The sequence below is a fragment of the Erinaceus europaeus genome, chromosome 1 (assembly GCF_950295315.1).
Source record: "Erinaceus europaeus chromosome 1, mEriEur2.1, whole genome shotgun sequence".
NCBI lineage: Eukaryota > Metazoa > Chordata > Mammalia > Eulipotyphla > Erinaceidae > Erinaceus > Erinaceus europaeus.
Genome location: NC_080162.1, coordinates 161,152,932 through 161,297,110, shown reverse-complemented (window position 1 = coordinate 161,297,110; position 144,179 = coordinate 161,152,932). Strand labels below are relative to the sequence as shown.

At 39.3% G+C, this 144,179-nt stretch overlaps 1 protein-coding gene across 2 annotated transcripts; it reads right to left on the bottom strand.

Annotated features, from left to right (window-relative positions):
- Nucleotides 1-55,637: 55,637 nt before the first annotated feature.
- On the bottom strand, nucleotides 55,638-140,184 carry CDH17 (cadherin 17). Of its 2 annotated transcripts, none has more exons than XM_060198981.1 (18): nucleotides 140,164-140,184; nucleotides 104,579-104,649; nucleotides 95,681-95,779; nucleotides 87,154-87,288; nucleotides 85,278-85,416; nucleotides 83,134-83,292; nucleotides 82,840-83,030; nucleotides 79,121-79,252; nucleotides 77,908-78,058; nucleotides 69,967-70,182; nucleotides 67,737-67,813; nucleotides 65,774-65,965; nucleotides 62,977-63,221; nucleotides 61,539-61,669; nucleotides 60,017-60,256; nucleotides 57,048-57,164; nucleotides 56,855-56,968; nucleotides 55,638-55,838 (listed from the first exon to the last, which is right to left on the bottom strand). In XM_060198981.1, exons 2-18 carry the CDS (start codon nucleotides 104,624-104,626, stop codon nucleotides 55,738-55,740), a joined length of 2,487 nt encoding a protein of 828 aa, XP_060054964.1. In that variant the 5' UTR covers nucleotides 104,627-104,649; nucleotides 140,164-140,184; the 3' UTR covers nucleotides 55,638-55,737. The 2 variants fall into 2 exon arrangements, with proteins under 2 accessions (XP_060054964.1, XP_007537296.1); XM_007537234.3 differs by lacking the exon at nucleotides 140,164-140,184 and adding an exon at nucleotides 122,552-122,669.
- Between the last annotated feature and the right edge of the window lie 3,995 nt (nucleotides 140,185-144,179).

Genomic DNA, 144,179 nt, shown 5'->3' with positions numbered 1-144,179 from the left:
AGAGACAGAGACACCTGTAGACCCACTTAACCACTCATGCAGTGTACCCCTACAGATGGGGAGAGGGGGCTTGAACCTGGGTCTTTGAGCTTGGTAATGTGGTTAACCCAGTGAGCCATCACCCAGCACCCTCCTTTATGCTTTTTACAAGCTTCCCCCCCCCCCTTATTTTCTGGTAGTTAAACAAGGCTGTTGTCAAAATCTAGGAGTCTGTCTTTTTTTTTTTTTTATGTCTTTGTTTTATCTTCCACGTGTGAATGAAATCAAAAGTTGTCTGTCTGGTTTATTTCAGTTTGCATAATTCCTTCCATGTCCATCCATGTTGTGGCAAATGACAAGATATTATCTTTCTAAAAATAATTGAATTGTATTCTTTTATGGGTTTATATCATACCCTGTATTCTTTTTTTAAAAGAATTTATTTATTCATGAGAAAGATAGGAGAGAGAAAGAACCAGACATCACTCTGGTACATGTGCTACCGAGGATTGAACTCAGGACCTCATGCTTGAGAACCCAATGCCTTATCCACTGCACCACCTCCCAGACCACACATACCCTGTATTCTTTATCCACTCATCTGTTGATACGTACTTAGGTTGTGGTCTTTATTGTAAATAGTGCTACAGTGAAAATTAAGGGTGCATATATATCTTGTAAGTTAATGTTTTAGTATTTAGATAAATACAAGTGGAATAGCTGCATCATATGGTATTTATAGTCTTATTCCCCCACTTATTTATTTATTCCCTTTTGCTGCCTTTTTTTGTTGTAATTATTGTTATTGATGATGTTGTTGTTGGATAGGACAGAAATGGAGAGAGGAGGGGAAGACGGGGAGAGAAAGATAGCTGCAGACCTGCTTCACCGCTTGTGAAGTGACTCCCCTGCAGGTGGGGAGTTGGGGACTCCAACCAGGATCCTTATGCTAGTCCTAGTGCTTTGCACCAGGTGTGCTTAACCCACTGCACTACCGCCTTACTCCCTATAGTCTTATTATTATTATTATTATTATTATTATTATTATTATTATTATTATATTTATCTTCCCTTTTGTCGCCCTTGTTTTTCATTGTTGTTGTAGTTATTATTTATTTATTCCTTTTGCTGCCCTTGTTTTTTTATTGTTGTAGTTATTATTGTTGTCATCATTATTGTTGGATAGGGCAGAGAGAAATGGAGAGAGAAGGGAAGACAGAGAGTGGGAGAGAAGAATAGACACCTGCAGAACTGCTTCACTGCTTGTGAAGGGACTCCTCTGCAGGTAGGGAGCCAGGGGCTCAAACCAGGATCCTTATGCGGGTCCTTGTGCTACCCCTGACTCCCCCTTATTTTTATTGTTTACTTTAACTGGAAGGACCTTATATTTTTTAAAATTATTATCATTTTATTGAAGAATTCATGATTTACAAATCTCCACATGGTTTTCCATAAGTGCATCAATGTTTATTTCTACCCCTGGTGTGCAGGGGTTTTTAGTTCATATATTTATTTTTTATCTTTTAATCTTTATTTATTAGGTAGAGACAGCCAGAAATCAAGAGGAAGGGGGAGATAGGGAAACAGAGACACTTGCAGCCCTGCTTCACCACTTGTAAAGCTTCCCCCCTGCAGGTGGCATCCTTGAACCTGGGTCCTTGCACATTGTAACATGTGTGCTTAAACAGGTGTGGCACTACCTGGCTCCCCAGTTCATATTTTCACCAACACTTATTTCTTGTCTTTATGATAAGTCATACTAGCTGGTTTCACACGCACACTTCTTATAAGCCTATTTCACTGTGGTTTTGATTTGCATTTCTGTAGTGAAGATGAACATCTTTTCACATTCTGTAGGCTGCATAGATATTTTTTGGTGAAGTGTCTCTTTTAATCTGCCCATTCAAATAAAATTACATTATGTGTTACTGTTGTCGAGTTGTATGTATTGTGAGTTTTTAACTCTGTTGGAGATATGACTAGCAAATAACTTTTCCCATTTAGCAGGTTGCTTTTTCATTTTGATAATGCTTTCCTTTGCTCTGCAGAGGCTTTTAAGTAAGGTGTCATCCTATTTGTTTTTTGTTTCTTTTGATGTTAGAGATGAATTCACAGACAGCTCTTAAATCTGATGTCAAAGAACTTACTATTTTATTTTAAGTACTTTGTGGCTTCAGATTATATATTCAAGTTTTTAATCCATTTTGATTTTTAGTATTTGGTGTAAGTGGTCAATTCTCATTCTTTTGAATGTAGATGTCCAGTTTTCCCAAGATAGTTTATTTCAGAGTTTGCTTTTTTGTTGTGTATTCTTAGCTCCTTCGTTATTTGTCCATGTATGTGCAGACTTATTTCTGAATTCTCCTCCTTGAAAGTGTACTGTCTTGTTGCAGTATAATTGTACTGTGCCAAGTAGAAGTTGACTATGACTTTCCTCTTATCTTAATCTCCATCACCTCTCCTGAGAGATGGTGGTAGGCTGACATGATGCTACCTTAGTCCAGGGACCAACAGTATCTGAGTCTCCTAGAAACTTGTGGAAATGCACAAGTTTCACTTTATTTTATTTATTTAAAATTTTTTATCTTTATTTATTGGCTAGAGACAGCAGAAATCAAGAGAGAAGGGGGTGATAGGGAGGGAGAGAGACAGAGACACCTCCAGAACTACTTCACCACTTGAAAAGCTTTCCTCCTGCTGGTGGGGACCAGGGGCTTGAACCCAGGTGCTTACGTATTTTAAACATGTGCACTCAACCAGGTTTGGCACCTGGCCCTGAAATGCTCTCTCTCTCCCTCTCTCCCTCTCTCCCTCTCTCCCTCTCTCCCTCTCTCCCTCTCTCCCTCTCTCCCTCTCTCCCTCTCTCCCTCTCTCCCTCTCTCCCTCTCTCCCTCTCTCCCTCTCTCCCTCTCTCCCTCTCTCCCTCTCTCCCTTCCCCCCTCTTTCCCCCCTCCCTCTCTCCCTCTCTCCCTTCCCCCCCTCTCTCCCCCTCCCTCTCTCCCTCTCTCCCTCTCTCCCTTCCCCCCCTTTCTCCCCCCCTCTCCCCCCTCTCCCTCTCCACCACCAAACCTACTGAAAATGAGTCTTTGGAGGAGAGTTCAGGTATATGTTTTAATCAGTCAAAAATTTCTAGTGATTTTGATTCCCAATGAAGTTTGAGGACTAGGACATGGGGCTTGCCCTTTACTAAAAATGCAATTTAGGACAAAAAATGTTACTCCTGAAAACTGGCAGAATGTTTTAACTTTCGTAGCAACATGACACTTTTGCTCAGTTTCCCCACAATAGCAGGCTTGCCATCTCAACTCAAGATGGAACAGCATACCAGAAATACAACATCCCAGAGCTCAGCCTCTTGCCAGTCTGTCTTGGCCAAGCCATGTAACCTCTCCAAATCCTGCTTCCTTGGCTTAAGAAAAAAGTGGGATTGATTTTCTCTAATGTTTCTTCCAACCTCATAATTCTGTGATTCTGATCATTCTTACTAAGCAATGTGACAGGTCTCCAAATATAACAGTTACAACACCTTAGTGCCTATCACGCTGAATTTTATTTTATTTTATTGATTTCTATTCTAGTTGGAGTCTCTGGACAAATGGGGAAGTATAGGCATTTGACAGCACAGGAGTAGGGTCAGGTCTGCTAAATTCTCCATTGCTCAGAAATAACTGGCTGGCACACTGAACCTGGTCAAGGCCTATAGCACTCAGAAGTCAGGCTCACTACATCAACCTTTTCAATCCAGTGACTGATACAAACTGACAAAACTTTTCTGTGTGTTTATACTTACCTTACTCATTCAAGAGTGAAAGTTGGGATATAATTGTTGTGAATTAAGTGGTCAAGCTACATGCCAGTGGAGACTGCTCATCTCTACTCTGAAACATGAAAAGTTCTTAAAATTTACATATTTGCAACTTACACATTGTCCACTCCATGCTCTATACTACCAAATGATTCCAACGACCTGAGAGTGAAATTAATTGCAGAGAAGCAGAGTAGTCATCCAAGTTCCAGGAATTTGTGAATTGACTACCTTACATGCCACAGGAGCTCTTGCAGATATAACTAAACCTAGTGTGATGAGTAGCTAGGAGAGTTAGAGACAATGGCCATGGAAACAGATTTGGAGTGACAAAGGTCCTGTGAAGGAATGTAGGCAAGTTACTGGAAACTAGAATGGGCAGAAAAATCAAATGTTCCTTAGAACATCCAGAATAGCATTTTAATTTTAGAACTTTGGGTGTCCAGACTCTAAGATAGTATGTTTGTTTTAAGCCCATGAATTGAAGTTGTTAAAGCAGCAGTAGGAAACTAATATAATTGTGTCAACTCCATTTTTATTATGAGCACTTTTAATCCTGCAATATCTCTCTGGGTTCATCTTACATGCATTATTTTAATCATCAAACAGAATGTAATAGCTGTTTCACGTCAACAACTAGTAGTGGAATCTGGACCAAATCTAAACTGAAGACCATTTATTATCACTATTTATTTGCTAAAGCAAGTATTTCTTTTTTTAAAAAAAATATTTATTTATTCCCTTTTGTTGTCCTTGTTTTTTATTGTTGTAGTTATTATTGTTGTTATTGATGTCGTTGTTGTTGGATAGGACAGAGAAATGGAGAGAGGCGATTCCCCTGCAGTTGGAGAGCTGGGGGCTCGAACCCAAATCCATAAACCGGTCCTTGCACTTGGTGCCACGTGTGTTTAACCACCCGCTGCACTACCGACTCCAGTGCAAATGTTTCTTGATATGAGTAGTAACTTCACTTTAAAAATCACATTCAAAGAGTTGTTTTTCCATGTAGTTTTGCAAATAACTAAAAATGACTCCATCGTCTAGCATAGCTAACCAAGAATTTCTCAAATATTCCATGTCTTCTACACACAGAGATCAGCAATGCACATTTATTAAAGAAAAACTTCTCTCAGTAGCTTATATGAGATATAATTAAATAAGCAATTTTTTAATTAATAGGACTCACTGAGATAATAGGTAGACGCTGGAATGCAGCTCAGTGGGAAAGCACATGCTTTGCATGTATGAGGCCTTGGGTTCAATTCCCAAAACAAAACTCAAAGAAATCCTAAGTGATTCTTGTTTTCATTTGATGCTGTGAAGATTCCCGTGTTTTTCTGTTGCAAAATTTTGCACCAGTTGGCGTCAGCATCACCACAGAGCTGTACTTGCTAGTGACCATCCACTCAATAAATTTGCCACTTCTCAATAGTTGTTCCCTAAAGGCAAATCTAATACTGAAATGTCCTTTCTCTTCCTTCTGTGTGACGGTTTCTCTCAGTGCAAAAACTGGTATAAGGAAAAGGGGGGGGGGGGGAGATTCAGATAGAACACAGCCTATTCACCCATGATGACTCCTTAGCCCTTCTATTTCTGTCCCAGAGACATGCATATAGGAAGAGTAAGTCGTTGACTTTGCCCGGTACTTCTGGAGCACTTTTCAGGAAAGAGGCTTGTGAAATGCTCTTATTTATTTCTTGCCAGGGTTTCATAGCTGCATGATTTCACTGTTTCCCCTTCCACAACAGATTTGAGAGAGGGAGAGACAGACTTGAGAGTATCATTTCTGAAGCTGCTTTTTTGTGTAATTCTTGCATATGACAAGGTTGCTTAAAAGATCACGCAGGCTTGGGAGACAGCTCACCTGGGAGAACATATTTTTTCATGTGCAAGGACTGGGGTTCAAGCCTCCTATCCTTCCTTCCACCCTTCCTTTCTTCTTTTCTTTTCTTTCTTTCTCTATTTCTTTCTTTCTCTACCATGCAGACTTTTCCAAATAAAGATTGAGTGGGAATGAGGTAGATAGAAAACACATAATCAAAATTTCCTTCAATATCAAGGGGGCCAGTCTCAAACCTAAGTCACATAAATGGCAAGTAGTACACTAAGTTGTCTATTTTGATGACCTTAAAAATAAATTCAGTTATTAGAGAAAAGAGAGGCGTGAGCCAGAGCATCATTTCAACATGCAGTGCTGAAGATCAAACCTGGTCCTCATCCATGCAAGTCCTGTGCTCTACTTGTTGAGCCAATTCTTTGGTCAGCAACCCAGTTCTTTGATGATCCACTGAAGATAAAAGTCATTCAGTTCCTTTTATCACTTTTTCAAGAAATTGTTCCAGTGTGTCTGCTTTAGTATAAAGTGATGAGAACACATGGCATCTATAAAATTCACCTTGTTTTATTTAGGTAGTTGTATCCACATAGTGAAATGCTGATGTTGTAGTATAGTAAAATACAAACCATAAAATAGCTGTCATTGTAGGAATACTTTCTGGGGGGAACAATATTTTTAAAAAGATATGAACTTATGTATTAGGCAGGTGAGATTGTTTCTTGTTTCTTTACTTGTTGACTTTTTGCTTCTATTAAATCATCACGTGAACTTTTATAAAGCTATGGAAAATCATTTAACAAAATAATCATAGGGTTGGAAAGGGCAGTTAACACAATTTTCTAGAATCAGGACACAGACCAGAATGACTTCTAGAAGCAAGTCTTAAATATTAACATTTAATATTTAAATAAATATTAGCATTTAGATTGAGGAGGAAAACAAAACCCCTCAGGAGTAGCAAGAATGTTTCTCACAATAAGCCAGTAGTTCAAAGATCTCTGAAAAGCTTTTGAGAAAGAGAGCTCATTTTGAGAGAACTTAACTGTGGTATACACACTCTAAGGAATGTCCATGAGATGACTGGAAAGCCCCAGCCCATTGTGTCTCCTGTCACTCTCTGGAGCTAACAGCCACTGGACCCCTGGGATGTGCCTTCAGAGTGTGCCTTTGTCCTTTCACTTGGTATGTTTCACTGTGGCAGCTCACTCTCATTGGTTTTAGTCATTCATTACAAGACAAGTACACTGCATGTGGACAAGACAGTGGCATCTGGTGGGGGAAAACAAGGAAAGGTGAATAGGGAGGGGGGTTGAACACACGCTAAGTGGTAGTCAGGCCCTGGTTGTCTTGTCTTTTCTCCCTTCTTTCCTTCCTTCCTCCCCCCCCATTTTTTTTACCATCTTTTTTTTTCATTTTTTCTTTATCATTATCATCATTATCTCCTCCTCCCCTTCTTTCTTCCTCCTTTTAGTGATTTAATAATGATCAATAATATTGTGGGATAAGAGGGGTACAATTCCACACAGTTTATACCACATCCAATTCTCTCCATTGGAAGCTTTTCTCTTCTTTATCCCTCTGGGAATATGGTTCAGAAGGTGAGAGGTATGGCTTCTGTAATTGCTTCTCTGCTGGACATTGTCATTAACAGGTTGATCCATACCCCCCAGCCTATTTCTATCTTTTCCTAGTGGGGTAGTGTTCTGGGGAAATGGGGTTCCAGGACCCCTTGGTGAGGTCATCTGCTCAGAGAAGTCAGGTTGGCATCATGGTAGCATCTGCAACTTGATGACCAAAAAAAATTAAGATATAAAGCAGAAAAAAAATGATAATCGAATCTAAAGGTAAGAATATAGCAGATGAAATTTGTGGTCTTCATGTTAGAAGCAGCTAGGAAGTTGTTTTTGTGTGTGTATGTGTGTATTTCAAGGGGCTCTTCTTTTCAGAGCACTGCTCAGCTATGGTTTGTGGTGCCAGGGAGGTGTGGGGGTGAATATGCAACCTCCAGTGCCTCAGATATGAAAGTCTGAGCTATCGCTCCAACCCTGAGTCTAATACTTCTGTCATCCGTATGGATCAAGGTGATTTTACTTCCCCACTCTGTACTCAAAGACCAAAGAAATAGAAAGAAAAAAGTAAAATGCAATGCATTAATAGTGCCTTGTCAAGAGGAAACTCCTAACATTGCTTCAGAAATGGTATGAGTATCTGCTTCATATAAAGGTTAGAAAGACTAGCTGTCACATATAAAGCATTAGCATAGCATTTGACAAATAAGTCAGAATAAGTGCTCACTGACAACAATTGTTAAGTCAATTTCCCCCTTTTTAAAACACAAAATGAGTTTCCTTATCTTTCAAATTCTGTTTGTTTTAAGTCATTAGTTTGATTAATTCTTGTCCTATTGATGCAGAACAAATTATCAATCATTTATAAATCAGAGGTGATGATTAAAGCATCTCAGTAATTTTTTTTCACTTGATTCCCCAGGCATAGAATATTTTGTTTTTAAAGTGATCACCCTACTTTATTTCATCCAGGGTTCAGAAATTTGGAGAGTCCCTGCATTGTTAAATTTCTTGGTCAATCTTAAATGATTCTGCTAGTTCAGTCTTAATGTTTTTATTCATCTAAATATCCATTAGTATTTTTTAAATGTAATTTTTAAATTTATTTTTTATTGGGAGATTAATGACTTATAGTAAATGCAGCTTTTGATACATGTATAGACTTTCTCAATTTTCTGAAAAACACTCTCAACCCCAGCCTAGGTCCTCCTCCACCATCTTGCACCAGAACCTGAACACTGCCCTCACCTGAGTCTTTTATTTTGGTGCAATACATCAAAACCAGTTCAAATTCTGTTTTCTGTTTTGTGTTTCCCCTTTCTGATCTTCACAATTTCTGTCAATAAGTGAGATTATTCCATATTCTTCTCTGTCTGGCTTATCTTATATAACAAGATTCCTTCAAGATCTATCTAAGATGGGGTGAAGGTGAAGTCATCATTCTTAATAAAATTTATTCAGCCACTCATCTGCTGTTGGACACTTAGGTTGATTCTAGGTTTTGGCTATTACAAACTGTGCTGCTATGAGTATAGGTATACACAGATCTTTTTGGATGGGTGTGTTTGGTTTCATAGGATATATCCCAGGAGAGGAATTGCAGGGTCATAGGTTAGGTCCATTTCTGGCCTTCTGAGAGTTCTCCAGACTGTTCTCCACAGGGGTTGGAGCTATTCATATTCCCACCATCAGTGCAGGAGGATTCCTTTACCCTTGCAGCCTCTCTAACATTTGTTACTATCCTTTCTGATGTATGACATCCTGACAGGAGTAGTATCTCATTGTTTTATTTCTTTGCATTTCTCTGTCAGTGATTTGGAGAATTTTTTTATATGTCTGTTATATGCCTTTTGGACCTCTTCTTTGGTGAATATTCTCTTCACATCCTCTCCAATTTTGAATGAGGTCATTTGTTATTTTGTTGCTGAGTTTTGTGAGCTCTTTATATATTTTTTGGTTATTAGCCTCTTGAGTGATGTATGGCCTATAAAGGTCTTTTCCCATTCTGTAAGGAGTCTCTTTGAGTGATGGTTTCTCTTGCTGTGCAGAAGTTTTTTAATTTGATATAATCCCATTGATTGATTTTTGTTTTTGCCTTCCTTGCAATTGGATTTGTCATAGAAGATACCTATAAAACTTAGATAGAAAATAATTCTACTATTTTCCTCTAAGTATTTGGTAGTTCTTGGTCTAACATCCAAGTCCTTTATCAATTTAGAGTTTACTTTTGTGTGTGGTGAAATAGTGGTTCAGTTTCATTCTTCTGTCATTTCAACCAATTTCCCCAACACCTTTTGTTGAAGAGACTCTCCTTAGTCTATTTAATAGTTTCCTCCCCCCCACCCCATGTCAAAAATTAGATGTTTGTAGGTGTGGGGTCCATTAGTACTGCTATTCCATTATAGATACTGTAGTGTTCCATTGTTGGGTTTTAGGTAAGTTTTCCCAGAGATACTTGCTCCAGAAAAGTACTAATCTATTTTCTCCTGACTGCTAAGTTATAGAAAAAATGAAAAGTCAAGAGAAAACCAGGGTAGGCTACTAGAGGAGAGAGAGAGAGAGAGAGAGAGAGAGAGAGAGAGAGAGAGAGAGAGAGAGAATATCACTAGTATTGGCAATCCATTCTGAAGATGAGTCCCAATGACAGCTTAGGCAAGTGATGGATATGCCTTTTGGTTTGCTGAGGCCTCTTGGAATAAGCACCTCTTCCCCTTTCTTGATCTTTGCGGTTCAGATACATCTGACCTAGGCATGTCCAGAGTTCTCCCTCTACCCAGTCACTATAGTTCAGGCTAGACAGATCAGAGACTCTCACTAGCCTTCTAGAGCCAGTAAAGAATAAACATGTAAAAATTAAGACCAATAATTATAAGAATTATGTAAGCTTAAGGGGCTGATGACTGTCTTTGCCATTATAAGGAGAAGAGTTGAGACAACTACTTGAAAATGATCAAATGGAGCTAAGAATTTCCTTGAAACATCTTTGGGGAAAAAATTTTGTGTGTGTTTTACTTCACATGAATCTGAGTGGCTTCCATGAGAAAATAGAGACATGTCAGAGCACCACTCTGGTACATGTGGAACCAAGGATTGAATTATGTGCCCAAGTCTCATGTTTTTACCAAGTGAGTTTTCTTCTTCTAGCGTTTGCCCTTCTTCCGTAGCCAGTCAACAGCATCAGGTTGAGCCTGATGTCTGCTTGTTGCTGGCTTTGAAAGTGACTGGGATCCATGTGGATTCAGTCGGCTAGGAAGGATCGTCAGTTTCCCCAATAAATGGGTACTCACGGGATGCACCACGAGAAGGTCGATCCAATGCATCCCAAAGTGAGTGATTCCTCCTGATGCTCTGAGTATGTCTTATGATCCTTAGACCAATCCTGCCAGACATAAGCTGTGCTCTGCAAAATACTCCATCAAAAACTTCCATAAAGCCTAACTTTCATATATGAAAATGCGAGGATAATTTCTTCTAGTTAGACTATTTCTGAACATGCTGCAGACATTAAAAGTGAGACTTCTAATAAAAATTCTTTGCTTTTGGAGTGAACAGAGAATAATATAAACAGATCAGTAGAACACAGGAAATCTAAAGTATATTGTATCTGAACTTGTAGTTAGCCAAATCAACTTCTACTCTGCCATTAAATAGTCCTTCTTACACTTAGAGAAGGGCAAGGATCACCCAAAGAGATTTCCATTCAGCATAATTACTCATCAGAAAAATACAAACTGAAACCCCAATAAGATATTATTGTACACTAAATAGAATGACCAAAACCAAAAAGACTATCGGTACTGGATACTAATAAGGTTGTGGGGCAACTCGTACTTTCATGACTGGGGGAATGAGGTGAATAATGACATTGACCTACTCTGGAAAACTGCTCAGCAGTATATACTAAACTTAAATGCTTATTCTGTGACACAGCAATATACTTTAGATAGAAATCTCAAGGAAATGAGCATTTGTGCTATAAATACTTCTACGAGACTATTCACAACACCTTTCTTATCTTGGATAAAACTAGAAATGATACAAATGCTTATCAGTAAGGGAATATCTATATTCTTGTTGTAATATATTATGTATTGGTAGAGAAAAAGCTAGAGATGTAAAAATGAATGAACCTCAAGCATTTGTATTGAGGTAAAGTAAATCCAGACATAAAAGTATGCATACTTAAGTACTATCTAAAAAAATAACAGTAAAAGTTATCTAAAAAAATAACAGTAAAAGTTATGGTTCTTTTTCCTGGAGCCCTGCTTCCCCAGAGTTCTGCTCCACTAGAGAAAGAGAGAGACAGACTGGGAGTATGGAGCCACATGCCAACGCCCTTGTTCAGCAGGGAAGCAATTATAGAAGCCAGACCTTCTACCTTCTGCACCCCATAATGACCCTGGGTCCATACTCCTAGTGGATTAAAGACTAGGAAAGCTATTTGGGGAGGTGATGGGATATGGAGCTCTGGTGGTGGGAATTGTACCCCTCTATGGTCTTTTCAGTGTTTCCATTTTATAAATAAAAAGTTAAAAAAAAAGTTATGGTTCTTCCCCACTTGAAGTTTCCTTATGGGTTGGAGAAATGACTACTAATAAGAGCTCAGCACATAAAACCATTCAGTTGGGGAGTCGAGCAGTAGCGCTAAGTGCTAAGACCGGCATAAAGATCCTGGTTCAAGCCTCTGGCTCCCCACCTGCAAGTTAGTCACTTCACAATCAGTGAAGCAGGTCTGGAGGTGTCTGTCTTTCTCTTCCTCTCTCTGTCTTCCCCTCCTCTCTCCATTTCTCTCTCTCATATCCAACAACAACAACAGTAATAACTACAACAATAAAACAAGGGCAACAAAAGAAAAGAAAAAAGAAAAAAACAGTGGAGCAAAGTAGATCTCTTCAACAAATGGATATAGAAAATTGTATGTAGAAAAGTGAAACTGGGTAACCACTTAACTCTACATACCAAAATTAAATCAAAATGGATCAAAGACATCAATATTACACCTGAAACTCTAAAAGATATAGAAGAAAACATCAGTGAAACATGACAGGATCTTCAAATGAAAGATGTATTTGGAGAATCAACTCCATGGGCAATGACAACAAAAGTAAATAAATGGGATTAAATGAAACTAAAAAGCCTCTACACACAGAGAAAACTACACAAGGATAATGAGGCAACCCAGTAAATGGGAGAAAATAAGATACCACACATTGGACAAATGACTGATATCAAACATCTGTAAAGAACTAGAGCTCAACAAAAGAAGAAAAATAATGCAAAGTGGGCCAAAGAACTAAACAGTTTTCTAAAGAAGAAATACACAATGACATATGAATAATTGCTCCACTTACCATTAGAGAAATGTACACTATAGCTACTTACTCCATTTCACACCTAAGAATGGCTTACATCAACGAATCAGGAAATGACAGGCGTTGGAGAGGTTGTGAAGAAAAAGGGCCTCTGTTCCATTCCTAGTGGGAGTGAAAACTGATATAGCCTCTTTGGAAGACTGAATGTGACCTAGCATACCTCTCTTAGATATTTATGCAAAGGACATGCAGTCACTAATTTGAAGGTACATATGCACCCCTATGGATTCATAGCTGCATTTTTCACAATATCTGAAGAGTGGAAGCAGGCAAAATCCCTTATTGACAGATGACTGGCTAAAGAAGTTATGGGGTAGATACTCCATGGAATACTATTCTACAATCAAAAAAATATTGTGTCCTTTAGGATGAAATTAATAAAATTGCAGGGATTATGCTTAGCAAAATAAAGAGATAAAAGGCAACGTACCAGATGGTTTCCCTCATGTGGGATCTAGAGAACTGATACACATGAACTTAAATAAGAACCAAACAACAAGCAAACTGTTTCTAAGACTTTGTAAAAACTATGGTGGTTATTTTTGGGAGGTGGGAAGGTGAGGACACAAAAATGTGATAGAGACTGTGGTGTGGAACTGTACCCTGTAGTCTTATGTTATAACTTACTATTAGTCACAAATAAAAATTGGAGAAAATATTATACAATAATAACTAAAACATATACTCATTGGAAATAAAACCTCAACATATGAAGATTACTATACACATCACTAGGAATTTTATAAATTAAAACATAGAGTTGAAACAATAGTAGAATATGATTTATATTGGGGATTTTTTTTTTTCCCAAATGACTCCAAGTACTATCTCTGTCTCAGACTTCTGTGGTTTCAAATGATGCAAGTTATTTGCAAGAATATTAAGTGGTGGCTGAAATACAACTGATTCCTTCCTGTTTATTAAACCCCAGGACCCCTGGGTCTAAGTAAAATAGATAATTGTTTATAATAAGCTTTCACTGTATTTTTTTTTTAAATGTGCAAACAGTTATCTCCTACCTATTGCCAGATGGTCCATTTTCTGTTTGAACAGAGAACTAGGCAATGTCACTGGACTTAGGGCCATGGTATGGAACTTTGAAGGAGACTGGATGAATAACTTGCATTAGTCTCCTTTGAAAATTTATTTTAAATTTTATTAGTGATGTAATTTTGTAAATCAGTATTAAAAGATAACGGGTACAATTCTGTACCGTACCCACCACCAGTGTTCTGTATCCGCATTCCCTCCATTGGAGGCTACAGAAGTTCTCCTAAGGTTGCAGACATGGGTTAACTATTATTTCTACAATTATCTGTCTATACTGGTATATATATATATATATTTTGCCCATTTCCCCCCCTATGGTCCCATCATCTTTTTCTTTCTAAGTCACACATATAGCTACTATTATATACAAATGTCCCTCCTTCTTTCCTCTTCTCTCTCCAGGTCCTGATGGATTTGGAGTTCAGAGGCCTCTGGTCATCTTCCCTCTATCATTTCTTCCCCACTACAAGTATGGACCAAAATTCCTTTTGGAGTGCAGAAGATGGGAGTTCTGGTTTCTGTAATTGCTTCTCTGCTAGACATGGGCATTGGAAAATCAGTCCATACCCTCCAGCCTATTTTTGTCTTTCCCTAGTTTTGTGGGGATCTGGGGAGGGGGAGGTTCCAGGACACATTGGTGAGGTCATCTGCACAGGGAAGTCAGGATGGAATCATGATAGCATCTGCAACTTAGTGGCTGAAAGGCAGTAAAATACAAAGCAGGATAAAATTATTAGTGAACAGGAACCAAAAAAAGTAGGGATAGAGCAGATGAGAATAGGGATCTTAGGGTAAAAAGAAGCTAGGCAGTGTACTTTAGGTATGTTCCCAGGGGCCTATGGCTATCATTTTTGCTTCAACTTGATAGCTAACATGGGGTTGGACAAAAATGTTGTCTGGGAAGATGGTGACAGAGTAGAAAAAAGGGCTAGAAAGTTGGGATTAGGACAGAGAGTAGCTCCCAATCTTGAAGAAAATCTATAAATAAAATGAACTATGTACTCCGTCTACTTGACCCAGGGCCCATATATATTTATATTTAGCACAGGAACCTGTCATTACTCTCTTAAACATACTCCACTTCAACAATAGGACCAACTTCCATTGACTTAATCTTCAGGCATAATTACTTCCATATGGACTTGTGAAGAGTAATTAATGACCACTCACCTGACAAGTTAATTATTAATTGCGTTAAATACTTAGGTCATGAAATGAAAATCATTACAGAATTTAAAGGGATATCTCTTTAATAGTAAACAGAAAAAAAATTAAAATACTGGACTTTGAGAACAACATGCTTCTCTAAAGGTTCTGACTTAAAACAAATCTGAGTCTTAAAATAACAGATATTAAGTCTCAACAGATGGACAAAGGTTTGGAAAATCCTGTAGGCATGACAGATAAAGTCTGTATAAAAGAAGGGAGCTAATCCAAAAATTCTAATCTGATTACTAATGTCTGGGGAGGAAACACTAGCAAACCTCAAAGACTACTGTATCTCAATCTCAGCTGTTCAAAGTTGCCTTAATGGATTTGAATTAAAGTGTGCAAAGAAGTCAAATGAATTCAGTGTGTGTGTGTGTGTGTGTGTGTGTGTGTGTGTGTGCGCGCGTGTGTGTATCTATGGCTTTACAAGTGGGTGCTGTCCTATTTTAATACTTGTTACATCTCTATTCAAATACCGGATGATCTCATTTATAGGTGAAACTTATTAGACAAGGACAGAAAATGAAAGCAAAGTGAAATTTAGACTGAGTAGTGTGTACCACACCAAAGAAAAAGACTCTGGGGAAGGAGGGCATGGGACAGGGTGAAGTGGGACTTCAGGTCCTGTGCATGATGATGGAAAAGAACCTACACTGGAAGTGAGTGTTTTGGGGCCAGGTGGTAGCTGCACGCATAATAGTGCACAACAACCCAGGTTCAAGCCCTTGGTCCCTACCTGCAGGGGGAAAGTTTCACAAGTAGGGTTGCAGGTGTCTCCCTGTCTCTTTCCCTCTCTATATCCCCCTCCTCAATTTCTATCTATATCTAATAAGTAATGTAAAATGTTTTGCAGACAACTACCATGAGAAGATGAGAAATAGTACCCATGAGTCAACTGTACTGAAGTCCTCTAACCCCTCCCCCCAATGAGATGGGGGAGGAATAATGAGAATTGGATAATTAGGAGGCATATAACTGTACAAATAAATATTCAGTTGTACAGTGTCTAAGCAGGCACCCTAAGAGGAAGCTTAATCTATAACAAGGACCTTTGGGACCAAAATGTGATCTGGATGCTACGTTGTCTATAGTACTTTTTTTTCTTCTAGTGTGAAGTTTTTCCCTTAACCTCAAAGTTAAACTTAAAAATAATGCCCTTGCCTCTATAACCAATGCTACTTGTAATGTTAATACACATTTAGAACATTGGGGAAGTGTAGTTCCTTGAAAGGTCAGAGTGACCTGACTTCAGAATCATTGGAAGTAACATCTCAGTGTAACTTGTGTTGGTGGGAATGTTTTTGTTACATTCAAAAAGTAACGTGCAACTTCTGAGCTCCTATCTGTCACCTGTTATTTTTGAACTGTTTGGATTGATACTCATTTAATTAGCTCAAAATGTCCAATTACTGACATTGGATTATACCCATATTTCTGTATCACATGTATAATTATCATATTATTATCTTTGAACATAGATAGTGAACTATAATGTCAGAACTAAACTAACCATCTTTAAAATTTCCCCCTATAACCTCTCTATAACTTTGAAGGGATTCTGAATAATCCAAGAAAGATAACCTGAAGATGAATTTTGAGCTCTATCTTGAAGGAGTTGTGAAAATATTATAGGCAAAGATAAAGGCATATGCAAAGACAAAAGCAATGAGATCAGAGTGAGGGAATCTAGTTTGATACAGAAGAGAATCCTCATCAGAAACTCTTGTGATGCTGAGTTTATTTTCAAGTGAGAAACATGAGGGATGTGTCTACTTAAGAACAGGCATTTGGGCCAGATGGCCTTGCAAAAAATAACCCATTCTATGCTTTGGAATGTTCTAATGTGGAAAGCTATATCCAAGAATGGACTATGAAAAACATTATCTTTGCTATTTTTAGAAGCAACCGCTCCTTTCTCTGAATAATAAAACTAATGCTCAGACATATGACTCAAGGACAAGAAGCAAATGGAAGCTATTTCCATTTGCTCATTCAGATAAGCTTCTCTAAAACAATATCCCTATGGCATGTGAGATTGACTCAGAATAGCTGTCATAACGAATATTGAGGATCATGAACACATATTGGGGAGCTAGCACAGAAAGAGGAGTAAGGAACCAAGGAGGGTGGAGATAGCTTACCTGCTGGTAGGACAAGCTCTCCGAGATAAAATAGCATCAGAAGTCTGTCCTGATCTGCTGCCTAAACATAGCCAGAGCCCCTCCTTCATTTGGGGCTATTGTGAGAACACCTAGTGAAGTCCCCAGGAGAATACCATGGTATTATGATTTGACATACTCGTCCTCTCTGCTTAAAAATGATAAAATCACTTTATTCCTCTCATCTTGAATGAAGCTTGAAGAAATCATGTTAAATGAGATAAGCCAGAAAGAGAAGGATGAACTTGGGATGATCTCACTGATAGGCAGAACTTAAACATGAAGAGAAAGGGAACAAAAAGTAAATCTTAAGACTGGTTGGGTGTATAGCATCATAGCAAAGGACTTTGGGAAGGAGGATAAGGGAGAGGCATGGAGGGAGGGAGGGCTTTCAGGTCTTGTTGCATGAGGATGGAAAAGGACCTACGCTGGGAGTGAGTTTTTGCAGACATGTATCATGGTGAAATGGGAAATTGTACCCATGTCCCAACAACTATACTGTAAACCATTAACCCCCCAATAACATAAAAAAAGACCTTATCTACACAGTTCTTAGTATAGTATAGTAGCAAAGATACTATTAACCAAATGTCACTACCTGTGAATCAATGACATGTCTGTTCAGGCTCCAGATCTTCAGCAGAACAGGATCCAAGATCCAGGATCCTGGACCTCCTGCTTTAGTCCCCTGTCAGCCCCTTCCTGGTGTTTTCCATGGTGAAGTTTGAAAGCAAACTCCATCTGCTTTGATGGAACCCTATGGACAAAGAACTATGCACTCCTACATCTGTGGTGACTTTTTTTTTTGGGAGGGGGGGGTGTCTTGATGTCTTGTATCTGCAATACCAGGCCCTCCACACCTGTACCTCTGTGGTTTTAGAGCTGCTGAAGGACATTGATGGCTCGGAGAATGTACTTCTGTGAGTTGTCAGAAGAGAAACATGAAGGCTACTTCCAGCTGATAGAGGTGCTAAGGGCACATTGCTACAACAGCTTCATTTTTTTTTTTTTTTTTTAAATAAGAGCACTGATCAGCTCTGCCTTATGCTGGTGCAGGTGAGTGAACCTGGGACTTTGGAGCCTCAGGCATGATAGTCTCTTTGCATAACCATTATGCTATCTACTACCCCTGCCCATGGCAACTTCATGTTATACTTAGAGTCTGAGCCAAAGTCACTTATATGGAAGGGAGCCCTGGGAGCTACAGAACTTTCCTTGAATCTGAGAAGGAGCTGAGGAGCTGGACCAGGCTGTCGGATATTTTTTAATTTATTTTTTTAAAAAAAGGAGACATTAACAAAACCATATGATAAGAGGGGTACAACACCACACAATTCCCACCACCAGATCTCCACATCCCACTCCCTCCCTTGACAGCTTTCCTATTATTTAACCCTCTGGGAGTATGGGCATTGACTGGTCGAGCCATATTCTCCAGGCTGTCAGGATTTTTTATACCAAGGATTTCAGGTCTGGGAACTCCACTTTCTATGATTTCATCATAACTCACTTCCTGGAGGAGAAGGTCCTAGAGAATATGCAGGCTCACCTGATCACTGTGAGCAGCCGGGAGACCCAGGAGCAGGGTCAGCACCTCCAAAGCTCCCTGCAGCCTGAGGACTAGGGACACTGGGAACCTGTGGCCAGTGGGGGCCCCCTTTATACACCTGCTCTTAGGGCATCTTCCCAGCCTGCCCCACAGACCCAGCACAGCTCTTCAGTATCCCTGGGACTCTGTCCTCAAGTAAGCAAATGTGCTAAAATATCAGCAAGTTCCAAAGGGAGTTCTGGTGAGGTGTGTGAGCCCCTGCAGGAGAAGTGATGCATTTTCTCAAGTTTTCCCTAGGCAGGGCTGGTGGGGAGAGGAGCCCTCCAGCTCTGGGACTGCTCCTCTCAGAGCCAGAGAGACAACATGGGCTAAGGAGCTAGCACATAGCTGGCATGTCACCTGGAAACTCAACAAGTTACTTTGAGCTATGACCCATTGCTTGTGACAGAAGGGCCTCTCACCTCTCTTATTGAACCTTGGCCAGGGCTTCCCAGAGGACTGGGTAGCCCCATGTAGAAATGACCTGGGCAATCAGACAATGAAGGGAGGGAAAAATACATAAATTTGTTTTTCTCTCTAGACACTCCCCTGACATTCCCACAGGCTGTGCTTTATCTGCCTTTCTTGACCTTAATAAATGAGGACATAGAACCCACTAAAAGAAAACAGTAATAATATGTACTGGCTCTTTGTTTCTTGCACAGGGAAACTGAAACTTCATGTAATTTCCTAAGTGATGAGTTATATAAGCTAACGGTCTTTTGTTATCAAGGTGTGATATAACAGCTGAGTTTACATTGATAAGAAGACTTTTGCAAAGTTCTCAAGGGTGGGATAGAGTGAGAAATATATATTTGGACTCTGTTCTTGCAGAGACAGAAAACTCTTTGTCATTTCCCAAGTGATGGGTTATATCATGGTAAAGCTCTTCTGCTGTCATACAACCACACTTGTGTTTATATTGATGAGGTGTCTTCTGGAAAGTCCTGAAGTGTTGGTATACTTCTAAATTCTGCTTCTAAGACCCCTTCTGTTGCATTGCTTGACTTTGTAGTCTATTTACATAATCACTGTTTTATCTGGGTCCCGCCCTGCCTGCAGGGTATTGGTTTAATCCTCACTGGTTAGATGGAAGCTTTCTATGTTCTGTTCAAGCTCTTTTTTGCTCCGCCCCCTTTCCTAGTCATTTCCTTTCCCTTACCACTTCCGGTGAAGAGATGCATAAAAGGCGATGTATCTGATTACTGCTTCCCAGCTCAGCCACGAGTCCCTGGTCGTCTCTCCCGCCCGCGAAGCTAGACTGGCAAATGGTGCCCGAACAGGCACTGGCACTGAAGGATGATGGGGAAACCAAGCTGTAATAGGAGATTAAATCTTTTAGCCCCAATTCCTCTTCCCATTTCTGACCCCACTACCTAGGAAGAAAGAAGGCATGGTGAGTCTAATTCCCTGTGACCAATAAATCATACCTATGTAATGAAGCTTCTATAAAAATATTTTTGATGCAGAATTCACATAGCTGCTGAGCACAAGATTCTAGGAGGGTGGTGATCCCAAGTTCACCATTCTTGCTTGTCTCACCTTGCATGTCCCTGGCATCTGACTCCTCCTGACTTGTTTTTTTTCTAATGAGCCTGCCTACTAAGTAAACTGTTCTGAGTTTCAGGAACCTCTAGCAACTTGTCAGACCCAAAGAGGGGGTTTTCAGAACCTCTGATGTATAGTCAGAAGCTTGTGAGTCACTTCTGAAGAGGAGGGAAATCTTGTGCGACTAAACCTTATGCTATGGGGGTTGATGCTGTCTCCAGGTAGGTAGTGTCAAAATCAGGTTAAATTTGTGAGACATTCAGTTGGAGTTAAATGCCTACTTAAGAACAGGCACTTGGGTCAGATGGCCTTGGTGAAAAAAAAAACAAAAACACCCATGCTACGCTTTGGAATGTCTTTATGTGGAAACCTATATCCTAGGATCAACTATGGAAACCAGTATATTTCCTATTTTTAGATTGAGTAGTTTCAGCTGCTGGAGAGATGCTTGGTACACATAGATGTTTGGAATACTGAAGTATTCAGTGACTAGTGAGTAAATGGAACACATGCTTTGTTATGATCTTATTTATTTTAACCCTCAAAACATCCTTAAGGCTCATCATTGATTCCTGTTTGATAAAGGTAATGTATTACTTGATAACAAAATAAGTTTATTTGAACTCAATGGGGGAGAAAAGGCAATATGGAAAGTGCATGCCTTTTTGTTACATTTGGACATACTGAATATCTTTATTGTTAATATAGTTTCTGTGGGTGACTGAATAGTTTACAGTTTAGGAATATAATTTCACATCAGTAGGTATGTCATTCACTGCACCAGCATCCCAAATTCCTCACCTTCTTCATTAATGGCCATAATTTTGAAACAGTTTGGTTGCTGTACAGTTTGCAGGTTTATTTTGCTTTAGTTGTTAACATGCATGTTGCACATACAAGTGAAACCACCTCCTAGTTGTTGAAAAGTGCTTTTCTTACTGTGAAATTTAAGTGTCTTTCTCAGAGTGTTTAACTGCTGATAAAACTTCTGGCGAACCTACTTCTCTCTGCTCTGGGGTGGAAAAGCAGCAGCATCTCTGCTCAGATCTATAAGACACATTGTCTATAGTTGGCTTCATCATGCATGCATAGGCAGTGTCTTCTAGCCAGTTGGCCTCAATAGATAATTATTTGGTCTCTAATTTTTCACACTACCCAGCATGAATTTTTCTTTCTTGTAGCTGAATCCTGGTTTTGGTTGGTTCTAGGAAAAATTCAGGACATGCCCACTCCAGTTTTGGGCTTGCTTTTATCTCTGATTTTAACCCCCTGATGTACTCATCAATAGGACTCATATTTTTGCTAGTGATAAGCTTGAGACCAAATACTTAAAACTTTATTTTGGCAACATCTTGGGGAATGATAGCATGCATGATTAATGCGATGACTCAGTGGTTCAGGAGATTTATACCCTCACCCTTCAACAGATGTGGAAAGGAGCCAACTGCTGAGGAAGTTCTCAAGCAAAGTTCAGCCTTAGAACTAAGAACCCTTATTGTCTGAAAACAACAGACACCTCCTTTAGGTCAGGATAATACAATTTAAAACCCAGATAAGAATCCTCGCCAAACCTCCCACAGGATCAGGATTCTGTTCAGAATGGCCCTTAAGTGAAAGGTTCTATAGCCTCCAATCTCATTGAGGTATGAGAGATCAGATTCAGGATTTTTCCTGTTTCTTGACAAAGGAGTTGTGTTGAGGAAGACCATCATAATGTTGAAGAAATTTAGACTGTTGGTTGCCCAATTTGCTTGTAGGTCTTTCTTTCTTCCTCTTCCTTTTCTTTCTTTCTTCTGACAGTTCATACTTTTTTTTTCTTACAGTGTTGAATTGACAGTATACTAGAAACTATATACCGAGTACAAATATCCATTACTAACAAATACCTTTATACAAGTAATTTTTTAAATATTTATTTATTTATTCCCTTTTATTGCCCTTGTTGTTTTATTGTTGTAGTTAATGATTGATGTCATTGTTGCTGGATAAGACAGAGAGAAATGGAGAGAGGTGGGGAAGACAGGAAGGGGGAGAGAAAGCTAGACACCAGCAGACCTGCTTCACCGCTTGTGAAGTGACTCCCCTGCCGGTAGGGAGCCAGGGGCTCGAACTGGTATCCTTATGCCGGTCCTTGCAGCTTTACACCACCTGCGCTTAACCCACTGTGCTACCACCCAACTCCCTATACAAGTAATTTTTTTGCATTATTTCAATTATATCTTTTACCTGTATATTAGCAATAATTTTTGAAACATAAAAACTATAATACTGAAGAATATTGTGGGTAATATCACTATCTCTGTTCCCCCCCTTACCACTCTCATCACCAAGGGTCTGTGTCTGCATCCCCACCCCCATAGATAGCCACTATAGCCATCTCATTTTATTTATGGAGCTCTTTCTAACAGGTGTGAGGTGGAATCTCAATGTGGTTTTAATTTGCATTTCTCTAATGATGCATGAATTAGATTATTTCTGCATATGTCTGTGGGCCGTATGTATCTCTCCTTTAGAGAATTGTCTTCTGAGAATTATCTTCTGCCCACTTTTTATTGGGCTATTTTTTTTAATTGAACCGTATCAGTTCTTTATAGATGTTTGATATTAACTGCTTGTCTGGAATGTAGTGTGCAAATATCTTTTCCCATTTGCTAGGTTGCCTGTTTATCCTTGTGAAATTTTCTTTTGATGTGTACTTTTCAGTTCTTTTTGTTGTTTCCCTTGCCCATGAGGTGGAGTCTCTAAATACACCTTTAATATTAAAGTCCTGAAATGTTTCACTGATATATTCTATGTATTTTATACTTCCAGGTCGACTATTAGATCTTTGAGTCACTTTGAGCTGATTTTGGTCCATGGTGTCACATGGTGGTCTAGTTTCATTCTTCTATATATGGCTGTCCAATTCACCCAACACAATGGTTTTTCCTTTATTGGGGATTAATGTTTTACATTTGACAGTAAATACAGTAGTTTGTACATGCATAATATTGATCAGCTTTCCCTATAACAATACAACCCCCACTAGGTCCTCTGTCATCCTGTTCCAGGACCTGTACTTACCCCACCCCACCCCAGAATCTTTTACTTTAGTGCAATATAACAAGTCCAATCCAGGTTCTGCTTAGTGTTTTCTCTTCTGATCTTGTTTTTCAACTTACGCCTGTGAATGAGATCATCCCATATTCAACCTTCTGTTTCTGACTTATTTTACTTAACATGATTTCTTTAAGCTCTATCCAAGATGCCTGAAAATGGTGAAATCACCATTTTTAATAGCTGAGTAGTATTCCATCCTCCATTTTTCCTTTTCCTCGGGAGTGCTCCTGCTATTTGTGCTAATATTACTGGATTTGACTAGTCAAGATTTTGTTGAGGATCTTTGCATCAATGTTTGTCAGGGATATAAGTCTATAGTTTACTTTTTTTTTTTTTTCCCTCCAGGGTTATTGCTGGGCTCGGTGCCTGCACCATGAATCCACTGCTCCTGGAGGCCAATTTTCCCCCCTTTTTGTTGCCCTAGTTGTTGCAGCCTCGTTGCGGTTATTATTGCCATTGTTGACGTTGCTTTGTTGTTGGATAGGACAGAGAGAAATGGAGAGAGGAAGGGAAGACAGAGAGGGGGAGAGAAAGATAGACACCTGCATACCTGCTTCACCGCCCGTGAAGCGACTCCACTGCAGGTAGGGAGCCGGGGGCTCGAACCGGGATCCTTACGCAGGTCCCTGCGCTTTGCGCCACGTGCGCTTAACCCACTGCGCCACCGCCCGACCCCCTATAGTTTACTTTTTTGGTGAAGTTCTTTGGGGATCAGAGTGATATTAGCCTAATAGAATGTGTTTGGGAGTATTATGTCTTATATTTTCTGGAAGAGTTTGAAGAAGATGGCTGTTCTTTGAATATTTTATAGAGTTCAGTAGTATAGCCATCTGGATCTGCACTTTCAAACTCATGGCTAATATGCTTGACTGGGAAAAATTGAAAGCTTTCCCCCTAAAACCAGGAGCTAGGCAATCGGGGGAGGCTTTTGATTACTGTTTCAGTTTCTGCATTAGTGATTGACCTGTTAGTTTATCTACTTATTCTTGTGTAAAAGCTGGCAGTTGATATGACCCTAAGAATATGTCCATTTCTTCTAAGTTGCCAAATTTATTTCCATATAGATGTCTATAATAGTCTTGCATGCTCCTGTATACATCTACCTCATGTGTTGTAATATTTCCTCTTATTTGAGTGATTTTTGCCATAGCTTTCTTTCTCTTATTGAGTGTAGCTAGTGGTTTATCTATTTTATTTATCCTTTCAAAGAACCAGCTCTTAGTTTCATTAATCTTCCTGATTGTCTTTTTGTTTTCTATTTCTTTGATTTCTCCTTTGATTTTAACTATTTCCTGTCTCCTGCTGACCTTTGGATCTCTTTGTTACTTGTTTACAGGTTTTTCTGTGGCTGATTACAAAGATGAATATAAATGGGGTTGTTTTACAGCCCAGGATGTGGTGCAGTGGATGAAGTATTATATTCAGACCTGAAGCCCTGATTTTGATCCTAGGCATCACAGATACCAGAGCGATGCTCTGGTTCTCTTTCTCATTAATAGCGTTGTCTCAGCTAGTACACACCCACTACTCTATTGTCCTTACCAGCAGCTACTTGTACACTGGGGTTCTGTCAGGGGCTCCTCCCTGGCATTGCCATAGAATGTTCTAGCAGTAAGGCCACAACTCAGTCCAGAAAGACTAGCTCTACACTCAAAATCCTCCATGTTTATGGGTGACTAGACATGATGAAGTTCATTCCAAAGGCTGAAAAGAACTATTGGCACTTTGGACTGCTTTCGTCTGGGATATCTATGTTGCTTTACTCAGAGCTCCAACAATCATGAACATAATCTTTTGGCTTGCCATAGGTCACTTTTCTTTTTTTTCTTTTGCCAGAAAATAATGTCTTTACAATTTTCTGATTTACATTAGAAACCTCTTGTCTAGTGCAGATCACTGGTAGTTGCCAGTTAATTTTTTATTTATTTATTGGGGCATTAATGCTTTACAGTTGACTGTAAATACAGTAGTCTGTACATACATGCATAACATTTCTCAGTTTCCCATATAATACAACCCCCACTAGCTCCTTGGCCATCCTGTTCCAGGACCTGAACTCTTCCCCCGACCCATCCCAAAATCTTTTACTTTGGTGTAATACACTAACTCCAGTTCAAGTTTTGCTTAGTGTTTTCTCTTCTGATCTTGTGTTTCAACTTATGCCTGTGAGTGAGATCATCCCATATTCATCCTTCTGTTTCTGACTTATTTCACTTAATATGATCTCTTCAAGCTTCACCTAAGATGGGTTGGAAATGGTGAAATCACCATTATAAATAGCCATGGGTCACTTTCAGTCCTCAGTGCTAGCCATAAAGAGACAGATATTAAACCATCCCTCTTAATAAGCTTCTACAAAGGCTTTTTCCTCCTGTAATTCTTTCTCACCAACCCAGAATATCAAATATATGAATAGGTGACTAGTCTTCAATATGTTCTGAGGGTATGTATAGGGAGAAAGAACACTGGCAGTAGGTACCCAAAGTTAAAACAGTACATACATTACCAAAGCTGGTGTGTGAGTGTGTGAGTGTGTGTTTAAAGGTTGAAAGTCCTGTATAGACAGAAGTTACCATGGATGCTTTCATGCAGGAAACACTGTCTCCTGATCTAGTCCATTTAGAGGGAGTTCAGACAGAGGCAATTTGGCTTTCCCTCCAAAATCTTAGCAGGTAGCCAGATGATAAGCAGATGAACAAACTGAAGAGCTCATCTACCCTGCACTCAGTTACTCAAATGCATTTTTCAGAAGTCCATAAACTAACATTCTGGGGGAAACCATGAAGAAAATGTCAGTGAGTGAAGGGGTAAACAGGAGGCACATGTCCATTCCAAGGGGACAATGAGTCCACAGATCTCCACAACTGTTGCCATGTAGGAATAGGGCCCAGATCAGAGTAAATCAGATTTGTCAAAGAAAGCACCCAACAGAATCTGATTTTTTAATGTTAAATCTTAGTCTTTAAATTCATCTTTGGGCCACAGTCTGAAATCAAGACAAAAATTTAGTATAAAATCATGGCCATTACCCTCAAGGAATTAATAATCTATGAAGACAGATAAAACATAGATGTTTGCATATGCAAGTAACAGGAATTCATGTCTTTTTGGGGGAGACTAGGACTAACTTCCTGGAAGAAAGTAAAAATTACAAGAAGGGGGAGGGCAGGATGTGGCACACCTAGTAGAATCACCTGCAGGGCTGGAGAGGAACTTAAGTGGTGGAGCTGTGCTACATGTGTCTTCTTACCTATCTCTGTCTCAACCTCTATAAAAATGACTGTTGGGAAGTACACACACTGAAGTGTGTGTGTGTGTGTGTGTGTGTGTGTGTGTGTGTGTGTGCGCGCGCGCAGTATAAAGTGGACCACTGGCACTTAGGTGCTACACAGAAATTAAAACTGACAAAACCTGGGACTTATATTTTCTTTGACAAGTTACAAATTGCAGATCATGAAGGAGATCATTAGGGAGAAGACCTTTTTAGAGGATAACAGGATCAATGTATGTGGCAAGGCTAAAACCAAGAGTGGTAGTACTTGTTGGATAGAAGTGTTCACTATAGAAAGGAAATACACACAGAAGGACTTGTAAAATTAGAGAGGGATTCAATATAACTGAGAAAAAGGGGCATAGGAGGATAGATGGTTGAAAAGAGGAAGAAGTTGGGGGTCAAGGGTATAGGTAGGGGCTTATCCTCATTGGGGAGGGAGTCCTCTGGGAGAGAGGTATCACTTCTTTGAGGACATCACAAATCACAACGTAGTTCCCACAGTCATTTTTAAAAATCACCAGAGTGGAGATCTCTGCAGAAAAGCTATCCAAAAGGAAAAGAATGTTAAAACTATTCTCTATGGAAGGTCAATTAAATAGCAATTCTTTTTGATTGCAGGAAGTATCCTTGAGAAGATAGCTCAATGAAAAATTTGAAACAAAGTTGGAGACTATTCAAGTAAAGATGCATAAAATTCAGCTTGCCTGAAGATGGAATTGAGAGGAGGTTTAGCATTAAGTATGTCTTAGGGAATGGATAAAAATGTTCTAAGTATCTGTATTAATGGAATGGGGTTATCTGTGGAGCAGAATAATAGCCAATGACTCTCCAGTTACAAAAGAAAACTTTTAAAATTTATTTTGTCGTTCCCAGGGATTCACTGCTCTGAGCTGATTTTTTTTTTCAGGTAGTGACGCAGAGAGGAAGATTCTATAGCACTGAACCTTTCTATAGTGCATCAGTGGCTGGGCTCAAACTTGGGTCCTGTGCTTGACAAAACAGGTGCACTAGTCAGGTGACTTAACACAGTGTTTATTTGTAGGGCTATTCTACTGAATTCTATTATAACTTCTCTGCCATGGAGATGACATTGCATTTCAACTTTTCCAGAGTTTGATGTTAGATCTCCACCCACACGAGCTCCAGACATGGTTAAACTGATTGCTTCTATTCAATAGCATCTTAGAAAATACACATAACTGCCTTACCCTGGTGTGGTGCTGTCTCACTAACTTGGTTTCAATATACAAATTCAAATGTCTTCTCTTGTGCTGTCACCACTAGTAGAGTTTTGATACTTTCTTTTGAAAAAAGTTTTTATTATTTAATTTTATTTGCTAAGACAGAAAAAGTTAAAGGGGAGAGGGAAAAAGAGAGACACTTGCAGCACTGCTTCACTGCTCATGAGAACCTGAATGTAGGTCCTGGCACATAGCAAGCTGTGTGCTCTACCATGTGCTACTGCCAAGCCCTATGTTACTTTTTCTAAGGTGACATAATAGAAGGTAATCTAGAGACACAAGTGTTCACTATGCACACACCTACTATGTACCAGGCAGGACTTCAGACACATCAGTCAGCCCAGGCAGAAGGTCTCTATTAAATTTCAGCCACTTATTTGGTATCTTACCTCAGGAAAGGCTCTTACCCTATTTTATTTCTTTACCTTAAAATGAAATAAGGTGACTCACCTAGTAGAGCATAAACATTACCATATGATAGGGCCTGGGTTTGAGCCCCAGGTCACCACATGGAAGCACTTGAAGAGGAAGTTTCACAAGCAGTGTAATAGTGCTACAGTGCTTTTCTTTATCTCTTTATCTTTCATCCTCTATAAGAAAAATAAATGGCTACTGGGAAGGTGGAGTCATATAAGCATGGAACTCCAGCAACAATCTTGGTGGTAAAAAGATAAACATGAAAGAAAAGGGAAAAGAGGGTTTAGGTCATAGATTTGTGAATATCAGATTGGTTTAATACATTTAATATGCTTTAAATGGAGCCCATGTATGTAGCAAATGCTCCTTGAATGCTATAATTAAGACACCATTATTTTTTAAAGATTTATTTACTATGAGAGAGAGAGAGAAGCCAGAGCATTACTCCAGAACATGATGTGTTGGGAATTGAACCAAGAACCTCAGGCATATTAAGTCCAATGCTCTGTCTGCTGAGATGTATCCAGCTCCTACCATTACTATCTATATTTTCTATATGAGGAAGCTGAGACACAATATGTTTAAGTTCTTTCTCCAGTGTCAACACATTCAGTTAGTAATTTGTAGAGCAAGAACCCTGATTTTGATATTAGAAACAAGTTAAAATAATGAGGAACATATTTATGATTCAGGAAAGAAAGGGGAGTCACCAAAATTGTGTGGATCCCAATCTTACTGGCCTCCTCTTTTTTTTTTCAACCAGAACACTGCTTAGTGCTGGCTTATGGTATGCAAAAATTTAAACATGGAACCTACAAGTCTCAGGCATGAAAGCCTTTTTCATAGCCACAATTCTACTTCCTTAGTCCAGGCCACATCTTTTTTTAAAAATTTATTTATTTATTTCCTTTTGTTGCCCTTGTTTTATTGTTGTAATTTTTGTTGTTATTATTGAAGTTGTCATTGTTGGATAGGACAGAGAGAAATGGAGAGAGGAGAGGAAGACAGGGAGAGAGAAAGACACCTGCAGACCTGCTTCACTGCCTGTGAAGCAACTCCACTGCAGGTGGGGAGCTGGGGGCTTGAACCAGGATCCTATGTGGGTCCTTGTGCTTTGCGCCACGTGCGCTTAACCCGCTGCGCTACCGCCTGACTCCCCAGGCCACATCTTATTGACTGAAAGAGATGTTCAATGTCTTTCTCCATTTTGTAAGTCTAGCTAGTTTTTATAGTTTGTATAGTTCTGGGTATGAGTTGTCTTGTGAAATTCTTGAGTTCTTTTTTCCCCCAGCCAGACAGAGCATGACACATTTATAAGTAAAGATCTTCTCTGAACATTAACAACTATTAGTTGATAAACAGGAAATTCTTCTGGAATTCTCTGATTTATCATAAAAAGCAAGCAATGGATCCTGGGAGTTGCAAAGTGAATTACAGAGGAAAAAACTGCCTTCATATGAAATATTGTTAAAGTTTTCCTGGAGAAATACTGAATGTTCTTTATTTTCTTTTTTCTTATTAAGAGTTGACTCCTCAGTGTATGTGCTTCTAAAAAAAAAAAAAAAAAAAGACTGATTCCGGGGGCCTGTCCAAGGAACAACTCCTGAAAGAGTGTCAGGTAAAAACCAGATAAACAGTTAAAAAGAAGAACACCCAGCACTTCACAGCACAACCTGCAAAGTTTGAGGATAAGGTGAACACAGACAAGCGTGTGAAAAGTAGTTGGGGAGAGGACAGTGGGGCACTGGCTTGAATTCCATGAGATACCACCAGTCAAAGAAAGCTGTTGAAGCCAACTTGAAACCCAGACACCGATCTGCAGACAGACAGTAGCACGGGGATATACAAGTTTTGTGGAGGAAGGCAGCCAAAGGTCAGAATAGTCTGAATCAAGCTTGATCTTGAGCTGCAGGACAATATCACCCACATTAACCATCCTGGATAGGGAACCAGGAAAACAGCTTTGGGAAGCAGGTGGAACCATATTTAAACACACAGACTTGCCCTATCCTGATGTAAATAACAGACGAATCAGCCCCCATCACACGAATAATATCCACAAAAATACTTCAGTGGCACCAAGCAGTTGAAAATCAGAAACCATGGAGAAAAACTCAGAAATTCAGCATCATAAAGATTTGGAGCAGATGTCTGAGGTTGAATTTAGGAAGATAATTATGAAGGAGATTCATGACTCCAACCAGAACATACAAATGCAAATTAAGGAAACTAGAGATCACTTCACCAAAGAGCTAAGAATTTCACAAAAAGAACTTCAAAAGGAAATAGTGGAAATAAAAGAAACATTTGACAGCACAAAAGCATGTTTAAAAGGCTTTGTATCCAGATTAAACAAGCTTGAAGACAGAATAGCAGTACTGGAAGATAAAATCACCACATTCTCTAAATACAAAGCAGTTGAAGAAGAAAGGATTACTAAAAATAAAGCAGTTCTCTGTGAAATAGCAGACTTCATCAGAAGAAAAAATCTGAAAGTTATTGGGGTGCCTGAGAATGAAGAAATGGGTAGAGGAGCAGAGAGCATATTCAGAGAAATTATTGCAGAAAACTTCCCATACCTGGGCAACTGTCAAAACATAGGTATAGAAGAAGCTGAACGGAAACCAAAATTACTGAACCCCAACCAGCTAACTCCAAGAAATATGATAGTCACACTTTGCAAATTTAGGGACAAAGAAGAAATACTGCAAGCTGCAAGGGAAAGGAAGAAGCTAACATACAGAGGCAGAATCATTAGACTATCACCAGATTTCTCAGCACAAACCCGTCAAGCAAGGAGGGAGTGGAATGACATTTTTACAGTATTAAGAGATAAAAATTACCAGCCACGTGTATACTATCCTGCCAAACTAGCCTTCAAGTATGAAGGAGAACTCAAAAGCTTCCCAAACATACAAAAACTGAAGGAATTTATCACCAATAACCCTGTCCTACAAGAACTACTTAAAGGGGTCCTACAGGAAAAGAAGTAAAGGAACTCAACTCCAAAGGAGGTAATCTGTGATAGGATATAAATGGGAAATCCAACAACAGCAACCAAAGGAACAAACATATAGGAAAAGAAAAGGCAGTGATATGACCATTGCTGATGAACCAAGGCAACTATCAAACACCTAGATAGCATAACAGAAAATCTTAAATCTTAATCTTTGCCCCATCTTCACTGGAAGCAGAATGAAAAGTGTTGGATGGGAGGAGTCATGAACTGAGGGATGAATACTTGATAACTCCACATGTAGGTAAAACCTGAAAGACAGAGCTAGAAAGGGAGAAACATGCTATGAAACCTGGACTGGGGATGAGGTACTGAACCAAAGAAAGGGACTCTGGGGAGGGAATAGAAAAGGGGGTGGGGGGTATTTGGAGTCCTTGATGGGGGGGTTAAAAGCATGTAGCAAACTCCTATACAAAACTGAGGAACCACACACATGAATAAACAAATGTGCTATAAATCACTATCCCCCCCCCAAAAAAAAATAAATAAGACTCTATCAATGCAGAAACTGATGTTTTCTGAAGTTTGTTGTGTCACAAAGAGAATCACAGCCCAGCATTCACTATTTTGATGTGTAAGAATGCTTGGTTTGGCCTACTGTCCTTTCCAGAGGCAAAAAGAATTACATAGTCTTCTATATATTTTCCTGCTCCCATTGTCTTCACTAGATAGTTATTGTACTACTGTTGTTAATGTCAAAATCTACATACATTGATGGTAAGAAGTACTTATAAGATATTATAGCCAGGTAAAATACAGGCACTGAATCTGCATCTCCCTTTTTGTCTAAGTTGTTTTCCTGGTAATTAGGGTATATAGTTGTCCTAGACATTTTATTTTATTTTATTTTTGTTACTGAAGCATAGGGTTAGAAGACTAGACAACTGCAGCATTACCTGTAGCTTTCCTCTTAGGGTGGAGATTAGGGAATAGAATCCAGGTATGTTACACATGGTAACATATGTACTCTATCAGGTGCATAATCACCCAGTCCCTGTTCATCCTATTTTTTAAAAGCAGTACTTTTTCTTTTAGGGAAGTGCTGTTTTACAGAACTGCCAGTTCCATCTAGTTTGTTCCAGATGACAAAGTAATACTCCATTGAATATCTATGTGCATATATATCCTATGATATCTGTTCACTTTTTAAAATACTCTAAATTTTAGATTGAGTATAAGTTCCAAGGAACACTAAGTATAAAGTAGACTAGGCTTCTTATATGTTCACGATCTCTAAACATTGTCTCCTCCACTGTCAATATATCACTCTAGTGTGGTACATTTATTGCTTTGATAAACCTGCATTGATACAGGATAATCTCAAATCCTTAGTTTAAGGCCCACTCTGTCTGTGCATTTTGTGAGTTATGTATCACACAAAATAGTTAAACTGCCCTAACAATCTTCTAGTATCCACCTATCTATCCTTATCTTCCCCCTTAGCTCTATTAGAGATTTCTTTTACTTTCCCTATAGTTTTTTAAGTTTATTTTTATTGAGATTAGTGGTTTACAGTTGTTGATATTGGATTAGTAGTTTATAGTTGTTAATACATTAGTAAAATTTCTAACTTTTCTACAAAACATTCTAATCTCCAGACTAGGTCCTCCTTTACCATCAGGCACCATGACCTGAAGTCCCCTTACTGTCCTCCCCCAGAGTCCTTTAATTTAGTGCAATACATCAAACCCAGTCCAAGTTCTAGTTTGTATTTCCCCTTTCTGTTCTTATTTCTCAATTTCTGTTCATAAGTGAAATCATCACATATTCACCCTTCTTTCTGGATCATCTCACAACATTCCTTCAATCTCCATCCAAACTGTGATGAGGAAGGTGAACTCATCATTCTTGATCACTACGTAGTATTCCATTATGTGTACATACCACAAATTTCTTAGCCACTTACCTGTTGTTGAACACTTAAGTTGCATCCAGATTTTGACTATTGCAAATTGTGCTGCTATGGACATGGGTATACATGGATCATTTTGAATGAATGTGTTTGGCTTCTTAGGATATATCCCCAGGAGAGGAATTGCTGGGTCATAGGCCATTTCTAGCTTTCTGAGAGTTCTCCAGACTTCTCTCCACAGGGGTTGGACCAATTTACATTCCCACCAGAAGTCTAAGAGGGTTCCTTTACCCTTACAGTCTCTCCATTTGTTGTTACTATCCTTTCTGATGTATGACATTCTCACAGGGTGAAGTGGTCTCACTGTTGTCTTTTCCATAGTTTTTAAAAAAAATACTATCAGAGTTATCACTAGGGTTCAATGCCTGTACAATGAATCCACCACTCTCAGTGGCTTTTTTTTTCTTTTATTTGATAGGACAGAGAAATTGAAAAATTGAAAGTGAGGGAAGAGGGGAGAGAGAGAGAAAGAGAGAGGTGCACCGCTGTTCCACTACTTGTAAATTTTTCCCCCAGCACATGGGGAACAGGGTCTTGAAATCTATCTTTGCACATAATATGTACACTCAACTGGGTGCACCACAACTTAGTCCCAGTTTTTCATTTGTTAAAAAACTTCACACTGTTGGAAGGATACAGTATGTTGTCTTTTTGTTCACCTTCTATCAGTTGTATGTTTTGAGGTTCCTTCAGTGAGTTTCATGGGTAGCTCATTGATTTTTTTTTTAGCAGTGAACACTATTTCATTGTCTAGATTATATTTATTCATAAATCAATGCAGAGCACCTTTGTTTGCTTCCAAGTTTTGACAATTATGAGTGGCATCAGTGTGTAGCTAGGACACCATATGCAGATTTTTACATAGGTTTTCAACTAATTTGGGTACAGGAGTGTAATTATGGAATTTTATGGTGAAAGTATGTAGAATTTTATAGGAAACAAAATGTCTTCCAAATTAACTCTCCTATTTTGCATACCTACCAGAAATGACTGAGTGTTCCTATTTTTCTCTCTTTTCACCAGCATTTGGCATTGTCAGTGGTTTTTTGCTTTTGATCATGCTAAGAGCTAAAGTAGTGGCATCTCATTGTTTTAATCTGATATTCTCTAAGATGATACATGCAAATCATCTTTTCATATGATTATTTGTCAATAACATATATTCCTTTAATTTTTTTATTTTATTCGATGAGACAGAGAAATTGAGAGGAAAAGGGGTTACAGAAGGGGAGAGAGACAGAGACACAGCTGCCGCACTCCTTCACTACTTCTCCCCTGCAAGCAGACCAGGGACTTAAATCTGGGTCATTGTGCATTGTAATGTGTGCTCAACTAGGTGTGTCACCTCCTGGTCCCCTTTTTAAAAAAATACTTTAAATTTTATTTCTCTTATGTTTGATTAGATAGAGAAATTGAGAGGAGAGATACCTGCATCACTATTTCACCACTCAAGAAGCTTCCCCCCTTTAGAGATAAGGGGCTTGAACTCAGCTCTGTGTTCAACCAGGTGTGCCACTGCCCAGCCCCAATTTTTGCTAATAACAATATTAAGTACTAATTTTTTAAGTTGATGCTGTTATAAATCCTCCAGCTGCCTTTACCAAAAAAATTGGTCTTATATCCCTGCTTTAAATACTTGAATATAGTAGTTATAGTAGCCATTTTAGCATCCTTTGTTCATTCCTTTATCAGTACCATTCAGAACTAAATTTATTGATTCCTACTCATGTGTCTCTTTTTATAATGTCCCTTTATAACTCTCTGGTCATCCTGTGCCCCCACCTTGTGGATTTTTGCACTGTAGGCACATACAGCATAGGATTCAGAAAATACTTGAGGTTGGAGTCAGGGGCCATGGGGCAGGGGATGCCTACAAAATAACTGACTTTCAGTGTTGCTATTCCTGGTGCTTAGTCCATTTTCAGCCACTTCCGACTCCCAAACTCTGATCTCTATTTCTTCAGTCTAACAAATTTACCACTTTTGTGAGTGTGAGTATTCCCTCTCTGTAAGTCAGCAGTCCATAAACTGCTTCTGAGCAGGAAGTTGGAGCAGTTCATAGGATTCATAGAATTCTGTTTCTCTTCTCTCAAGAACCAAGGAGATATAGGGATATAGGCCAATGTATTAAAAGGATTTACCTATTTTGTCCAGTTTTCTAGTTGTTTATGGGCATAAATCCAAATGTCCTTATTCAATATTCACAGAAAGGTAAAATTCCTCCAGAAATTTTAGACAGCATCTTTTAGATTCAGTAATTGTTTTACTATATTTATTTTGATAGACAGCCAGAAATTGAGAGGGTAGGGGAGAGAAAAAGGGGGAGAGAGAGAGAGAGAGGGAGTGAGAGAGAGAGAGGGAGAGAGAGGGAGAGAGACACCTGCTGCACTACTTCACCACTTGCAAAGCTTTCCCTCTGCAGGTTGGGACTGGGGGGCTCAAACCCGGGTCCTTGAGCACTTTAACATGAACAATCAACCAGGTGTGCCACCACCCGGTCCCTAGACTCAGTAATTTTGGAAACAATATTAACAGCTTTGACATAATTCCTATATACATTTTATCAACATTATAGTGTTATTAACAGAATCACCTTTCCCAGATCAATTTATAAAACCATTCCTGATAATGATGCTACAACTATATAGCATGTTGTACCAGGTTGTTTGCAAAGAATTATGTTTACATGTTTTATGTAATCTTACACAGACACTAACAAAACCAGTTTCCAAAGGAAAGAAAGTTTAAGACTCAGATATGTTAGTTTTCCTTGTGTCATGCTGTTAGTAGAAGATATTTTAACACCAGAGACTATACTCCTCACCATTCTTTCATAAAGAATTCTTGGGAGACCATTGAATAGCACATAAACTACACCATTGCCATTGATCTATATTCAAAGCCTGAACACCACATTTGCATAGAGTTATGTTAATGGCGGTGGCTAACTGTGAAGCAGAAGTCCCAATAGCAAGAAGATATAAAGACTTGAATGGCTATAGACACAGTACTTGACATTTTGAAATGTCCTTGCTGATAATTAGATTGTTAATATCCTTCCAAAATTATCCCACTAGACTTTCATGTTTTAAAAATCAGCTTGCATTGGCCTGGGAAATAATGCAATTGATAAAGCATTGGATTCTCAAGCATGGGATCTTGAGTTTAATACCTGGCATGAGCCAGAGTGATATTCTCATTTCCATAGAGATACTAGAGGTTTCCTTTATGCTATGATGCTCCCATGTGATACCTGCTCCTAATCTGGGTTGTATTTACAATAGAGGTATGTACCTTACCTGGTGAGCTCTCTTTCCAGTCCAAGGCTTCAAGTTTTGAATTATTTTTTAACTATTATTTTCTCATTCACAGGGCCATCTTATTTTGCCAAACTTAATGTTTTACCTTAGTCTCTTCATAATATGGCATTTATCTATGTATGCATCAATAAAATGAACATTTACCACATATCAGGCATCTTTTTTTTCCTGTGGACTATGTCTTTTTTTAATTTATTTAAAAAGGGAGACATAACAAAATCATAGGATAAGAGGGGTACAACTCCACACAATTCCCACCACAAGATCTCCATATCTCATCCCCTCCCCTGATAGCTTTCCTATTCTTTATCCCTCTGGGAGTATATGGGATGCAGAAGGTTGAAGGTCTGCCTTCTGTAATTGCTTCCCCTCTGAACATGGGCAGTGACTGGTCGATCCTTACTCCCAGCCTGCCTCTCTCTTTCCCTGGTAGGGTGGGGGCTCTGGGGAGCTCCAGGACACATTGGTGGGGTCATCTGTCCAGAGAAGTCTGCTAGCATCTGGAACCTGGTGGCTGAAAAGAGAGTTAACATACAAAGCCAAACAAATTGTTGAACAATCATGGACCTAAAGGCTGGAATAGTGCAGATGAAGAGTTGGGGGGGTCCTCCATTTTGTAGATAGCTAGTAGGCATATTTTAGTTATACTCCAAAGGGCCTGTGGCTATACTAGTTTTTTTTTTTTTCCCCTGAGCCTGAAATCTGATGTGTAGGTGAATCCAAGTTATTGTCTGGGGAGGTGATGTCATGGCTGGAAAAGGGACAGAAAGCTGGATCAGGGAAGAGAATAGCTCCCTAATATGGGGAAGGGGTATAAATATTGTTGACTGTAAACCCCATCAATTTGATTTGGTCTGGGGCCCATCTTCAGCTTAGGAGCCTATGTGATCTCTACATCCCTATAGATCTGAGCTCACATTCTGTGGTTCTGAATAGGAACATTCCAAGCTGCCCTAATATCGACCCATCTTCCTCAGGTGTAGCATAGAGTATGTTGTCCATCCTCCCTTCAGAGGATGAAACATTCTCTACCATTGTTGACCCAAGTTGAGGGCAAAGTCCTATGGGGGGCTCACAAAGGGATCTTTTTTGTTCTTCCTGATAGAGATGACCTGTAACAATGGAGAGATGTATTTATTTCAGGTCTAGACCCATCTTGTCTGTTTGGGAATCTCAGGACTCCCCGAATAGGGCCACAGCTGAAAGGGTGGTCTGTTCATATTAGGTATCTTGACACTAACTCCTGTAATTGTCAGAACCACACAAACTGTTTAAAATTTAAGTCAATGGCTCAAAGATGTTTTCTATTGGATAGTTTTTTTTTTAATTTATTTATAAAAAGGAAACACTGATAAAACTGTAGGATAAGAGGGGTACAGCTTCACACAATTCCCACCACCAAACCTCCATATACCAACCCCTCCACTGATAGCTTTCCTACTCTTTAACCCTCTGGGAGTATGGACCCAAGATCCTTGTGGGATACAGAAGGTTGAAGATCTGGCTTCTGTAATTGCTTCCCCACTGAACATTGACAGATCATTGTTCAACATTGGGTGTTGACAGGTCAATCCATACTCCCAGTCTGTCTGTCTCTTTCCCTAGTGGGAAAAGGGCTCTGGGGAAGTGGAGCTTCAAGGCACATTAGTGGGGTTTTCTGTCCAGGGAAGTCCGATCGCATGCTGTTAGCATCTGGAACCTGGTGGCTGAAAAGAGAGTTAATATACAAAGCCAAACAAATTGTTGACCAATCATGGACCTAAAGGCTGGGATAGTGCAGATGAAGTGTTGGGGGGGGGAGGTCCTCCATTTTGTAGATAGCTAGTAGGCATATTTTAGTTATATTTCAAAGGGCCTGTAGCTATACTAGTTTTTTTGTTTGTTTTGTTTTGTTTTTTTGTCTGAGCCTGAAATCTGATATGCAGGTGAATTGGAGATTTCTTTTTATTTTGTTTTTCTTCTGTTAATTCTGAGTCCAACTGCATATGCAGGTGGAATAAAAACATGTCATTTTATTTTTCCATTTTGCTTTTGGAATATATAATGAAGTTTTAAAAGTTGGTAAGGCTTGCTTTGAATTTGATCACCTGAAAGTGATTTAAGTTGAATAATTTAATGATTCGCACATTTTGAAGCTTGTTCTAAGGCACCAAACTCTTAATACAGTTTATGAATACTATGTCACTCTCTGGTTGACTATTTCCTACTGGTGGAGGCCGGGGTGGTGGTGGAGAACTCATTGTCTAATCTTTGTATAACTCCACAGAGCTCGCCTCAGAAAGACCACATACTATTTTTCCCACACAAACCCCCCCCACAATTTCTTGGGGGTGTTGAGTGGTGGTGCACCTAGTTAAGTTCACAAGGGCCCTGCTTTGAGCCCCCAGTCTCTACATACAGGGGCAAAGCTTTGCAAGTAGTGAAGAAGTGCTGCAGTTGTCTCCCTCTCTACCTTCCATTCTCTCTTCATCTCTGATTGATTATCCGATAAAGATAATGCAAAAATATTTTATCTTAAACAGTTTCACAAAGTGAGGATCAGTCTCTGATTATAACTAAATACCAGAGAAAGGGATTTTAAAGTGGGCAAATGTTCTTGTCAACTTTTCTATACTCTTTTGGTGGAAGAGCCCCTCAGCCCTCAATCTGGGAACATCTAAAATTCCTTCTAAAGATATAACAAGGTTCCATTAAAGAAGATGACTAGTGGAAAGGAAACTGCATGAGTAAAGGTAGTAGTGGCTGCTAACATTCCTTTTTGCCTCCCTCTTAGGGTTGAATATATAATAAATGGCAACCCGGGAAGTGGTGCAATAGATAGGTATTGGTTTTACAAGTATGAGGTCATTAGTTCAACCCCACCATCAAATTTGCCAGAATTATGCTCTATTATATCCCTCTCCCTTCTCTTTCTCTCTCTCTTTTTCCCTCTCATTGGTAAACAAATTTTTTAATTTTTTTTAACTTTTTCTTTATTTGTTGCATAGACAGAAATTGAGAGGGAAGGGGGTGACAGAGAGGGAGAGAGACAGAGAGACACCTGCAACACTGCTTCACCACTTGTGAAATGTTCCCCCTGCAGGTGGGGACCTGGGGCTCAAACCTGGGTTCTTGTGCGCTGTAACGTGCACTCAAACAGGTGCACCACCACCTGGCCCTGGTAAACAAATATTTTAAAGTATAATAAATAGTAATTTAGGGGTTGAGTGAATAATGCTTTAGTCTGAAGAAGACACTCCTTAGCCAAAGTCAAAACACCCTAATTCAGGGAGCAAATATTATGTAAACCTCTGGAACAGTTCTTTGGAAAAGACGCCTGTAGAGCAGGCTTTGCCATATACTGTCAGGGTGAACATTATCCTTCCCTCACTGAGATCTTTCCCATATTTTCTTTATATTCTAAACTTGTCATAAAAATATGATGAGCAATTAAAATGTTAAGCTGCAGTAAAAAGCTAGGCATTTGTCAATAATAAAAATATCCAGGGCAGAATTCCAGAAAACACATATTCAAATGATTTCATTTCTAGTTCTGTCACATGATGTTAACCTTGGCCAAAACATGGTGATTACTGTTTCCTTAAAATTCTGAAGTAGATAGGAGTTTCTTAAAGATTTGAGCTCTGGAGAAAAGTTTTACTTAGATTTGTAAATTGCTCCATTTTAACAGAAAGTCTTTTTGTCTATACTATTATTCACTCATCTAATTGTAAGGAGAGGCTTTCCAAATCAAGTCAAAAATTAAGTCACAGTGAAAGCTAAAATGAGATTTCTGTTCTAGAATGTTCTTTGACATAGAGAACATAGGTTTTGGCTTAAGTGGTAAAAAGCATTAACTTTGGGCTCAGGTAAATTGAGACAAGTTGGTCTGCTAAAAAGGCCAGAGAGCTGCATTTCTAGAAGGTCTTGGAGGATTTCAATTTAGTTCACCACTTAATCTTTTTTTATTGAAAAATCGTTACTCACAGCAGAATGACAAAAGCAACCCTGCCCTAAGAGATCAGAATGTATCCACACTGTGCATGGAGTGGGGGAAAGTGAACACATTAAGAAGGAACAAAGGTGAGGCTTTTTGTACCTAAGGGAGACTAGAGAGATAAGTGTCTATTGACTAGGACATGTGTAAAATGATAGAAAATCTTGATCATCACAATCTATGGCATGGAAGCCCATGAACTCAGTTCTATAAATACAGAATTCCCTGAGTGAATCATGTTTTGATTGACTGAATCAGAGTATGTGCTCTATTTCTCTGTGTGTGGGGGTAGGGGGGAATAAAAGGTACTATTATTGATGAGATAAATCTGAAACTTAGCAGAGATTCTGTGATCCTCTCCAACAGACTCTCGGAATTAATTTATCCTCAATGCACAGTGAGAGTGAGAGCAGCTTCCATTGTGGGCCTCTGCCAACCCCCACCCCCACCCCTTACATCACACTATTCCCAGGCTGAGGATCCACAGGAGAGTTTATTCTTAGTATAGTATTCTGTATGTCCCCCAACCCCCAGCAAGACCTCTCTAAAGCACTCTGCAGGGAGAGGACTAGCCAACTAGACATTGTGGTTTCAGTATATGTTGCAGCAAGTAGGGAGAGCCCTGGAGCTGAGGGAAGCTAGGGTGACTCCAGATGAATATGAAAGTGCTTCAAGGCTACAGGAAAGAGAAAACTACTTTGTGACCCAGGAGGTGGTGCAGTGGCTAGAGCATTGGATTTAAAAGGCTGAGGTCTTGAGTTCAGACCTAAGTATCACATGCATCAGAGTGATACTCTGGTGTTCTCTCTCTCTCTGTCTCTCTCTCCCTTTCTTGCTAGCACGTAAATGATTTTTTAAAAAATGTTATTAGTGAGGATATTGATTTACAAAATTATAAGATATTAGGGGTATAATTCCACACCATTCCCACCACCACAGTTCTGTGTTTCCATTCCCCCCATTAGAAGCTACAGTAGTTCTCCCAATGTTGCATATATGGGTTGACTATAACTGTCTGTCTATATTGATATATCTGTCTATTTTCCTTTTTAAAATATTTATTGGATAGAGACAGCAGAAATTGAGAGGGAAGTAGTGATAGAGAAGGAGAGAGACAGACACCCGCAGCCCTGCTTCACCACTCGCAAAGCTTTCCCCCTGCAAATGGGGACCAGGGACTCGAACCCTGGTTCGAGTGTAGTTGTGCAGTATAACATCTGTGCAGTATAACATCTGTGCTCAACAAGGTGCACCACCACCCAGCCCCACCCACTCTTTCTGTATTGGAAGATTAATGTTTTATAGTTGACAGTAAATACAATAGCTTATATATGCATAACATTTCTCAGTTTTCCACACAGCAATACAAAACCCCCACTAGGTCCTTTGCCATACTGTTTCAGGATCTGAAATCTCCCCCGCACCCACCCTAGAATCTTTCACTTTGATGCAATACACCAACTCCAGTTCAAATTCTGCTTAGTGTTTTCTCTTCTGATCTTGTTTAACTTCTGCCTGTGAGTGAGATCATCCCCTATTCATCTTTCTGTTTATAACTTATTTCACTTAACATGATTTCTTCAAGTTCCATCCAAGATGGCCTGAAAATGGTGAAGTCACCGTTTTTAATACCACAACTTGCTCAACCACTCATCTGTTGTTGGACACATGGGTTGCTTCCAAGTTTTGGCTATTACAAATTGTGCTGCTATGAACATAGGTATATGCAGATCTTTTTGGATTGGTATGTTTGGTTCCTTAGGATATATCCCTAGGAAAGAAACTGCAGGGTCATAGGGTAGGTCCATTTCTAGTCTTCTGAGACTTCTCCAGACTGCTTTCCACAGAGGTTAGACCAATTTATATTCTTACTAGCAGTACAGGAGAGTTCCTTTGTCCCTACAAGCTCTCCAGCATTTGTTGCTGCTATCTTTTCTGGTATAGGACATTCTCATAGGAGTAAAGTGGTATCTCGTTGTCTTTATTTGCATTTCTCTGACAATCAATAACTTGAAGCATTTTTTTTAATGTTTCTCAGCCTTTTGGATCTCTTCTGTGGTGAATATTCTGTTCACATCTTCTCCCCATTTTTTGGATGGGGCCATTTGTTTTCTTATTGAGCTTAGCAAGCTCTTTATGTATGTTGGTTATTAGCCTCTTGTCTGGTGTATGACATGTAAAGATCTCCCATTCTGTGAGGGGTCTTTTTGCATAGTAGTTTCTTTAGCTGTGCAGAAGCTTTTTAATTTGATATAGTCCTATTGGTTTATCTTTTATTTAGTCTTATTTATAATTGGATTCATATCACTGAAGATGCCTTTAAAATTTATACAGAGAAGAGTCCTGCCAATATTTTCCTCTAAGTATATGATAGTTTCTGGTCTAACATCTAAGTCCTGGATCCATTGGAATTTACTTTTGTGTTTGGTAAAATACAGTGGTTCAGTTTCATTCTTCTGCACATTTCAACCCAAATTTTCCAACACCATTTGTTGAAGAGACTCTCTCCATTTAAGTCTGGGCACCTCTGTCAAAGATTAGATGTCCATAGGCTTGCTTCTGGGCTCTCAATTCTATTCCACTGATCAGTCAGTGTGTCTATGTTCCAGTACCAAGCATTACAATGGTTCTATAATACATTTGAGATCTGGGAGGTTTAAAATTTTTTTTAGGGAGTCGGGCAGTAGCACAGTGCGTTAAGGGCACATGGTGTGAAGCACAAGGACCAACGTAAGGATTGAACATAAGGTTCAAGACCCAGCTCCCCATCTGCAGTGGAGTCACTTCACAGGTGGCAAAGCAGATCTGCAGGTGTCTTTCTTTCCCCCTCTCTGTCTTCCCCTCCTCTCTCCATTTCTCTCTGTCCTATCTAACAACGACGACATCAATAACAACAACGACAACTACAACAACAATAAAAAACAACAAGGGCAACAAAAGGGAAAATAAATATATAAAAAATGAAAAAATAAAAAAAAATTTTAAATATTTTTATTCCCCACCTGCAGAGGGAAAGCTTTGCAAGTGGTGAAGCAGGTCTGCAGGTGTCTCTCTGTCTCTCTCCCTACCTATCTTCCCCTTCCTCTCGACTTCTGGCTGCCTCTATCCAATAAATAAAGATAATAAAAAACTAAATATATATATTACTTATTTTAATGAGGTAGAGAGACCAGAGTACTGCTTATCTCTGGCTTATGATAGCGTTGAGGATTGAATCTGAGATTTCAGAGCCTTGGACATGAAAATTTTTTGCATGACTATTATGCTCTCTCCCTGACTACTAATGTGTCCTTGTTGGCTCCCACATACATCAGTCTCTCCATTATTTAGAGCAACTAATTATTTTCTGTGCAGCAGACTTACATATTGGCTCTGTAATTAGATTCTAAACTAAGCTATTAGTCCTTTCATCTATAGGGTCTCTGCTGGGTGTCAGGCACCATGCTAAGGGCTGGGACAAGGTAGTGCACAAGATCTCTGACCCTTAAAACGTGTATTAATCAGACACATAATTACACAGCACCTAAAGGGCTAGGAAGGAATTTAGCAAGTGCTGTGGTGGACTTTGCAGGCAGGATGACTGAGAGAAAGCATTCTTCTTCTTCTCCTTCTCCTTCTCCTTCTCCTTCTCCTTCTCCTTCTCCTTCTCCTTCTCCTTCTCCTTCTCCTCCTTCTCCTTCTCCTTCTCCTTCTCCTTCTCCTTCTCCTTCTCCTTCTCCTCCTTCTCCTTCTCCTTCTCCTTCTCCTTCTTCTCCTTCTCCTCCTTCTTCTTCTACTTCTTCTTTTCTCTTCCTCCTTCTCCTCCTCCTCCATGCATTAAGGGCCTCTGAGCCCCTGCATATGGTAAGGCAGCTACCCTACCAGGTAAGCTAACTTTTTGGGCCCAGGAGGCACCCTTTATAGTGAGACCTAAAACAAGAGAATAGGTAAAACTCAGGAATGATGCTTCGGGTAGGCGAAGGTTCCAGATCAAGATATGTGTAAAGGAACAGAAGTGGAGGGATGTTGGCCCCCTTGAGGAAGCAGCAAATAAGAGTATATCACAAGGGAGGAGGCAGAAGGTGAGCTGCATGTATGTGAGTTGTTGGGAGAGGGCACATATCAATCAGGTGGCCGCAGAGAGACATCCCACTTTATTCATTCAGCACAGGGAGCTGAGCCCAGCACTTGGTTTGCTAGTCTCCCTGGTGTCCAGTACAGATTTCTACCTAAACTCAGAGGAAGTACTCAGCAGTTGAGATGACCCAGAGATCTATGTGCTGCACCAATACTTCTGGCACCTCCATTGCCCCTCTCTGCTACCACCCTAACTTCTATGTGAGTCAAGACTCCCAGAAATTTTCCTGAACTCTCATGTCTAACAATGTCCAGCCCACACCCAGCCTTCTCCCAGAGCACTGACAGTTCCATGACTGAGCATGGCTTTGCTTTCAAATGTCCTACCTTGGAGCTGTGTGCCTCCAAGGGTGACTCTAGTGGACTGTCTCATACTCATTTTATTTCTCTTCCAGGTTCAGTTTTATGGAGATACACTTGACAATAAAATGGCACAATATTTTAAAGGACTTACTGTGTGTGTGTGTGTGGGGGGGGTTTAATGAATCAGAGCACCACTTTGAAACCTGAAATCTCACATAAGCAAACCCTGTACTGAACCACCTTCCTACCCTTTAAGACCTTTAAAATGTCTAGTGCAGTGGTTTAATATACTTGCACACTGTGGAAAAATACCTTCCTCACCTCTCATATAAGATTATTTAGGTTGTTTTTGTTATAATTTAGTTTTGATAGAGACAGAAATTGAGGAGGGGGAGGTAGAAAGGGATAATGGCACTCCTATAGCCCTGCTTCACTACTAATGAAGCTTTCCCCCTTATAGATGGGAAATGGGAGATTGAACCCTGGTCCTTGCATGCTGTGACATGTGCACACTACTGTGTGTTCCACCACCAGGTTATGAGATCATTTAAGTTCTACTCTCTTGCAAATTTCTGTTTTACCCTAGAGGGATAGCAAATCTACTTTTGAGAGATGTTACAGCACTGTAATTAAAATCTGAATTTGAGAGTCCCACTGGAGTCTTATCTGCTGTCTGTGTACTAGGAATAAATCTATTTGCAGTCAAGTAAAGGGGACCCACTGCCTAGTGCCACAGAAAAGCCACTCTGTCACTCCTGCTTTTGCATAAAGAAAAATCTTTTGTGATTCAGAAAGCTCCTTTCCCCCAAGGACTGCTAGCCTTTTTACAGGTGGGAGAGGGGGGAAGGGGAGAAAGCCAGGAGCTTAATTTAGGGCAGTCAAGCCCCAAATCTTCCTGCTTTCACAGCTCTTCCTCTTAGTACATCAGAAGAGCAGGGCGTATAATCAGCTTGAGTCACTACCTCCCCCATCCCCCTGGGAGAGCATCAGCTTTTGGAACCCTGTTTTCAAGTCACCTCCTGAACCTTTGCTTACTTTCCTGTAAAATGGATCTAAGAAGAGTATTTTCTTTTTATTCTTTGGCAAGTGTTTTGAGGTATCCTGCACATGATGAGCTCTCACGTAAGGATTATTAATTGTTGTTGATACTAACATTGGTAACCTTGACCCTGAAAATACTTGACATTCTCAAATCCACCCTTCCCTCCTCTCTGGGAGAATCGCTAAGGCTTAGCCGGATGCTCTTCCTCTGCAAGGGTTTCTAGACAGCCTCAGAAATCAGACATGATTCCCTCCTTACCCTTTCTTTCCCTACTATAGACTGTTGTCTGTTCTATTTTGAAAATACTCAAGTCTACTTTTTGTGCTGATGTCTAGATCTGGCTCCTCTTAAGCAGTTGTGAAGTTACTGTAGACACAGTGTTTTGGGCAAGAACTACTAATTGTTAACAATCATGGGTTTTTTTTCTCGTTCTCATTTCCATGACACAGAAAGAATGCCTAAACTGGCATGGCAATATTACTTGGCAGAACTTGTATCTTTCTTAGGGTCATATAAAATATTAATGTATATTACCCTAACAGGCACCTTAGATTTGATGAAACTCTAGAAATCTCTGGAATTTAGAGTAAGAGTATTAGGGGCAGCACTGGGTTGGCAGGTGGCCTTAAGCTAATTATTTAAAATTTCTACACCACAGCCTTTTGCTATTATAACAGACATAACAGTGGTCTTTCCTGTAGAGTTGTTGTAAGGACTTGTCTTTTTTTTTTAATATATTATTGGATAAAGATAGAGAAAGTGAGGGGAGAGGTAGATAGGGAGAAAGACAGAGACCTGTAGCCCTGCTTCATCCCCCTACAGGTCGAGATCAGGGGCTCAAACCTGGGTCCTTGTGCACTGTAATGTGTGCACTTAACCAGGTGTGTCACCGCCTGACTCTGAGGACTCAGTCTTGAAGTGAGGCTTGTAGAGCAGTACCAGGCACAACAGTGCAAACATAAACCTATGAGCTAGTCATGTTCCTAGTCACCAGCTCTCTATCTGGCCATAGCAGAGTTCACTATGTCTCTGAAAAATATGAAAATATGGGTCCAGAGATGGCCCACCTCTGTGGAATGCACTTTGACATGCATGAGGACCTGAGTTCAAGCTCCTGGCAGGACATGGGAACACTGCACAGGAGTTTTATGAGTAGTGAAATAGTACTGTGGCATCTTCATCTCTTTCTCTACTTGCCTCTTAAAAATAAAATAATCGGGAGTCGGGCTGTAGCACAGCGGGTTAAGCACAGGTGGCGCAAAGCACAAGGACCGGCATAAGGATCACGGTTCGAACCCCGGCTCCCCACCTGCAGGGGAGTCGCTTCACAGGCGGTGAAGCAGGTCTGCAGGTGTCTATCTTTCTCTCCTCCTCTCTGTCTTCCCCTCCTCTCTCCATTTCTCTCTGTCCTATCCAACAATGACAACAACAATAATAATTACAAGAATAAAACAACAAGGGCAACAAAAGGGAATAAATAAATAAAAATAAAATATTTTTAAAAAATTTAAAAAAGAGAAAATAATCTACTGGAGCAGAAGAGTCAGAGTCCCAGAGTTAAATACATCCATACATAGAGACATATATGTATATATATATATATATATATATACATATATTTACATATGCAAACAAATTAACCATGGCAGCTGAAGGATTGCTCTCAGATCTTCCTTTGAGAGGCTTCTGCTGTGTTGAGCAGGTTACTGTCTCTACTTTTAAGCCCAGAGCTCCAGCCACTGTCACCCAGCACAGTGGGAGCACAGAAACCCAAGAGCTCCTGGTCAACATGGGCTCTGTTTGTTCTGGTGCTCAGTGCCTGCCCAGCTCAGAGTTACTTCTCTAAAACTATATTAGTGACTTAATATTAATTTACAGAATAAGATAACCAGGGTATTATTCCACATAGTTCCCACCACCAGAGTTCTGTGTCCCCATTCCCTCTATTGGAAGCTACAGTAGTTCACCCAAGGTGACAGATATGAGTTGACTGTTATGTTTATTAACGGTCCCATTTGCCCTTTTTCTTTCTATGTTCCTGCCTTTTCTTCCTTTCTAAGTCATACCTACACCTATTACTATTTCTGAATGCCCTTCCTATTTTTTCCCCTTCTCTCTCCAGGTCCTGATGGAGTTCAGAACTCTCCAGTTATCTTCCCCCTATCATTACTCCCCAGGTAGGAATCCTAGTTACTGTAATTGCTTCTATACTGGATATGAGTGTTGGCAGATCCATCCATAACCACAGCCTCTTTCTTTTTTTTTCTTTTGCCTCCAGGCTTATTGCTGGAGCTCGGTGCCTGCACTATGAATTCACTACTTCTGGAAACTTTTTTTCCCCTTTTGTTGCCCTTGTTGTTTATCATTGTTGTTGTTATTATTGTTGTTATTGTTGTTTGATAGGACAGGGAGAAATGGAGGAGGGGAATATGGGGAGAGAAAGATAGACACCTGCAGACCTGCTTCACTGCCTGTGAAGTGACCCCCTTTGCAGGTTGATCCCAGTCTGTTTCTATCTTTCCTAGTGGGGTGGGTAGGGCCCTGGAGAGGCAGGGTTCCAGGACACATTAGTGAGGTCATCTGCCCAGGAAAGTCAAGATGGAATCATGATAGTATCTACAACTTGGTGACTGAAAGGTGGTATATAAAGATATAAAGCAGGACAAAATGATGAACAAACAGTTACCAAAAAAGTAGAAACAGAGCAGATAAGAATAGGAGTCTCAGAGGGAAAAGAAGCTTGGAAGTCTATTTTATGTATGTATGTTCCTAGGGTCCCATGGCTTTAGTAATTTTTACCTGATAGCTAACATGCTGGTGGACCAAAAATATTCTCTGGGAATCTAGTGTCAGACTTTAGAATAGGGCTAGACTGCTGGATCAGGGCAGAGCGTAGCTCCCAAACTTGAAGAAAGTCTATGAATAAAAGTAACTGTTACCCCATCAACCTGACCCAAGGTCCATACATATATTCAGCACAGGAGCCTGTATAATCTGAGTCCCTGTCGATCTGAGCTCACAGTCATGGTCACAGCTGGGAACATCCTAGGCTGCACTCTTTTCCGGACCAGTATTCCTTGAGTGGCAGGGTAGGATGATGCAGCCTCCCTTTTGCAGAGTGGGGCAGTCCTATTATTGCTAGCTCATAGGACGAGCAGGTTCCTGGATTGGCTCATGAGAAGGGATAGGCTGACATTCCTAATGTAAGTGACCAGTGATGGTGGAGAGAGGGATCTACTAGAGGTCTAGGCCCATTATACCTGAGTGAGAATCCAAGGATTCTCTGACTGGGGTCCCAGATGATGGGGTGGTTGGTCCTAGTTCAGACTTTCTATGGATATAGTGGCCCAAGGCTCTCCACTTTGCCTTCTCTTAACAGTCAGCAGACTATCATCTCTTCCACTTTCTGGTCTCTCTTTCGCTCTCAGGTCTTTCCTCCCATATATTTATCTCTGGTCCAATGTTCTCCAGCTTTCAACCTTGAGTAGACTCATGGGGGAAACACCAATACCTGATTGAGCCCAGGCTGTGCTTCCTATTTCCCTGCCTGCACTGTTGTGGTAGCACCTGAGAAGCTGAGTGAGGAGAATGGAGAAATAGCCCTGGAATGTCAGTTCTGTGGAAGCCTGACTCTATTGCCTTCATTGAAGATACTCTGGGGGCGGGACGGGGTGGGGCGGGGAAGGGGGGGTCATTGCCATTTCTGGGGCTTTGCCACTCCAAGACAGCTTTCTTTCAGGTCCCCATAATAAGGTGGGCACTTCAAGGTTCCATTCCATTCCAGCTTCTTGGTGTCTGTCACCTACAAGACCATGACTGGTGGTGGTGGTGTCTGAGCATAGCCACTGAATATTCTGCTTTGGGGATCATTTCTTAGTTGGTAGCCACTGAGACTCAGTTTGCTTTTCTATTACCAAAAATATATGCTCTTTCTCCCTAGTTCTGTGCTTAATTCAAGAGTAACTAAAAATGCTGGGTAAACACGTGCTATTTTTGTTCTCACCTCCCATGTCTACGCCTACCTCCTCTTCCAAATGCAGCCTTTCAGATCCTGGGCGTACACATAAGCCCACTTATTGCAGTGGAAAAAATGAGAAGCCTTTTCTCTCAATGAAATGAATGTTTCCTTCTATGCCCTCCCCCCTTCTTCTCTCACACTTCCTGCCTCTCTGCCTGTTTGCCTCTCCCAGAGCAAAGATCTCATTTAAAAAGTGGCTTTTGGTTGCTCTCCAAGGGAACCAATGATTGTGGAAGACAAATAACTTAGAAGGCCTCGAATGTGACTTGTGCTTTCGCCAGTGGCATTTTTAGACTCAAATTCCAGACTAGCTTCTTACCCTTCAGAATTACCTACCATCTCAGAATGTTGTCTTCCTTGTCTTAAGGCTTACAAATGACTAACAGCACATTCTCAGGAAATCCTTTTAAAATGTCAGTTGAACCTGTACCTTCTGGTATTGTGAAAATAACAAACCAGGGGAGTGGGAATTGTTTGTATTATAGAAATGGTCCTTAATTTTTACACTGCCAGTAATATTCCTTTAAATAGCCATTTTTTTCAAGCACAAGTGGTTTACTTTGACAAATATGTATTTTAGAGTGATTTTTGAGAGATGCTTTGTGAAATGTTGCCATTTAACACTTGGCTGGGGTCTATAAATGGGCTGCTCTCCTGTTTACTATTTGCTTTTTAAAATATTTATTTTAATGAAAGAGAGATATGGAAAGAGAGAAACCAGAGCACTGCTCAGCTCTGGGTTTTAGTGGTGCTGAGGCTTGAACTTGGGGCTCAGCCTATTTTATTTATCTTATTTTAGTGGGGGAGATAGAGAGAGGTAGTCAACAATAGCAGAGACAGGCCAATAGAGAGAGAGAGAGATCAGATCACCGCTCAGCTCTGGTTTATGATGGTGCTGGGGATTAAACCTGAGGCCCCAGAGCCTCGGGGATGAGTCATTTGCATAACTATTAAGTTATTTCCTCAGCCCTCTTTCAATTTTTTCTTAACTTGATGGCTGGAGTTCACAAATATTGGCATAGTGGCAAAGTGACTCAGGTCTGGACCCACCAGAATGCTCTGTTAAATCTTTTTGGGCTTGGGATCCAAAGGGAATCAGTAGTTTAATTTATCTGTAAGGGTTTAAGAATCAGTCGGGGGCAGCATAAAATAGCTCACCAGGTGCAGTCATGCCTTGCCCAAGGAGTGCCACAGCAACAAAGGAAGCTCTTGTGTGTCTCTCAAAAGAATAGTGAATAGTAGTGAAATTGTATATGTATAAATCCTGACACCAACCCCAAAAGGAGGGTTCAGTATAATCTGGACCACTGAGATGACTCATCAGTAGGACTCCTACTTTGTATATGTAAGACTCTGGGTTCAATCCCTGGCACCCACCACATGGAAATAGCAATGAACTCCATAGAGTGGGGAGTCGTGGTTTGCCTTCTCCCTCTATGCCTGTCTCTCTAGCTCTGCATATATCTCATTGTAAAATTAGGGGAGGGGGATGGAGGTGACTCAATGGTAATGTGCATGTGCAAGACTCTAGATTTGATTTCCAGCACCACATTAAAAAAAATAGGGAGGATGTAGATGTGGAAGGAAGAAATGGTGTTCAGTCAGGGAAGAAATAATGAGAAGTGTGCTTTTCTCAACTCTGAAACGATCTTCCCAGACAATATATTTTAAAATTTTCTTTATTGTGGGGATTAAAGGTTTACACTCAACAGCAAAATACAGTAGTTAGTACATACATAACATATCCACATAACAATACAACCCCCACAAGATCCTCTTCTGCCATCATGTTCCAGGACCTGAACCCTCCCCCACCCCACCCCACCCCAGAATCTTTTACTTTGGTGCAATACACCAACTCCAGTCCAACTTCTGCTTAGAGTTTTCCCTTTCGATCTTATTTTTCAACTTTCGTCTATATTCATCCTTCTGTGTCTGACTTATCTCAGACAATATTTTTAGTCTACTTCCATGTTAGATCTAAAACTCAAGCAAAAACTATGAAAGTGATAGGCCCCTAGGAGTATACCTAAAATTGACTTCAATTCTTTCTACTCTAAGATTCCCATTCTCATCTGTTCTGTTTTGGTTCCTCTTTATTCATCACTTTGTTTTGCTTTATATCTTACTACCTTTCACCCACCAAGCTGCAGATGCTGTCATGATTCCATCCTGATTTTCCTGGGCAGATGACCTCACTAATGTATCCTGGAACCTTGCCTCTTGTTAGCGAGCATAAATCAAACCACCATCCACTGCAAGGAAGCAAAGATGTTTATTGACGAATTGCAATCCGGGCCGAGATGGTGACTGGTGTTAGTCTACCAAGCTCGACCCTGAACAGGGCTCAAACCACACAATTTATAGGAATTCAGAACACACTTGAGGAGGGGGTCCACTCCATCTTACAATCTATATCCAATTACATATTACAAAAAATGCGGAATCCAATCATTTTAAACCAAGCAAAAAGCGGGGTCCATACAAAGCAAAGCTCGGGCTAATTTCAAACCTTGCAAAACCAGACAACCAATAAGACTTGACCAGGTATTAGGTCCTCACATCCCCCTACCGTCATACCAGGCCATCTGGCGACCAGTATACTGCTGGGGCTGTGCAGAGGTCCTGATAAGGCTAGCCCTCACACAGAACTTCTGCAAAACACCCGATAGCCTTCACTGATTAGTCCTGTTCTTCAAAGGGAAAAGGGCAAGGAATTTTCCACCTCATACTACAAGCAACTCATACTAAAAGCACTTAACAAACAACTGCATAAAAAGGGAATTTCAAGGCTACTGCCTTTTACACCTCTCTAGAGCCCTATCCCACTAGAGATAGAGAGAGACAGGTTGGGGGTATGGATGGACCTGCCAATGTTCATGCGCAATGTGGAAGCAATTACAGAAGCCAGAATTCCCACCTTCTGCACTCCAAAAAAGTTTTGGTTCATACTCCCAAAGGGAGAGAAATGATAGTGAAAGATGACCAGAAGGCTCTGAACTCTAACTCCATCATGACCCAGAGAGAGAAGGAAAAAGGAAGGACATTCAGAGATAGTAATAGGTGTAGGTGTGACTTAGAAGGTAAGAGAAGGCAGGACCAAAAAAAAGGGCAAATATATATAAATATAGACAGATAGCTATAGAAATACTAGCCAACTCATAGTTGTAGAAATAATAGTTTAAACATATCTGCAACCTTGTAGTTTCCAATAGAGGAAATGAGGACACAGAATGCTGGTGGTGGGAACTGTGTGGAATTATACACCTGTTATCTTATAATTTTGCAAATTAATATTAAGACACTAATAAAATTAAACTCTTCTATTGATTCCTAAGTATCTGTCAGTTTTACTTTTTCCTTTCCAGTTTGGATCCCCCACTATTCCCCCCCCCACCCCTGATAAATGTTTTGGGTAGGACTTCCAGTACCATACTGAGTAAAAGTGGAAGAGATTAGGCATCTTTGTCTTGCTCCTGGTATTAGAAAAGAAAGATACTCAAACTATATCTAAACTTTGTGAGAACTATGGTGCTTGTCAATGTTGTCAAGGAGGAGAAGCAACACTTAACTTTGGTGGTAGTTGCAGTTTGGAACTATAGCCCTGTAGTGTTATAACCTTGTAAACTATTAAATTACTAATAATTTTTTTCTACAGTTTTGTAAAAAAAAAAAGTCAATGACAACAAGTAGGCACTTGGTATATTAGCTGTAGATTTGTGATACATGGTCTTTGTCTTGTTGAACTATATTCCCTATTCCCACTTATGAGAGTTTTTTTTGTCATAAACCTCAGTTAAATTGTACTTTTTCTGCATCTATGGAAATAATTCGTCACATGATCTTATCTTTCCTTTAGTGACTATCATGCTTTCATTCCAGAAATGAATCCCACTTGATTACAATGTTACAATCCTTTAGACAAATGATTGAATTTGGTTTGTTAGAATTTTGTTGAGAACTTTTGCATCTGTGGTCTGAGACTTTCTATTTTGTGTGTGCTAATAATTTCTAGCCTTGTTATTGAAGTTATGACTTCATTTTATCAAACTGATAAAATTTTGAGGAAGAGTTTCAAAAAATATGGGTATCAAATTTTTCAATGTTTGTTAGAATTTCCCGAAACTTTTGATTAGTGATTCAATTATCTTTCTGGTATTGGTCTACACAGGTTTTCTCCTTCTTTTTGCTTCACACTTGAAGCATTGTATGAATCTAGGAAGGCATTAGGCTGTCAAAAAAAAAAGTCACAATTTTTGAACAGAAAAACAGGAAAAATACATTATGACTTTTCTAGCATCCCAATAATTACTTCTTCTAGGTTGTCCACTTTGTTGATGTGTAACTGTAGTAGTCTTTTATGACAGTTTGTCTTTTATATAGGTAGTAGTTTTTCCTCTTTCATTTCTGATTACTGTTGGGACTCAGTGCCTGCATGGTGACTCCAATGGCCATTTCTTTCCCCTTATAGTAAGAAATACATTTAGTGCTGCACTAGTGCTATGAGCCTCCCTCCCCTCCCCCAGGGTCTTAACACATGGTAAATGTGTGTGCTCTATCTATCCAGCATGCCACTGCCCAGCCCTTCTGTTTTATTCATCTTTACAAAAAACAAGCTCTTAAGTTTTAGTAATCTTTTCTTCCAGGGCTTTATACGTGCACAGTTCCACTGCTGTCATCAGACTTTTTTCAAATAGAGGATGAAAAAGGAAGAGACACCATAGCACTGCTTTATCACTTGTTAATCTTCTGTGTGTTGTTCTAATTTGGTAGCTGAAGGCTTGAACTTGGGAAACCTCTAGTTGGGTGCACATTTAACCATGTGTGAGGACCCATCTCTGGCCCCTTAATGATCTTTCTGTTGTCCTCTATAGTCATCTTTATTATTTTCTTCTAGTCCTTTTTGAGGTGTTGGCTTATTTTGAAATCTTCCTTGAGGTATGCTTGTATTACTGTGAGCTTTTTTCTTAGTACTGCTTTTGTTGCATATTGGCAGAACCATCTCACTCAGAAACTCCATACTGAGTTATACCTCCTTGTGGTAAGGACAGAGGCCACATGTTTGTGGTAAATGAGCTCAGGATTTCCTATAGTAGCACCTAGAAAAATTATATATACCAGAGCCCAGCTATGCCGTCTCACGTATGAAAGCCTTTTTGCATAAACACACTATGCTATATCCTCAGCCCTAACTTTAAAAAAAAAAAAATTCTTGGTTTATGGGCCAGGTGGTGGCACAGGGCTGCAGGTGTCTCTATCCAATAAATAAAGATAATAATAAATAATAAAAGTAGCCTCCAGGAGCAGTGGATTTGTGATGCAGGCAAAAAAAATTCTTGGTTTATTAATCTTAAACCACTCACTTCAAAGAGCCAGTATTTATTCTTGACTTGTCATTACTACTTTCCACACTTTAAATATACAACATCCAAAAGTTTTATTAATATACACATAAAAAGAGGCCATGTATAGCACAAGCTGGTTTCTATACTAGACTCTATGGATTAGGATAACATACCCCACCACAAAGAATGCAGGGGCCTGAGTGGAAAAATCTTAGAGCTAAGGACAAACGTGTTTTTATATATTTTTCCCCAACACATGTTTTTAAATTGCTGAAATGTCAAAAGAGACATGGAGCACAGGATGGATTTGGAATTCAGGAAGTTCTGTGATGGAAAACTGATAAATCTCTCTGATGGAGAAAAAAATTGAACAAAATTTCATCTTTCTTCAAAAGAGAAAAACACATTTATAGTAATGAAAAGAGTAGCATAGCAAAATATTGAAGACCTACAGTACGCAAAATGGGATATTTGTAAAAAAAAAAAAAAAAAAGGGGGGACTCAATGGTTGTCTTACATAAATTCAAGCATTCCTTTTCACATTCAGTCTCTCAGAGGTTTGACTTCTGATGCCTGAGTATTTTCAACATTGTCCCCACCTTTATTCTTCTTTATTCGGATAAACACAACTGCTAAAATTATTCCTAAAAGAGAAAACTCAATGTCAAATAGAATTGTAAAACATACTGTCACATTCATTTATAAAATACTCTGGTAGGAAAAAATGAGTCATGTAACCTTGCCTGTGGTTCAGCAAAGTTTCTTTGTCGTGAATAGGGGACTCCGGCTTCCTTGGGTAAGTAAGCTTATAACATATCTTGTGTAAGCATCTGATCTTTGGACATATCTAATAAATGGTTAGTCTTTCTTCCCCTTAAAAGTCTATTCAGAACTACCAGAAAGTTACTTAACTGACCTGCCTCAAGTGTACTTTCACTGTGTCTTCCTCATGATCCCAACTTCAGTAGGCTACTTGTGATTAAATGGATCTACTACTTGGTATATACATTCTTAAATCGGAGACAGAGAGTTAGGTATTGAGGGATAAAAGATGAGGATCATAGTACAACAATGAAGAGATTTAGGATAATCCTTTTGGAAGAGAAAGTATTTGATATTGTAGTAGCCCCTTGTTTTCAACCACTTAAGTTGATGAAATATCTATTTTTAATTCAGGGTGAGGACAAAAGTGGACTCTGCAGAGCTACGATTGTTCTGTTATGGAAATTTGCAACATTTTAAGTATGTTAGCATTTCTACTGAAGGCTAACTTCTACTTGCTTTTCTGGAAATAGCAGACTAAGCCATAAATCCAGGTGCAGCACAGCCTGGTCCCCCTATAAATTCTTGAATGTAGGATCTCTGTCTCTCCATCCTAAAAGCTTGGTAACAATGAATGGGATATAACAATATTGCCTTAAAGTTTCTTATACTTCCCAAACTAACCAAGCAATGACAGGTAGAATGTGTAACAAAAACTATTACTTAAAACCATTGTAATTTGAAGGCTATGCCCACCACTAATACTGCATACCAGGATAGTTTGATCTATTGTCTTGACTATTGCCTGTCCTGACATTTGAGCAATCACCAGTCCAATGCAGTCAGAACTTCAGAGGAGCTCATGTTTTAGGGATCTAGGATGAGAAATTTCACTCACCAATGACAAGTAAGGTGGACAGGAGTATGCCAACAGCCATCCCCACAGTAGGTCTCCCAGGCTGCTGACCCACTGGCCTGTAACAACTTCCTTCCACACATGTGCAGAAAGTAACTAGAAAGCATAAGTGTTTAGTTGTACAAATTTCAAATCAAAACAATTCTCTCCAAATTCCTTGCCTCAAAATACCTACCTGTCAAAGAGACAAGACTTTCTAAGGGTGGTTGGCCACCATCATTGATGCGGATTGGGATGTTATAAGCTCTCTCTTCAAAGCCCTTATGCTTGGTAGAGAGTCTGGCATGAGTTCCTGTTGGGATAGGGGGCAATGCAAACACAGCTTCAGATCTGCAAGAATGAACCTCAATTTTGTGTCATATATTCAGGCTGACAGTGAAATAATTACACTTAAATATTAAACTACCCAAATAAATTACTATTTCAGCTGTAATTACATATTTTTTAATAAAATGAAAGAACCAGACATCACTCTGGCACATGTGCTGCTGGGTATCAAACTCAGGACCTCATGCTTCAGAGTCCAAAGCTTTATCACTGTGCCACCTCCTGGACCACTACCATGTTATTTTTAAACAAGGTAAAACATCCTTTCAGTTCTTTTTAAAAAAATATTTATTCCCTTTTGTTGCCCTAGTTGTTTTATTGTTGTTGGATAGGACAGAGAAAAATAGACACCTGCTTCCCTGCCTGTGAAGTGACTCCCCTACAGGTTGGGAGCCAGGGGCTCCAACTGGGATCCTTATGCAGGTCCTTGTACCACATGCGCTTTACCCACTGCACTACTGCCCATCCTTTCAGTTCTTTATCCACGATTTCTCTTTTTATTTTTTGTGAAATATACTAACGGTGCATAATTAATCAAAGGAACATAGTGGAGAAATACTTTTCAAATAGTGAAAGAAAAGTCAGTAGATTTCAACTTGTTGTGGAACTAGATAAAATACTTCTAAATATAATAAATGCCTGGGTCATAGGAGAAATCTAGGAAGATTCTGAATTAAAACAAAATATAAGCATGCCAATAAAGACACATTTCAGTGGAGAGATGGAGAAAACACCACAGCATCAAAGTGCAGTGGGGACCAGGCTGGAGCCTGGTTTGTACAGAAAATCAAGCACCTTCCCAGGGCTACCATCTTGTTTCTCCTTAAATCATCTTTTGATAGAATTAAGAGATAGGGAGAAATACTTGCAGCACCACTTGGTTAAATGATTAGGAGTGGAATGACTGAGTCATTTAATAGGCGCATGCTGCTTTTAAGTTATAGTATAGCAAAATAAAACATTAAATATATGCAAAGAAAAAAATTTAGATGGGTAATAAATTAATAACCCTAGCAAATCTGATCAGCACAAGATGGGTAATTTTCCAATATCAAAATAAAATGTTATCATTACTAAGATAATAGAATTATGAACTTTGTCAGTAAACTAGACAAATCTGTAACTTCAATAGTTCTGCCTCTACTAAAGAAATTAGAGTTATAGTCAGACAGTAACGTAGTGGGTTAAGCGCATGTGGCGCAAAGCATAAGGATCCCTGTTCAAGCCCCCGGCTCCCCACGTACTGAAGCAGGTGTCTATCTTTCTCTCCCCCCCTCTGTCCTATCCAATAACGACCACATCAATAACAACAGAAAGGAGTAAGTAAATACTAAAAATAAATAAATAAATTAGTTTTAACTCCAGGCTCAGATGGCATCACTGTTGATAAAGCTGTAGGATACTTCGTAACTCAATGTTCTATGCAGGATTCACCACTAAGTAATCTTTATCACAGGAACAAAAGGCTAACCATACAATCATTTCATTAAATGCAGAAAAAAGTTATCTATTTCTAATTAAAAGCAAAAAAAATTATGTTGTGTTTAAATACTTATATTTATGAATGGAAGATTCAGTTTAGTTCAGAGACCAGTCCTGAAAATTCACATAATTTCAGTTTCTAAATACTATCTTGACAGATAAGCAATTATAAATGTATTAGACCTAGAACATAATTTGAAAAAACTGGAAGAATTATATATTTCTAGCCATATAGAGCTACAGTAGCCCAAACTGCAGTATTGACATAAACATTAATGAGGCAGAAAGTTCACTTTGACTAAAGAAGTCACTAAAACAATATGAAAATATATTCATAAATAGCATTAGGGCAGTTAATTCAATATGGAAACTTTCACCATGTAATCAATAAAAATTAGCTATAAAATTTTAAACAGAGAAGTTAAAAGCTAATATAAAATCTAGGTTTTGACAAATTTCTAAGAACTTCTCTCCAAATTACAATTTATATAAGAAAAATGTCATTTGATTTCAGAAGACACTGTTACAGGATGAATGTGGAAGGCATTGTCTGGGAGAAAACATTTGTGAACTTGTATCTATACCATATAATAAATGCCTATAACTTAACATGTAACCAGTGAAAATAAATGGATTACAAATAAGTACATGAAAAGATGCTCACATCATTACACTCTACCAGACAAGCTAAAGTTAAAAAGACTGAGCATAGCACATGTTGGGCAATTGGAAAATAGCATAAGATTCAGTCATTCCACTTCTAATCATTTAACCAAGAAAAATACTAAGCTCTTACACAAAAATGTTTTCAAACTGATAAGAAATTACAACAGTGAGACAATAAAATGTATTGAAATGGCTAAGTCTCAGAGTAGAATGTGAGATTACCCCCCAAAAAGTATACTATTCTAAATAAAATTCATGAAAATGCAAAGTAATCTTTAGTAAGAGACAGGACAGTACATCACTGATTACCTACAGCTGGGGAGAAAGCACCACAAAAAAAATGGGAGGGTGGTAGAGCGTAGATACCATAATGGTTATGCAAACCTACTATCATGCCTGAGGCTCCAAAGTCCCAGGTTCAATCCCCCACACCACCATAACCAAGAGCTGAACAGTGCTCTGGTTAAAAAAAAATGGGAGGGTGATAGAAATATTTATTGTGTTGACAATCTCCCCTCTCTGGATAGCTTCCTTTGCACAAATATCTAAAACATAAATTTACTTCCTGTACCTTGGATGATACCACCCTAGTGAAAGCTGTGAGCCCACCAAGCAAATCAAAGCTAGTAATGCTAACATAGTGTTCTCAGTGAACTTTTGACAACTCACCATTGATCTTGGAAACTTCCCAGTCCTTTTTCAAGTGTTCACTGCCGAGAGAAAACGTAAAATGTGGACCCCGAAATGACTGTTTATCATCATCAGTGGCTGCAAAAATGAGACTTTCAGGTCCTTTAAGGGGATAGCAGAAGGACAGGCCTATGTAGTCTTTGGCCAGACGCGGGGGGTTGTCATTCACATCTGTGATGGTAAGATGGAACTCCACCGTAGAGCTCAAGAAGGGCTTAGCTGAGGAATGGAATGATTGAAAGATGGTTGTCAACTCCCACATTTTGTTTTAAAATGAATTTCACTTCTTGTTCAATTCCAAAAATAACCTAGTTTAAATAAAATACTTAAAGAGGGTAGTCCAGCAGAGTGACTCCAATATCTGCTATATAACTGAACAAAATGAATTTACTCAATTATTTGTGAATTTACTTTTCTCAAAAAAGCCTTTTGTGTTATGGTGTTCTGACCTGAAACTGCTGTTTCTCTGTGTTTTCTTTCTAAAAATGCAATCCAGTTTCAATATTTCAAAAATTACACATAGCATAGAAAATGTTACTTTTAATCCCAAATTCAACACTTAGCTGTGTGACCTTGAAAAAAATGACAAATAGTTGGAAGAATTCTAAAGATGTTTCCCAAGATTTCCACCCCTAATCAGCTGAAGTTAAAATAGAACAATCTGGAGGAAACTTTGGGAGTTGATGGGTGCATATGGCTTTGGTGGTTTCATAGATCCCCATTCTCAGAAGCTATAAATATTAACTATGTACAACTTTTTATGTTGATCATGTTTCTGGAAAGTATCTTTCAAAGATGAGGCAGAGGAAGCCAAATTGTTAGAAAGACTCCAGCCCTCAGCTGACAACCAGGAAAATTTTATAATAATAAGAACAAAATTCTGCCAACATCTGGAGTAAGCTTGGAAACAAACTTACTTCTTTTGCCTCTAGAAAAGAAAGAATGCAGTTTAACTGACATATGGAACTCCTCAGCAAAGTACTACATGATCCCTCACATTTTTTTTTTAGGTTAAATGTAGGAGCTGGGGAGACAGCATAATGGTTATGAAACAAAAAGACTCATGCCTAAGGCACCAAAGATCCCAGGTTCATATGCCGGAGCTGAGCAGTGCTCTGATCTTTCTATGTCTTCCTTAACTCCTCCCAAATTGACTAAATAGAAATCTCTAGGAATAAACTCATGGAATTTGTACTGAAAAGTCCCTGGATGAATCTGGCACATACCAAAGGTGAGAACATTGCATGAAACCTCCATAAGGTGCTGTGACTGAAAGTTAAAGGAGCAGTAATGCTCTAGGTCAGCAGGGAGAAGTTTGACCCTACTCCCAGAAGAAACCCAAAAGCTCACTTTTGTTGAGTAGGACCAAGGGAACCTTCCTGGACACTGTGACAGCACCGCACTTTTATGTTTTTCATCCTTCTATTTTAAGTTAGTGCCATTCTCACACTTTGACCCACTTCCCTCCCATTGTTGGATCCCCTAGTAATTTTTGGCTTACTTGTTTCAGCTGCCACCACTTGCACTCGGTGTAGACTTTCAGTTTCCCTGTCCAGCCGAGCTGCAGTTAAGATGTCACCTGTGGTACGGTCAATTCTAAGCCAGCCTCTCTCCTCACCTTTCAGTGAATAACTTTATAGAGTGGAAAGAGCAAAAGAAGTCCCACATTACTCTGGATAAGAAATATACCAACAATACTAGTGTGCTTTATCTAGACTGTCTTCAAAAGGAAGATTTGTTAACCCTTATAACATGGTATGTTTTATTTAAAAAGATATGGTGACAAACTCCAAAAGAGGAAAGTTAACTTTGCTAGTAGAGCTTCCTGGAAGTATCTTTTAAAAGCAATTACACTCAACATCCTGTGGAAGAGATACTGTATGATTGATGGATATTCAAAGTTTGCTGGTGACACAGTGAATTCATGCACTCAATATGTATGGAAGGTTTAGCAAATCCCAGGGAGATAAGAAAAAGGCAGTCTTGGGCTAGTGGAGTAGACAAATAGAAGAAGCATATTAATTCCAGTAAAGTATTATAAATATTGGTGTACTGCACCAAAGTAAAAGACCCAGGGGTGGTTTCAGGTCCTGGGACACCATGGCAGAGGAGGACCTAGTGGGGGTTGTATTATTATGTGGAAAACCAGGAAATGTTATGCATGTATAAACTATTGTATCTTACTGTTGACTGTAAACCATTAATCCCCAATAAAGAAATTAAAAAACTAAATAAAACTAAATTTAAAAGTTTGCTACCCAACAAAAAATTATAAATACAATAGAAGGGGCCCTATGGTACCCTGAAGAATGCTTTCTAAAGGAGTAGATATTAGACAGGAAAAAGTAGGATACTTCATGTAGAAGGAGTGGAGTGAAGTAGAGAAATCAATAGCTTAGTGTGTGTGTGTAGCAAAATCTACAGATTCTGTTTAGCCACTTGAGCATTAGCCTCTCCAGGACTAAGTTCTAAACCATCTATTGGGGAGCAGAGGGATATATACATTCTTTCCTTTTTTAAAAAAAATATTTATTTATTTATTTCCTTTGTTGCCCTTGTTGTTTTAGATATATACATTCTATAGTCATAGGACTCCCTTACCCTGTCAGGTGACTGAGTCTAGTTGGTTTTTTTGGCTTTATTCTCTGTCTCCATTCTGCCTTGGAGTCTGGACTTTAGCTCCTAAATCTGGCTTTGGACAACCCAAACTCTGTACCTCACTTCCTCAGCTGAAATGAGACTGATATGCTTACCATTTGCCCAAACTTGGATACTAATTGATTGATAGTCTCAGTCTTCCAACCAAGATCAAGTTCACCATATGCCCTGTAGCACAGTTTTAGATGGCGGGTAGGGGAGAGGCTTGGAGTTAGACCAGTTTCTCCCAGTATTTCCTCCTCCCATTGACAAGCAGATCTGCCCAGCTCCCCATCCTCTACCTTAAGTCCAAACCTTCTGGATCCACAGCAGTCATTTTAGCCACCGTAGTCCCTATAGCTACATCCTCTCTGACTTCTGCTTGGAAAACATGTTGAGAAAACTGAGGTGCTTCATTCACGTTGGTCACAAAAAGTGTGAAACTGGCATAAGAGCTCTCATTGTAATTCACACCAGACACCAGAGGCTCCAGATTCTCAGCCTTGACCATAATGTTGAGGATGGGTGCTGCTTCAAAATCAAGAGGCTGTACGGGGAAAAGAAGAAAATTAACTTGGGAATCATTAGCTTCCTTTAAAAAAATCCATTCCATAGGCTCCATAAAGAAAATCTTTGCAGTGCAGCAGTTCTCAGTTCTTTGTCAGCAAAATCCCCTTGCTTAGAATGATAACCAGGCCATAGAAATGTCTTTGCTGCAGGATTTATCAGAGCTTTTAATATGCTAATGTGTGGTTTGAGTCTCCTGGAAGAAAAATCAATGCAGCACTCCTCAACTCTGGAACACATCACTCATTCAGCAGAAACATTCTCTGCAGAGTTCTCAGAAATTAGCTTGGGAAGTGCTTCTATAGAGATTTCCACATTGTATGAGTTTCCAGGAACCTCAGGATAAAACCCACAAATGAAAGGATAGACTCATATAGCCCATGGTCCCTTTCAAAGCATAGTCATTATTCTAGAGGGCTGTGGGAAGTGGGAAGGAGGAATCCTCATCTTAGAAACCTGTTAAGGCTGGGAGTGTGGATCAACTTGTCAACGCCCATGTTCAACCAGGAAGCAATTACAGAAGCCAGACCTTCCACTTTCTGCACCCCATAATGACCCTGGGTCCATATTCCCAGAGGGATAAAGAATAGGAAAGCTATTAGGGGATGGGAATTGTGTGGCATTTACTTCTCTCATCCTTTTGTTAAATTAATTATTTAAATTTTTTTTTTTAAAAAAGGGGACATACCTTTTTTCAACCATTATTAAACAGAGTCCTATGTCTAGCATACAAAACCAAAGGATGTACAGACTAACGGGGCTCCTAGGACTCAGTCTAATCCCTTACATTTATGAAAGGAAAAGTGACATGCAAAGCAATGCCATCCTACTCAGCACGCGGGGGAAAAGTTAAATTTCAAATAAGCAAATCATTTTTTCGTTTAAGCATGTCCCAAAATATTGCAAGGACATACTTTTATTAAGTGTGTGGAGATAGCATGATGGTTATGCAAGAAGGTTCTCATCCTGAAACTCTCAAGTCCCAGGTTCAGTCCCTGGCACCAGCAAAAACCAGAGCTGAGCCATGCTCTGATAAAAATAAATACAAATTGTTTATTGTATTGCATTTATTTATTGTCACTGGGGCCTCACTGCTCCAGACCACTTTTTTTCAGGTGAGATAGAGGGAAAGACATCACAGAAAACTTCCTTTAGTTTTAGTATAATGGTGGCTGGGCTTAGAGGTAGATCCTATGTATGACAAAGCAAGTGTACTATCCAGGTGAGCTATCTTGCTAGTTTATGTATTATACTGTTTATGACAACCCTCCCTCCAAAGATTACCTGTTTAGACTTTTTTTTTTTTTTTTTTTTTTTTTTTTAACCAGAGCACTGCTCAGCTCTGGCTTTTGATGGTGGGGCAGAGGAAGTAGTGGTGGAAGAGTTGAACCTGGCTGGGACTCTGTAGCCTCAGGCATGAGTGGTTCTTTGCATAACCATTATGCTATTTTCCCTCACCCAGTTAGACCATTCTTGTTCTTTTCCAGAAGACAACTCCTGGCCTTCAATCAGTGAGAAAGCAAAAGAACTTCCATCTTGTTCCCCCTGTAGGTTCCCAAGACTCCCCTTCTTGGTCTTGTCTATTAATGGTGGAGTATGTTCTTATGTATTTTGTGCTTAGTATTGCTTAACTAGGAATCATTCAATCACATAGCCAAAGCCAAAAAGAATAAATACCAGGTCCTGCCAGAAAAAACCTGTCACTTAATGATGTATCTCAAAGTTTTACATAAACAGATATCATACCCTGGTGATTTGTCAGGACCAGCCAGCCAGATGGTTGTAGGGCTAGATCCTCTCTCTCTCTCTCACACTGATACTTTTCTTTCTTTATGTTCTCAACTAGCCCCACAGTAACTATAAACCTCAGCCTTAAGAGTAAGATGGTTTGAGATAACAGTTTCCATCTTCTTAGGTTGTGAGCTCCTGAATATGCATTTTTCCTTGTACCCACCCTTGTCTCTTAAAAATTTTTTTTTAATTTACTTGATAGGATAGTAAAATTAGAGAGGAAGAGGAAATAGGGAGTGAGAAAGAGATACCTATGACACTGTTTCACCACTCATGAAGCTTTCCCCTTGCAGTTGGGGACTGGGGGCTTGAACCTGGGTCCTTGATCATTGTAATGTGTGAGCTCAACCAGCTGCAGCAGTCTTTTTTTTTTTTTTAATTGCCACTAGGGTTATCTGCTAGGGCTCAGTGGCCAAATAAGGGATCTACTGCTCCTGATGTTTTTTAATGTTTGTTTTGACAAAAAGAAAAACCTAGAGGAAGGGAAAGAGTGTCACCCAAAGCACTCCTTCACTGCTTGTGAGTACCCCCTGCAGGTGGGGCCAGGGACTTGGTACTATCTGCACTCTACCAGGTGCACCACAACCTAGTTCCCAGCCTTGTCAGTGATAAAGTTTGAAATTCAATAACATTTTTCAGGACAGGACGAAAAAGTCCTCACTGTGCCTGTTCACTGGTCCTCACATGTTTATAACATATTAATGTATTAAAATCAAGAATTCCATTATAAAGGCAACTTACCTTTTTCAGTATGACATATCCAGCATTGGTTTGGGGGTCTGTGTCAACCCCTAGTCGTCCCTCACTGTCTCCTTTTGTAATGAGATACTGGATTTTAGAACTTCCAGTGAATGGCTCATCAGAATCAGTGGCCTGGATGACTAAGATGGTAGTTCCCACAGCTGTGTTTTCAGCAAATGTTAGGTTTCCATACTATGAAAGAAACAGAGAACGAGAATGGTCATTGTCTCTATTATCATCAGGCATAATTGGTAAAGGACAAACTTGTCTCTGGTTTCATAATGGACATTAAGTCAGAGTATCAATACTTACTAAGCATGTTTTTTCTACTAATGATTATGTCTCAATGGATTTTCATTATAGTCAGACTCACAGTCATAACCATCATGCCAAGAAATGTTTAAGAGACCTACATATTTCTCTTCTCCATATCCAATAGGCTAAATATTTATTTTTATAGTAGGCATGATATAAAAAGCTAGTAAGCACTGAGTGTCTGCAATGAGGCATGCATATATTTTGGCTGCTCTTTATAGAAACCAAAGAATAGTGATGGTTAGGAGCCTGTGATTGAGTCTGATGGCCAGGGTATGGATCCTAGGTAGATGACTTGAAGTAAGTTATCTAACTTCAAGTCTTGGTTTTATCATCTGTGTAGTGAAGATAACAATAATTGAACCTGATTTACGTTTGTAGAAGGAATTGAGAGAGTGGCACATTTTCAGTGCTCACGAACAAAAAGCAACACAATACCTTACGAGTTATCATCTCCATTTGACAGAAAAGCAAAGAACTTAACAGATAAATCAATCCAAGTCTATGCCCAAGAGTACCAGAACTGGGAATTGAATCATGTGATCTTAATCACTAGACTAGACCATCTTCTACTCCTCCATTGAAAACTACCCAGATCATGTCTTTTGGCATCATAACCTTGAAGATGGTAATAGGCAGGGCCCAAGAGACACACTCATTTCAATAAAAATAGCTCTTTCTAGGGCTCTGATTACATTTTATTTCAAGTCAAAGAGTCCCAAAGCAGGATTCTTAGACTCAGTCTAAGAATATCATCTATATGGAATATAAAAAAAACACAACACAAGAACGGAATAAAACACACCAGAGGATGGGAAGAAATGAGCTCTATCTCACCACTATCTGTTATACAAGTTACATGAAGTCACACTTCTTGCTTTAATAAACCTTCCATAAATCACTCCCTTTTCTTTGTCGCAGACTTGTTCTTTTCTTGATTTATGAACATCACGGGGCTCTGGTCTGCCTCATATCTGACATCCAACATGATAAAACAGATAGTCAAGTGGACTTCTTTCTGCTCCAGTATAAATATAGACATTTCTTTTAAGGGTAATGGTGATAAAACCAACTCTTAATTTTAAAGCTCACATTAACACTATATAACTGCATTTTTCTTAATACTCTCAACTATTTCTCCTGTTCTTTCTATCCTAGTCTATTTCTTGAACACATTTTTTTCTTTGGTGTAGCTAGACATTAGATTTGCTTTTCCTTTTCTCAATTTTGTCTAAGTGGGTTTAAGCTGTCAATATTCCACATATTAAGTCTTGGGGGGGGGGAAGCTTATTTGAGACCTAGTAGTCATTTATTCATCATCCTACCAATCACAGAATATAAAATGACAAACTGTAAGTAGTCATCTAGCTCCTCTCAATTTGACAAAAATTGTGGTTGTATATTTTAAACAGTCCTTGGTATAAATGAGCCATTGGCAGAAGTTTATAAACAGACAGTCCTAGATACTAAAATAGTGAAATGTTACTGCTCCCTGAAGGCTTCTACTAAAGATGTCTAGGTCCATTGCCAGTATGCTCAGGCTACATGAGAATTCTGGCATTTTTCCCTAACTACACTCTTTATCTCAGAGAGAGACATCAATTAATATGAATAAAATAAAAAAAAAAAACAGGTGACAACTACTCACGTCTGATTTTTCAAAGATGGGGATCTGATCGTTAATATCAATAACATTGACTTGTACAAGGCAGACAGTCTTGAAATCTGAAAATTAAAGCCACAGCACAAACATTTTTATCAGAAATCATGCATTAAAATTAAAAGTCTGGGGGTTGGGCGGTAGCGTAGAGGATTAAGCACATATGGCGTGAAGCCGCAAGGACTAGCAGAAGGATCCTGGTTCGAGCCCCCAGCTCCCCAACCTGCAGGGGAGTCGCTACACAAGCAGGTCTGCAGGTGTCTGTCTTTCTCTCCACCTCTGTCTTCCCCTCCTCTCTCCATTTCTCTTTACCCTATCCAACAATGAATGACATCAACAATAACAATAATAGCCACAACAAGGCTACAACAACAAGGGCAACAAAAGGAGGAAAAATGGCCTCCAGGAGCAGTGGATTCATGGTTCAGACACTGAGCCACAGCAATAACCCTGTAGGCAAAAAATAAAAATAAAAAATAAAAAGTCTACATGAACAAACTGGCAAATGAAGTGACAGCAGTTTTGCTATTAGCTTCCAATTTGTGTGCAATGGAGAACCTCTCTGTTCCCCACTGGTCACCAAGCAAAGGCTAAATATAACCCTGAGAGATGTTCTGGGTGTGTCCAGTGGCCTTCTACCTGCCCCATCTTTGCTAATACTTCTTGAGCAAGATAATCCCTTTCTGCTAAGTGGCCTCATTTTTTGACTAGTGAAACTTACATAGACTTTGATGGGCTATTGCAAAACTTTCCTTATAGAAAGTCTTCCTTGAGCATCCCAACCTGCTGCCTCTCCTTTTATGCCCACTTCAGTATCTGCCACCCTACATGTCTTATTCTCTCTATTCTAGGAAAGTTTAAATACATGATACCTCCCTCTCAAGTGTAGAAAAGAATTGGTAAAATTAGCTATTTTCCAAAGGGCCTGGATACTCATCCTTCAAATAGCAAGATGAGGGGGACAAGTGGCAACAACTTTGAGAAGTTTTGACTATTCAAAGACCATAGTTAGAGAAAGGGGTTAACTTAGGTCTGAGATAAACATGAAGTATGAGAAAGTAGGAAAATATCCATAATGAGAAATAAAATGGCAGCTTCTTTGTTGAGGTCATCATTCTATGATGAACTGTATTGTTTAACAATTAAGACTTTGGCTCTGACACTTATCAGAATTGAAGAACTTGGATTTGTCACTCAAAGTCTGTGTCTCAGCCACATTATCTTTAAAAAAATGTCGATAACAGAACTGAGGTTCTTATCATAGTATTAATGAGTAGTTCTTAGTCATTTCATTTTTGTTACTAACCATGGCATAGATGTAGTGTTACTACATTAGTACTGTTAACATTCTCATTCAGCTCACAAACAAGCCAATAGAGCATAAGGAAAGTTAGATAACCAACCAAGGTCATGTAGTTGGTCATGTAGCCTCAAAATCCCAACTAAAAGAAATCTAGCATTATTTTCACTCTTGACAGTGAATGTAGTTGGTTAGAGTTCAGATTTCAGATTCACAAGCTCCCTTTGCCCTCTGCATTCACTTTCCATCTTCACCCTGTTTTGTGCCCCCTGAGAAGCTGACCTAATATACAACTGCAGTAACTGACAGCTCAGTCTTGTCAGTGGGAATACTCTCAGGAGATGGGAGAGAGGCCAAAGTGTAGTTCTCCTTCTTCCAGCAGTCTCTTTTTAATCCATAGGCATGATTCCTTCAAAAAAAGCTCCCTTCCCTCACCCCTATACAATTTGGAGAGGAAAGATTGTGTACTATGTTTCATGCCTCCTCTTGGTTTCCCTCCATCCTGCCCACAATATTTACAAATAATCCCTTCTTGATGAAGGTATTGTGAATACACTGGGACTCAGATCCAGTATCTAACCTTGAAGAACTCACTGTAGAGGAGGAGATGGACATGTGAATAAATAAATTGCAGTGCCAATACTAGAACTCTCATACACTTAATCCCCTTCTTGGCATCAGCTTTTCAGAGGTTTGGAACCTACACAATTATGCACCTAGTTGTGATGTTGATCCAGCATCAATATCTTTGATAATGACAAGGCTACAACAACAAGGGCAACAAAACGGGGAACTCTTAAAGCGAGAACTCTTAAAGGCATCCTTCTGTAACAGACCCAGGCATTAGAGTAGCCTCAAAATCCCAACTAAAAGAAATCTAGCATTATTTTCACTCTTGACAGTGAATGTCATACTAACCTTTGTCAGACACCTCTATTGTTAAATTGTATTGAGAAGAGTCTTGTTTCTTCAAGGACTGTTTAGACAACTGGAGAAGTCCTAAGTAGGTTTGGATCATAAAGAGGTTATCCTGGGGAAATTTGGGGGTTTGATCCACAAGTTTGTATTTTAAAAGACTATTCTCAGTGTTTTTCTCATCCATGTCATGGCCAGTGAAAGTTCCAATGTCACTCCCTGTGGGAAAGAAAAGAAAACCCACTTATTACAGGCTGTATTTAATCAATTTAAAAAATGGTCTCAGGGTCACAGAGCTAGCACACTGGGTCAGGTGCATGCGATCCAGGATCAAGCCTGGTTACTACACTGGAGGTTCAGTGGTAATGGAGGAAGCTCTGGTACAGTAGTGTCTCTCCTTCTCTCTATCAGAATGTAAAAACAACCCAGAGTAGTGAAATCTTGCATATGCGAGACCCAGGCTCTGGAAAAAGCAGGTTCTTAGAAAGCACTAAGTAATGTTGAGTCTCACACTGAAGTTCTTAGGCTTATTTTGGATCTCCTTGCCAAAACAGTGTCATGGGCTAAAGAGTGTGCTACTTTCCTAGGGTGCCATAAGATACAACAAATCACATAGCTTCAATGGTAGAAATTTACTTCCTTATGGTTTATGTGTAAGCCAGCAGTCTGAAGTCAGTGTGGCAGCAGAACTGGTTTCTTCTGAGAACATTCTCCTTGGCTTATAGACAACTGCCAGCTCTATGTTGTCATATGATTGTTTCTCTGTTTATGTCTAAGTTTTCTCTTAGACACCAGTCATATTGGATTCATGCCCATATTACTTTTAACTTAATTCTCTCAAAGGATATATCTGGGGACCAGGTAGTGGTGCACCTGGTTGAGCACACATATTACAGTGTGTAAAGACCCAGGTTCAAGCCCCTGGTCCCCACCTGCAGGGAAAAAGCTTTGTAAGTGGTAAAGCAGTGCTGTGGGTGTCTCTCTGTCTCTCTCCCTCCCTTCCCTTTCAATTTCTCTCTGACTCTACCCAATAAATAAATAAAAATTATATATATGAATATATCTGCAAATGCAATTATCTCGAGTTACCAAGGATGTAAGACTTCAGCACATAGTGATATAGTGGTCTAGAATATGGCATAGTGGGAGTCGGGCAGTAGAGCAGCAGGCTAAGTGTAGGTGGTGCAAAGGACAGGCGTAAGGATCCTGGTTTGAGCCCCCAGCTCCCCACCTGCAGGGGAGTTGCTTTACAGGTGATGAAGCAAGTCTGCAGGTGTCTCTCTTTCTCTCCCCCTCTTCCCCTCCTCTCTCCATTTCTCTCTGTCCTATCCAACAACGCTGACATCAATAACGACAACAATAATAACTACAACAATAAAACAACAAGAGCAACAAAAGGGAATAAATAAATATTTTTTTAAAAAAGAATATGGCACAGTGTGAGAATGTGGTATTTACAAGCATGAGGTATCAAGTTTAATCCCCTAAACTGCATATATTATACCAAGGTGATGCTCTGGCTTTCTTGCTCTCTCTTATTAACAGATAAATCTGTTTCAAAATGCCATACCATATGAATTTGGGGAAGAGAAGTCAGACTATGGCAAAGTGTCTCATTAAAAACTCAGATTCGGGAGCTGGGTGGTGGTGCAGCGGTTAAGCGCACATGGCAGAGAGATCACGGACTGGCATCAGGATCCCAGTTCGAGCCCCTGGCTCTCCTCCTGCAGGGGGGTCCCTTCACAGGCAGTGAAGCAGGTCTGCAGGTGTCTGTCTTTCTCTCCCCCTTTCTGTCTTCCTCTCCTCTCTTGATTTATCTCTGTCTTATCCAACAACAGCAATAACAATATCAATAATAACGATGATAACAAGGGCAACAAAAGGGAAAAAAATAAAATTTAAATTAAAATAAAACACCTAAAAACAAAAACAAACAAAAAAACTCAGATTCATTCAGAATATAGATCTTGACCTACTTAGAATAGGGCGCTTGCAATTGGGGCAGCTTGGACCATTCCTATTCATGACCACAGAATGTGAACTCAGATCTACAGGGATGCGGAGGTCACATAGGCTCTTAAGCTGAATATAGGTCCCAGATCAGATCAAATCAACGGGGTTTACAGTCAACAATGTTTATATACCTTTCCCATATTAGGGAACTATTTTCTTCCCTGATCAAGCTTTCTGTTCCTTTTCCAGCCATGACATCATCTCCCCAGACAAAAACTTGGATCCACATCCATATCGGATTTCAGGCCCAGGGGAAAACAAAACAAAACAAAACAAAAACTAGTATAGTCGCAGACCCTTTGGAATAGAAGTAAAATAGGCTTGTTATGTATAAAATCAAGACCCTCCCCCCCTTCATCTGCACTATTCCTACCTTTGGGTTCATGATTAGTCAACAACTTGTTTGATTTTATATGTTAACTCTCTTTTCAGCCACCAGGTTCCAGATGCTAACATGATGCCAACTAGACAACCCACCAATGTGTCCTGGAGCCCTGCCCCACTAGGAAAGAGAGAGACAAGCTGGGAGTATTGATCAACCTGCCGACACCCATGTTCAGTGGGGAAGCAGTTACAAAAGCCAGACCTTCCACCTTCTGCATCCCATAATGACCCTGGGTCCATACTTCCAGAGGGATAAAGAATAGGAAAGTTATCAGGGGAGGGGATGAGATGAGGAGTTCTGATGGTGGGAACTGTATGGAGTTATACCCCTCTTATCCTATGGTTTTGTCAATGTTTCCTTTTTATAAATAAAAATAAAAAAATAAAAATAATTTTTAAAAATAATTTCCAGTGGAAAAAATTTAATAAATAATGCATTCTAAAAAAAAAAAAAAAAGGAAAGAAAGAATATGGCCCTTGCAAGAGTAGATAGCATAATGGTTATGCAAAGAGTCTCTCATGTCTGAGGCTTCAAAGTCCCATGTTCAATCCCACACCACCATAATCCAGAACTAAGAATAAGGTCTTTGCAGGTGTAGCTGAGTGAGGATCTTGAAAAGAAATCTTGGATTTAGAACAAACCTAAATCCAGTAATAAATTCCTACAAGAAGAAAGGACAGGGCTGAATGGTAGCACATCTGGCAGAGCACACATACTTTCATGGACAAGGACCCACGTTTAAGTCCCCAGTCCCCACCTGTGGGGAGAAATTTCACAAACAGGGGGGCAATGCTGCAACAGGTATCTCTTCTCTCTTCCATTTTCCCTCTCCCTTTCTTTCACCTTTTACCAAAGGGTAAAAAAATGGACACCACCAAATAGTGGCTTTGTCATGTAGACACTGAGTCTTTGTGATTGTTCTGGTAGGAAAGAAAAAAAAAAAAAGTACCAGGAGCTCCCTAAAGCTAGAAGAGGAAAGAAAAGAATTGCCCCTAGACACTTTGGAAAGAATACAACTCTGCTGGCACTCTGATGCCAAACTTTTAGCCATCAGAACTGCAGGAGATTAAAACCCTTCTGTTTTAAATGACAGACTCATGGTGACTTATTGGGGCAGATTTAGGACATTAATCTATGAGGCAAACTGCTTAAGTAAACAAGAAAAACCAACCAAGGATTGCTTCTCATAAGCAACTTCATGGAACAACTGCAGTGTCTAACTCCACCTTAAAGATAATATAGGGCAAAGAACAAGTGTGCATCTCTCTGCCAATCAAGTTTATGGTCCCAAGTTCAAGTTTAGGGAGTTCCAGAAATCAGAGGTTACAACTCTGTATTCCACCCAACCCTGAGTGAATTCTGATAGGCTCAAGGTCATCCTTTTGCTATGTGAAATGAGAATGGTGACTTTTGCTTTTTTAAAAGATTTTATTCATGAGAATGACAGGAGGAGAGAGAGAGAGAGAGAGAAAGAACCAGACATCACTCTGGTATATGTGTTGCTGGGGATTGAACTCAGGACCTCACACTTGAAAGTCCAATGCTTTATCCACTGTGCCATGTCCTGTACCACAATGGTGATTTTCTCTATAGGCACCAAGAATCCCACCCTGAGGCTACAACTTTAAATAGACCCTATTGTAGAATTTGACTACATGGGCCCCATATTCATTTGCAACCACTGATATAAACAGAAATTTGCAGGGATATCCAGTGGGTGGTGAGTAGAAATAACTATATTCTGTGTATAATGGAATTTGGCATATGCAGATGTGTCTAACAGGTTGGAGAGGACAGTCATTATTTATAGTAGTTAAAAAATAAAGAGTTGTGCATGTCTTCATCTGGGGTTTAAACAAACAGAAAGTTTATTACATGGTGGTTATTTAGATATAGTAAAATAGGCAAAGTGGCAAAGATTGGCTATTCATGATGGCTGGAAGCCATCATGCTAATTACCAGTGTTTGGCTACACATACTCAGGTCCTGGGGAGAAGGTGAGAAGGCAAGGGCAGCAGGAACAGAGCATGATTTCTGGCAGACATTTGCTTAAATAAACTTTGCATACAACCACAATACCTTTTTTTTAATAAGTAATTTTTTTAATGTTTATTTATTTATTTTCCCTTTTGTTGCCCTTGTTGGTTTTGTTGTTGTCGTTATTGGATAGGACAGAGAGAAATGGAAAGAAGAGGGGAAGACGGGAAGAGAAAGACAGACACCTGCAACCTGCTTCACCACTTGTGAAGCGACCCCCCTGCAGGTGGGGAGCTGGGGGCTCAAACCCGGATCCTTGTGCTGGTCCTTGTGACACTTGCACTTAACCCACTGCACTACCACCCAGCTCCCATTCTCTTGTGGTTTTATGGAAGTCTGCAGTATGCTTGTCAGGATGACCTCAGCCATATGCTAATTGCACTCAACATCAGGGCTTTACTACTCCAAGCTGACTTTCCTAGCTAGAACAAAGACAGAGGGAAAAACACTATAGCACCAAAGCTTCCTCCAATGTGAGGCTGAATGTGGATTGTGCATATGGCAAAGCAGGTGTCCAGGATAACTATCTTTCTCCATCAAAGCACCTTTTTGGCATGCATGTGCTCTTATAAGATAATTTTACCTTGTAAGAAAAGTATTTCCAGTATGTTGGAATGTAAGAGTGTCTTACTAAGTTCTAGGATCCTTGGGTGACTGAGCAGCTTGCCTGTGGAACTTTTCCCTCAATAAGTGAGTATATCACAGAGAACACTGTTCTTCTCTCACTCCACAGAAAACCAAGATGTTGGAGGCATACTGAGGACTTCTGACATCAGTGACCAAAGAAATCTCAGCAGAAGATTCATTCAATGGGAGCAAAGAACTTTGTGGATGAGTCAGAATGGAACAAAGTACCATGTGTCTCAATGACAGAGACCAGAAAGAAGTGTCAGGTCCAGTTTGCTCAGTGTGTCTTAGGGCATCCAGAAATACTGCAGAGAGGTGGGGCTTTTACGAGAGGTTCAATTTCCTGTATAAGCATGTAGGACATGGGAGCAAGTAGGATTTCAGAATTGATGTTTGCATTGCTGAGAATTATGGACATAAGTCTCACATAATTGTGTCTAGTATAAAACACCAAACAGAATATTGCATTAGATAGTAGGTCCCCAAATGACTGACACACATTTCTGTACTGCTTTTAAGTTTCATATATTATGTAGACTTACTCTATGCTGTGTAACAATGGAATGTGTTGCAATCACCAAGAAACACTTATAGCATTACCCTTTTGGGGAGTGATTTATGCAAATTCCTTCTTTATCAAATTCACCATTCAAGACACTTTAAAATATTGCTACAAATTAGATTATTGTTCTTAGAGAAGCAAGGAGCATTCTGAGGTCCTGAACAATTGATTCTACCAGATGGCTTCTCAAACCAGTCTCAGAAAAGCAGTACCATGTTCTTCCTAAACAAGGGAAACAACCTCTTCAGTGACTCTCAGTCACTCCCCTTTTCCCAGTTTTTGTGCTTTTAAGAACTCCCCTCCTTTCAAGTCTGTGCTAGTCCAAGTTACTTGCTTCTAATAAGCAGAGCATATTCAGTCATATAAAAACTGGCTTCCATCTTACTTGCCATTTTTCAAGTTCTCTCTCTCTCTCAGCTCTCCCTTTGGAAAAAAAAAAAAGTACCTAACTAAACTGCACTCAAGATTTCTGACTCGCAGAAACTGGAAAATAATAAATATTTGTGATTTAAAGTTGACAAGTCAGAACACAACTTATTATGCAGCAGTAGATAACCAATACACTGGATAGTAAATACTACATGAGGAGTCTTGAGGCTTCATCTAAAAAAAAAAAAAAGATCTTTAAATGTCTTTGCCTTCGTTCTGCACATCACAGGCCATTTAGATTGCCAAAGTAGGTGATTCTGCAAGTGTTTTTTGATGCTGCCACCCATCTCACTACTATACAACTTTCACTATTATAATATCCACCTTCATAATGAACTAAAATCCTTCAGGCTGTCATTGAACTCTACTTGTTGCAGCAATAACTTGGAATAAAAGAGAGAGGATCTCAGCAGAACACATTGACAATAGGTTACTCCTGACACCAAGAAGAAAGCAAATGAGCAATGAAGGCTCAAGCCAGGTTGACAGAACCCACTATGGCAAAAATACATCGTGGGGGGGGGGGGGGCTGGGGAGAGTCACAGGAAACTTTGATGGTGGGATTACACCCCTGTAATCCTATAATTCTATAAACCATTAAAAAACACTAATAAAAATTATATTAAATTTAAAACAATAAGTGGTGCAGAAAGTAGAGAGATTGGGTTGGGGAGATGGCTCAACAGTTGAACACATGCCTTGCACACATGAAGCCTTAGGTTTTAGTCTCCAGAACCTCAACGATAATAAAGCCATGTTCTTGTGTTTCTTTTAAAAATATATATAGAGATCAAAAGACAATGATAGTATCTATAAGACATGTAAGGATCTGTTCAAACAAAAAAAAGCAAACAAAAAAGCACAGTTAGGCTCTAGGAACTATAGTCCTAAGAGACCACTAAGGTTGTACACTTCTGAGAATTCAGACAGACAAAACACATCAAGAAGCATCAGCCTGCTCAGAACTACATGGTAATAGGTAAGAATTTTCCCAAATTCAGGGAAATAAAAACAATTCAGAAATCATAATGTTTTCATAGGGGTTGACCTTGTATAAAACTAAAGCCCTTATAAGACAGTAAAAAACCAAATGAATAAAAACAGATAGACTTTAACTTCATTGACTGCTCTCCTCAACTTATCAACTTCCTAGGAAGGGAAGATCAAAGGTCAAAAGTCAACTTCTGTTTATACCACCTACCTATTGTTTTCTGACATTGGATATGAATTATATGATGTTAAACTACATAAATTATGTAAATGAAATTATATAATTCATATAAATGTATAACTTACTTAGCAAATTGGGTAAGGCTTTATCCATTAATAGAGTTTGTCTCAGGGCAAAAAGGACTCAGTTGGGTGACTATCAAATAAGATGAATTAACAAATATATACAAAATACTGGTGTGAGTTGTTATGGAACTAGTCGTAGTAAGAACAATGAGAATAATGTGACCTGAGAGATGGCACAATAGGTAAAGCACTGGACTCTCAAGCCTGAGGTCCTGAATTTGATCCCCAGCATCACATATGACAGAGTGATGCCCACTATTTTCCTTCTTTCTCTCTGATAAATCTAAAAAAGGAGAGTGGGAGTAGTAATAGTAATGAGGGTGACAGTAATAGTGAAGGGAGTTAGGCTAATAGCAGTGAAAGTGCTATTTAAAGAAGCTCCAATTTAAGAAACTACCACATGTTGTTTGGGCTGAAATACTGTATCCGTGTGAATCATGAGGCACATTCAGCCTCTATGCTATGCCAGATATGGACAGCTGACCCCCTAACCAGATTTGTCTTACCCCCTTTAAGTCAACAGAAAGGAGAAATGGGTCACAGAGCTAATAAAGGGAGGATAGTTGCACAGCTTTAACTAGCTCTTGTTTCTTACCTATATTTTCATTTTCCTGGATCTCAAACACAGTCTTCTCAGATGGACAAGTAGGTGGATTATCATTAATGTCTTTCACTTTCACATAGACTTGCAGAGGGGCTGCAAGTGGCTTCCGATTCTCATCTGTTGCAATCGCATGAAAGACATACTACAATGGGAAAGTCAGAGTTAAGTTGTGACTCCCTCACAATACCTTTAAAAAGCAGAAAAACAAAACAAAACAGCTATTTCATTTCTTCTTCTTTTACCCTTTTCCTGAAACCTACTTTGAACAGGGAAGCCAGACAAAAAATTAAATGGATCAGATTTGTAGGGAATTTATATCTTTGAGAATAGTAACATACTGGGATTTAGAACACAGTTTGGAAGGCTTTCTTGTTTTGTTTTTACCAGAACAGTTCTCGGTTCTGCCTTATGGTCATGCTGGGGATTGACCCTGTGACTTCAAAGCCTTAGGTATGAATGTCTTTTGCCTAACTTCTTTCCCCAGCCCTCTTCTCTCAAAGACTGGGTGGTGATGCACCTAAGTAGAAAAGATATGATGCCATGTTCAAAGGCTGGGGTTCAAATCTCTGGTCCCTACGTTCAGGGAGTAAGTTCCACAAGTAGTGAAGGAGTGCTGTAATCATTTTTCTTTCTCCCTCCCCCTCTCTTCCCCTATCACAAAGCAAAAATAAAAAATAAGGGAAAAATGGCTGTCAGGACTAGTGGAATCATCATACAAGTACTGAGTCCCAGTGCTAACCTGAGTGACAAAAAAGGAAAAAGAAAAAAGCTAAGAAACTACTGGGGCTAGTGACAGGCAGGGTACACCTGGTTGAATGTACATGAGTGCAGGAAGAACCCAGGTTCAAACCCTCAGTTCAACCTGCAGGGGGAACTATTTCTATCAGGGCTGCTTTCTGTCTCCTTTCCCACTCCCTCCTCTCTCAATCTCTCTCTGTTTCTATTCAATATATAAACAAGGAAGAAAGAAGAAAGAAAGAAAGAAAGAAAGAAAGAAAGAAAGAAAGAAAGAAAGAAAGAAAGAAAGAAAGAAAGAAAGAAAGAAAGAAAAAAAGAAGGGAGGGAGGTAGGGAGGGAAGGAGGGAAGGAAGGAAGGAAGGAAGGAAGGAAAAAAGAAAGGAAAAAAGAAAAAAAGAGACTATTCTCAGGCGTCCATGAGCACAGACTTTGTCTTGTCTGTGAAACCCCTCCCAGCTTTACTCACTGAATCCTTTTCTTCATGGTCCAAAGGCTGAGTCACAAAAATATCTCCATTCTGGTCAATTGAAAATGGAAATCTTGGCAGCTTCTCCTTTTCAACCAAGTCATATCGCGCACCTGGCTCATTCCACTGCACCTACAGGAAAAAAAGTGAATTGTGAGGAATAATACATTTGACTCCAAGGACTGGTGAGGAAATCAATAATTTTCTGGATCTTGATCTAAACTTTCTAACAGCCTGCTTTGCATGGCTGTGGTTTCTTACAACTACGAAATTAAGTTTTTCATTTTCAACCTAAAACAAGCTCTTTTATCTGCTCTTTTACCAAGTTATATTATGTCCCCCAAATCACACATGAAGAACTTTTCTTCTTTAAAGTAATTATTTGTGAACTTTCTACAAAGTTTATGAGTTATTTTTTTAAATATTTTTAAATTTTTTATTATTTTATTTATTGGAGAGAGACAGCCAGGAATTGAGAGGGGAGGGGGAGAGAGAGGAAGAGAGACAGAGAGACTTACTTACAGCCCTACTTCACCACTTGTGAAGCTTTTCCCCTGCAGGTGGGGACTGAGGGCTTGAGCCTGGGTCCTTGCACACTGTAATATATGTGCAGTTAACCAGGTTCGCCATCCCCTGGGTTGCTATTTTTGACATCTATTTTGGTAATAGTGTTTTCACATCCCTGGAACTCCAGTTTAAGAAACAAAATGTACTCTGAAGCTGAATTCTCTGAGAACTAAGCCACAATGTATGATAAGGTTCTGAAAGAAAAATACCAATTACTATGATAAAAGCAATAGGAAATACTTTAAACTCTTCTCTGTGCTATTATTAAAGACAAGTGATACATAAAGATCACCCCTCCCCATTATTATGTTGTTAGAAAAGCCATGACATATTTTCCTGTTTGTCTATGCAAAAAAGTGTGTTGTGACTTAACAGACAACTCAATATTTAGTCTGAAAGGTTTCAAGGATGAACATAATTTACAACTTCTAGAGTTGTTTCATAAATAACTTTACGGACAATAAAGTCAATAGATCAATCTGTTATAGACTGTGTGACCCCCCTGATATTCCAATACTAATGACATATATTGAGTATCTAACACATGCCAGATAATTCTAAGCACTTGTATGTATCCTCCCACTAAATCTTGAAATAACCCCATGAAGTAAAAAACTAGCCTTAGTTCTACTTTATAAATAAAAAGTTTACATGACTTCCCCAAGGTCACTTGGTAGCTTGCCTCTAGTTAGGTGACATTTCCTGCCCAGTGACTGAGTTCAGTTTAGTGATGTGTAAAGGAATCACCATTGTTCTTTTCTAGCTAACTAAGCACCACCTTCTATCCATATCAAAGAAGTTCTTTGTTCTGAATGAGATCCCCTTGTGCCCTAATAGTTCACCCTGAGTTGTTTTCTCTTGAGCTGTCTCCTCCCACTCTTCTTACTGGATTTTAAGACACACAAAGTAATTTCCCTGGGTTTGGATAGTAGATGTGGCACTCTTGGGCTTTCTTCATTTGAAACCACAGAGCAGATAACAAAGTTCTTTCCAATATTTACTTTTTTTTTTTTTTTGCTTCCAGGGTTATTGCTGGGGCTCAGTGGTTGTACTATGAATCTACTGCCCCTGGAGGCCATTTTTCCCATTTTGTTGCCCTTGTTGTTGCCCTTGTTGTTATGCTGTCATTGTTGTTGGATAGGACAGAGAGAAATCCAGCAAATAGGGGAAGAAAGAAGGGGGGAAAGATAATACCCCTGCAGACCTGCTTCACTGCCTGCAGGTGGGGAGTTGGGGGCATGAACTAGGATCCTTAGGCCAGTCCTTGCATTTCACACCATGTGTGCTTAACCTGATGCGCTACTGCCCAGCCCCCTTTACTAATTCCTTTTTTTTAGAGAATTACTTATTTTAATGAATGACACACCAACAGACCAGAACACTACTCTTCTCTGGTTTCTAGTGGTGCTGGGGATTGAACCTGGGACCTTGGGACTTCAGGCAGGAAAGTCTGGTAGGCTTCCATTGTGCTCTTAATTATTCTGTGAATAACCTAAATAATAAATAGAAAGACTTGAATACTGAAGGCTGAAATTCTCATGACTCAATTCTGATACCGTTTCTTAGCTGTTAAGTCAGAGAACTTTCTTATATTTAGTCTTTCCCCTTATTGTTGAGGTTCATCAATTTAGCAGTCAATAAATAAAAGTCCATTTACATTAGAGAGTATACATGATGCTGAGGATCAATCTAGCACTATTTAACAACAACTGTATCATTAAAAAAGAAAACAACAAACAAACAAAACAACATGACCCCCTAGTCTCCACCTGCAGAAAAGCTTCAGGAGTATGAAGCTGGGCTGCAGGTGTCTCTCTTTCTCCCTCCCTCTCTCTCTATATCTCCACTCCCTCTCAATTTCTCCCTGTCTCTATCCTAAATTAATTAATTAATTTTTTAAAAACCCATCTACAGTGGGGCAGGTGTCTATCAGTCCCACTTCTATCAATTTCTCTCTGTCTCAATAAGTAAATAAGATATTTTCTAAATAAAATAGTACAATTTTTAAAGTATATCTTATGGAAAATATAGACTGACATTCTGTTAGAACATTTATGTAATTTATGTATTTTCACAGATACTACCCCATTTAATACCCCCTGCAAACCAGAGTCCAATTTTATCCCCTTTTTATAATGAGAAGAGGGAGCTCAGGATAGTAAAATGACTTGTTAATAGTCAGTCCTTAAATTAATGCAGAATACAGTGTTGGTTGTGCTTCAAATCCAGCATGCTCTCACTAGCCCATTTTTCACATTAAGGAGCCTGCTGATCTCCTAGAAAACAATCAGATCTTGAGGCCAAGTGGTGATGCACCTGGTTGAGTGCACATGTTACAATGCACAAGGACCCAGGTTAGAGCACCCCATGGTCCCCACCTTCAAGGGGAAAGCTAGTGATGCTAGTGATGAAGCTGTGTTGCAGTTGTCTCTGACTCGTTTCTTCTCTATCTCCTCCTTCCCTCTTGATTTCTGACTATTTCTATCCAATAAATTAAAAATGTAATAACATTGAAAGAAAGAAAGAAAGAAAGAAAGAAAAAGAAAGAAAGAAAGAAAGAAAGAAAGAAAGAAAGAAAGAAAGAAAGAAAGAGAAAGAAAGAAAAAAACAGATATGGGTGAAAGCCAGAGAGGATTTCTAGAAACTACTATTGGAGAGACCCCAAAGTGAGAGTACTGGATTTGGGGAGGGGAAAAAGCTTTCTGGAAGGGAGAGGCACACAGGTGAGGTGGAATTTGGAAGGGGTGGTAGTCTCTAGTGGTAAAGACTGCCTTTTCCGGACCCATCCTGCAGTCTAATTTCCCCCACAAGAACAAGCAGCAGCCCTTCAAAGATATTTACCACCCCAAATTTAAATTACGTACATGCTGTGTGTATTGTATGTCTAGCTCACACAACTGACAAGGAACAACAAATATCAGTTAACACCTACATTGAAAATGAAGATAGGTCAAGTTCTCTTTTACAGTTCAAATATAGAAATCTCTGAACCTAATATGATAAAGTCCAGAGTTTACTCATGATGGTAAACTTGAGAGATTTGGGGCCAGTGACTGTGTCTATGTAGTTGGCTTTATAATTATACTCTGCAAAAAAAATGTTCCCAGTAAGAGTACCAGTGGAGAATATTCTGTGTGCTCTTTTGACACTACCTGGGTGATTTTGATGGGATGAGGATCAGTTGAGTTTTCTATAATCTCCACAGGTTCTGGCATCTTCCAAATATTCTCCTTCACCGTAATATCCACAGATGTGGTATCACTGAAGGGATGTTCTCCCATGTCCCTCACTGAGATCACCAAATTGTAGTTAAGATTCTTAGTGGGATCCAGTGACCGAGATCCTATGGGAAGTAGGACAAAAGAGCAAAGGAAATGTCTCTGAAGATGATGCAGACCTAGCTTCCATTTTCTGACTCAATTCTATGGAGGCATTCCGTGACTCACCATCGGGGGTCAGTGAAATGCCCCCTGTCTTGTTGTTGATCTGAAAGTACATTATTTCAGAGACCTTGGGAAGCTGGATTAGAACATGGTAAGAAAGTTGGCCATTGGGAGTGGCTGGATCATCCAGGTCTGTAGCATTAACATACATGAAGGGCTTTCCTATTTAACAAAACATAACCAGAAAAAAAAAGTTTATTGAAATACATTACAGTTTTACCTTTTAAAATGTAGAGCTAGACTGGATAGAGATAGGGACAGCATAAATCCTGTCAAGTGGGAGAAAGACAAATCTTTATTCTTTCCCCTTTGTTTAAAATGACATTTTTGAAGTAAGGTTCAGGATCTGTAGGAACCTTTGAGAATGTTCTTAGGGGTGCTTATGGAGTAAAAGTTCACATGTGTAAAAGACCTATTCACAGCACAAGATAATTTAATAGATTTTAGCAGAAAGGAACACTCAAAAAGGGCATTGTGGTTTCAGATGCCATCTTATAACTAACTTTGTGAAACTACTACCTGTTGACTTTTTTTTTTATAGTATCAAAGTATAGCCACACTAATCTTAAGCAGTAGGATGGAATTCCTCCCTTCTTAAGTACATATCTACGTGATACAAGTATTTTTTTTTCCCCCCATCGGATTCAAACAAAACTCTCCTTGACAGCAGATTAAATGCAAAACCAGACATGACAATCCAACTATTTTCACTAAATCTGAACATTAAAAATATTTCTCAAGATTACAATGAAACCATTCTTCTCAGTTTTTTCTTTTATCATATTTCATATAATTTTTTTTTTGTGATTACAAGATTGTAAGACTATAGTGTATAGGTTCCACAGCACACCTATCAAAAGAGTTCTGTGTCACCACCCTCTCACCTCCCAAAAATAACCACTATAGTTCTCACAAGTCTTAGAAACTGTTTCTGAGTATATTTTTGTTGTTGTTTGTTTGTTTACCAGAGCACTGCTCATCTCTAGTTTTTATAGTGGTGTGTTGCATTGAACCTGGGACCTTGGCACCTCAGGCATGAGCCTCTTTGCATGAGCATTATGCTATTCTTTGCCTGACCATTATGCTATCCACCTCCACTTGCTTCTGTTTTTTTTTTTTTTTTCTTTTTTCAAGTTCATGTGTATCAGTTCTCTAGATGCCATATGAGTGGGAAACTATCTGGTAGTTGTCTTTCATCTCTAAGCATAATCACTTCCAGTTCTACCCATTTTATCCAAAAGGACATCGTATTTTTTTATTGCAGTATAGTATTCGGTGAAGGGAGAAATAGTAAGCCCTAGAATATTTTTACATCCTAGAGATTACTAATGAGTCTTTGGCATGCAACATTAGGGACAGAGGAAAATTGTTCTATGCTATCAAGTGGATGGAATATTTTTTATTAGAAGTCAAAATAGAGTTATTAGAAGTCAATATTGAAAGATGAGATATCGAAGATTAAAAAACATACAAAGAAATGTGACTGTCATTTGATGGAATGACCAAGAGTCTTTCTGAGAACTCAGCAGTCTTATATTGTGGGTACTACTGTGACAGATGCTCATTTATCTACCTGCATATTTAGTAAAGTCTGCAGACACAACTATAGCTTGATGGGGGACTTTCTGTGAGAATAAAAGCTTAAAAATTAATAAGGAGATGAATTATAACTGGGCATTGGAAAGAAGAGGAGGTAACTTGGAACCAGCAGTAACCATAAGGATAAAGCTACAAATATGGAAGAATAAGCTCATTTTTAAGAATAGGAGGAGTAAAGAATAGAGGGTCTCAAAAGGAGGTGATTTTACCCCCACCCTAGAGTGTGTTGAGCCATGTATGGAGACATCTTTGGTGTCACAAGTTGAGGGGGAGGTGTTGCTACTGTCATCTGGTCAGTAGAGGTCAGGAATGTTTCTAACCTTCTCTACTGTAGAGAAAAGAACAGTTCAGCCCAACAAGTTGATAGTACCTAAGTCAAGAGGCCATGTTCTAGAATAATGGAGAAAATAAAACTCTGAGATTGCTTTGAAACTTAAGATAGTAAATGCTTATGAGTAGAACCAGCAACTATCTGCCATGCCGATTTTTATCTACTGCCTGATAAACGCACATCTTTCCATAAATACCTCTAGGCACCTGGTTATTACCTGGGCGAGAATTCTGCCTTACGGAACCTTCATACTTTGACTGGAGAAATCTAGGTGGGTTGTCATTGATGTCTTTCACTTCTATAGTGATGGGGACTGGGCCCTCCACTGTAGCTCCTTGAGCATCCAGTGCTGAAACCTGATATTGAAAGAAAAAGAAAACAATCTTGGTGAGCCTGGGCTTCAGATCACACAGCCCTACAGTCACTTACAGGAAATCATTTTTCAAAGAACCACTATGTGATAATAAGGAAGAAAGGTGCCAAACTGGGAGCTGTTAAAATAATATCTTACCAGTTAAACTTGCCTATTTGGGACTGGATTTTTTGCAGCAGTGAGACATTCTAGGCACTGGATATGCTTCTTTCCAAAATAGTTAGGAATCAGCGAAATAAGAATAATTAGGCCCAGGAACTAGGAAGTGGCACACCAGAAGAGCACAAACACTAATATGTGTAAGAACCTCGGTTCATGCTCCTAGTCCCCATCTACAGGGGGTAGGTTACATGAGTGGTGGAGCAGTGCTGCAGGTGTCTCTCTTTCTCCCTCCCTCCCATTTATTTATTTATTTATTTATTTATTTATTTATATTTATAAAAAGGAAACACTGACAAAAACCATAAGATAAGAGGGGTACAGCTCCACACAATTCCCACCACCAGAACTCTATATCCCATCCCTTCCCCTGATAGCTTTCCTATTCTTCATCCCTCTGGGAGTATGGAGCCAGGGTCATTATGGGGTGCAGAAGGTGGAAGGTCTGGCTTCTGTAATTGCTTCCCCACTGAACATGGGCCTTGGCAGATCAATCCATACTCCTAGTCTGTCTCTCTCTTTCCCTAATGGGGTGGGGTTCTAGGGAAGTGAGGTCATCTGTCCAGGGAAGTCCTTTATTATTGGATAGAGACAGCCAGAAATTGAGAGGGAATAGGGTGATAGAGAGAGAAAGAGAGACCTGAAGCCCTGATTCACCACTTGCAAAACTTTCCCTTTGCAGGTGGGGACAGGGGGCTAGAACCTGAGTCCTTACATCTCCTTCCCTCTCTATTCCCTTCCTCTCTCTTAATTTATATCTCTGAGAGGGAGAAAGAAAGAGAGAGAGAAGGAAAGAAAGAAAGAAAAAAAGAAGAAGGAAGGAAGGAAGGAAGGGAGGGAGGGAGGGAGGGAGGGAGAAAGAAAGATGGAAAAAAAACAGAAAGAGAAAGGAAGAGAGAAAGGAAATAAAAATGACAGTCAGGAGAGATGTGGATTCACTGTGTAGACACCAAACCCCAGTGATAACCCTGGTGGCAAACAAACAAACTTAGATCCTTAACGTTACAGAAGTTCCATGTCCTCTTACAACATCATTTTACTGGTAAACATGAAGCACAAGACTAGAAGGTGCCAGAGAGAAAGTTTTGAACATGTTCTATTTTTTCTGCAATAAGCTCTCACTATTCCCATGTATTCAGATATCAGCAGTGGAAACTATAGAAGAGAGAAGTGTTTTAGTCAGTTCCTGGCCTTCAGTTACTTCTGCTTTTTGCGAGGTCCTTAAGAATTCCATCCCAGCTGCTTTCCTTGTGCGGCTGAATACAAGATCCACAGGCACATAGTAGTGAAATAGCAAAGAAATGTTGGCCTGGTTTTGATCCAGGCACCCAAACACTTGAGAAAGACATGTCATCTTGGAGTCTTAGAAATGTAAATTGGGCTACCCTAATCAAAAATCCTAAGGCAAAAGGAATCTTGGCATACCCCTCTGTAATGTAAGCAGAATTGCCACATGAACCAGTGACAGCCACTAATGTCAATGGAGAGCTGTCACAGGAGTGGAAGTACCAATGATACTTTCACAATAGGTTGAAGTTAGGGTCCTTTGGTCTTAACCCACCTGGAGTTCATGAACAGCTCTCCTTTCCCTATCCAGGGGTTTGGTGTGATACAACAATCCATTTGGTTGTATCTCGAATATTCCATCTGTTTCCCCAGTTAGCTTGAATGTCACAGCAGGAGGATTGGCCTTAAACTGGAACAAAGGAAAAAGTTAGACCAGGCAGTAAGGTAAAATAATGTTCTAGATTCAATACAGCTTTCCAATCTCAGGTTATATTCTTTAGGTTTTCAATCACCAAATAATTATTTTTAAAAATTTATAGGGAGTTAATGATTAGTGATACATTTTGAGTCTATTTGCATATTAACTACTTAACACCCAAGGAAAAAATATGTGATATAATTCATGCACTAGCATAAGCAAATTGATACTTTCAGTTGTAGCTAGAGTTAAATAGGATAGTCTTGGGAATATCTAAAGCTATAGAGTGTTACCATCTTCTAAGAAACATTAAAAAGTGTGGTTTAAAACCTAGAAGCAACCCAGGTATCCAACAACAGATGAGTGGCTGAGAAAGTTGTAGTCTGTATACACAATGGAATACCACTCAGCTATTAAAAATGGTAAATTCAACTCTTTCATCTCATCTTGGATGGAGCTTGAATTAATCATGTTAAATGAGGATCAGCCAGAAAGAGAAAGGAAGAATGTGGAATGATGTCACTTATAAATAGAAGTTGAAAAATAAGAACAGAAGGGAAAACACTAAGCAGAACTTGGAGTGGAATTGGTGTATTGTACCAAAGTAAAAGATTCTGGGGTTGGAGGGAGGGTTCAGTTCCTAAAAGACAGAGGAGGACCTAGTGGGGTTTGAATTGTTATGTAGGAAACTGAAAAATGTTACACATGTATGAACTATTTTATTTTATTTTATTTTACTGTTGACTGTAAACGATTAATTCTCCAATAAAGATTTTTTTTTAAGTGTGACTTTTTTTTTTTTTTGCTAAGACAAAAAATGTAATTTAGGGGCCAGTTGATGTTTTACCTAGTAGAGTGCACACTTTACCATGCACAGGGACCTGGGTTCAAGCTCCTGATCACCAAATGAGAGCACCATGCACATGGGAAGCTTCATGAGTAGTGGAACAGTGTTATATTGTCTCTCCCTGACTCTCTCTAAAAAGAAAAGAAAAAGGAAAAGTCCACTAGGAGCAACTGAATTATTCAGGCATTGAGGACCAAGAAGAAAAAAAAAAAACTCTGGTAAAAAAAAGAAAGACATAATTGAGTACTTCTAATATTGTGACAAAGAAAAATATATATATTACAATTTATTTACCAGAGCATTATGCAACTCTAGCTAATGTGCTAGGAATTGATCCTAGGACCTTTGGTGCCTCAGGCATGAAAGTTTCTTTACATGACCACTATTGTAATTTCCTCAGCCCTTAATAATATCTTAATATTAAAATAATCTTAGAGCAGTTTTAATTTGATACTTCTAATATGACAATCTTTACCAAGTGTGAATAAAATTAGCAGTGATTATTTATGGGATAACTAATATTACTTTTTACAAAAAAATAGGGACAAGATATGAGGAAAATATTTACCAAAGTCAAAATCCAAAAGGCTAACAGACATATGAAAAAAAAAGTGCTCCAAGTTATTGATTGTCAGAAAAATGCAAATAAAGACAATAATAAGATACCACTGTTGGGAACATGTATAAGCCTGATAGAGCTTAGGGAGAACCACCCCCGTCCCTGGATGGAGGTCTGAGAAGATAACCTCTTGGTCTCTCTCAACCAAGGTGAGCAAAAGGGGGGGAAACTCATACTTGGTTCTTTCCTTCTTGACTCTCAGGCGCACAGAAGCCCCAATACTTCCCTCCGCAGATTCACTTATTCAAAGTCACCTTCTGATCACAGAAGAACACACCTTATCACACACTTCATCACACACCTCAGACCCCAGACAAGAGAAATTCCAAACTATATGGCCTTTTGATATCCATCTTCTTTCTGTCTCACCCTACAGGTTTAATAACCCCTATGCTTCTCTCAAATACCTTTGGATAATTAAGTTGCTTCTGTCATAGAGAATAACTGTCTTGTATCTCATCAATTCCTGTCATACCAGCCCCCTACTTTAGGGGCATGCTGACTGTTAAGAAACCTGTAATTTCTGTCATATTTCAACAATAATTAACTTCATTGCTTTTCTATTTAACTCATGTCCACTCTGCAAATAAACGGACTCTAGGATTCTGGGAGTCTAGGACTCAGATTCTAGGCAAGCTAAGAGTCCCCTGGTGTCTTTTACTTCGTGTCACCCCTGTCGTGAGCGAGAAAGAACCAGCCCGTTACCTTTCCCCTGGAGACCACCCCACCAGAGAGAAAGAGAGAGAGATACCCTGAAATACCACTTTACCCCTGTAAGATGTCTTATATCAGAAAGGATAGCAATAATTACTGGAGAGGTTGTTGGAGCAAAGGAACCCTCCTGCACTGCTGGTGGGAATTCAAGTTAGTCCAACTCCTATGGAGAGCAGTCTGGAGAACTCTCAGAAGGCTGGAAGTGGACCTACCCTATGACCCTACAATTTTTCTCCTGGGAGTATGTCCTAAGGAACCAACACATTTACCCCAAAATGTCTGTATTCACCTATGTTCATAGAAGTACAATTTGTAATAGCTGAAACCTGGGAGCATTCATATCCAACAACAGATGAGTAGTTAAGAAAAGCTGTGGAATACTACTCAGCTATTAAGAATGGTGAATTCAGGGGTCGGGCGGTAGCACAGCAGGTTAAGCACATGTGGTGCAAAATGCAAGGACCAGTGTAAGGATCCCAGTTCGAGTCCCTGGCTTCACAGGCGGTGAAGCAGGTCTGTAGGTGTCTATCTTTCTCTTCCCCTGTCTTCCCCTCCTCTCTCCATTTCTCTCTGTCCTATCCAACAACAACGACATCAATAACAACAACAATAATAACTACAACAATAATAAAAAACAAAGGCAAAAAAAATTATGAATGATGAATCTTTACCTCAGCTTGGATGGAGCTTGGAGGATTCATCTTAAGTGAGATAAGCCAGAAAGAGAAAGATAAATATAGGAAAATATATCATGGACTGAGTTGAGAAAAACAGAAAAGGGAAACAGAAAGTAGAACTTGGACTGGGTTTGGTGTATTTCACCAAAGTAAAGGACTCTGGGGTAGGAATCTCATGGGTGGGGAGGCAGGGGGTGTTGAGGGGGGGAGCACTTTCATGTCCTGGTACATATTGGTGGAGGAGGACCTAAAGGCTAGCAGTGAGAATGTTTTGCAAAAAGCTGAGAAATTCTACACATATACAAACAACTGTTTTTATTATAAACCATGAATTCCCCAGTAAAAAAAGAACAACAGTAAACCTTCATAAATGATTCCAAAAAGTATAAGGTTAATGGAAACTTACAGACTCATTCTATATAGCCAGTATTATCTAATAAACAAATGAGAACAACACAATGAAATCACAAGATGTATCCTTTGTGGATATAGATGCAAAAGTTTTCAACATGATATTAACAAAATAAATTCAGCAACATACAAATTAATTATACCTCAAGATCAAGTGAAATTTACCTCAGATTCAAGGTTGGTTCAATATATGAATATCAATTTATAGATAGTAAAAAAAAATTAAAAATGAGTGCCTCAATAGAGACAGAAAATCATTCGACAAAATTCAACATAACTTTCATAATAAAAGTTACTCAACAATCCAGGATTAATAGGTAACTTTATTAATCTGATAAAGAGAATAACTCATGGGGGCAGGGTCATAGCATATCTAGTTAAGTGCACATAGTACAAAACACAAGGATCTGTTCAAGGATCTGGGTTCAAGCCCCTGCTCTCCACTTGCAGGTGAAGCAGGTCTACAGGTGTCCCTCTGTCTCCCCCTTCCCTCTCAATTTCTCTCTGTCCTATCAAATAAAATGGGGGAAAAATGGCCACCAGCAGCAGAGGATTCATACTGCTGTCACTGAGCCCCATCAATAACCCTGGAGGGGAAAAAAAACTTTCATTATACTGAATAGTGAAAAACTAAAAGTTTTTTCCCCCATAATATGAAGAACAAAACAAGAGTCCTCATTTCTATATAACATTGTATTGTATTACTAGCAAGCACAACTAGGCAAAGAAAAGACACAAAACATATCCACACTAGAAAATAAAACTTTTTTATCTTTGTTTATAAATAATATGATTTTATATATGAAAAATCCTAAATGTTTTCTGTTTCAGGATATCAAATCATATCAAATATCAAAACCAACATCAAATGCATTTCTGCACACTGGAAAAGAAAATATTAATTTCAACTATCATTAGTTCAAAGAGACAATATAAATTCAGAATAAATTTAGCCAGAGAAATACCAACATTTGAAAACCAGTAAACATTACTGAAAGAAAATCCAGGCTTTGAGACCTGGTTTATAGTTTTGAGCACTTGATGCTGTTAAAAGGTTAATACTTTCCAAGTTGAGATACTAATTCAACACAACCCCTATCAAAATTAAAATTGTCTTATTTATACAGTTGACAAGCTATTCCTAAAATTCATGTGGAAATTATAGAGCACTCCAAATGGCCAAAATAATCCTTAAAAAGAACAAGGTTGGAGTAATTAACACTGTCCAATTTTCAAGTTTGACTCTAAGGCCTAGGGTATAGGTCAACCTGTAAGTCTTCATTTTGCCATGTATGAGGACCCAGGTTCAGGCCACAGGTGCCACACAGAAGCACCATAGAAACTTCATGGATGGTGGAATGGTACTATGGGGTCTCTCCTTTACTCTTTTGCCTCTGCCTCTCTACCTGAACTAAAAAGGAATAAAACATTGACCCAAATAGTGGAATTGTGTATGCAAGCCCTCCACCATCTCGACAAACAAATAAATATAAAGATTACGGTTTGTGTTTTTTCTTAATTTGACTACAAAACTCTAGAATTATATAAGATAGTATGGTACTGGTGCACATAGATCAATGAAATCAAGTTAAAAATGCACATACAAAATTTTACACTTACGTAAGGTCCATTTCTGACGAATGGGGATGAGATAAAAACTCTTCTCAGCTCTTATATTTAGACCTTTGGTTTGCTTTTTAGTTAAATTTTGGGTACCATGTGAGATAGGGGTCCCAATTTGTTCTTTTGTGTGTATGTGCATAGGCAGTTGTGCCAGCATTAGTCTAACCGTTCTTTCCCATATCAACTTAGAACTCTTGGCATAAAATAATTGCCCTTAGATAAAGAAGTTTATTTCTGAACTCATTTTTTTTCTTTCCCTTCTCTCTCTCTCTCCTTTTTTCTTTCTTTCTTTCTTTTTTTTATTCCTTCCCTTCTTTCTCTTTTTTTATATCATGGGGACTTTACGCCCTCCAGACTACCTGGTTCAGAAAGAGAGGGAAAGACATGACAGCACCAAAGCTTTTTCCAGTGTGGTAGGAGCCAAGCTCAAACCTGGGTCACATGCATGGCAGATCAGGTGCACTACCTAGGTCAGCTACATTGCTAGCTGTATTTATTGGCTTCTTAGTAAGATGATTCAGGGATAAAAAGAAAAGTGTTTTCAACAAATGCTGCTAACAGACAGTTCCCTTAGAAGAAAGCACAGGCATAAATTTTCATGAATCTGAATGAGGCAGTAATTTCTTAGGTAACATAAAAAACACAAGATCAAAAGATAAAGTGGACTTCATCAAAATTAGGTTTTCGGGGCCAGGTGGTGGTGCACCTGGTTGATTGTACATGTTACAGTGTACATGTTATAGTGTTCAAACCCCTGGTCCCCACCTGCAGGGAGAAAGCTTCACAAGTGGTGAAGGAGGGCTGCAGGTGTCTCTCTGTCTTTTTCCCTTCTTATCTCCCCCTTCCTCTTGATTTCTGGCTGTCTCTATCAAATAAATAAAGATAATTTTTTAAAAAAGTTTTCATGCTTTCATCAAGAAAGTACAAAAACAGCTTACAGAATGTGAGAAAACATTTCCAAACCATACTATCTTGATACTGAACTTAACCAAGAAATATAAGGAACATATTTAAAAAAAAAAACTCCTACCAAATAAAAAGACAAATGGCTCAACTTAGAAATAGGTAAAGGAGTCTACAGCCATACCACCCTGAACACGCCCGATCTCGTCTGATCTCGGAAGCTAAGCAGGGTCGGGCCTGGTTAGTACTTGGATGGGAGAAATAGGTAGAGGATTTAAATACGCATTTCTCAAAAAAAAAAAAAGTGTAGAAATGGTCAGTAATCACATGAAAAGATATTTAATTTTATTAGTCATCAGGATAGCACAAACATAAATCACAAGGAAAAAACTATTCACACTAGGATCAATAAAATTATTTTTTAAAAGACAAGCATTGAAAATAATGTAGAGAAATTAGAATACTTATACAATGTAGTGAAAATATAAAACATTCCCATTGCTATTGAGAATGGTTTATCAGTTCCTCACAAGGATAAACGTAAACTGTATTAATTATTAAACATATACTATAATTACATCTGTATGTGTCTGAAAGTTGGAAGCATAAGTCATCACTTAAAAAATGGGTATTCAGGGGCTAAGCAGTGACACACACACACACACACACACACACACACACACACACACACACACACACACACACACACACAGAGACCTGCAGCTCTGCTTCACCACTCATAACACTTTACCCCTGCAGGTGGAGACCAGGGGCTTGAACCTGGGTCTTTCTGCACTATAATGCGAGCACTTAACCTGCTGAGCTACAGCATGCCTACACCCACCCACCCGGTCTTTTCTAACACAGTCTTTGCTTCTAATAAGGAAATCCCTTTGGCTTCACACATCTCCTACTCTACACCCTGGGCCACCTAACATCTCTCTTTTTCCTAATAAATGCACAGTCCATGCTTTGTTTGTGAGCACTCTGCTCAATTTACAAAGGGAGGGTTAGATGAAACTTTTGTTTTTTTGCCTGCTGGGTTTTACACCTGTACAACTCCAGCATTCCCAGGGAATTGTTAATGCTTATTTTTCATAGAGAAGAGCTTGCACCATGAATTTCCCCCCAAAGCAGGCACTTCCATGTGTCCTTGGGAGCTTGGGCCTTGGTCCTTGCACATAGCAGTATGCATACTACCTAGTAAAGTATCTCCTAGTCCCACTATAAAACCTTTCCTGTTTACCCATTACTGTCCTAATTTCATTCTCCATTCCTCAAAGCACTAACCATTCCCCCATGGCCTGACCTCCAACTAGAGCAGTATGGTACCTGGAACACCCAATAGGTGGGAGGGATGGAGAGTGTGTGTACCCTTGATAGCACATGCTCTGAGGCCCTTCTGCACTAACTTAATGAAATAAAGAGGGGAAACACACCTTTGGGGGCCTCTCCTATGGGTGGGAACTACCCCACAAAAGAAATCCTCAGCAGTTAGAGTAATACATACAGTTAGACACAATTTAGCAACCCTCCACTGTGTGTTGGGGCAGAGAAGCCATGAGCACCTCCTCCCAGAAGGCGATTAAAGCACCCTCCACAACTCCAAGGTTAAGCAGAGAATTCCAATGAAAGCAATATTATGTTTTCCTCCCCTTCCCTTACATTTCCAGGATTCTTCCAGTCCCTTTTGTAGCCAAAGTCTCTCCCACCATTCAAGCTGATATTTCTCTTTAATATACCAAAGGAGAAGACTTCTTCCAAATATGCCTTGGTGAATCTATGGGTGAGGAGCTAAGGGTGGCTTCCAAGAAGCAAACAGAGCTTTGAACAGATAAACACCATCCCAGCACCACCGCAGAGAACCCACATCTCCAACGCCTCAGGCAATAAGCTCATTGAACAGACAGGCCCCTAATCAGATGCCACCATACTCTGGGGCATGTTCCCTTCCTGCCCAGAGGGAAGGACAGAGCCTACATGAGACTTCCTGCTCTGGAATGGGAGCACCCACCCAGACACAGCTGAGGGATCCTCAACAAGGATGCCAGTTAAACCACCTAATAATACTGAAGATTATAATACTGATAATACTCTCTTTTAATAAAAATCCAAAGGGAAAGAGGAGAGAGTGGAAAAGAATAAAAGATACCCTGTATCAAGCACTTCTTCACAGCTTGTGAAGCTTCTCCCCTCCAGGTGGGGAGCAAGGACTTAAACCTGGGTCCTTGGATATTGTGTATCCTGTGTGTTTAACTAATGAACCAACATCCAACCCCCACCCATTTCTCTTTAACTTAGTTTCTGAAATCCTTCTTGATGGCAAGGTTTTTCAGGCTTCCAGTTTATTTATTTTTAGATATTTTATTTATTAATGAGAAAGGAGGAGGAGGAGGAAAAAAACAGAACATTATTCTGGCACATGTAATGCTGAGGATCGTATTCAAGACCTGATGCTTGAAAGTCCAATACTTTATCCACTGTACCACTTCCTGAACCTCTACTCCACACTATACAGTAGGCAAAGGTGTAAAGTACATTGTGCAAGCCTATAAAGTCAAGATGACAGTGAATAAGAGTAGTCACTACCTGGAATATGACTTGACTTGGTTCTTGACCTTCAAAGATAGAAAATGTCATTGCTTTTAAGGGTCCACTAAACTTCCCATCTTCACCATATCCAGTTGTCTGTCAAAAAAGAAAGAGAAAATTAATATCACTATCTGTTATGCACATGCATGTGCCACTTCCTGGTTTTATTATGACATCTAGGACTGATAAGTAAAATATAAGATTCTGACAAAATTGATACAAGGTTAAGCACTTGCCAGAATAAAATCTTCAAGTGGTTAAGGTTAATAGCACACACTCAGATCCAAGGAAAGCTATGATTTTCCCATACTGCCACTCATTCTAGATGCTACATGATTTTTTCTTTTTTTATTATTACTTATTTATAAAAAGGAAACACTGACAAAGACATAGGATAAGAGGGGTACAACTCCACACAATTCCCACCACCAGAATTCTGTCTCCCATTCCCTCCCTTGATAGTTTTCCTATTCTTTATCTCTCTGGGAGTATGGACCCAAGGTCATTGTGGGGTGAAGAAGGTGGAAGGTCTGGCTTCTGTAATTGCTTCCCCGCTGAACATGGGCATTGACAGGTCGATCCATACTCCCAGGGGGGCAGGGTTCTAGGGAATCGGAGCTCCAGGACATATTGGTGGGGTTGTCTGTCCAGGGAAGTCTGGTTGTCAACTACATGATTTTTATGCCAACTTCTTTTTTCTTAATTTTTATCTTTATTTATTTTATAGAGGTAGCGAGAAATTGAGAGGAAAGGGATATATATATATATAGAGAGAGAGAGAGAGACAGACAGACAGACAGACAGACAGACAGACAGAAGACAGACCTGCATCACTGCTTCACCACTTGTGAAGCTTTCCCTCTGCAGGTGGGAACCAGGGTCTCCAACTCGGGTCCTTGCACACTGTAACATGTGCGCTCAACCAGGTGCGCCACCACCCAGCTCCTATACCAACTTCTTAGAACACCTCTATCCACTCCCACTAGTGTATAAGGAAATCCATGGCAGATGCTTAGCATTCTGGAGGCCACCATCACCACTAGTGTAACTGAATTTATTGGACCAGAGGAGAACATATGGATGTGTTTTGCACAGTATCACTTAGACAAAAACTTGCATGGCAAATGTTAAGTCACATTTGAACATAATTTTAAATTCTAAGAAAAGCTTTGTTTTGACATATGATTAATAATTTATATCATATAGAGGGAAGAATGAAAGTAGACAATGTTTATTTCAAACAGTATCTCCACATCAGTTCTAAAACCCAAGACTGTGAACTTGATAAGCAGTCGCTGCCCCGATCCAGATTGGACCAGTAGTAGGTGATCCATGACAGTAAGAAACAGAAAAGGTTTGCCATTGCTACAATATAATGTACCACACCCTAACTTTAGCACAGTAAATCCTGACAACCGTATAGGGGTAAATTATTATTGCTGTTAGCTCCACTTTACAGGCAATGAGACAGAGATACAGAGAGTTGAGTCATTTGCTCATATGGAAGCTGAATTTGGACATCCAACTCCAGGACTAGTCCTCTCAATCACTACAAACCACCAGGAGGAGCCAAAATAGTCATCTGCATTTTGAATGTGCAAGGGTCTTAACTAAGGAGAAAGGGACAAACACTCAACAGCCGCCCTGCCAGTAGATAGTCTCTCACCATTATAGTATCTCTGAAAAGAAACTCAAGGTAAAGCAGTTGGGTGCTGGAAGACACAGAGAGCCAGCTATAAATTTATTCATGGAGAGATAGTACTTAGCACCCTATTCCTGTCTCCTCTCCCCCCTTACTAGTGATGGAAATCAGGATGGAATCAAGAAAATCAGAAGTATAGTATGGAAAGTGAGTGGTTTCTACCTGCATTATTCACAATAGCCCAAGAGTGGAAGCAGCCTAAACACCTATTGGCAGAAAACTAGATAAAGAAGCCATGGGCTATATACTCCATTGAATACTACTCTGCAATCAAAAAAGATAATGTGTATTTTGGGACAAAATGGATATAACTAAAGGTGATTGTGTTTAGTTAGATAAGTAAAGAAATGAAAAGATGGATGACCTGATGGGGTCACTCATGCATGTAATATAAAAAACCAAATACATGAATTTGCCAAACAAACAAGTAAACAATAGCAGAAGCAAACAAACTGTCTCTAAATTTTTGTGTGAACTATGGCGATTATCACTGGGGGGTGGGAATACAGAACTCTGGTGGTGGGTGTAGTGTGGAATTATACTGGTAGCCTTACAATTTTGTAAATCACTATTAATAACAAACAAATGCTTTGGCTTGGGGTGTTTGTTTTAGCTGAAAAGGTAAAACCAAAACAGTTCTAGGAAGAAGAGAATTTGTTTTCCATTTCTCTGAGATAAGCAAGTTGTCTTAGTAAGGAACTTGTAGAATATAAAGAGTTTGCACCAAATAAAAAGACAAATAACTCAATTTAAAAAATAGGTGAAGGATCTGAGTAAATATTTCTTTAAAAAATGTACCAACAGCCAAAAAGCACATAAAAATATTCAACATCATTAGTCACTTCACACACACTAGGCTCACCATAATTATCTTTAAAAGATAAATCATCATTGAAAGGAATGTAGAGAAATCAGAAACACTCAATGCTAGTGAAAATGTAAAATAATTCTTTTGCTATAGAGAATTGCTTTTCAGGGGCTGGTGAGATAGCACAATGGTCATGCAAAAGACTTTCATGACTAAGACTCTGAGGTCCCAGGTTCAATCCCCAGCACCACCATAAATCAGAACTGAGCAGTGCTCTGGTTCCTCTATACCTTCCTGAATCTGTCTGTCTGTCTCTCATTAAATTAAGATAAATAAGATATATTTTTTAAAAAGAGAATTGCTTTTCAGTTCCTTAAAAAGTTAAATATTCCCACCAGCAGTGCAGGGTTCCTTTGCCCCCACAGCCTCTCCAGCATTTGTTGCTGCTGTCCTTTTTGATGGATGCCATTCTCATAGGGGTGAGGAGGTATCTCAGTGTTGTCTTTATTTGCATTTCTCTGACAATCAGCGACCTGGAGCAATTTTTCATGTATTTGTTAGACTTTTGGATCTCTTCTATAGTGAATATTCTGTTCATATCCTCTGCCCATTTTTGGATGGGGTCATTTGCTTTTTTGTTAAGTTTGCTGAGCTCTTTGTATATTTTGGTGATTAGTCTCTTGTCTGATGTATGGCATGAGAGTGGGGAAAAGTCTTTACTGGATCCCTGGGATCAATGAAAACTAAGATGATACCTGTTATATGGTAAAAGAAGAGTAACAAATGATAGTACATGGGTCTTTGAAACCTGGTATTCTCTCCCTCAGAACTATAGATTAGCTGCTGCCAGACTTGACCCTTCTCTGCCTGTGAAAGCCAAGTAGGCTGTCCCAGACTCCCTTGCAGCTACAGGGATAACCAAGTGAGCTAGAGTTTCTGAAACAAAAGGGCAAGCATGGCTGGAATTGCCCTTCTTCCTTTCCTGTTGGTCTTGCTCAGAACAATGGATCTTTATACCTGTAATTCACCATCATGAAGCTGTGAGGGGACAAACCAGCTTAAAAGATGGCAGAGCAAGGAGAGAAGCCAACATTTCTGATAACATCAGGGAACTGTTAGGCTACCATAGACGGCCAATCCTGGGGCTTCTTGTCATCTGAAGAAAATAAACCCTAATCACAGGTAATCCAAACCTAGTGACCAAGCACCTTTCTGAAAACTGGTCTACAATATAAATTGTCAGTAAATGAGATACTATTCCTTACCAGTATTCTGGGAATCATTTACTGGGTAATGGGTCTGTCAAGCATCGTTAGGTACTTTCATGTCACCTTTGCATCACTTACAACATTTAAAACATTGTAAAATGTATATTTAGTAATGTAGTTTATATTTTCACTGTCATAAAAAATAGAGGGAGTGAATTATACTATGGGGTGCAAAGTGAATGTACAAATATTAGGAAAATGGGGGCCAGGTGGTGGTGCACCTGGTTAAGCACTCACATTACAGTCTGCAAGCACCCAGGTTCAAGCCCCTGGTCCCACTTGCAGGGGGAAAGCTTCACGAGAGGTGAAGTAGGGCTGCAGGTGTCTCTCTCTGTCTCTCTCCCTTTCTATCTCACCCTTCCCTCTCAATTTCTGGCTGTCTCTATCAAATAAATAAAGATAATAAAAAAGTTTTAAATACTAAATATTAGAAAAATTTATAAATAGGAGAAAAACTGCAACACTGACTGCATGTTTTAGTAAGCTGTTTATTGATAAGCAACTGTCCCACAACAAGCCCCATCCTTGTCATAGTCTAGTGTCTACCTTCCAACTTCAAGAAAAAAGTGGAAACTGATTGGAATGATAAGAGATGAGGTGTTTGAAGTAGAGCAGCTACTCTACCATTGTCCATGACCAAAGTTTTCATCTGTCACCACAATACCTACAGGTTAGAGAGTTGGTTGTAACTCTGAGTGCCTGATAAATAAGTATTTCACTCAGTGAGGACTCACTGTATTGGAAGCCTCCAAAGTGGAACTTCCTGTTACTTCTTCTTCTAGCGTTTGCCCTTCTTCTGTAGCCAGTCAACAGGTTAAGTTGAAAGCTGTCAGGAGCTGCTTGTTGCTGGCTTTGAAAGTGACTGGGATCCATGTGGATTCAGTCAGCTAGGAAGGATCGTCAGTTTCCCAATGAATGGGTACTCACGGGATGCACCACGAGAAGGTCGATCCAATGCATTCCTGTTACTTATAACTAAAAGCACCATTCACTGAAACAACTTTATAGGGACTGGCCCGTCTCTTCCTTTCTACATTCATCTTTCTCTGGGAACTGTTCCTTTATTTCATGCCCATAGCTATTGCAATTTCACTGGTATTTCTAGAAGGTGAGGTATGAGAACTGTGTCCAGGTGCCACCATGCTTGGTCCTGGACAAAGATGGGGCTTGTTGAGGGACAGTTGCTTATCAGTAAACATCTTACTAAAGCAAGCAGTCAATGTTGCAGGTGATCAGCCCAGTGCATCAACTGACAGCATGCATGGGAAACTCCATCCATCTAACAAATCTCACAAATGAAACTGCTTTTTTTTTTCTACATGGACAATCTGGCTCACCTCTCAGGAAAAGGGGTGACAGCTCAGTTACAAGGTTCAAAGTTGGGATCTTCTATCAGGACTAATGAATCTCTTTTCCTGTTCATTAACCTGATGACATGGGCTATAAAGATTTCAAAATGTATGTGGAGATGCTGAATCATCACACCTTTCTGAATCATCAAGCCACCCTACCAGGATTTGATACAACTTGGGGGCGGACCAGAGAGCTGATGTAGAGTTGAGGATGAAATAACACCCGCCATTTTGCACAGAGAGCTCAGATGATGGGAAGATAATGGACTTGGCATGTCCAAATGTTTCCTGTATTGAAGCTATGAGACCAGAGACCTTTTTCTGACCCCCCCCCTCAACCATAGCAGGAAAGTCTTCCTAGAGAAACCCACAGCAGAGAAAAAAGACACTGAGTCTCTCAGGGCTATGAGTGACTACCATAGCATCTACTGTGACAGTGAAGTGTAGTCAGCTCTGCTGGACCACCGTATCCCAATTCTCAGTCACCTTGTGACACTGCCTCCTGAGTCAGCAAAGAACTCTCATGATAACCAGACTACCTGCCTGGCAGCTATCTCATTGTGCTTTTGGGCAAGAATTCTCTTACTGATTACATACCATTTATGGCAAACTCTTCCTCCTTCTGGTAAAAGGAGAGTGCCAGACAAAACTCTACAAACAAGGGGTATCTTTTGATCACCTTATTCTGCATTTATACTAACTCTAGCTTATTTGCTGGGTCTTCAATTGATCGGCAATATGCACATGTAGTCTTTCTCATCCCCTTTTATAAAACAACTCTCAGGAAAGAGAAAAAAAAGCCAGGAGGAGGCTATGAGATAGCTCACCTGGTAGAGTGCACCCTTTACCATGTGCAAGGACCCAGGCTTGAGCCCTCAGCTACCACATAGGAATACCACGCAGAGGGTAAGCTTTAAGAGAGGTAATGTAGTGCTGTAGTGGTTCTCTCCCTTCTCTCTGTCTCAATTCCTATCTTTCACCCTCTATTTGGAAAAAATACCAGTCTGCCTAAAATGATGGAACTCTGTAGACACAAAGCTCCAGCAAAGTTCTGGCATAAATAAAAAGGGAACAGAACAGGAAATCCATTCACAGTATGGAACAAATGGCTGGGTCCCAGTTTAAATTGCTACCTCTCCTGAATAAAACTTGATGTCAAAGGTAAGGAGCTCCAGCTGAAATTGCAGTCTTCATAGGAGAGGGTTTGGGGAATAGGAGTGGATGAAAGCAGGAAGGAGAGGTGGTTCCACTCTAACACCCCTAAAATCCCTCCGTCACAGGTAGCACTCAAAGGCAGTTGTGCTTCTGCCTATTTCCTGGGCAAGGGTCTTGCTGCCATTGCTAGTTTGGGGAGTATTTCATACTTGAGGTAGAATTCCACTGGAGTAAGAGGAGAGAGAAGGCACACTTATTTTCTTTTCCCAGGGGGGGAAAACAAGCTTATAGTACTTCTCAGACAAGAGGAAAATGAGTCTCTGAATATAAAACGGTGACAACAGAATCTTTTTCCTCTCTGAGAAAAAGATTAACTGTTACTTCTTCATATAAATCCATCCTTGTTCATTCCATTTCTTTCAAAACTCAATCACTCACCCAAGTTGCTATCACTGAAAAGTGGTCATTCCAAGTTCTAATCTAGGTTTATTATATATATATATATATATATATATATATATATATATATATATATTTTTTTAATATTTATTTTCTTTTGTTTCCCTTGTTTTATTGTTGTAGTTATTGATGCTGTTGTTGTTGGATAGGACAGACAGCAATGGAGAGAGGAGGGAAAGACAAAGAGGGGGAGAGAAAGACAGATACCTGCAGACCTGCTTCACCGCTTGTGAAGCAACTCCCCCACAGGTGGGGATCTGGGGGCTCCAGCTGGGATCCTCACGCTGGTCCTTGCTGGTCCTTGCGCTTTGCACCACGTGCGCTTAACCAGCTGCACTACCGCCCAACTCCCCCCTAATCTAAGTTTTAACTTGGCTGTTACCCTAACACAATTTAGGTATCAATCAGCATTTGAGAGTGGATGAAGAAGAAAGGGTGATGGACCTCATCTAAGGACTGTCCAGGGAATAAAGATCACAACCTCAATTTGTGAGGAAGTACATTATTCATAAGATATGAGTCATAGCTTTCCCTCTCAGGAGGAAAGCTCTGCTAAGTTGATATTGTGGTAAAACTCACAAGCTAGTTCACTCAGTAACTACTGTTAACTCTGTAGACTCTAAAGGGTTCTCTGAGATTTGACACTTGATGTGTTATTTTGAGGTCCCAGAAGAAAGGCACTAAGATTTGGGGAGTATAAGGGGAAAGCAAAAGTTTCCCTAAAAACTTTCTCCACAATTTAGTCAAGTGTTTGGCCTTTCTGAGCCTCAGGAATAAAAGGAGATAGCACTAGTCTCCATCTGAGATCTAGGTGTGAGTTTCCCTGGGGTTTTTTTCCAGCTCCCCCTTCTAGAAGTTTGACAGTCATGAGAGTTAGCTTAAATGACAAAAGACAAATTCAACCAGAAAACTTCACATCATGTATGAAGAGTACAGAGCAGAGCAGATTTGGAAACAGAGAAAATTATTTTTCTAGTAGTGGAGAATAATGTTTCATGGTAAAGGTCTAGGAGATGGCTCACTCAGTAGAGCACACACTTTACTAGGTGCCAGAACCTGCATTCAGGTGCCCAGTCATCATGTAGGAGCACTGCACAAAAGGGGAAGCTTTATAAGTGGTAAAGCAGTGTTGTGACATCTCTCCTTCTCTCTCTCCCTCTGCCTTCACTCTCTATCTGGAAAAAGTATCCAACAGGAGTGATAGAATCATATAGGTGGAAGCCCAAGCAAAGCCCTGGTAGCTAAACAAATGTTTTTTTTTTCATAATCAAAGAGACAAATACATATGAATATATACATACACATATACACAAACACATATACATATATAGAAAGCTCAGACTTAAGGAACACAGATTAATACATGTATCGCTACAACTTTCACTCCCCTGAAGTAAATTTGTTTTCAACATTGCCTTACGTGCATAGACTTCTAAGAGCTGAGGAGAAATATGCATCCTCTGACTGAAGGACAAATTTGGGATCTGTAGTCTTTTCATTAAAATATGTCACCTCTGGGTTAACTGTCTTTTCCTCATGTCAATTTAATTTTTTCCTGTCTTTTATTTTTTATTAGTTATTTAATACTGATTTATAAAATTATAAGGTAACAGGGATATAATTCCACACCTTTCCCACCATAAGAGTTCTGTGTCCATATTCCTTCTCCTTCCATTGGAAAAATCAGATATTAGTTGACTATTATTTCTATATCTACCTAGATTTATACATATTTGCTCTTTTTTTCTATAATCTTGTCTTTTTTATTTATAAAAAAGAAACACTGACAAAACCATAGGATAAGAGGGGTATAACTCCACACAATTCCCACAACCAGAACTCTGTATCCCATCCCCTCCCCTGATAGCTTTCCTATTCTTTAGCCCTCTGGGAGTATGGACCCAGGTCATTGTGGGATGCAGAAGGTGGAAGGTCTGGCTTCTGTAATTGAACATGGGCCTTGGCAGGTCGATCCATACTCCCAGCCTCTCTCTCTCTTTCCCTTGTGGGGTGAGGTTCTAGGGAATCAGAGCTCCAGGACACAATTTAATTTTCATAGTATAATGGATGATAGCCATTGTTGGCCTGTTGTGCAGTTAAAGGGTGGCAGGAAATAAGTAAATAAAAGTCAAAACCATCCTCTTCTCTTACCAGATAAAGTGTAACGAGACACAAGCAGTGCAGCTGGGCCGGAGTCATTGTGGTTTCCTTTATTCAAGTGCCTGTGAATAAGCCAGAGATACAAGTGATTAGTGTCCAGTCTCTGTGAAATCATGCCTTTACAATCAAAGAGAATCACTGGATGATCCTAGTTATAAATCTAGCAGAATGGGATCCCTTAAAGTCATCCTTTCCTGTCTAGAACAGTGCATTCTTCCAGAAACTTCACCATGTCTCATCCACAGTAAAGCACAAATATTCCCAAATAAGTTCCTGGTAACTTTGATTTCTTTAACTCATTCTCTTCATAACAAGTTTCATTTAAGATTCTTAACCAGTAAGTATAGATTTTATTCTTATAAGTATGCGAAAGATATGATTTTGCAAATGCCAGGATAACCATATACTAAGATTTTAGTAGTTTTGACTCAAAGCCAAAAACATACGAGATTTCTCAAATAGAAAGAATTCAAAGGTGTTTCTAATCCTCCATTCAGATATCTCACACCAAAGACTATACTTTCAGAAATCATTTCTATAGTTTGTCAAAGACTTCACCAGTCACCTCTTTAGTGTTGTAAACACTGTTGCTAACTATGCCATACACCCAGGAAAAATATAAACTTCATTACAATACCAAAAGCAACCAAGTTAAGAAGCTAAACTCAATTCTTAGTCACTTTAATATTCTTTCCTTTCCTCTTTGTGACTTTACATTTCACAAAGCTCTAACACATTCTTAGACACATCAGGACTAACTGATTTTAAGATCTGAAATAAATGGTCCATATGGCCTATAAAGCAGAGTTGTTGCCTACTGTAGTATTGTACTTGTAGAAGGAAGGAAGGAAAGAAGAATGGAACCAAGAGTGTGAAGAGGGCACTAATTTCACTAAAATCCTGATCATTTTATTATCTCTACAAAGTATGAATGAGGGTCCATGGTTCTCCTGGTAGAGCATACACTGTACAGTGCACAAGGACCAGGATTCAAGCCTAGTTCCCCACTTACAGGGAGAAAGTTTCACAAGAGGTGAAATAGTGCTACAGGTACCTTACTCTCTCTCACTCTCGCCCCTTTCTCAGTTTCTCTGTTTCTACCATATATATATATCATATATCTATCATATAGATATATAGATATCATAAATATATCATATATATCATATAGATATCATAAAGATATCATATATCTATCATATATTTCTATCATACATATCTATATATAAAGATTCACAAGAGGTGAAATAGTGCTACAGGTACATTTCTCTCTCCCTTCTCAGTTTCTGTGTTTCTATCATATATATATTAGAAAAACTTAAAGTATGGGTGATCTTGGTTGACATTTTAACCTTTTTTTTTTTTTTTACTTATTAAAATGTTCTCGTTGGTCTGGTTATTTATTACTAATATAACCAGCATAAAAAATGGTAGTTAAAACTCTACCTGAACATTTAGATCCTTAAAATTTTAAACACTTTACATCTGGTTAACTTAACTTTGTACCTTTAAGATGCAAAAGTACTTTTCACATCTTAGCTCCACAAATTTCCTGGAGAATAGATGGTGACAAACACCTATGAAGCACCACCTCTGTGTTGGATTCATGGAAGGGCTTTGGCAAATAGTAGAAAGGTATAGGAGATGAACTCTACGTCAGTCTGGATTAGATACCCAGTTCTCTGTGGAAACCTCTTTTATTCTCTGAGTTCATGGGTCTGCTACTCAGTCTCCCAGTGCCTCAACTTCCTCACATGGAGAATACAATGCAGTTACTCAACAATAAATGTGTGCTCTTATTAGTGTCTTATAAACATTATGAGACAGAAACTACTACTCCCATTTCATATATGAGGAAACTGAGGCTCAAAGTTTAGCAGTTTGCTTATGGGTGCACAGTTAGGAAATGATATTGCTGAACTTTTAATGAAACTTGCCAAAGCCCAGTATGTCTTTGTATTATAACTTACATAGTGTGATAGCTACACAGAGAAAGAAAGAAAGAAAGAAAGAAAGAGAGAGAGAGAGAGAAAGAGATGCAGACACAGATATAAGTGTAGATATATATAAACTGTGTATATATTTTTAAACATGGTATATAAGTTAAGCAACTTATCCTAGAAATTATACAGCAATTTTCAAAGAATAGTCCAAATTAAAACCCTTCAGAATAGTAAGTAGGGATGTGGTGCAGTGAATAAAGTGTTAGACTCTCAAGCATGCCTGAGGTCCTAAGCTTAATCCCCAGCACTGTCTGTGCCAGAGTGATGCTCTGGTTCTCATAAATAAGTAAATAAATACACACACATTTTGTAAAACCTTCAGAAGAGTAAAATCCATGAATTCTTTGGATGCTTGAAAATTAGTTTTTGTAGCAAAACTGACTTGATCAATATAGTCAAACACTGTCTTGGATTTGTTGCATGTCTAGTATGAAAGACATGTTTCTACTGCTTTTGACTGGTTACCTGGCTTGAAAACCTACAGAAATAATCACCTCAGATTCTACCTATTCCAACCTGAAGCATATATAAATGAATAATTTGTGTTTATCAGTCAATCTTTATATTAGCAAAAATTGATAAGACAACATTTCCTTAAGAGAAGTAAAATATTGGGAGTCAGGCACAGCGGGTTAAGCGCAGGTGGCGCAAAGCACAAGGACTAGCACAAGGATTGTGGTTCGAGCCCCCGGCTCCCCACCTGCAGGGGAGTCGCTTCCCAGGCAGTGAAGCAGGTCTGCAGGTGTCTGTCTCTCTCTCCCCCTTTCTGTATCCCTCTCCTCTCTCCATTTCTCTCTGTCCTATCCAACAACAACATCAATAACCACAACAGTGTTAAACAACAAGGGCAACAAAAGGGAAAATAAAATAAATATTTTTTTATAAAAACTTTTAAAAAAAGAGAAGTAAAATACTGATAACTGATGACACATTAAGGGCCTTTCTAGTCAAACATTTCAGCATTCCAGCTCTGTCCAATGTCTGTCCCTGCCTACTCTGCCAGTCTTATCTCCCACTCCCTTTCCACACCCAGTAACTGGTATGGACTCTGCACCCTGAGCTTTCTTGTCTCAATGCTTCAGCATTTGCTGCTCTCCCTGCCTGGCACAAGGCCCATCCCAAAGTCACTGTACACTCAATATTTGCTTAATAAAGTTGGATTGAAAGTCTCCCATTTCTACCACTACTACTTCTATTTTACCAAATAGTTGTACTTATTTATCCTTTGATAAGCGATCTCTAGCTAGAATGGTGCTTTGGTGTCTCCTCTCAAACTCAAGAATAAAAATTAGGTTAGGAGGCAGCTCAGTGGTATTACACTTGTGCAAGTTCCTGGGGCAATCCCTAACACTATTATTTTTCTAAAGCTGTACTGGGGGATGAACTTGGGTTGTGTTTAGACTTTGGTCTAAACACATGTGATCCCACTGAGTGGCCTTCTGTGCTGTGTGTGTGTGTGTGTGTGTTTGTGTGTGTGTGTGTGTGTGTGTGTGTATGTACATAAACACCATTCCCACCACCAAAGACTATGTCCCATCCCCTCCCCCCCACCCCATGAAGCTGAACATTCATTTACCCTCACCCTCCACCTAGGGTTTTTTCTTTGGTGCCCTACTCCAAATTCAGTCTGTGCCTACTTATTTATTTATTTATTTTAATTATTCTTATTTTTAAACATTTTTATTTATAAATTAAGACAGAAATTGAGAGGAAATGGAGAGGGAGAGACACACACAGAGAGGAACACCTGTATCACTACTTCACTTGTGAAGTTTCCCACCCTGCAGATGGGGGCTGGGGGACTGAACTTGGGTGTTTACACATTATAATGTGTATGCTCTACTGGATATACCCTCTGATCTCTGTGATAGATAGATAGATAGACAGACAGACAGTCAGATAGATAGACAAATAGAGACCAACACCACAGCACTCAAGTCTTCAAAGCAGTGGGTGGCTGGGCTTAAACCTGGATCACATACATGGCAAAAAAGTACATTATCCAAGTGAACAATTTCACTGATCCTATGTTAAGAGATTAAAAAAAGAAGAGGAGACATAGAAGAGGGGCTGGGTGGTGGCACGCCTGGTTAAGCACATGACACAATGTGCAAGGACCCAGGTGTGAGGCACTCGTCCCCACCTGCAGAGGAAAAGTGGTGAAGCAGTGATACAGGTGTCTCTCTCCCTCTCTATCACCCCCTTCCCTCTTGATTTTTGGCTGTCTCTATCCAATAATAAAGATAATTTTAAAAACGCCTGCATGGAAAGAAAAACAATCCAGAGATAGAGAGATGCTTTGACACCATTCTGCGGTCATGGAGCATCCACAGTGCTGTCCATGGTGCTCTCATGAGGTGCTCATGCTCAAACCCAGTGTCTCACACATTGCAAGGCATGTGCTCTATCAGGTGAGATATGTCTTTTTTGTAGATATAAGTACTTTTATTTATTTTTTAATTTTATTGGTGACTTAATATTGATGTACAAAATTACACGTCAGCAGGGGTATAATTTCATACTGTTCCCACCTCCAGAGTTCTGCATCCCCAATCCCTCTATTGCAAACCACAGCAGTTCTCCTAAGGTTGTAGACATGGGCTAACCATCATCTCTATAACTATCTGTCTACATTTCTACATAGTTACTCCCTTTTTCTTCCAGGTCCAGTCCTCTCTTTCCCTCCAAGCCACATATAACCTATTACTACATCAAAATGTTCCTCTTTTTCCTCCTTTCTCTCCTGGTCCTGATGGAGCTTGAGTTCAAAGCCCTCTTATCATCTTCTTCCTTCCCCCTGGTCTGTTTGTATAAACTAAAATAAGGCTTTTATTTCTATTTGCCTTATCATTTAGTTTATGTCCTTGGAAAATGAAAAAAAAAATGCTAAACAAAATCAGTTCAAGAAGTGATGTATATCTACTGGTTTATGGGATTATTTATTTATTTATTTTTAAATAGAGAAAGGCAAAGAGAGAGAGAAAAAAAACATAGTACTGAAGTTTCCTTCAGTGTGATGGGGGCCAGATTCAAACCTTGGATGTTAACAGGTCGATCCATACTCCCAGCCTGTCTCTCTCTTTCCCTAGTGAGGCAGGGCTCTGGGGAAGCAGGGCTCTAGGACACATTGGTGGGGTCTTCTGCCCAGGGAAATCTGGTTGACATCTTGTTATCATCTGGAATCTGGTTTTCAAAGTTAACCCAAATGCCAAATAATTTGATTACAGCAATAACTACCTATTGCCTTCTTAAACCCTAAGACAGCAGGAACCTCCCACTTCCTCTATAGAGCCTATATTTCCTCCAGTCCTGGAACCTCTAGGGTGGGGCTCACTTTCCTGCATGCTTCTCAATTCATACCAACTGATACTGCATCTGCTGATCCCAGCCTAATCAATGCAATGAGTACCACCTCAGCATGCTTCACTTCAGACTGTCCAGAGACATCAGGCATGGAATGTCAACCCTTCAGCCTTATTACTCAGGTGAGACCTTTCCTTTCTCATAGGATACTCTAATTCCATTTCAGGTGGTTCACTTCTTAACAAAGTCCCAAAACCTAGATATAGACCAGGTCCCATGAGATAGGGCATATGTTCACATGTATCCATAAATTAGGGCAAAATATATACCTGAAAGCAAAAGTGCACAATAGTCTGCAGTGAGTCAGTATAAGCAGCAAGCAAGTAGAAAGACCTAAAAAGAAACCATAAAGTTCCTAATGAAATAGTGTCTACTTAGACTTAAATACTGATACCCTCCTCACCTACTTCCTATTATATTTCCCTCAGTCACTACAAAGCTAACCTTATCAAAGAAAGGACTGCAAAAGCTGATTAAGGGCAAGAGACTGGCATACTTTAACGATGATTCTTTAGTCACTATCAGGCCACCCCATCAGCTGGGGCCCTGGTCGAGGAGTTCTGAGATTCCCAAACAGACATGATGGGACTAGACCTTGAATAGATCCCTCTCTCCATTGTTACTGGTCATCTCTATCAGAAACAACACAATAGACCCCTTTGTGGGACCCCATAGGACCTTGCCCCCAACATGGATCAACAACAGTAGAAAATGTTCCATCCTCTGAAGGGAGGCTGGACAACATACTCTATGTTCCACCTGAGGAAGATGGGCCTTGAAATTGGGAACATTCCTACTCATGACCACAGAATGTGAGTTCAGATCTACAGGGATGTAGAGGTCACATAGGTTTCTAAGCTGAATATGGGCCCCAGATCAGATTAGATGAGATCAAATCGATGGGGTTTACAGTCAACAATATTTATACACCTTTCCCATATTTGGGAGTTACTCTCCTCCCTGATCCAGCTTTCTGGTTGTTTTTCCAGGCATGACATCATCTCCCCAGACAATAATATGGGTCACCTGCATATCAGACATCAGGTTTAAGAAAAAAAAAAAAAAAACTAGTATAGTCATAGGCTCTTTGGAATGTAAAACAAGACCACTAACTATCTACAGAAGAATTAGGAGGCTCCCCAGTTCTTCATCAGAACTATTCCAGCCTCTAGGTTCATGATTAGCCAACAATTTGTTTGGCTTTATATGTTAACTCTTTTTTCAGCCACCAGGTTCTGGATGCTAACATGATGCCAACTGCACTTCCTTGGGCAGAGGGCCCCACCAATGTGTCCTGAAGCTCCAATTCCCCAGAACACTAACCCCCACTGGGGAAAGAGAGAGACAGGCTGGGAGTATGGATCGACCTGAAAAATGCCCATGTTCAGTGGGGAAACAATTACAGAAGCCAGGCCTTCCACCTTCTGCACCCCATAATGATCCTGGGTCCATACTCCCAGAGGGATAAAGAATAAGAAAGCTATCAGGGGGAGGAGATGGGATACAGAGTTCTGGTGGTGGGAATTGTGTGGAGTTGTACCTCTCTTATCCTATGGTTTTTGTTAGTGTTTCCTTTTTATAAATAAAAGTAAAAATAAAGGAGTGTGAGTAGGGTGGACTTGTAGAGAGAAATGTCCTTCGGGCTAGAAATCTAGAAATCAGAGAAGCTCCCTCTGAGGAAGTGGGCTTGCTGTCTGGGCTCCCTGAAGGCAGACCTTCCTTTTGTTGTCCTAGGCCTTCAGAGTCTCCATGTGATATTGGGGCTCAAACCCAGGGCCTCATGCATGGTTTTTTTTTTTTTAATTATTATTATTTTTTTTTTTTTTATTTAAGAAAGGATTAATTAACAAAACCATAGGGTAGGAGGGGTACAACTCCACACAATTCCCACCGCCCAATCTCCATATCCCACCCCCTCCCCTGATAGCTTTCCTATTCTCTATCCCTCTGGGAGCATGGACCCAGGGTCATTGAGGGTTGCAGAAGGTAGAAGGTCTGGCTTCTGTAATTGCTTCCCCGCTGAACATGGGCGTTGACTGGTTGGTCCATACTCCCAGTCTGCCTCTCTCTTTCCCTAGTAGGGTGGGTCTCTGGGGAAGCGGAGCTCCAGGACATATTGGTGGGGTCTTCAATCCAGGGAAGTCTGGCCGGCATCCTGATGGCATCTGGAACCTGGTGACTGAAAAGAGAGTTAACATACAAAGCCAAACAAATTGTTGAGCAATCCTGGACCCAAAGCTTGGAAAAGTGGAGAGGAAGTATTAGGGAGGTACTCACTGCAAACTCTAGTGTACTTCTGCTTTCTTACTTTGGTGCCATACTCCAAACTCAGTCATGCATGGTTTTTTGCCCAATGAATCATCTTTCCTTTATGAATGAGTTAATACTGCTGACAGTATTTGTCAACTAAAAATTTACTCTGAAACCCGTGTTTGCTTCAAACTTCAAACATTTGCCTTCTAGAACTTTTCCCTTTACAATCCCCAGGTTTGGGCAGCCCCAACAGTGAGAATACTGAGTGACTTTCACAGCAATATTCTCACAGCCAAACTAACTCAACAAGGAAACACCTTCATCTAAATGATTAGAAGCAAACTATATAATAGGATTATGCCAGAGGGGCTTTGGCCTCAAAAACAAGTCTTACTTGTTGTCTTCATTTTCATTGACATAATTCCACTAACAAATATCAATCATCTCCTTTATATATTTTGAAAATTTTATAGTGATTTAATAATGATTAGCAAGATTTGAGATAACAGAGATACAATTCCAAAGAGTTCTATGTCCCATCTCCTCCATTAGGAATTTCCTATTTTTTGTCCCTCTGGGAATATGAATCAAAATTCTTTTTGGACTGCAGAAGGTGGAAGGTCTGGTTCTGTAATTGCTTCTCTGCTGGACATGGATGTGGACAGGTCGATCTATAACTCCAGACTGCTTCTATCTTTCCCTAAAAGGGTAGGGCTCTGGAGAGGTCACCTCCTTTATCTTAATGGTGCTGGAGGGAAAGCATAGTTTACCACTGAAATTGTCTAGAACCACCAAGTCATATGCATCTGATAGATTTCCTCACAAACACTACTTGGAAACAGTATTCCCTCACAAACACCATTTGATCTCCAGATCATCCAGTGACATTTTATCTGAACTTCCTGCATAGTTGATCTGCTTGGAATTTTTGCTATTTTTAAGGTTTTCTCTCAGGGACAAAGACTGAAGTTAGATGGTTTCTATGGCAACAATCTTAGAGACCACACACATCCTTAGCAACACAAGTCAAAGGCTTTTTTTGTGGGGGGATGGGGTAGAAGATTTTGAAAAGCAATCACCATTTGCTTTAACCATGGACCACTTATAAACATGAAATTGGTACTGCTGGCCTTGCAGCTTAGGTCTTAAAGCTTCATTTAATTGACTTCAGTGCACAAAGCCCTGAAATCCTTCCACACCCTGAATCTGGGTCCAAACGGGATAACAAAAAGATAGCTAAAACTTACTGAAGACATTTTGTTACATACACAGTGCTGAGACTTCTTTATGAATTATCACATTTGACATCTTATAAGAACCCTATGAGACAGGTATTATTAAAATTTATTTAAGGATCAAAATGCAATGAATAAAAATGAAAATACCTTATTATCCAGCAATAACACTCGTAGGCATATATTCAAAGGATATGAAGCCAATTCAAAGAGACGGACAATGGCCCTCATGTTCATTGCTGTTTTAATCACAGTTGCCAAGGCGTGGAAACAACCTAAAAGCCCACTGACAGATGACTGAATAAAGAAGTTATGGGACATATATTCAGGGAAATACTACCCTGCAATAGAAAAAAAGGATGATACTACATCCTTGAGATATAATGAATGGAACTAAAGGTGATTACACTTATTAAGATAAGTAAATAAGTAAAAGACAATTACTGAATGGTTTTGCTCATATGTGGAACGTAATGAATCTATATGAACTTGAAGACTGAAAAGGCAACCAAACTGTTTGGTTGCCTTTTCAGTCTTCAAGTTCATATAGATTCATTACGTTCCACATATTGAGCCCCAATATCACATGGAGACTCTGAAGGCCTAGGACAACAAAAGGAAGGTCTGCCTTCAGGGAGCCCAGACAGCAAGCCCACTTCCTCAGAGGGAGCTTCTCTGACTTCTAGATTTCTAGCCCGAAGGACATTTCTCTCTACAAGTCCACCCTACTCACACTCCTTTATTTTTACTTTTATTTATAAAAAGGAAACACTAACAAAAACCATAGGATAAGAGAGGTACAACTCCACACAATTCCCACCACCAGAACTCTGTATCCCATCTCCTCCCCCTGATAGCTTTCTTATTCTTTATCCCTCTGGGAGTATGGACCCAGGATCATTATGGGGTGCAGAAGGTGGAAGGCCTGGCTTCTGTAATTGTTTCCCCACTGAACATGGGCATTTTTCAGGTCGATCCATACTCCCAGCCTGTCTCTCTCTTTCCCCAGTGGGGGTTAGTGTTCTGGGGAATTGGAGCTTCAGGACACATTGGTGGGGCCCTCTGCCCAAGGAAGTGCAGTTGGCATCATGTTAGCATCCAGAACCTGGTGGCTGAAAAAAGAGTTAACATATAAAGCCAAACAAATTGTTGGCTAATCATGAACCTAGAGGCTGGAATAGTTCTGATGAAGAACTGGGGAGCCTCCTAATTCTTCTGTAGATAGTTAGTGGTCTTGTTTTACATTCCAAAGAGCCTATGACTATACTAGGTTTTTTTTTTTTTTTCTTAAACCTGATGTCTGATATGCAGGTGACCCATATTATTGTCTGGGGAGATGATGTCATGCCTGGAAAAACAACCAGAAAGCTGGATCAGGGAGGAGAGTAACTCCCAAATATGGGAAAGGTGTATAAATATTGTTGACTGTAAACCCCATCGATTTGATCTCATCTAATCTGATCTGGGGCCCATATTCAGCTTAGAAACCTAAGAAGAGGTTAGGGAGAACAGAATAAAAAAAATGTAGAAACTACATCTGTGTAGTTTAATTTATAAAATATTACTTACTAATAAGAGTATTAAAGTTAAATTGGATCATTTAAGAAATCAAGATGCAAAGAGTAGGGTCAGGGCCAGGTGGTGATAAACCCAGTTAAGTGCACACACTTTAATGTGCAAGGACCCGGGTTCAAGCCCCTGGTCTCCACCTGCAGTGGAAAACTTTATGAGTGGTAAAGCAGGGTTACAGATGTCTCTCTCCCTCTTTATTTTCCCCTCATCTCTCAATTTCTCTCTGTTTATAACCAATAATAAATAAATAAAATTTAAAAAATAAAAGATAATTTGCTCTATTCCTTCTTTATGATTTCTATTTATTCAGCAATTTGTCCTACTTTCCATCTTACTACACTGCAGCTACCAAATTGCAGATGCTACTATGATTCCATCTTACTTCTCTGGGAAGATAACCTTACCAGTCCTTACTGGAACCTCACTTCTCCAGAGCACTATTCCACTAGGGAAAGATAGAAACAGGCTACGGGTATGGATCTACCTACCATGTTCAGTGAAGAAGCAATTACAGAAGCCAGAACTCCCACCTTCTGTGCTCCATAAAGAGTTTTGGTCCATACTCTCATAGGGATGAACAATAAGTGTCCAATGGAGGGGATGGGACACAGGACTCTGGTGGTGGGAATTGTGTGGAATTGTACCACTAATATCTTACAACCTTGTAAATCAATATTTAATTACTAAAAAAAAAATTAAGAAAAAAAAATAAGGGCCAAAGAAATTAAAAGACTATCCATTAGTCACACTACCCACCTAACTCCACACCTGTATACCTGTCCATTTACTATTCTCTTTGAAAGAATGGTCTCATATTGAGACATGTAGTATCACTCAACATCTCTTTAAAAAAATATGTTGGAATTCTAACTCTGAAGTACCCAGTTGAACACACATTACCATGTTCAAGGTTCTGGGTTTAAGTCCCTAGTCCCCACCTGCAGGAAGGACGTTTCACAAGTAGTGAAGCAGTGTTGTAGGTATCTGTTTGTCTCTCTTTATCCCAATCTCTCCCTCTCTTCCCAATATATCTTTGTTCTACCAAATTTAAAAAAAAAAAAGTGGTCATTAGAAGCAGTGGATTTATAGTACAGGCACTGAGCCCCAGCAGTAATCCTGGTGGCAATAAAAAAATAATTGATTTTGGGGGCCCAGCAGTGGTGCACCAGGTTAAATGCACATAGTACTAAGTACAAGGATTTAGATTGAACCTCCTGCTCCCCACCTGCAGGGGGACACTTCATAAGTGTTGAAGCAAGTCTGCATGTATCTTTCTATCTCCCCCACTCTGCTCAATTTCTCTCTTCCCTTTCAAAAAAAAAATTATATATATATATATACATATATATATATATATATATATATGTATATATATATATATATATATATATATATAATGTCCACCAGGAGCAGTGGATTCATAGTGCTGGCACCAAGCCCCAGCGATAATCCTTGAGGCAAAAAAAAAAAAAAAAGATTGATTTTAAAATGCAGTCTTATTTGGAGAGAAGGTCTTTACAGAGGACACAAAGTTAAGGACACAGCACAGTTCCACTGCACAGCTTTGCTGGCTTGGAGGTAAGAAAGTTAGAATGAGCTCAAAGGCTGGGTCCTAATCCATCATGACTGACTGACTTCCTTATAGAAAAGTAAATTTGGACATAGAAATGGATATGAGGAACAGATAGTATGAAGAGACACAGCGGGGAGATGGCCATCGACAAACCCATGGGAGAAACTGGAAACTGATCCTGGTGGTCATTGGAAAGAACAAACCTAGTTAACAAACAAAACTTGATTTTGGACTTGATGCCTGCAGAGCTGAGACAGTACACTCCTATTGATTAAGGCAGTACAAACATGACAGGGATACACCCAGGAATTCTCAAATTGGCTAACAAAGGCAGTCCTCTCCTTCCCCCCCCCCCCAGGATAGAGGTGACCTCAGATGGGACTTTATTCAGTTATTCCATATGCTATGCCCACATCATTACAAGGACCAACTCAAAGCTTAACCAAGTTTCCCTCTCTTCCATAGGAGTTTAAAACATTCTTAGATATTTGTATCATTTCTCCCATTAATCTGTGGAAAAACAGGGAATTTCTAGAAACCAGATCTCCAGGTTTACAAGTAACTCAACATACAGGTGTGAATTTTTAGCTGAAAGCCAAGTGGTAGGCAAATCTTAAAGGAAAATTTTAAAGTCAATCAACTATTTTATTGACAAAAAGAAAAAAAGGATTAATGCTTTTGAATTATAAAATAAACTTGGAAAAATCTTGAATTGTAAAATAGTTCATCCTACACTAAGGTTGAATCATGCATTTCCAAAGAACAAAGAATGTTCCAAAGGAGATGACTGCAAATTTTGTTTTCAAATATTGTAGGTTATGTGGGCAGGGAAAAATGTGACAAGAATTCATAACACCACCAGGACCTAACAGCACTAAACACCCCATGTCATTTATTTATGTCACCTCTGCATTGTATATTGCTAAGAGCAACATAAATTATAAAGCAAAGCCAGATATGAATAAAGATCAGGTTAAAAGCTTGCTCACACCAGTGTTTATCAAGAAATGTTCAGATCAATCATGCCCATAGTTTTGGTTGGGCTCACAGATTTCTGACAGCTAACACATCACTTAAGGTTTAGGAAAATCACTGGAGGATCTCAGTCATCTATACACTTGACAGATAAGGGATCCTTTCAAAATGGCTAGTAGTGAGCTAGAAATAAACAGGCAGGCTTGGAGTGAAGGCTCAGCGCCTTGTACTTCAGACTTATTAGAAGGAAGGGAGGAAGCTAAGTATGGATGGTTGCCACGCAGCCTCTCCTCCCACCCCAAACAAGTGTAGTCACTTTTTCTCACAGTAAACATCACAATATAGACATGCCACTCTTTCAGTATATGAAGACCTTGGCTGTTTTAATAAATACAGATAAATGAGTTCATGAGGAAACAGATTCCCCTGGGGAATTTTGATTTTTTAAAAATTTTTATAAGTAATTAAATCACAGTGGTTTATAAGATTACAGGATATAGCTCCACACTGCACTTTCCAAAGTTTTATGCCATAGGGAATTTTAAATGTTTTAAATTCACAAAGCAGATTTCAGTATGAACACTAGCACAGTTATCCATGTTCATCATGGATTCTATAAAGTATTTGGGGAAGTGTGCTCTTATCCAAAAAGTTGGCCTATTTTCAACAACGTATTTCTTCATGTATGATACAGCATTTATTTATGTGTATTATAAAGTATATATCATATAACATAAGCATATACTATGTTTTTACCATAAAAGATGTATTCTATGTATGATATGTAGTGTATATGGACTATATCACATATTGCACCATTTTTAAATATCAATGTTTAGTACATATATATTATATAGTATATCATTATCTGTAATATACACCTCCCCAGAGTGAGTGAAAGGAGGCCAGCTAGTGTGAGAAGCACAGCAGGTCCCGCTTCTGAATGGAATGGTGGTCCAGACCAATCACAGGGAGAAGGCATCCACAGGGACCATGGGTGGCCTGTCCACCACAGTGTTTCCCTGGCATCCTCAGCAAGAGGGCAGTAAAAACATCAGGGAAATTCCCTGGAGAGGGAGGCAGATTCACACGTCAAGAAACTACCAGAGAGACTTTCTTTCCTCCACACTAGCAGAACAACATCACAGGGAGCCTTCCCTGGCCTAAAGAGGAGGGTATGTATCACTAATTCTTAAAAACAAAACAAAAAAAGGAGGAAGAGGAGAAGAAGAAGAATCAGGTGGGAAATAAACTTTGCATTTAAATTTCAAAAAAGAAAAGAGTGTTTAATCTTTTTCAAGCAAGTATTTCTTCATGTCTTATATAATACTTCATGTATTACACAGTATATGTTGTATAAACATGTACTATATAAGATTATAGATAATACACTGTTATTACATATTATAAATAGTTATAAGTACTATGCTATATGATTTTATAGTAGATGTATCATACATAATATAACATATCATAAAAGTATATATTATAAAGTACATAAAGAGCAATCATTTTGGAAAGATAATAAAATTACACATCCTAACCGCAGAAATTCATTGTGAAGCAAGTGTAACTTAGATGCCATCCCACAGAATGTAAATACTGAGATTCAAAAACAAAGGCACTTGCTGTAATATTGACTCATTTGTAAGGTGACCCTGAGGCAAGGAATTCTAATGACAAAAATGTTCAGTCATGCTCAGCTATGGCAGTTTAACTGTTTGACTTCTATAATTAAATCAAAACCAACAACTGGAATGGGTGAGAGACTTAGGGGAAAATGATCTCTTTACAACTGAAACAAAATAGCATCGTTTTATGAGCATTTACTAAGTCAAGCACATTGGTCAGCCTATTCCATTTAAACACCTTGATTCTATAAGGTGGGTCCATTGTCATGCTACAGGGCAGGAAAACAAGCTCAGTGAGTTGAGGGTCAGCAGTCTGACAAAAGAGACCAAGCACAAATCCTCCATGAGAGAAAAATGTTCACTTTCAGTTTTCTCTGAAAGCAAAAACCTACCATTTTAATTTCTGTCTTTTACTCAAGAATACAAATTCTATATTCTATATTCTCTCATGATATAAAAGTCAGCTTACACAAATTAAAAGGAATTAAGTTTTCTTTGCACCATATACACCCCAACCAATGACAGCTTGGTCTGTTTGCATACATGAAAGGTCAACTTTGGCATAATTAGTCCAGAAACCACTGGGTATCTGATATCATTTCCTGTATCTGAGTACACACTCCAGTTTGTCCTTTTTAAAGTCATCTCTTTTTATTATTGTTTATTATTGAATAGAGAGAGTAGAAGAGAGACAGAGAAATACCTACAGCCCTACTTCACCACTCATGAAGCCCCCACACACACACACAGGTGAGGGCCAAGGGATTGAACCTGGGTCTTTGCACACTCTAATGTAAGTGCTTAACCATGTCAGCCACCTCCTGGTCCCTTATGTTTGTTCTTACAAGTAACAAATAGGTAGAGAGCTATTTCACTCTGATAAAATTCAGTACCATTTTATTCAGATAATCAGTGAGTAGGTTAAAAAAAAAAAAAAAAACAACCAAAAACTAGCTAGTACAATTCTAAATGTGGCATTAGAAATTTTTAAATAAATGCAAATTCATGATGACAAATGAATCTATGCATTTCTATTCATATAAACTACTACCCACAAAAGCATTTAATATCTGTGGGTCTTTGGGGACAGGAGAAGGGTGATGTTTAGCTTTCCTTCTTAGAGTACTTAACATGAGAAGAAGGTAAGCATGTGCCCTCTGTGTCAGCAAGGACCGGCATAAGGATCCCGGTTCGAACCCCGGCTCCCCACCTGCAGGGGAGTCGCTTCACAGGCGGTGAAGCAGGTCTGCAGGTGTCTATCTTTCTCTCCTCCTCTCTGTCTTCCCCTCCTCTCTCCATTTCTCTCTGTCCTATCCAACGACAACAACAATAATAACAACAACAATAAAACAACAAGGGCAACAAAAGGGTATAAATAAATAAAATAAATATATAAAAAAAAAAAGAAAGTTCCTTTGACAATGCAACAGGAAGTTGAGATGCTGTCAAGATACATTTTAGCTCTGTAAAAGCAGGGAGGAGGTACTGGAAGATGCAACCTTCGCCTTGAACAACTCTGATTTTCCCTAGAGGTCACTTTAGCAAGTGTCAAAAGATGCCACATCCTATTCAAAGACTTGCATAAGAAACAACAGTACTTGGGGAGTAGAGCAGTGTCATAATGGGTTAAGCGCAGGTGGCGCAAAGCGCAAGGATGAGCTTAGGGATCCCAATTCGAGCCCCTGGCTACAACCTGCAGTTGAGTCACTTCACAGGTGGTGAAGCAGGTCTGCAGGTGTCTTTTTCTCCCCCCTCCGTCTTCCCCTCCTCTCTCCATTTCTCTCTGTCCTATCCAACAACAATGACATCAATAATAACTACAACAATAAAACAACAAGGGCAACAAAAGGGAATAAATAAATATAATTTTACATGTAAGAAAAACCATTTTTAAATTTATATATTTGAATTCAATTATAATTTGGACTGAATATCTTTTCAACTCAGAAATTTTCACTGATATATTTTACATTTAATTGTGAATCAACCCAACAGAACTTATCTGCATATGAAAATGTTTTGATTCAGTGGTCTGGGAGTTGGTGCAGTGGATAAAGCATTGAACTCTCAAGCTGTAGGTCCTGAGTTCAATCCCTAGCAGTACACGTATCAGAGTAATGTCTGGTTCTTTCTCTCTCCCCCCTCCTACCTTCTTCATAAATATTCACCAGATACCAAAGAATAAATGTACTGAGGCCTTTATTATTCAATTTAGTCACAACTACGTAGCTTGGCAAGTTATTTCCACCTTTTAGATAAGAAGATTAAGGCTTGGTCAGCTTTAACAATCTGTCCAGTTCAGTGCCCATTGATTGATGAAAGATGAAACTAGCCTAGCCCACCTGTCCAGCCCTGGAAACTCAATTGCATGTCCTCTAATCAGCAGTAACCCTTCACTCATTAAAACTTCATTTTGCTTGCTAGTAAGATCTGAATGAAGTCCATTTTCCTTGCTATCTCAGCATGACTGTTTTCTTTTTCCTTAAACAACTCCTCCCTTGATACCTAAGTTTTTGAAAAATAAAGACAAGCACATATCAGAATACATTGCCCTTCCAATCTCCTGTTTAGCAGCCATGGCCACAGCCACAGAGGTCATCTGTCTGCAGACAGATGGAGTTTTGAAGACATCAGTAAGCTGTTCATGATTTGACATCTTAAAGCTATCACTCATTAGAGACAGTAAATGCACCAATGAGCCTGAAACACCAGAAACTGGCCAATACATACACCAAGCCTTTCCCAGCTTTGAAAGAAAGTCTGTCTTCAATTCTTATCCCAGTGCTTCTAAGAAAGGACTTCTCCTGTAAATCCCCCCACTTTCCTTTCATCCCTCCATCAGACTTAATTGAACCAAATCTACTTATCAAATGAATTTATAAAATATAGACTAAAAAGAAATCATGAAAAAATACCCTCTGTAAACAAAATGTGTAACAAGCATAAACTTCCCTCTCTTGTAAATCTATATAACATCTCTGAAGAATAAATTAGTCCAACAATTTCTTACGAGCCCTCATCCCTCCAATAATTTCTTAAGAGCCCTCATCCCTCCATCATCTATCTTGTCATTCTTTCTTAAGCTTTATTTTTTAAATTTTTATTTAGTATTGGATAGAGACAGAGAGGAACTGAGAGAAGGAAGGGGGAGAGAGAAAAGGGGGAAATAAGAAAAACACCTGCAGCCCTGCTTTGCCACTTGTGAAGCTTTCCCCCTGCAGGTGGGAACCAGGGGCTTGAACCCAGGTCTTTGCACACTTTAATGTGTGTGCTTAACCAGGTGTGCCACTGCTTGGCCCATATCTTGTCATTCATGAATAAATACATTATCAATACAGTCAAGGCATGTAAACCCTTACCTTTCTGTGAGTAAAGGAAAAATCTTTGTTAAAAGTTTCCTTCTTCCATTGAGGGATACTGCTATCAAGACTATTGCTGAGACTTGAGTATGTCCCCAGAGGACACTCCCAATGTACTACTGCTGCTCTGCTTTCCTGGCCTCTCCCTTCACCTTCTGTCAACTATTAACCATCAACTGGGTTTTATTGATTTTCATGAACTATCAGATGTCATAAAAGATTCTGTAACATACGCTCTAGGAAAGAAATGTGTTTGTAGCAGAAGAAGTTAATTCACACATAACAGCTCTCAAGACAGGTTTCTGAATCTTTTAATACAGACAACTAAGAGAAAAGGAGAAATTGAACTAGAAAAGCATTCTTTACATTTCACCCTCTCTAGGGTGTGAATTCTGACATCAGAGTCAGTTTCATTCTTATTTTATGTCTCCCAGCACTTAGGATAGTGGCTGTACAGAAGACTCAATTGACAAAGATTTGTGTAGATTCCATCTCAAAGACAAAATGCTGGGCACCATGTCTGGGCAGTGACACAGCTCAATGATAACCTGCCATGAGACATAGGAAGTGACTCAGAAAGCATGACCAAAGGTGAAATCTGACTGTACCAAGTTCTGAAATTCAAAGTTCGCCTTCAAAGTTTGCATAAAACAGCCAGCAGTAAGCCTCTCCCCCTAACACAAGCTAACTCCTCCCTCCTCCCTGCTCTACTTCTGAGAATAGATTTAACTTAGAATAAGATATCTTTTCTACTCAGACTAGGGTTTCTGACTAAATGGCAGAAATAAGTAACTCCAGATTTCTAAGGCCTCTTGTAGACCAACTCCTGGTTCCTATCAGTCACTCTAAATCCACTCTGAAGATGAGAGTCCATGTCACTTTTGTATCAAAGGGATCACACTTTATCCTGTTTATGTTGACTTTCTGATACTCATTGCTGGGATCCCAAGTTCTGTTATGCTTTCTCCAGGTATGCACTTGTCTCCAGGTATAAACACAGAAAGTACAAGGTGAAATCCACTGCCTAGAAAGATTCCTCCTCCAATTCTTTGAGAAAGCTTCACGGGTACCTAAGCCTCCTTTCTATCTTGGGGATCCTGAAAGTGAAGCCATTTAGTCAGCTGCCAGTGGTTAGCATACTCATTCTGTGAACAGATCAAGGAAGGTCTTTCTTCTTGGTCTCAGCATTAACCCAACTAACTATGATCAGGGAAAACAAATCCATAAGGCTGAGTACTCCAAAATTCTTAACACACTCGCCCTACCACTAATGAAATAAAATTATCTTACTCTACAGAAAATAAAACCATCTTCTATTTGTGAGCTTCACTTCCTGGAATTAGTGATAAATATCTCACAGCATAGCTCTGAAGGAAGGTACTTCTTCATACAAAACTCTGATGTATATAAGATGTGTTTTAAAATTACAAGTTTTGTTTTCAAAAGAAAGTGTATAACTATATGTTTTTCTTTTTTTTAATTTCTTGGTTGGTTATTAAACTCTTGTCTGATATATGGCATGTAAGGATCTTCTCCCATTCTGTGAGGGGTCTCTTGGTTTGGGTAGTGGTTTCTTTTGCTGTGAAGAAGCTTTTTAATTTGATGTACTCCCATTGGTTTACACTTGCCTTAGTCTTCTTTGTAATTGGATTCATTTCATTGAAAATGTCTTTAAAATTTATGCGAAAAAGAGTTCTGCCAATTATTTTCCTCTAAGTATCTGATAGTTTGTGGTCTAACATCCAAGTACATGATCCACTTGGAATTTACTTTTGTATTTGGTGAAATACAGTGGTTCAGTTTCATTCTTCTGCATGTTTCAACCCATTGTTTCCAACACCATTTGTTGAAGAGACTCTGCTTTCCCCATTTAATAGTTTGGGCCCCTTTGTCAAAGATTAGATGTCCATAGGTGTGGGGGCTCACATAAATATATGTTTTTCACCAAGAGTACCTAACCATGTCTATAATGTGTTCTTTAGAAAGAAATATGCAGATGTTATATACTTATGCACCCAGTAAAGAGGCAACTAAATATATAAAGGGACTAATAGCAAACCTCAAGAGAGAAGTTGATAATACAATTATAGTATGCAATGTCAATACCCTATCTACATCTATGAACAGTTAATACAGGCAGAAAATGACAAGGAAACATCAGCCTTAAAAAACATAACTGAGAATACTGACTTAACAGACTTTTATAGACATCCCATCTAAAAGTAGTATAATATATGTTGTTCTTCTTAACATCACATGGAACATACTTCGGAACAAATTGCAAGTCCAAAACAAAGTTCATTCAATTTAAGAAGACCAAAACCATACCAACTATTATTTCCAGTGCAAATGACACAAAACTAGAAACTGATTACAATAAGAAAACTGTAGGGTGACCCACAAATAATTAAGATTAAACATCATGTTATGAAACTACCACTGAGTCAATGAAGAAATAAAATACCTTGAAAAAAATAAAATTGGAAATTCAGCATTCCAAAATACATGAATACAATGCTGAGAGGGAAGTTCATGATAATTCAGGCATACCCCAAGAACAAGGAAAATCTCAGAAAATCTAACCTTACATGTTGGTATGCTTCTAAATTCTGCTTCTAAGACCCCTTCTGTTTCATTGGTTTAATCCCCCCCTGCTTAACACTGTATTCTATTTACATAACCACTGTTAATTAAGCACCACCCTGCCTCCAGGGCATTAGTTTAATCCTCATTGTTTTGCATGCTTTTTCCTTCTCCCCATCCCCTTTCCTACCTACATCCTCTTCGGACCTGACACTTCCGCCTCAGGATATATAAGGACAAGATTGTGATTAGAGATAGCTTAGATTGTACTGCATTCCACATGAATAAAGACTGAACTGCGTACCCTCAGTCATGAGTCCCTGGTTGTCTCTCTCTCCCGCCCCGCGAAGCTAGCCCGGCACTTACACTTAAAAGAACTATGAATAAAGCAACAAATAAAATCCAAAGTCATTAGGTAGAAACAAGTTATAAGATAAGACAAGAAATAAATGAAATAGAAGCTAAAAAGACAACAGAAAAAGATCAATGGCAGTAAGAGTCAGTTTTCTTAAGAGATAAAATAAGTTAAATTAAAAATGAAAGAGAAATTACAACTGATATAACATTTCAAAGGATCATGGCAGATTACCATGAATATTTATATTTCATAAATTTAAACAAAAAGTGGATAAATTCCTAGAAACATACAATCTACCAAAAGTGAATCACAAACACTTGTTTTATATACACCCCCCCTAGTAACCTCAAATCTACAGAAAAGGAATAAGAACAAAATAGCTATCATTTTTAAAACCTTCCACAAAATTAAAATTCCTTTTTTATCATTTTATTAAGGGATTAATGGTTTACAGTACAGTTGTTGACACATGGGTAAAATTTCTCATCTCACCATGATAGGTACCTGAAAAAACACTCTCTCCCTAAACTTAGGTCTGTTTCCCATCATGCACCAGGAACCCAGAGGTTCCCCCCTCCCCTTCTTCCTTCCTTCACCAGAGTTGCTTTGGTGCAATAGCTCAAACTTATTTTACAATGACAAAATTGTCCTGATGCCAACACCAGAGAAAGAAAATACACACACACACACACACACACACACACACACCACACACCCACACACACCACACACCAATATCTATTAAGGAATAGATGCAAAAATCCTCAAAATATTCTAAATCCAAATTCAATAATGTTGTATCATGTGTAAAAGGGACAAAATGGATATATAGGATAAAATGGAATTTATTCTAGATATGCAAGAATACCTCAATATTTATATATCTATTGATGTGATACATCATATTTTTTAAAAATCACATTAAGAAAGTAGGTTTAGTATAGTCACAGGCCCTTTGGAATATAACTAAAATATGCCTACTAACTATCTATAAAACGGAGACCCCTCCAACTCTTCATCTGCACTACTTCAGCCTTTAGGTTCATGATTAATCAACAACTTGTTTGGCTTTCATTAACTTTCATTTCAGCCACCAGGTTCCAGAAGTTAGCATGATGCCAACCAGACTTCCCTGGACAGACAACCTCACCAATGTGTCCTGGAGCTCCGATTCCCCAGAACCCCACCCCTAGGGTTCCACTAGGGAAAGAGAGAGGCAGGCTGGGAGTATGGATCGACATGCCAAGGCCCATGTTCAGCGGGGAAGCAATTACAGAAGCCAGACCTTCCACCTTCTGTACCCCACAATGACCTTGGGTCCATACTCCCAGAGGGTTAAAGAATAGGAAAGCTGTCAAGGGAAGGAGTGGGATGTAAAGATCTGGTGGTCGGAATTGTGTGGAGTTATACCCCTCTTATCCTATGGTTTTGTCAAGTGTTTCCTTTTTATAAATAAAATTAAAAAGAAAAAAATAATAACACTTTCCTATTCTATCAAGGGAGGGAGAGGGATAAGAGGGTTACAACTCCATACAATTCCCACCACCAGATCTCTGTATCCCATCCTTTTTATAAATAAATAAATAAAAATAGTTTTAGAGATATATATGATGCGGAGAATAGGTGGTGGCACAATGGGTTAAAGCAGAAGGACTCTTGCAAGGATCCCAGCTCAAGTCCCTGGTCCTCCACCTGCAGGGGGGTCATTTTACAAGCAGTGAAGCAGGTCTGCAGATGTCTATCTACCTATCTTCCCCTCCCCTCTCTATCTCTGTCTCTCACCCTTATAAAATAGATGTCTTTTTAAAACTCATACTAAGAAGCCACTTCCTACTGTGTGAACCTGTTCCTATTGGGAGATAGCCAAATTATAAAATATATGTCCCTTTATGTTTTATGCTACTGGATTATTGGAAAAGTCATGATGTATTTTTTCTGTTTTTCTATGCAAAAAATGTGTCATGACTTTTCTGACAACCAAATACTTCTAGCCTTTAGTTTCCAAGTCAGGAAATAGGACTGTTCAAAGTTCAAAGTCACCATCAGAAAAATTAAAATGAGGTCACATCTCTGAATTATCTTAACTCTGAATTACAAGGGAGTTTCCTCTTCTCTCCAGAACTAGTATAATATGGTTCTGAGAATCATGTGTTTCTCTATTTACATAAATTCTTCCAAACTAAATCCAAGGGATAATAGCATCATATTTCAGAGTGAACACTACACATTTTAAGAATTCATCTTTATGTCAAGCTGAGACATTGCTAGTTCAGTGGTTTAATAACAATTCAATACTAATAAAAATGGAAAGGAATTTTTTTCTTTGCCATCACTTGATCACTGGGAGTTCACTGATCCAGGCTTATTTTTTCAGATTAAAAGACAGATAAAAGACACCATAGCATGGATGCTTCCTCCAGTGAGGCTGGGGCCAGGCATAAACCTGGGTGGGCACTGAACAACTAACTATATGCCATCAAGCTAGAGAATCTGGAAGAAATGGAAGAATTCCTAGAAATGTATACCCTTTCAAAACTGAACCAGGAAGAACTACAACATCTAAATGAACCAATTACAGACAAAGAAATTGAAACAGTTATTAAGAATGCTTTACAAATTCTATAAAACTTTCAGGAAACAGTTAAAAGTGAGCTCAGACCTACAGGGATGCAGAGGTTACATAGGCTCCTGTGCTGAATATAGGCCCCAATTCAAATAGATAGGTTTTACAGTTAACAATACTTATATACTTTCTCCATATTTGGGAGCTACTCTTTTCCCTGATCCAGCTTTCTAGTCCTTTTTACAACTATGACACCATCTCCTCAGACAATAACTTGGATCCATTTGAATAATAGATTTCAGGCACAGGCAAAAATCTAATAAAGTCACAGTCCCCTTGTAATATACCTAAAATAGACCTACCAGCTTTTTCCAAAGAGGAGATCCCAAATCTTCATCTGCAATATTCTTGCCTTTAGGTTCATGATTAGTCAAAAATTTCTTCTGCCTTATATCTTAACTCTTTTTCAGCCACCAGGTTCCAGATGCTACCATGATGCCATCCTGACTTCCCTGGGCAGATGACCCCACCATGTGTCCTGAAGCCTTGCCTCTCCAGATTCCTGCCCCACTAGGGAAAGAGAGAGGCAGACTGGGAGTATGGATCAACCTGTCAATGTCCATGTTTAGCAATTACAGAAGCCAGACCTTCCACCTCTGCACCCCATAATGACCCTGGGTCCATACTCCCAGAGGGATAAAGAATAGGGAAGCTATCAAGGGAGGGAATGGGATACGGTATTCTGGTGGTGGAAATGTACCCCTCTTATCCTATAGTCTTGCCAATATTTCCATTTTATAAATAAAAATTTTAAAAAACCCTGCATGTTACACATAACAAAGCAAGCATATGAGCCCTAAAAAGAAAATTCTAATTGTTGGAGATTACTGTCTCTATCAATCAGAAGATAATAGATTATTTCTATGAGGACATGAGTGAATGAGGATAAACAATTGAAAGGATCTAGGTAAATATTGGGTTGTCAGAAAAGTCATTACATTTTTTCCATGCAAAAATGTGTCATGGTTTTTTTCAACAGTTCAGTATTTCTAATAGTTTCATGGCATTAAAAACCATTTGAGCACCTCTATAATAAAATCTTAGTCATTCTTCTAACTACAGAAAAATGAAAGTAATGCTTTAGTTTATGGACAATGCTAGTTAGTAAGGAACCAAGTCTTTATAGACCCCAGACAAAAATTTTATGAAATACTAGAATAACTAAATTCTGTTAGCTAATGATGTGAACGTGTATGAAATTATTTTAATATATGTAAAAGTACATTAATACTTCTAGAATTTTTATTTTTTAAAACTCAAAGCAAAAGAAATCAATCAATGTTATTCTTCCCACTTGTATACATTTGAATCTTAATATGCACCTATTTGTATGGAACACATCACTCATTCTGAAAACACTGAGTCCACTAACACATGTTGTGATCATGAAATGGTATTTCTTTAAAACTTTTAAATACATAAGCCTCACTTAATAGAAATATGAAATATTTTGTATGACTTTCTTGTTAATGATGTCAGAAACTATGACTTACATTGACACATGAATGTTTTTCAAAATTAGACTTCTTTCAGTTATCTAATTCATTAATTCCAAATAATTATAATTACATATAGGCTCAGTCAAGGCTGATGGGAGCCCAAGTGAATGAATTATTTCACACTTCCTCAAACTATCATTTTAGTAGCTTTTTGTCCAACATTAATTTAGTGGTATGTAGAGAAGCTAATGTTTTGATAATGAATATTTTAGGCTGAAATTGAATTTTCCTAATTTCTTTCATTAGCCAGGACAATGTTCATTTTCTGATAAGTTTAAGTAAAATAACTGCTACTTTTATATAACTCTTGTACTTGTCTCTAGATTTGTTTGAATTTTTTATTGTTGCTATTTTGAGGAATTAAGGAGGCAAATTTCCAAACCAGAGCACTTTAGAAAATCATTAAAAGACAAAAAGAAAAAGTAAATAAAAAAATAAATCACCAGTTCTAAAGTGCACATAATATTGTGAAATCTTATATAACACCTTGTACTCATCCTAAACTTAAAAAAAAAAAAAAAAAGACAGTTTGAGGCTGGTAGGCTGTGATAATATCTACTTTGACAGAAGTACTCCAAACTTGCAGGTATGTATCCAAGGAATATTTATTTCTACCCTAAAAGGTTTTTCCGGGCATCTATCCAACAGTGAGACAATTTTTTTTCACTGCCACCAGGGTTATCACTGGGGCTCACAAATCCACCTCTCTGGGTGGCCATCATCCCTCCCTTTCTTTTTTAAATTCTTTGTTAGATAGATAGAACAGAGAGAAATCAAGAGGTGTAGGGGGAAGTAGAGAAAGACACACATGGAGGACTGTTTCACCACTCAAAGATCCCCCCCCCCGCCCTCTCCCTCTGCTAACCCTCTACAGGTGGGGAAACAGGGACTTGTACCCAGGTCTTATGCATGTACACTGAATTGGGTGTGCCACCTCCTGGCTCCAGTAGGTGAAATTCTCAAAGTTGCTCTAATTACCCACCCCATGAATTAGAATAGTCTAGTAAGTATCTGCATCATTGCCATATGAGCAATTCTTTTTAGAGCTTTCCAAGTCTGGAGAATTTTGTAAAACAGGTATTCTGTAAACATTTAAAGCACTGGGTTTCTGATCAAGATGATCACCTAGACTTTTATGTAAGGAACACTGCTTGGGTAGTCTGTGCTTTATCTGCCAGTAAGTAATCTTTAGTAAAGCCTGTATTTGATATTAGTTTTTCTCCATATTTGGGATCCAGTTTTTGCAGAAAAGATGCTCCATGATGCAGTGTATTTAATGTGGCACATACATGCTGAAATTGACAGGCACAAACATGTTCACTTTCCTTTTAAAACACTTTTTTCTCTGTCAACTGAATATTTTGACATTAGGCTTCCTTTAAATTCCATGGAAGTACAATAATCCTTTTGGTTTTCAGAGGCTTATCTCTGACCAGAATTCACCAACACCAGTTCTTACTAACATCCAGTTCACTACTCAGAACATTCTACCTGACTCCTACCCCCATTATTCCATTAAAACTGTACCCACCTAACAGCTAACAACCAACCTCCTTGGGACAATTAGAAGTAATCTCTCCAATCTGCACTTTCCCAAATCTCTAGCAACCCTCAGCTCTATAAACAGCTCTCCAGGTCTTTTTTCACTGGCTTCCTCAACAATGCACTCTCCTAGTTTTTCTTCTACCTCTGGAACTAGTAGCTTGAAGTTCCATTTGTGGGCTCATTGGACTGCTTGGCTCAATCCCATATTATCTTGCCTTGTCACTCACTCTAGGTAATTGGATCTGCTCCCATGAATAAGCCACTGTCTCATACACACACACACACACACACACACACACACACACACACTCATACACATACACTCATACACACACACACACACACACCTCTCCAGCCCAGTTTTCTCGTGTGCTCTCCATGTCTGTCTTTTATATACAACCATCTATTGCCACAAGTCCATGTACATGCCATATATGGACAACGAATTCAACAGATCTAAAACTAGCCTGTTTTAATATTTTCCAAATTACTCCTTCTGTCAGTACTGAAGTCGTCATGACTATTGCTAATTAGTAATTTACATCCCAGGTACAAATGGGAGACGGGGCGATGTATATGCTGTTACTTTCCCACCTTGTTTGGAAAAGCTCTGTAGCTTAGACACTAGGGTCTCAGTAAATACCAGTTCCCCTTATCTGTCAGTGTATCACTGGAAACAAGAATGTTAAGATTGCTTTTGAAAATTTTGGCCTTAAATACTTCTGGGCTGAGGAGATAGCATAATGGTTATGCAAAAGACTTTTATGCCTGAGACCCCATGATCCCAGGTTCAGTCAGTCCCTAGTAGCACCACAAGTCAGAGCTGAGCAGTACTCTGGCAAGGAAAAAAGAAAATAAAGGGGAGGAGAGGAGAGGAGAGGGGAGGGGAGGGGAGGGGAGGGGAGGGGAGGGGAGGGGAGGGGAGGGGAGGGGAGAGGAGAAGAGAAGAGAAGAGAAGAGAAGAGAAGAGAAGAGAAGAGAAGAGAAGAGAAGAGAAGAGAAGAGAAGAGAAGAGAAGAGAAGAGAAGAGAAGAGGAAAAAAAGAAAAGGAAAGGAAAAAGAGTGGAGCAGTGCTCTGGTCCTCTGTCTTTCTTTGTATCTCTCGTATCTCTCTCATTAAAATAAAATAACTCCTTTTATAAGGAAAAAAATATGTCCAGGATTGGGGAGATAGCATGATGGTTATACAAAAGACTTTAAAGCCTGAAATCCCAAGATCCCAGGTTCAATCAATAATACCACCATAAGGCAAAATTGAGTAGTGCTCTGGCTAAAAAAAGAGGAAAAAGTCAAGCAGTGCTCTGTTCTCTCTGTCTTTATTTTTCTATCTCTCTCATTAAAACAAAATAATTCCTTTTTAAAAGATTTTATTTATTTATTAATGAGAAACATAGGAGGACAGAGAGAGAGAACCAGACATCACTCTGGTACATGGGCTGCCAGGCACTGAACTCAGGACCTCATGCTTGAGAGTCTGATGTTTTATACACTGCATCACCTCTCGGACCACTGAAATAATTCCTTTTATAAAGGAAATTAATATGTTCAGCATTAGGGAGACAGTATAGTGGTTATGCAAAATATGTTTATACCTGAGGATCTGATGTCCCAAGTTCAACTGACTATACCACCATAAGCCAGAATAGTGCTCTGAAAAGAATAAAAGGAAGGAAGGAAGGAAGGAAGGAAGGAAGGGAAAGGAAGGAAAGGAGGGAGGGAGTGAGGGAGGGAGGAAGGAAGGGAGGGAGGGAGGGAGGAAAGGAGGGAAGGATGGAGGGATAGAGGAAGGAATGGGAGAGGAAATGGAAGAAGGAATGGATGAAGGTAACATTTTCTGGAGACAAAGCTTTTTTCAACAAAGAATGATGAGACCAGCTGAAAATCCACATGCAAAAGAATAAAGTTGAACTCCTACTTCAAACCATTTAGAAAAACTCAATAAAGACCTAAAGTTAAGTGCTAAAACTGTATTACTCTTAAAAGAAAATAGGGGCTAATTTTCATGGCATTATATTTGGAGGTGGTTTCTTAAATATGACACCAAAATACAAACAGGTTCCAGGAGATAGAGCATATGTTCACACGTATCCATAAACTAGGGCAAATATATACCTGAAAGCAGTAGTACACTAGAGTTTGCAGTGAGTACCCCCCAACACTTCATCTCCACTATTCCAACCTTTGGGTCCATGATTACTCAGCAGTTTGTTTGGCTTTATATGTTAACTCTCTTTTTAGCCACCAGGTTCCAGATGCCATCAGGATAACAGCCAGGCTTCCCTGGACTGAAGACCCCACCAATGTGTCCTGGAGCTCTGCTTCCCCAGAGACTCAACCTACTAGGGAAAGAGAGAGGCAGACTGGGAGTATGGATTGACCAGTCAATGCCCATGTTCAGCGGAGAAGCAATTACAGAAGCCAGACCTTCTACCTTCTGCAACTCACAATGACCCTGGGTCCATGCTCCCAGAGGGATAGAGAATAGGAAAGCTATTGGGGAGGGGATGGGATATGGAGATTGGGTGGCGGAAATTGTGTGGAACTGTACCCCCCCATCCTATGATTTTGTTAATGTCTCCTTTCTTAAATAAATAAATAATAATAGTAATAATAAAAATAAATAAATACTATGCAAATAAATAAAATGAATAAAAAAGAAATAGGCAAATATATGCAGAGAAACCAGAATATGCAATATTTCTGGGGAAATGCAAAATAGTGCAATTACTTTTTTAAAAGTCTAGAAGGTTGGAAAACTGGGGAATGTTATGTATGTACAAACTATTGTATATTACTGTCGACTACAAATCATTAATCCCCCAATAAAGTTTTTTTTTAAAGTCTAGAAGGTTTCTCAAAAAATTACAGTTATTTGACCAAATAATTTCATCTGAGGTATATATCCAGGAATAATGAAAATATATATCCACACAAAAATTTGCATTCGTTCATAGTGGCATTATTCATAATAGACAAAAGTGAAGATATGCCAAAATGCCCTGAAGTGAAAAAAATAGATTAATAAAATGCTGTATCCACACACAGAATGTTATTCAGCCAAACAAAGAAATGAATCATTGTCATATGCAACACTGTGGGTGAACGTGAAAACATTTAGCTAAGGAAAACACACACAAAAAAACATCATACGCTGGGGGCTAGGTGATAGCACACCAGCTTAAGCACACATAGTATGAAACCCAAGGACAGGTGCAAGGATCCCACTTCCAGCCCCTAGCTCACCACCTGCAGGGGGGTCACTTCACAAGAGGTGAAGTAGGTCTGCAGGTGTCTTTCTGTCTTCCCCTCCTCAATTTTCCTCTGTCCTATCCAACAACAACAGCAACAACAACAATGGAGAAAAGATGGCCACCAGGAACAGTGGATTCATAATGCAGGCACCGAGCCCTAGCAATTACCCTGTAGGCCAAAAAAAGAAAAACATCAAATGTTATATGATTTCACTAATGTGAAATACACAGCCTAGGCAAGTTCACAATGAGAGAGTGGATTACTGGTTGCCTGGGGTCAGGCTATAGGAGGATGTGGTTGGAGGGCTGCAATTAAAGGATATGGGGTTTCTTTCTGTGGTGATGGAAATGTTCTAAATTCATTGCAAAGATAATTGCACAGATCTCTGAATAAACTACAGAGTTCTATTAAACAACACATTCAAAAATAGTTTATTGAATAGAGACGGGGGGAGACGGAGAGACAGACACCTACAACATACTTCACCACTCACCAAGTTTTCCCCCTATAGGGACTGGGGCCTAAACAAGGGTCCTTGAACATTGTAACATATCCTGTATGTGACTATACATCAATAAAACTGTAACCAGGAAGAGGAAGACATTCCCTCTAGCCAATTCTACCCTGATATAAATATATAAAACATAGGCTCAACAGTTTCAGTCACCTCAATCCAGTCACTTCAGAACACATCATTTGTTTTCTACTACCATAGGTGTTTCAGGGTTTTCTATTATCGCTTTTTATTTAAGCATACCTTGTTTTACTTACTAGATTTCCTCTTCTGTATTTTACTTTCAAAAATGATGAGAGTGACCTTGTTGTGGCGCACCCAGCAGAGTGCACATGTAACAATGTGCAAGGCTCAGACTCAAGCTACGCCCCCACACCTACAAAAGGGAAACTTCACATGTGCTGAAGCCAGATTGCAGATGTCTTTCTTCTTCCTATCCTATTTAGCCTTTTCCCTGTCAATTTCTCTGTGGAAGAAGAAAGGAAGAAAAAGAGAAAGAAAGAGAGAAAGAAAAAAAAAAGAAAATGATGATTTCCAGGAACACTGGAATTGTTGTGCAGGCATCAAGACCCAGTGGAAAATAGTAACAATAAATAAGTAAGTAAATAATTTTTTTAAAGAGTGACCAAGGAGTGGGGGTTGGGAGATGGCTCAAGTGTGAGAGCGAGCGCTCACCTTACCATGCCCGAGGACCTGGGTTTGAGCCCCTGTCACATCAGAACACCTGCATGGATAATTTTCACAAGTGGTGAGGTGACACTGCAGTGTCTTTTTGTCTCTCCCTCCCTCTCATCCTATTAAAAAGTATATATTCCTTGGGAGCAGAGGATTCATGCAGGTGTGGAGCCGAGGGATAACCTGGTGACAAAAGAGGCATCTCAGTAGCAGAGGATAGGACTTGGCATGTATATAATGCTAGGTTTGATCACCAGCACTGCATATACTAGTGCCATACTCTGGTCTCTCTGAATCTCCCTCGTTTCCTGTCTCATAAAATGAATAAATCTTTAAAGGAAACAAAATGAAGGGTCAGAGAGCTCATCCAGGTAGGCACCTGTTTTGCATAGCACCTTACTAAATCTTATAACTGGGCAGCCCGTCACACTAGGCTTTCCTTTTTTTAAAGATTTTATTTATTTATGAGAAAGACAGGAGGACAGAGAAAGAACCAGACATCACTCTGGCACATGTGCTGCTGGGGATTGAACTCGGGACCTCATACTTGAGAGTCCAAAGCTTTATCACTGCGCCACCTCCCGGACCACCACACTAAGCTTTTCTCCCTGAGGTCTTACCTTTCAGGTAACATTAAGGCTGATCTCACAAATAACTAGAATTTCTGGAAAAACCATGGTATCCTAGCTCTGGAAATGTTCAGTTTCTAGATCAGAAAGCATGGAATCTGAAGCCTCTGTTCTGCAATTTACACCCCGCCCTCCATGATGAAGCCAGCAAGACCAATTTCCCCCTTTGAATGACACACAGGAGACTCAACTGAAATTGCTGTTCATCCATTTATCCACCTGCCCCTGGCTTAAGCCTGACTAACCTGACCAGCATCACGCAAAGGCCCAGCTCCAGAGGGACATTTTTCTATCATTGACTCCTGGGTCCCAGTTCCACCTCCTAAGCCTGAGAAACCTAGAAACTGCCTAGAACCTGAATTAATCCTAGCAGATTTAGACATCAGAGTTGGCAGTACCTTCTTTAAGTCACCACTTTAGGGAGCTGGGTGGTAGCGCAGTGGGTTAAGCGCACCTGACGCAAAGCACAAGGACCAGCAGAAGGATCCCGGTTTGAGCCCCCGGCTCCCCACCTGCAGGCAAGTTGCTTCACAGGTGGTGAAGCAGGTCTGCAGGTGTCTATCTTTCTCTCCCCTTCTCTGTCTTCCCCTCCTCTCTCCATTTCTCTCTGTCCTATCCAACAACAACATCAATAACCACAAAGGCAGTAAAAGGGAAAATATTAAAAAAAACTTTTTTTTAAGTCATCACTTTAAACAAAAGAAAAGCAACCACAGTTTACAAGACTTGACTGAAAGTTTACCAGAATCCATCACTCTTTTATATCCCCCTTGAATGGTATAATAGAGGGGTTCTTAAACCCTGCTATATAGACTCATAAAGGATTCTGATTTGACTGGATTTTTTTTTTTTATGAATCCCAGCAGCAATAGTATCTAAAGGCTCCTTGATGCCAATACATTGCCAAGATTAGGAGCCACAGGTCTTGCAACTAAGGAGAAGGGTCTGTGAGAAAAGCACTTACTTTACAAACCTTAGGTCCCAGGTTCAATCCCTAGTACCACATAAGACCAGACCAGTGCTTCCCCCCTTCCCCTCCCCATCTCTGTCTTTCTCTTAAAAAAATAGAACCACTGGCCTAATGTCTACCCCTTTGCAAGACCCTTTTCTAGTTTCTCTGTATTATCACTATGTCATCTAACTGAATATTCACAACAATCCTCATAAGATAGTTATAACTATTACTTTAGAAGCAAGGAAAATGAGTAGCAAAGAAAAATATATACTCCTGGATTTGATTCACGTTAAAAACAGAAGTCACTGCATACCCTCCTCTCCTGGGTCTCCTGAAACAGCTCTCTGAACACAGTCCCTCACTGTCCGACTTAGGAGGACATGCCAGACACAGGTGGCTCAAATTCACTAAGCAAACCATCCACTCACAGATAAACAGCTGACTCCTCCCCCACCACCTCCATCTCATTCCCACCAGCTGACTCTCCTTCTCCATCTCTTCTGAGAGTTAATTTGGTGGGAATCCTACCCCAGCTGAGAAACCTGCCCAGTATCATTTCCATAACTGACAATACCCACCACTGTATCCCTGTAGGGTGTTGTCACCCAGATCTTCTCTCCAGAGGATCTTCTGGGATTTCCTCCTGATCTCTTGTGTTGGGAAGCAAGCAGCAGTAGCCACTGGAAGCCTGAGTCCAGTTGCTGTCTCTCAGCTAGTCTAAAGGAGGATCACTGTTTCCTAGAAGCCAATAAGGAAGTGGTTAACTTTACTGCAGCTCAACTCAGACAAGTCAGGCCCAGCCATCAAGAGAGTTCAAAGAGTCATTCAGAGATCCAGGTGCACCTTGTCCCCAGCAATAATTGAATTATTCCTGACTCTGTGGGCTTTCTAAAATGCATCCTCTCCCCAAGTACCTGGACATGCTCTCGATTATTAGGACAACATGTGACTTCCAGTACAATGCTGACCTGCTGACCTTCACTGGAAATTTAATTAGGTTTAAAGGGACCTAAAACCTTAAAAACTATTCTCCCTTTGGAATATGGGATTCTTGGGTCCCTTCCCTTTTTTAGTCTAGAGTCAAAGGAATGTAAATACACTAACTACCAGGAAGCCAGTCCCAGGCTCTCCATGTCGGTACAAAGTTATTTCTCATCTTTACCAGCTTCTAATAAGTTAGTCTACTGTATTTTTAGGCCAAGTGATTAAGCACTTACTAACCTCCAGTATTTAGAGACTAACAAATTGAACCTGAATCCCAATTCCAGCTGTATTTTTATTTGCATTTATTTTAGTTGCTTTAACGAAAGAGATAGACACAGAAAGACACAGCACTGCTCAGCTCTGGCTTATGGTGGTGCTAGGAATTGAATGTGGGACCTCAGAGCTTGGGGCATGAAAGTCTTTTACATATCAATCATGCTGTCCTCCTACTCCCAACTTATTATGAGCAAGAAAATGAGAGGGAGAGAGAGAGAAAGAAAAAGATCATACTCTGCTCAGCTCTGGTACAAGGTGGTATTGGGGATTAAGCCTGCCATCTCTGAGGGGGGGGGAGGTCTCAGGAATGCAAGCTGCTGTTCTAGAATCCTGACATCCACTTAACACAATTTTTGATATCTGTTTTTATCACCAAGATGAGTATGGAAATCCTAAACAAGACCCTCAACACCTTACCTTTTGCTCTTCTTGTTCTCAGAACTGCAGTGACTCAGCCAAAAGGGAAAAAAAATAAGGTGGGAAGGACCAGATGGCTGCTCATCTAGTAGAGTACATGTTACCAAGTGCAAACACCTGAGTTCAATACCCCAGCCCCCACCTGGGGAAGAGGAGGAGCATCATGAGTGGTGGAACAGTGCCAAAATATGTCTCTCCATCTCAATTTTGTGTCTCTTGGCCTCTATTAAAAAGAAAGAAAAAAGTCAAAAAAAAAAAAAAGGTTTATGGGAAAGGTGGAGTTATGCAAGTACTGTACCCCAGCAATAAACCTTTCATCAATAGTAATAATAATAAAAAATTAAATTTAAAAATAATGCAGGTTAGAGATATATATTAGGGAGCTCTGAACTCTTTCTAGAAATGGCACAAAGATATTTAAATATGTTTGGAAGGTAAAAAGAGTAATTACAACATTTTCCACCAATTCCTTTTTTAAAGAACCTTTCAACTCCACTCACCTGCCTTAAGAGTGTTTTCCATTACTATCCTACAGTCAAAAAAGATAATCATATCCTTTGGGACAAAATGGATGGAACTTGAGGTGAAGTAATTAAAGAGATGAAAGACAACTGCCAGGGTGTTTAACTCATTTGTAGACTAGAGAAGTAATACACGTGAATTTGAAAACGAAAAAATAAAATAAAAGAAGCAAGCTAAATTGTGATATCTATGGTACCCATGGTGGTTGTCTTTGAGAGGTGGGAGAGTGGGGACACCAAAATTTGGTGATGAGTGTGATGTGTAATCTTACAATCTTATAACCCACTAGTAGTCACAAATTTAAAAAATGATAACATATTCAGCAAATTGAGCCAAGGAGTTGATTTAATGGTAAAGCGCATGCCTTGAACGTTTGAGATCCCCAGCACTGATGATAGATAGATAGATAGATAGATAGATAGATAGATAGATAGATAGATAGATAGATAGACAGATAATAGAAAGGAAGAGAGAAAGAAAGAAAAAGATGTAAAGATAGCTCAGCAGGTAGAGTCTTCATTGCCATGTGAACAACAGAGGTGGGAGTATTGGTTCTCTTCCCTCCCCCCAAAAAACACATATATTTGAATGAAAAAAGTAGCCCAGAGCAATGAAATCATGTATGTGAAAGATTCTAGCTTCATCCTCACCCCAAATATATATGTGTATATAAATATGTGCATAAAATAAAGCCTTGCAACTTCTAAATATTATTAGTAACTCATGGTTGCCGATGCACATGTCCATTGGAGAAGCAGTTACAGAAGCCAGAACTCCTACCTTTTGCATCCCATAAAGAATTTTGGTCTATACTCCCAGAGGGGCAGAAATGTTAGGGGAAGATGACCAGAGGACTCTGAAACCCAGTTCCCTCAGGACCTAAAGAGAGAGGAAGAAAAAAGGAAGAATACTCGGAAGTAGTAATAGGTATAGCTTTGACTTAAAATAGAAGAGAGAGCAGGACCATAGAAAAAAAAATGAGAAAATATATACAGACAGTTATAGAAATAATAGTCAACCTTTATCTCTGACCTTGGGAGAACCACGACAGTTTCCAATGGAGGGGATGGGAACACAGAACTCTGGTGGTGGGAACAATGTGAAATTGTTCCCCTGTTATTTTATACTTTTGCAAATCACTAATTAAAAAAAATAAATAACCCATTGGTGTGTTTTCTTCCCAATCGTTTCTATACATCTGTCCACTGAAACAACCTAGAAACAACTGGCAATTCTTAAGAAAAGCAGCTTGTGACCTTCACATACTGTTTTCACAAAAGAAACTAAATCTTAGAAAATTGCTGATTCTAGGTCTGGAGCAGGAAACGCGTAAAACGTGCCTACAACAGCATTTGTCATACCAGATAGCAAAGGAGTGATCAAAAGCTACAGAGCTTTTATCAAAGGATTAAAAAGCCAACGGGGGGGGATATTTTATAGGCAAAAGATGGAAGATTTTGAAAATGACTGTAATAAACGGAAATGCATCAAGTATGTTAAATTCCTTGACATTGTAATTATAGTGTGCAACCAAAATGCATTGATCACCTTTGGAGAATGCTGGTGAAGCAAAGCATTAATCTGCAAACAAGAAATTCAAGGCAAGAATCAGGTAACCTGCCCCTACTATACAAACTAGCTCAGGGTAACAAAATAGTTTTAAAGAAAAAAGCTTCATTTGTATCATTTTATTGGAGACTTAATGGTTTATAACACAGTTGTAGCCACATGGGTACAAGTTCTCATCTCCTGATTGATGTCTGCAAAATACTGTCACCCCCCAGATTAGGGCACTAGGACCCAGATGCCCTCTCCAACCCCTCCCTTCCCCTCTTTCCCCATTTCTTTTGCTTCATTACACTATACCTAGTCCAAGTTTCATTTTATATTTTCTCTTTCTGTACTTGTATCTTAAGTTCCACCTATAACTGATATCATCAGGCTTTTGTCCTCTTTTTGGCTTATCTTACATGATTCCCTCAAGTCCCATCCAAGATGAGGCAAAGGAGATGACCATCATTTTTAACAGCTGAGTACTATTCCACTATGTGTATATATACATGTTTCTTAGCTGTTCATCTGTCATTGGGCATTAGGTTGCTGGAAAAGCTTCTCTTTATAGGAGTTTTCCAGTTTATTAATAATGAATCAGTTATCAAATTCAAATATCATTTTGTAGCCCCAAGGCATTGAGGATGAACTGTGCCTAACAGAAAACTCTTTACTATGTATATCTTGAGAAAATTATTGATTGAAGAAATATAAACAATAACCCTTCAGGAAAAATTGTACTTGAATCAGAACAAATTTCAGTTCTAGAGAGTAACAGGAAACACTGTTAAGAGGCACTGATTACAGATGAAATGACACCTCAGAACTAGTAAATATGTGAGTACTACTATGGGACAAGTGAGTCTACTTTGCCCATACACAAGTTGAAAAGGAGTAGAGGTTAAGCTATTCCATAAGACTGAAGAAACAGAAATACTCCCTTCCACCTTTTATGAAGCCAACATCACCCTGATACCAAAAGCTGATAGGGACAGAACAAAAAAGGAAAACTACAGACCAATATCTCTGATGAACATAGATGCCAAAATATTAAACAAGATCTTGGCCAACCGGATACAGCAACACATCAAAAAGATTGTTCATCATGACCAAGTGGGAATCATCCCAGGAATGCAAGGCTGGTTCAACATCCGTAAGTCAATCAATGTCATTCACCACATCAATAAAAGCAAAGCCAAAAACCACATGATTATCTCAATAGATGCAGAGAAAGCCTTTGACAAAATCCAACACTCATTCATGCTCAAAACTCTACAAAAAATGGGAATAGATGGGAAATTCCTCAAGATAGTGAAGTCTATATAAAGCAAACCTACAGCCAACATCATACTCAATGGACAGAAGCTGAAAGCATTCCCCCTCAGATCGGGGACTAGACAGGGCTGTCCACTGTCACTGTTACTCTTCAACATAGTATTGGAAGTTCTTGCCATAGCAATCAGGCAAGAGAAAGAAATCAAAGGAATACAGATTGGAAGGGAAGAAGTCAAGCTCTCACTATTTGCAGATGATATGATAGTATACATAGAAAGACCTAAAGAATCCAGTAGAAAATTACTGGAAGTTATTAGGCAATATAGCAAGGTATCAGGCTACAAAATCAATGTACAAAAATCAGTGGAATTTCTTTATGCAAACACTAAATCTGAAGAAGAAGACATCCAGAAATCACTCCCATTTACTGTTTCAGCAAAATCAATCAAATACCTAGGAATAAAGTTGACCAAAGAAGTGAAAGACTTGTATGCTGAAAACTATGAGTTGCTACTCAAGGAAATAGAAACTGATACCAAGAAATGGAAAGATATCCCATGCTCATGGACTGGAAGAATAAATATCATCAAAATGAATATTCTCCCCAGAGCCATATACAAATTTAATGCAATACGCATCAAAGTTCCACCAAGCTTCTTTAAGAGAATAGAAAAAACACTACAATCATTTATCTGGAACATGAAAACACCTAGAATTGCCAAAACCATCTTAAGAAAAAGAAACAGAAATGGAGGCATCACACTCCCAGACCTTAAACTATATTATAAAGCCATCATCATAAAAACAGCATGGTACTGGAACAAAAATAGGCACACAGACCAGTGGAACAGAATTGAAAGCCCAGAAGTAAATCCCCACACCTATGGGCATCTAATCTTTGATAAGGGGGCCCAAAGGATTAAATGGAAAAAGGAGGCTCTCTTCAATAAATGGTGCTGGGAAAACTGAGTTGAAACATGCAGAAGAATGAAATTGAACCACTTTATCTCACCAGAAACAAAAATCAACTCCAAATAGATCAAAGACCTAGATGTCAGACCAGAAACAATCAAATACTTAGAGGAAAACATTGGTAAAACACTTTCCCACATACACCTCAAGGACATCTTTGATGAATCAAACCCAATTGCAAGGAAGACTAAAGCAGAAACAAACCAATGGGACTACATCAAATTGAAAAGCTTCTGCACATCCAAAGAAACTATTAAACAAACAGAGAGACCCCTCACAGAATGGGAGAAGATCTTCACATGCCAGACATCAGACAAGAAACTAATCACCAAAATATATAAAGAGCTCAGCAAACTTAGCACCAAAAAAGCAAATGACCCCATCCAAAAATAGGCAGAGGATATGAACAAAACATTCACCTCAGAGGAGATCCAAAAGGCTAACAAACATATGAAAAACTGCTCTAGGTCACTGATTGTCAGAGAAATGCAAATTAAGACAACACTAAGATACCACCTCCCTCCTGTAAGAATGGCATACATCAAAAAGGACAGCAGCAACAAATGCTGGAGAGGATGTGGGGACAGAGGAACCCTTTTACATTGCTGGTGGGAATGTAAATTGGTACAGCCTCTTTGGAGAGTAGTCTGGAGAACTCTCAGAAGGCTAGACATGGACCTTCCATATGATCCAGTCATTCCTCTCCTGGGGTTATACCCCAGGACTCCATAACACCCAACCAAAAAGAGGTGTGTACTCCTATGTTCATAGCAGCACAATTCATAGCTAAAACCTGGAAGCAACCCAGGTGCCCAACAACAGATGAGTGGCTGAGAAAGCTGTGGTATATATACACAATGGAATACTATGCAGCTATCAAAAACAATGAACCCACCTTCTCTGACCCATCTTGGACAGAGCTAGAAGGAATTATGTTAAGTGAACTAAGTCAGAAAAATAAAGATGAGTATGGGATGATCCCACTCATCAACAGAAGC

Coding starts and splice junctions, on each gene's coding strand:
- CDH17 (XM_060198981.1), bottom strand. CDS start 104,626: ATGACTCCGGCCCAGCTGCACTGCTTGTGTCTCGTTACACTTTATCTG. Junction 65,966..67,736: donor CCATCTTTGAAAAATCAGAC/GTGAGTAGTTGT, acceptor TTTCTTTCATAG/TATGGAAACCTAACATTTGC. Junction 55,839..56,854: donor GTCCACCTTACTTGTCATTG/GTGAGTGAAATT, acceptor TTTCTCTTTTAG/GAATAATTTTAGCAGTTGTG.